Source organism: Plectropomus leopardus, chromosome 9 (genome assembly GCF_026936395.1).
Source record: "Plectropomus leopardus strain MGB_pleo_1.0 chromosome 9, ASM2693639v1, whole genome shotgun sequence".
Classification (NCBI taxonomy): Eukaryota; Metazoa; Chordata; class Actinopteri; order Perciformes; family Serranidae; genus Plectropomus; species Plectropomus leopardus.
The window spans coordinates 29,783,712-29,927,890 of NC_142184.1; the positions used below are offsets into that span (position 1 = coordinate 29,783,712).

Genomic DNA, 144,179 nt, shown 5'->3' on the forward strand with positions numbered 1-144,179 from the left:
TGTCGTTGGCCATAACTCAAGAAGGCATGTGCTTATTGTGACAAAATTTCACACAAATGTCTAATCGTATATAATTACTAAGTGCTGACATATCAAAAGGTCAAAAGTCAACTTCACTCTGACACCGTATTCTTATGTGACAGCACTTTCTGGCCATTACTCAGCATCACGTCTCAAAAACAGAAAACGAGATGTTACTAAATGGATGGATACTAAATTGGTGACACCAATCCTGGGTGCCCACCTTCAAACTGTGCTGATTGTATAGATTTTCTGTGCTGCTGAGGGTTAGATATTATATCCATATATATAAATGTATATATTTTCACAGACATGGATGTAAATTGTAAGAGTGACTTGACTTGTGTGCAGAGGCATGCAACCACATCGGTAATTCTATTTTGGCTATAATTCAAGAATTTATAAACTAATTCTGGGAAAATTTCGCACAAATGTCTAAAAGGATATAAAATTATGAAATGATGAATATAATAATAATTTCTGATTATATCCAAAAGGGCAAAGATTGTATACAGTAAATCTTCATTACATATGTTACATGAGTCTAAAGAGACATGGATGTAAGCTGCAACTTGACTGGCTGGCATGTAGTTTTTTTTAGACCATTTAGTGCTACAAAAATGTGTAAACTAATCAATCTACAGAGAATTAATCGGCAACTATAGATCATCTAAACATCATTTCAGTCATTTTTTAGGCGAAAAAGCCTCACTGTCCTTCTTCCAGCCTCTAATATAAGCATTTGCTGCTCTTCTCTGTGTATATAATTGTAAACTGAAGATCTTGTTGAGAGAATGATTAGCAAACTAGACGCTAATGAACAAAAATCTTTAGTTGCAGCCATGTGACCAAAACAACCCAAAACAACCACTGACTCAAAAGCACTTTGTGTACCACATCATTTCAGTTTAGTTCTATTCTTCATTTTTTACATACAAAATAGCATAATGTCCTTTTCAAACAAACTTTCCGTTTTTTTTATGTCTCATACACTGTCCTATAGCTGCATGTGAAAATATATTACTACATAATATAGAGATCAACAAGGAAAACAGACCATAATATATTATCGCTGTAATACAAGTAGTGTTTCTCTAGATTTTTACCAAAACACACTAAATAAATGCATAGTGAAAACACAAGAAGCAATAAGTACAAAAATATAGCTGGATAAAAAGCTTATTAATACAAGAGTGCTTCATCTTTGGTTAAGTACATCTGTCTTTAGGCCACTGCCTTGTGTGTGTGTGTGTGTGTGTGTGTGTGTGTGTGTGTGTGTGTGTGTGTTTATGTCTGTCTGCCAGTATCTGTTAATCTATGTGTGAATGTGCGTTTTATGATTTTTTTTCCCAAGATGTGAGGCAGTGAATGAACACCAAACATTTCACGGCAATGGTGTGGTTGAACACTGTACGTCCTTCCCCATCTAGCTTTTTCCCCATTTCACATACGTTTCTTTACAAACGGACGTCACCCAAATACCAACATATTTACCTTAATACCCTCAACACACACATGCACGCCACTCCCTCGCACACACAAACTCATTAAAAAGATAAAAACTTCACATTCATGTTTGCTTTCATCAGAGAGTTTCCGTCTCTCGCTCGCTCCGGTTATTAAGTGTAGGTAAGTGAAAAAAACATGATTGTCGATTATGATTAAACATGTTATAAAGTTGCTGTTGTGGGGTTGAAGGCAAGAGTGGCTGTAAATATGCTGTACATACATCTGAATACCTGAACATCCATCTCTAGATATAGGAACTAAATTACATCATCAGGGCTTTGGTCACTTTTTTTTTTTTTAAACAAAGATAATTCAGGAACTTTGTAACAACACAAAATATAAACACCTGCTGTTTTTCAAGGCAGTTATTACGTCGAAAATTTGAACATTGCAGGGCTTTGTGGCCCCAAAACAGTGCAAGGAAAGGTCCATTTCATAACCGCTCTACACAGTCTGCTTTGTGTGTCCTTAAAGCTGCTTTGAGCACTTCTATATAGGGCTGGACAATATATCGATTTTATATTGGTATCGTGATGTAAGACTTGATATTGTTCTAGATTTTGTGATATCAAAAGTGTTGACTTCTCCTTTTAAAGGCTGCATTACAGTGCAGAGATGTAACTTTCTGAACTTTTCTAGCTGATCTGTTGTTTGCCTTTACTCACTTTACATTACTGGTGATTATTTATTAAAACTTTTATTAAGAGAGTATTTGGTGAAAGCACCAACAGTCGGGTGTATTTCAGTCACAATCCAATACTTTATCGGTTCTTTGGACAACTTACAATATTTTGTATAAATGTTCAATTGTACATTTTCAATTTGATTCAATTAAGGAACCTGTGATTGATGTAAGACGATGTAAGTAATTATCCTCAGTTTGTTTTTCCTTTTTAGCTGTTAACCATTGTCTGCCTGGTGCTGGGCCACAGGCAGACAATTTAGTTTACGTGTTTAAAGATTTAGGAAATAATTGTGCTTTGGCAGTGATGAGGACATTGACTTGCTACGGGACTTAGAAAAAAAAAAAAAGGTCTATCTTAAAGTTGATTATATGTATCAAAGTTAATGTTGTTGCATCAATAATATTAAATTGTTGTTCAATTAATCAGCATATCAATACAGATTGCTGTATCCTTACACCTCTAACAGTCAACACCACAATATCATCACATTCTGAGAATAGCAAAGTATTTGGTCAAAAATACTGTGATATCTGATTTTCTTCATATTGCCCAGCCCTACTTTTATTACCGTTAAACTAAACACCAATCTGACGCAGAAAATAAAGGTTGCATTTATCCGACAGCTAACCAGGGGCCTGTGTCACAAAGTGAGTTCAGCTTAGTCTGGCACTCTGGATGATCAGTATCATGAAGCTGGAGCATAATCCGGACTTCTGGAGTTGAGTAGCCTGCACAATTAGTATGCATCAATATTTGTCGTTTATTGTTCTGTTAATGTAGTAAACTACTAAAAGTGCTATTTTAAATCAAGGGTGGACACAACGACTCTTCTATTTCTGACATAATGATCATGGTGGGCAAAATGACTGTTTAGAGCATTTTACACACATTTCATTGTTTGTTTGTTTTTTTTGGCATTATTGTGTATTTTTTGTTTAATCTTGGAATTTCCAGCTCAGCTCCATTGAAACCCATTCAAACTGCAAGTTTTGATCCCACAGCCATCAAACCATGAAAACATGCATTGTATTATTTCTGGGTGTCATCCTGGGCTTCTGCCTTGAAATTTGTAATGTTCACTATTTTCAACCTAATTTTGTCATTTTTTTTAAATCACATTTGGCATTTGGAGAAAATACATGCTATTTCCACTAGGTGCAGTGTCACAATCAATGTTGCTGCAAATCATTGACATATCCCAGGCTGTGACAAACAAAAACAAAAACAAAACAAAAAAATACTACTTAGCATGTGTTATATTGAAAATAAGCCTTTTTTCATCTAAAAACGTGGTGGCATCATGACAAAACCCTGGCATTTTAAGAGTTAAAATTCTGCAAATTAATGAATACTTGATATTTATTATTAGGACTGATAGTTAAAAAAATGAACTCAGTGAAGGTAGAAAATTATTTTAATGTATAATGAATTTAAAGCTTGACTTTGAAAAGCCTAGAGTGATACGAGTGTGTGTAATATTAAAGACCTTAAGGATTCATAAAAATAAGTCTACTGGTTGTTTATTACATGTCACTTTATTGTGAGCTCAGCGTTTTTTGTCCATGTCTGGATCACGTAAGAGTGACACCAAGCTGACAGGAAACCTTCCTGTTACCATGGCGATCTACCCTGGTTAAAAGTGAGCCAGCTTCATGACACCAGAAAACATGAGTTTTGCCAAAGATTACCCACTAATCTCTCTTTATGATTCAGGCCCCTGATAGATTTTGTTGTTCTTGGAGAGCCTCTTTGGATTTTGGAAGTTTTCTCTGAAGACTCCCTGTCCTCGGAGGAGTTGTAACACTATACATCATGGCTTTGTTTGAACACTGTTTCTTTTCGTCCAATAATACTTCTCTATATTAGAAAATTCAAAAATAATGATAATAAATTGCATTCTCAACCACATTGACTGTTCAGAGTGGAAAATGAGCAAATTAAAACCATCAGACTGGACTATGATATTCAGTTGCCTTTAAAATGTCTTTGGACCAACTGATGGACAAAGACAGCACTAAGTCAAGGCCAAAACTCAAGTACTGACACTTGGCCGTTACGTACGACGAAAGTGCTGCTCCTTTTTACTGTGTGCCGCTTTTGTCTGCTCTGAGTTCCGTTTGCTCTCTTTGTCTTTCTCTATCGGCGCTGTGACAACATGACCTTGTTGATAAAGTTGACGATGGCAGAGGCTGGTTGTTCGGGGTCCAACTCGGCAAACAGGTGGCAAACGTTCTCTGCCAAGCTGCCCGGCTTCCTGGCTACAAAACCAAACACCCTAAGAGGGTTGAGAAAGAGGATGTAAGAATACAAGTTTAGAGAGCATGAGAGGAAGCAGAAGGGAGGCGATTACGCAAATATTTTGAGTTTGTCTAGTGCGTCTCATTGTGACAGCTTATGGGGCACAATGAGAGTATTAGTGTTATGTAATATGGCGTCATGTGAGATTTGATTTTCGTTGTTAATCATGTTTGCTGGGATGATTTTTGCCAAGGCTCACACACAATCTGATGCCATGCAGAGGCTGCAACAGCTCTCAGCCACGAGCACATCTACACAACCTTCTGAAAGTACACACATGCAAACTTTCTCCCAGTCATCAAACACAAACAGAGCACTTACTTAACGGTGGTATTGTCTGAATTAGTCCACCTAAAGCCGAGAGAGAGAGAGAGAGAGAGAGAGAGAGAGAGAGAGAGAGAGAGAGAGAAACCAGACTTACACACACAGGCAGAGCTGCCAAACAAGCTACTGATGCAGCTGCAACCTCAGCCACAGTCAGCATGCTCACAAACATTTGCTCTCATGCACACTAACGAACACAATCACGAAACAGATCCATGCGAAGGCTCACAGCAACAAATGCAGTGAATGATCATGAGTGATCACGGTGAAGTGTCTTTAACATAACTGCTGATTTTAGGTTAGTTATGGCTCAAACTACCGCTACAAGAATCCAAAGATCCTCATCGTCTTTTAGTTGCCTACCTCCTGTCCTTAGGGTCAATGCTGCTGAAGGTTACGCTGTTCACTGGGTAATGTCTTCTGAAGAAAAGCCTTGGAGAAGAAAGATACAGTTAGACAGGAGAGAAGAGAAAGACAGCGCATTAGGTTGCAGCCATAGACTGTATAAAATAATGGACGAAGTCACCGTAACGTCATTCATGGGTTTGGCATTTAGTCTGCGCCATCTTTTTTTCTTTTTTTGGAAGTAGTAACCATAAGAAGCAACCATATTTGGACAAGAAACCTTAATCCGAGCTGCTAGCTTTGTTAGCATGACCCATCTACAGCTATGGTTACCTACGATAATGCTAATTCTTGCTAGCGTAAAACAAGTACTTGGCTCCTTAGGGGGTCTTTCAGAATGACAAAACTCTTACCAAGACTTTTATGGGCGACCAAAATGTACTACACCTATCCTCTGTGAATCTAGGGGTAAGCCATGTTACGTTACCCAACCAAAGCTGTCACAACGTGTCAAAGGATGGCACCAACCTGTCATCCAAAGTCTTAATAACATTAAATAGGGCGAGATATAGAGATGTACAATTTTACTCTTGCACAGTCGTAATGGATGGAGAATTTATTATAGGGCCAAAAACATTTTGTTCGTACTAGGCTGTGAACATGCTTAATCCTGCTGTAAAGTCGGACATTTTAACTTGGGCTCTATGTGGATTGACTCATTCTTGGAGCCTGCCTCAAGTGACCACTCATGGAACTGCAGTTTTTGCATTAACTTTTCAGCCCAGAGGTTGCCGCTTCAGATGTATATTTGTCCATCATTGTTTATTCGATAATAATGGCTAGTGTGTGTTAAAGGCAGCCTAACTGTGTCTTTACACTAAAGAATAAGGTCATGGTAGGAGCAAACAATGTGTGATTACAACAAAATAATTATGTTCCTTTATTTATTAATAATTTAATAAGTACTAATCCATGGGGAATCTCTTACCTGCGCTGGCTGTCAGTCAGCGTGATGCCCTGTGATGTCACCTTGAACTGGACCACAGTGGCATTGGGGCGGGGGTTACGACCCAAGGAAGCATCTGTTGCCTTGGCAATGGCCTGGGGGCCGGTGAGAGACTCTGTTTCCACGGAGTTCAGGTAGAGGACGTTACAGGCTGAGGGGACAGCAACAGACAGAAATTGACAGGCTTAATGAGCACACCTCACAGGTTTCTCTGTGTTTAGGGAAGAGAGGGCAGAATGGAGAGGTTACCTGCTCCTTGTTTCAGCAGGTCAGCCGCCGTGCTGATGTTATTCACCGGCTGAACCTCCGGCACCTCTCCGATCAGATCTGACAACATGCAAATAAATAAAATCACAATCAATTTCACCAAATAAAAGTGCATTTTCTGTACAGTAATTCATGGTTTATCTCCTAATATGCACGGCTTCTCACTGTGCGGCTTAAAGGAGTATACCCTGCCTTGTTCAATCATTTCAATTTTGATTCATTTCATACAATTAGTAGATCAACAGAAAAATAATCAATCAGTTAGTTGTTTATTAAGTAAAAATGTATAAAATTATAGAAAAAATAAAATAAATCCAGAATATAATCAAGGTATTATTTAAAAATAAAAATATGCAGCCCTTATAAAGAAAAGTTTCCTGAAAAGACACTGAGTCAAGAAAATAAAAAAATAAAATAAAAAAGTCAAAATAATTAATTCATTAACATAATACCAGCAACGTTACACCTCTTATGACAGTTTTAATGTCTTTATCTGCACAACATCTCACAGACAATAAACAAATTAAAATTTAACACCATAATAATAAATACTTAAAAAGATATTTTTAACTCAACACTTCTGGTTTTGGTTTCAAAATAAAAGCCCTCTAGCATTTCTGTGGACAGAATCTTTTAATTTGTTAATGCAAGGATTTTACTGTAAAATACTGAAGGCCACAATCAAAAGCAAACTTAACGTATAAAGATACGACTGGCAGGCAGCAGCTCTATCTGAGTGAACACCACGCGTGTGAGCAACAACAGTTCAGTGAGGTTGCAATCACGCACAGGCAGAGGCGGGCTGTGTGGCCCGAGCGTACAGAGTACCAACCTTTTTCTGGGATCTTGAGAGAGCAGGGCAGAGAGATTGGTGTGATGGAGTGTTGGTAGACTAATGCAGACAGACTCCCTGTGGGTAACAGATTAAAGTAGAAATCTCTTACATTCTCCAATTATAGAAATCTCTCCTTTTAGTGCCTAATTTGTGATTAATTTTTTTTTTATATATTTGTAACACAGACGTGAAAAGAATTTTAAAGCTGGAGCAGCAAAACATACCAAAGCAGGGCTCATTCTGACACCCTTTAATCTTGACTCCTCGGGGGCCTGTTTCTATTAGGAAGTGTCTGACCAGCTGCTCAAGAGGGTCGCTCACTGTAACAGCAAATGTTTATGGTAAACAAGCTGTAGGTTTCACTACAAAGGACAAAAACAACTGCTGGATATGTAAAATGTCACACAAAAATGCATAAATGGCTTAATTGTGTTGAACAAAAATGTGAAAATGAGATCTTTAAATGTAAAATGTAAAATATCACTGTTACCCTTGCTGCTGTGGTTGTTGACATTGGGTGGAGGTGTAGCCACCTTCAGGGCCAGGCCATAGGCCCCCTGGAAAGAGTTACTGTCCCTGATCAGGAAGGTTCCCGGCTCCCTCTCTTTTAGAGCTGCGATTGCTGCACCCAAACAAAATGTTAGAAATGGTATATACTAACATATGTGATCATAGCATTTTTGTTAAAATTATGAAAAAGAGCATAAAAAGGAATTCAAGCGAATCTCTCTCCCAGGCCTACCTTGCTCTCTGGAGATGCCAGGCTTGTACCAGAACCTTGAACTGTCCTGGACAAACTTCACACTGACCCTGTTTTCACTCTCCACAGATGCCACGCCATCATTTTTGCCTGCAGGAGGTGCTATTTCCCCAACGGTGGGAGAGAATGTGACATGGAGCTGGGTGGTGCTGGCATTGGAGGGAGGCACTTGACCCACAGCTGGCCTCAGAGTTCCCATCCCCTCGCCAGGTGAACCTGACTGTCCCGGTGGGTGACGCTTCTCCGGCAAAGGTGGCTGTGGGTGAGGCAGGGGGATGGAGATAGTGGAGTAGTTGGAGTGAGAGGATGGATGGAGTTGAGGAGTGTGAGCGGAGTAGCAGGGCCTCTTGTTATAGTCCAGAGTGTGTACAGCAGCGCTGTGCTCCATGCCTGGGTACTGGTGTTGTGGCGGTCCGTGCTGCTGGATGTTGTTTGGGTGGTGGGAGTCTGGCCCACTCAACATCAACCTCCTACCCAAAGTGGCAAAGCCAGGGACCGGAGCATCGGAGACTGGAGAGCCCTCCATGCTATTGGAGGCTGGCTGGGGTGATACTGGTGAAGCTGCGGTAGGAGATGCAGGGGCCGATGTGGCATTGGGGGCAGTTGTAGGTTTTGCGATTTCTGTGTGAGGTTCTCTGGTTGCAGAATTTCCGATGACCTGTCCTGGAGATCCGGCGGCTTGGGTTTGGCTCTGGCTCTGAGGCTGGGGCACAACCTGTGCCACAGTGGAGGGCAGAGCAGCAGCCTCTGAAGGATGAGGGGTCTGGAGATGCAGAGGGCCAGGCTGAGTGTGTTTATCTGTTGCAGACAAAGCATGGGTTGGGGATGAGGGAGCCTGGCAGAGTCCCTGGTTTGATGGATTTGGTGTCGCAGAATCAAAAGAAGATGTGTTCTGCGTCGTCGAAGCTGACGGTGTATTTGGGCTACAGTGCTGCTGTTGGGAAGTAGTCGGGGACGGGTCTGTTGGTGCAGTGCAGTGAGTGTGTGTTTCTGTTTGTTTGGGCGTGGATGTGTGTGATTGTGTGTCTTTGGTCGCTTGAGGCGAGGATGACGGCTCTGTGCTGCTTCTTTGGCTTTCCAGGGATTCCTGGACGATATCATCAGCACGATAGTGTCTGTCCTGGGGCTGGGAAGGCTCGTAGTCACTGCTGAGGATGTCTGTGGTCCGGATCTCATACTCTCTACCTCCTGGACTGGGGCTTAAATGAACAGACATTAGAGGTACCGTCACAGACCTGCTTGTGATCTAGTGATCTGTTTCTAAACTGAATTTTTATGGTCATCAATCCCCTTTTTCACCTAGCTGCGACACGCATGCATCTGGATATGGACCACCTGATGATGCAAGGTGTAACTGCAGGATGCCACGTAATAAAAATGTAATGCAATCAGCCCAGTCATATTTGGCGATGGTTTGGCTCATATTGTGGTCAGATCTCTGCCAGGTTTAAATGCAGTGCGATCCCATTCTTAAGAAAACTGTCCAAACTTATATGTAGCCATGACAGTGGACAATCTTTTCTGCAAGGTAGATATGATTTTCCAAAACGTGGATGCTTCACGCACATCCTTACCCCAGCAGTATAAATCAACACATTCAGCACAGTTTCAAGGTGGGCACCCAAGATGAGCATCACTAATTTAATATCGGACTAAATGTCTCTTACTACCAAATTCCAATTCGTTCATCCTTAAGTTCTTGTGGATGCTTGTGCAAAATGTAATGAAATTCCCTCCAGGCTTTCTTGACATTGCGTTCACTAGAACAGGACGGACATAAGGTCACGGTAACCTTTGACCACAATGTCTGATCAGTTCATCATTTGAGTGCAAATGGACTTTTGTGCCCAATTTGAAAAAAAAAATTCTCTTTCGGTGTTCTTGAGATATCACGTTCATGAGTGAGCCAAACAAGCTCACAGTGGTCTTTACCTTTGATTACCAAAATCTAATCAGTCAATCCCTCAGTAAAGTGGACATTTGTGCCAAATGGGAAGAAATTTCTTCACATCGTTGCTAAAATATCACATTCACAAGAACAGGACAGACGAACAGACCACCTGAAAATATAATACCTCTGGCCACAGCTATTGCAGGTGTGGAGTTTAAAGGTGGCAGCCAAATCAAGATTATATGGTGGCTTATTTAATACCATGTTAAAATCGTGTGGATCAGATGCTATTACCCAGATAAAGATCACATGTTAACACAAGGTGTAAATTGGGCCCACCTCACCACAAAAGCCCTATTATTAATATTTCCCTCAGCTCAGATGTGGTTAGCATGAAACAGCCAACTTTAATAAATAACCAGAATTGATGTCAGCTTCAGCTGGAATGTTAAGAATCACTTTTTTAATGTTTTCTTTCCACCCTGGCACTGAGGAGCACTCCACCCGACACTACTGTCCCTCTTAGTTAAAAAGTATAAGCATGGAATACCTCTCCTGTGTGCGTAGAGGGCTGCTGGTGTGTACAGGAGTGGGCGGTCCAGACATGTCAGACGGCGTGGAGCATGCAGCATGTCCATCTCTGTGGACCCTCTTAAAGGAACCGTGGGTGATGTGATCCCTCCAGCCCACACTTTCACCAGAGCTCCGGAGGCCATCTGAAAATGACATGGACAAATGAACAAATTTACAAAAATGTTTAGCTTAGTTCTGAAATTATCAGATGGGGTCATAATATATCCTTTGCTGCCACTGTTCATTTTAATTCAGTGCTTTTTTTGGGTGTTAAGTGGTGTAAATGTCAAGAAAAGGTGGGAGCATTTGTGAGCAATGTGTAAGGCATGTTTCTAGTGAAGCGTTAATTAATGAGTGCATGCTGTTGCTGATTATGGATCATTTATTACAGCATGTTTAAGGGAAAACACATTTCTGAGAGTCTCTGTTTTATGGTGACTCACCAGTGTGTGAGTCAGAGCCATATGACTGCTGTGAGTCTGGGTGGTGATGGTGGTTGTGGTTATGCTCTGTTGGCCCGTTGCTATGGCTGCAAGGCCCCGTCATGGAGGAAGCTGGGGGCAGTGGGGACGTGGACTCAGACTGGTAGCCTGAGGCGTAGCCCCTGCTTTCAGAAGGCGACGGCTGGTATGGCGAGCAGGGGCACACCTGGCGGGGCGTTTGGTACCCGCTGCTGCTGCTGCTGTACTTCAGGTCCAGGTGGGAGTGAGCGTGGGACCTCGATGCCTCTGGATAAGCCGGATGACCTGATGGCAAGGGGTCAAATGTAAAGGCTGGAAGATCATGACCCTGTGGGCCGTAGGAGGCTACGGTGGCCCTCCTGTGCCAATATTCAGCCTCTCTGTCCCTCTCCCACTGCAGCTCAGCCTCCCTGTCTCTCTCCCAGTGGAGGGACAACTCCCTGCCTCGTCTCAGCCCGGGATCCCTCTCCCAGTGGAGCTCTGACCCTCTGGGTAACTCTGCCTCCCTGGCTCTCCTCAGCCCCACCTCCCTTTGCTGAAGCTCCGCCTCTCTGTCCCAGTGGAAGCCGTCACCTTGGTCCAACCTCAGGCTGTGATAGGCCGCCGAGTCTTCCCTCCTGATGCTGCAGTCTCTGCAGGGGCAGCCAGGAGGCGGCAGGCCGTCCATTAGCATTATGTCATGGTAGGTAGGGCTGGTGGAGGGTTTGGAGTGGTGTGGGTGAGGATGGTGGTGGCTGTGATGTGCAGGAGGATGGTGATAGGGGCCGTAGTCATCTTCTCGACAGCAGAGGCGACCTGGAGCAGACAGAGGGTGGTGATGTGGATGGTTGTGAGAGTGAGGGGCAAGGTCTGGCGATGGATACGGGCAGATATGTCGAGACGAGGACGCCTCAGAGCAGGAGCGGTGTAGGTAGTGCGGTGGGCCACTCTGGCGGTCCCACACTAGATCAGGAGGTGGCAGGGACTGGTGGGGATGGGGGCTGTAGTGCTGGCACAGATCCATGTGTGATGGAGGAGCAGCTGGGTTGGGGCTGGCAGAAGGGGTCGCCCCATGGTGCCCGTTGGTGCCAGGAGCGCGGTCGAGGCAGTAACCATTAGGCATGAGGAGGGTGCGGTCGCAGCCCGGCTCGGCGCAGCGCTGGGATCGGTAACCATCCCGGCAGGAACAGGACCGACTCAGCCTTAGAGTCCCAGTTCTCTCAGAGGGCAAAGAGTCTCCATCATCCAAGATGGCGGTCTCTCGCTCTCCATCCCGGTTTCCCTCGATGCCTCCGAGAAGACGTTCAAGCTCCTCTCTTTCCTGTCTGGTTGGGGGCAGCAGGCGAGCTGGCTCCTCCTGGAGATCAGGGTGGATGGACGATTGGTTCAAATGGACGGAATGGGCTGAGAGGGCGGAGTCAGAGCCTCGAGTGATGACGTGGTCTGGCCTGTCTTCTCCAAGGCCGGTTCCTGGGCTGCTGCCATTGGTTGAGGTGAGAGAACCAGAGCCGGGGCCTCTGCGCTTCTTTATCTGAGCATAGAGACTGCCATCAAGAGGACCTCTGGTGTGGGCGATATCTAACAGAAAAAGAGAGATCAGATGTGAAACTGACAGCACTCATTGACTCTGCGTACAAACAAAAGTGGTACTAAACAGTGCCCAAAAGTGGATCTTTGGTTTGTCATTCATGGGACGCTTGTTTTGATGGGTGATGGCATCTATCTTCTAAAGCTATGCAGCGCCTGTAAGTGCCGCTTCATCAAATACTTTATGAATCTATTATATAGTTTTTTAACTATTCAAGTTTTAACAACAGTTTCTGTATATTCTAATCAGTGTATAGTAGTGGACAATGCTATGGCTTATTTTTTACATGATTGATTATATACTGTATTTTTAAGTTATTTTCAACAGGTATGGTGCCATAAAGCAGTTTGGTGCGCATGACTAAAGAGATTGTGATGACGTTGTGCTAGAAGACGATGAATAGTCTAAGTAGGTGAGGATCAATTTAAGTTTTTGACTGTGTTGTAATCATGAGATTAGGTTTAGGACATCAAGTTGGCAGTGGACCAGGCACAATGTGATTTTGGAAGGACTCTTCCTGCTATGTTTTTTTTTTTTGTATTTTACAATAAATCTCCTTAAAAGTTTTTTCCCTGCATCACGTGAGTACTTGGATTTCACAAAATGGAGCTGGAACAAAGTGGCCCAGGAACTTTGGTCTGTTGAAAAAGCCACTATAGCACTGTTTTCAAATAGTGTTATACAGAACCATTGAATGTGCAATATAGCACTACATTGTTCTAAAAAAAATTCAACCCTGGGGGACCTTAAATCACTCCACATAATGCCATGGACCAAATCAATAACACTTACTGAAAATGAAAATGTTTGTTAATCATTTCTTACAGATGCTGGCTTAAGAGATCAAAAGTCCTGTGCTTAATGCTTTCTAGGAAATATAAGACATTACCTTTTCAAACCTGGAAGAAATACATTTTAATGTGTTATTTTCTGGAAATACATTATTTATAGGTTTTTTAATGGAGTGTTTTCTCACATACTAAACTAAACTATGCTAAAAAACCAGTGGAGAACCTCTAAACAAACATACAGTTGGCAAAAAAAGTCCTCTGTGTGGTTGTGGTGCTTTAAAGCACCTCAACCAACCCAAAAGAGCAGCTGAGGAACATTTTTCTCTGTATAGCATAATTGGATTGAGGGTCTTCTATTGGCAGAAATGGAAAATAATATATAATATTCATAAGTATGTTTTTATTAGTGTAGAATGACCTGAACCTAAGGATCGTCGTGTTTTCGTTATGTTTTGTTTTTGTGTTTCCATCATGTGTTTTCTATGGTGGTCCAGACAGAACAAATCATGGCTCTAGATGGAGCCATTCACAGCTACCATAGTTCTACCTACACTGCAAAGTTCTGTTTCAGTTCTGCAACCTCCTTACTAGGTGCCACTAAATCCTACACAGTAGACCTTTAAAAAGAAGCTGAGAATGAAAGTGATTGTGGTGGTGACAGACTGATAGTGAGCTACCTTCCAGGCTGTCCTGGTATCGCTGGTTAAAGTTCTCATAGGAATCCCAGCGAACCACTGGGTCAGCAGTGTTGTAGTCGACAGTGACAGCTGGGTCGTTCTTCTGGTACTCACGGCCTGAAGAAGGACACATCATTCATTAGCATTTCTTTCCTTCCTCCCGTAGTATTTTTTGAGTTTTAAACAAACTGTATAGTCCAGCTGATCACTTACATCAATTAGTCTTTTGCTTGTTTCACGACTATAACGTAAACTTTAATAGCAGAACAGACATTAGGTAGAATTTGAAGTGAACCAACCTTTGATTTTCTCAGGTCCAGAGGAGAAGACAAACTCAACTGTGGCATCAGATGGAAAACGCTCATCTGGGAAGAAGAAAAGGAAAAACAAAACATAGAGAAAAAAATGTTAATGATCTCAAAGATCATGGCAAATAGCTCTTCCTTAACATAAAATATACTTATTTTCAAAACATTAAAAAAAAAACAACTTAATTTTTCTACATAACAGTCTTCAAATGTAAATGTAATCTCCTTGTGAGACAGCGGTTTATGTAAGTATAACAGTTCTTCACTGATGTGTGGATCCCCCTGAAAGGAATCAAACATTTGTTCTGCTCCAATATATCAAATATACTAATACCTTCCACAGATGTCTTCTGAGATGACTGAACCCACAATGGTGTGTATATACATGCATAATGACTCATTTAGTGTAATGGACTGACGACCACATGCACAACAGACATGCTTCTCAGCTGCACATATTCTGTCATTTGAGAGAAAATGAAACCGAGGAGGAAATGAGGTAATGAGCATATTCATTATAGACTTAAGCAACAGACCAGAGCTCAGCAGGCCTCCTTTACGCTCTCTGAGGGATGATTAGAGGCATTCCCACATATAGTACAACCACTACATTCTCAATGTACTCACCTCCAGGGAGCTCTTATTATGTACAGGATGGGGATTAAGCTTCTACTATTAAGGGATTTATTCAACCACAGTCTTATGAGGCCAGTCTAGGTAGCCTGTCGCACCACTGTGAACACATTCCCACAATGGTAGTTTCCAAAGATAATGTCATTTAGTTGTAAAGTTTGTTATGATTATCCTACAACAAACAACAAATTGTGCCTAAATGATAATTTAAGAGAATTCAGGGAAGTAAATCAGGCTTTAGGGAGTAATATAATTTATTCTTAGACATTTAAAATGAGACTGCATAACTTTGGAGAGAATAAATGGCACAATCTTAATTTAATAAATCAAAAGTTGAACTGAAAAGCATTATTAAAACATACTTCATTTCAATACACTTTGGGGTCTTCAAAAAAGTCTTGCTTGGTTTGGTTTGGCCAGTTACCTTATTGTGGCTAATGTTAGCTGATGCTACATAAATCAGCATTTACACATCAAGCAGGGATTGAGCAACATTAGCAGTCATTTGTCTTGTTTGTTTCCACTAGTAAATCCAATATTCACTCTTCTTTTAGCTCACTGCTAGCTGTGTGTCTGCTGCTGGGAGCTGGACAGGTAGTGTACTGTGGGTTTTTAGAGCTTTTTCTCTGAGAACAGCTTCCTGCTGCGGCCAAAGAACAACCATGATGAGAGCGGTGGGAGTTTACTAAAGTTGTGGGCCAGAAAACCAAAACAATGAGCTGAAAGATGATATAAAATTAAGTAAATCTGAGGAGAGCTGTATTGTTGGATGGTAATTCTTAGTGGGTTCATCACTATGTGTGAACCCTTTTATGGAAAAGTAGTGATTCATTGTCAATATAAAAAATATTGATTATAAACACTTTAAGGTGATGCCGATAAAACTGTAACCATGGTCTACAGGTATCAGACACTTAAACTTAATGCTTTAAAGACCTTGTCAAGATCATATTTAACAAATTTAAAGACTGATTTTGTGACAAATAATCATTTTCTTCATCAAGCATTGCAGGTAGATATAAAGGTTAGCAACATATATAGAGAGTATATAGTATATATGTGTAGAGGTAGAGGTAGGTATTTTATGTAGGAAAATGGTGAGGAGTGAGTTAGGTTGATCTACATTTTGCTGAAAAGTAAGTTACAGTATAAAGTAAAATGACATTTTAGGTTCAGTGGTAAGTTTTACAGTTTGCATCATCCAAAATGTGGACTTTCATGCAGAGGAGCTTGACTTATTTTGACAAAATGTGATTTAAAAATGGATGAATAAAATTAGATGAAATGTTTGTGGCAACTATGACCTCACATATTCAAATTTAAGATTATTTGATGACTTTGAAATCCAAATTTTATACAATTGAATTCAAGACATTTTAGGATCTTTTAAAGACCTACAGACACGCACTATTGTACATATCCAACACAAGGTACCTGTACTACAGGAATTACCATAAGGGGAAAAGTTGTTGGAAGAATGTGGAATCAGTACTTTTTTTTTAAAAAAAGCTCTATGATACCCAAATAAACTCACCAGTACAAGCTTCATCCAGCTCCCCTTTGCCAAACCAAAGCTGGGATCCGTGGAAGGTGCAGGTGTGGAACTGCAGCCTGAACACAGTGTCTCTGTCGGCGCTCTGAGCTCGCCTGTGGTAGCATTTGACCTGCAGGGGGCGACAGAGAAAGAAGAAGAGCCGCAGCTCCAAATGCATGTGGGATAATGATGGGTTTGAGCAGAAAATTTAAGGCTTTGTGTTCAAAAATTGAGCGACACCTACACTTACAAAATAACTGACTGCACAAAATGGACAAATTGTGATTCCTTGTTAACAAAGTGACAAAACTTTTTTCAAACCAAGTTCTTATCTCAGAGATGAGCTATGGCAAAATTTTGTCAGTTTATGTACTATGTATTTTAAAGGTTTTTGGGTTTTTTTCTGTCTGTTGAAGGCAAAAGCTATTAAATCATGATTGCGACCACACCCACATCATGGGGCTTCTGATTGTCATTTCCAGCCCATGTGGACTCACCATGATGTCACCCTTTAGCAGCAGTGCTGGTTCAATGGTCACACATAGTCGTCTGCCTCCTGTGCCTTGAAGGTCACTGTAGACAACACGGTGTACACAAACAACCCTGTTAGATAACTAAAAGATACAAGCAATACAAGCAGATACAGAATGTAACCAAACATGGACAATCTGATACATTGTTTGAAACACGTCACAGAATCCTATTGAAACGATTGATTTAAGCACTGTTTTTATCATGTTTTCACTTGACAGTGGCTACATTGACATATAGTAACTTTAAAAAAGCCTTAAGGTAAACAACAAAGTTACAATATATGAGTTAAAAGCTGGACTGAAGAAGAAAGATGCTCTTTGTGTAATTGTCTTCACTCTTATCTCTTTAATAACTCTATGACAGTGTTGAAACCTCAGCTCATGAAAGACAAAAAAACACCCCAGAGCCACAAATCTCTGCTTATCTATTCCTGTCAGTTGGCCATATGACAGCAAGAGAGACTCACTATATGCCTGAAGTGTACACCAACTGCATGGACTGGTAGATCTTCAAGAAGGGGTAGTAACCTAGGACGGAGGAAGAGGAGGAGGAGAGAAATTCAGACACAGAGCGTATTATCAGCACCAAGATAGAGGAATGTGCCGTCTGCCACCCACTCCTTCTGGACTTGATCAACAGATTAAAGATAAACAGACTGAGTTTGTGTGGGCGGAGGGTGAATGTGGCCACTCATGAGAGCTGCAGTCAGCAGGGAAAGACTGTCAAAAGCACAATGCCAAGACAAGAATCACATCACATGTGTACTTTATTGGCAAAGTCTGATCAGACAGGAGAACAGAGAGTACATCTTAGTTCACTTAGTTGTGTCCACATTACCCTCTGTCATGTCTTGGTTTTTTCAAAGATGTGCAAGAGATATGTGGAAAAAGATGCAAAGAAAAAGGGAAAAAGGATAAATATTACCGTTTTTCAGAGCCTGTGGCCGGCTGGAGTTTTAAAATAAGTGAAGATACTGGTATTATACGAAAATAAAAGACCAAAGGAATCCATTTGTATCAACTGTGTTATGCTTGTTATCTTGTCAGTTATGGGCAATCCAATAATCCAAAGTCAGATATTATATAAATTTTGTCAAGGGAAAAACTGGACAGGGCCATTTTCACAGGGGTCCCTTGACATTTCACCAAAAGACATCTGAATGAAATGGATTCTGTGGTTACCCACAAGTATCCCCTCTACAGAAATGCCAACTTTATGCTAGCCCTATTCAGTTTAGGGCAAAAATCATGTTCTTCTTCTCACCTACTTATTTTCACCTATTCTATTTGTATATTTCTGCATACTAGAGTCCCTAAACAGTCTTTGAAATGCATAAATTGTTGCATTGTTCATGTGTGATGGTGTTAGTCCCAATAGTAGTCATTTAATAGGAGTGAGACAATTCGGTAACTTGGATAGGATAAACACAACCTTATGAAAATTTACATCCACAAACTAGAAAACGCTAGCATTCAGAGGATGAATGCCTTTAATAGGTTTATTGACAATAAGGGGGTTTGCCAGTTTTTAGAACACAATTGCTCACCATCAAATCACCAAAAAAAAAAATTCAATTCTCTCCATATGTTAGGAGTTTTTAATACCACATCACAGCATGGAATTTTCTACACTGTTCCACAAGATATTTGTGTCTTAATGTGATATTTTGAGGATTTTTTGTCATTTTTTATAATTTAGCAAGTGGTAAAGGTGCTCAAATTTAGCACCAAATCTGTGTAACAAATGTTACCAACCCGAAAATTGCTGTAACAACTAATTTTGAAAGTATGGGGATGGCCATCATATCCTCCCATCATTATATTCTGAACCCCTATACACTCAATCTTCAGGTTCCCAACTTTCAGTTTATGTATAATGGTAAACATTTAGTGTTTACCTGCTATTTCCCCCTTAAGGTACCCTGTCCCCCCTTAAAAAGACAAAAAATACTCTATGAAAGGGTTGAACAGGTTCATAATCTAGCTTGCGTTTAAAAGGTCCCATAATTCATAGAAATAACATAGTAGGCTAAATGGACATTATGTAACTATATCCCACATCAAAAGACAGAGGAGTTAGCAATCATCAAACAAGGGAATGGAGATGTAATCATTATGACATGCTTGGTGATTTAGCTAAAAAACACTAAACAAACGCACCTCCTTCACCCTGGAAGTTGGGGAGTGACGGGATGAGAACTTGGTGGAGGAAGAGAGGGCTGCTGTTCATCTTGATGGCCCCGGACAGGAGGCCCCCAAAGTAATAGATATACCTGAAAGAGACAGATTGTTGTCATATAATTTAAGTGAATAAAAAAGTGGGGAATGACAATAACAGATGGAGACTTGAGATCATGAACAAGTATCTATGAAAGAGAGTAGAAAAATGCAAACAGCTCCAGAGCAGACGATGCTGCTGTCAGATAGCCAGCCAACAGCGGTTTCTTCAAAGGAGACAGCAAAGCAGAAACAATCTACCTGTCAGTTGAAAGAATATGTCTTGTGGCTGTCACAGCTGAACTTGATTCAGTAACATTCTTATCTTTTCTGCCTTTAATATCAGTTTAAGATTTCTGTAAATGTAAATGTGTGTATTGTATTTTGATGTTGGAGGGAGCTGTCAAAGGAATCATTTACTGTTTTGGAAACTTTCTTAGTTGCCGAGTCAGATGAGGTAATGCACACTGTGGCGGTTAACCCCAAAAATGTGCTTTGGATTCCAACCCTCTTAGAGGAATAGTTACTGGCATAAACGCTTTGTTTCCCAAAGTTAGATGAGAAGATTGATACCATCCTTACACAGGAGAGTGGTGTTGATCTGATCATCTAACTCAAATTCAAGATTTTGCTGTCATGTGCATAAAATTAACAGAGAAGCAATTGTTAGCAATGAAAATCCAGGATCTCAGGCTCCTTTCATCAATGCTCATTGAAGCAACAGTTCACCCCGCAATCCAAAATACATGTTTTTCCTTGTATCTGTAGTGCTATTTATCAATCTAGATTGTTTTGGTGTAAGTTGCAAAGTGTTGCAGACACTGGGCGTAAAGATGTATGTCATCTCTTAAATATAATGGGACTACATGGCACTCCGCTTGTGATTAAAAGCACCAAAAATAACATCTGAAAACTCAACCTCAATATGTCTTTCAAGAAATCATGACCTGGTTACTCAAGATAATCCACAGACTTTGTTGTGATCATATGAGAACTATTTGTCTTTCTACTGTTTTACATCTGCCAACCAAATAACTACATAGAAGAAAGTGTGCATCTACTCATCGACTGGAGGCTTGTGCAGCATGAGACATAAACACTGATGGCCTCCACCTTAGCTGAGCTGTAATGTTAGCTAGCTCAGTGGTGCTAGGCGAGTCAGCAGTAGATGCACACTTCCTTCTTCCGATACCTCCAACACTCGGCTACTCACATCAAAAAAATTTAGAATGATAAATAGCACCAAGGTTAAGTGTAAAATATGTATTTTTGATTTTCAGGTGAACTGTCCCTTTAAATGTGTATAAAAATCAAAAAACAAAAAAAGTTAAACTATGAGAAAAAAAGAGAATCAAAGACATTGGGCTAGAAAGCATAAACATATTCCCAAAATATTCAAAAATACTTATCTTAAAGTTTCACTGTGTAAGATTTAAGGGAATTTGATGGCAGCTAGTTGTGAGGATTGCTCATTGCAACCAACTGAAACTTCTCCCGGTTAGAATTTCTTCAGTGTTTATTATTCAGGAGGTTTTGACCAGGAGCAGAATTATGTGCAGCGGTCTCTTCCTCTCCGAAACAAAGTTCACTTTACAAAAAAGTGTTTCTCCGATGCTGGTTTGCAAGTCGAAGACAAGCCGCTAGCCAAGCACCTGCTTATCTGTGCTCACCATTTTTCTCCGATAACTTAAGATCCAAACGTTTAGGAGGTTTTCACCAGGAGCTGAATTATCAACAAAGGTCTCTTCCTCTCTAAAACAAATGGACCCAGTGATTTAAACCAGTAAACACAGAATAAAGCAGTTTCACATTAAAAAATATGTTTTTCCAACACTTGTCACAGATGGGCTTCTGTCTATAGTGGCTGATGTCAAAATGCAAATGGCTTATGTAGATATAAATGGCTAATTCTTAGGTAAAAATGATTTTTATCTCATGGTGATTACACACTCAAGAAAACATATTTATATTATTCAATATCTGCCAATTTATCCAGCTAAATCCCACACACTGGACCTTGAACTATAAGAATGCAAATGTACTGTAGTGTAATATTCTCTCTCATCTACGTCAACTGGAATTTTTTTTGCAGTGAATGAAACAATGATGGGAAAGCAGACTATTCCACTTTGAACTTAATTTCATTTTATCATCATTACTTCATCAAACTTGAATGGTTCTCTTTGCACTCAATGAATTAGTTAAATAGCTTTACAATAATTTTGACAGTTTCATTGGAGAATATTCAACCAGTGTCTCAGTAAGCCGTGACAGTGAGCCAGCATGCACAACACCACGACCCAGAAACTGGAGAGCCTGAAGCTAAAAGCTGTTTCTCTCTCCCTTAAATAGGATCCATTTTATAAGCTCTGCTCTGATGTAGGATACCCTCAACCATGGCCCCCACCCTTCAATCCCTGGCCAATACCCCCCTCATTTCATCCCATGGCCTCTACCTGTTTTGGGACGGCTGGAGGGAAGAGGACACCTTATCTTCACAGAACTTCCTCATGGCGAGAGTACTGAGAGCCTGGTCCGCCCTGCACGCAAACACAGAGACACAGGCACACACACGTGCTGTAAGCCAACAATTTCCATCATGGGACTTGCACCAGACCCTCTAGATGCCAGAAAGTACATGGAGAGGATACAGCTGGCATTGGCCACAGGATGGACCAGTTTCCACTGTTCCTACGCAAAATCCCCTGAGCTTAATTTATCAAACGACTTATCAACAAAGTCTGAATGGAAATCATTGTGCTGCACTTGAATTAGAACACATCAGCCACTTTATATACAGATGCAGTAAATTTTAAACATAGTTGGCATGCACGTGTGAAAAGCTGAATTTAAATCCAATATGTTTTTGCACGTCAGTTGAATAATCTTTAATGAGTTCCATGTGTGTGTGAATATTCTGATGAAAAAGAAAATGTCAAAATGTGGCTTCGGATGCCTCCAACACACACACACACACACACACACACACACACACACACACACACACACACACACACACACACACACACACACACACACACACACACACACACACACACACTCACCCTGCAGAGATCTTGCTGTAGTGCATGTACGCTGCAATGATGACGCCTGTTTTACCTTTGTTGCCCTGTAGGAGAGAGAGAACATCAGGGGAAAAGTCACCATGTGCTGATTTCATCCTCAGGCGCTGTGGTTTGGACCAAGACAGCTGACTTTTTACAGCTATAAGATCTGACATTTTTACTGCATGGTCGATTTTTGGATAGAGAGAGACACAGTTAGACAGAGCGAAGAGATGCAGACAAGCCAAGGACATATAAAGATGTGGAGAAGCAGTTTGAGTTCAAATTAAAAAGCTCCCTGTGGTGTTTTTTTCACACCGGGTGCTCCGTCCTTCCTGACACATTCCAAAGACATTCCAGCCTCAAATTCCTAATGCGACCCCTCCAGATACCAATAAGAAGGCTGCACCTAAGCACAAATTAAAGCTTGTTTTGCTCTGTGCATCTCTCAATGGAAGATTCTTCATTGACAAAAACCTTGTGTATTCCCGTCGCTGGCGTGATCTGCAGCTGGGAGAGAATTGCCTGTAGCTGGAATGTTCTGGAGAAGTCAGCAGACCACAGAAGTAGTCTGGTTTTAGTATTTAAATTCTCCTGACCAAAAACCAATAAATAAAACATCTAGACAAGCCGTGGGAGCTCGGTCGCCCTCAGTGTAAGCTGGTCACTGCTTTGGTAGTGGTGGAAAAGTTCAAATCACCACCACTTTCCTGAAAGGATGACGAGAATGAATCACTAAATGAAGTGAAACAGCGGGTTGACAGAGTTTGATGTTGATTGTAGGGTTAATTTTCTGGCTTATTAAATTACATGTTGCACTCTGCAATTTTGGTTTTAGGCAAGTTATATTTGAGCTGCAATATCTAACTTAATTTATTGCACTTAACATCAGAAACAGAGAATGTAGAGATTAAGGCTCTTTAAACAAACAAGCAATTGAGGAAATCTGTAACTGACATACATGTTCTCATTTATCCATGATGGTATTTGCAGCATGTAATCATACATAAGCATTCCATTAGTTGAATGTTTATTTTTGTAACACTGCTCCTTACCTCTCTTTAGTATAATTTTGATGTACTTGTACTTGAGTGTTTCCATTTTATGCTACTTTATACTTGTACCCCACTATATTTCATTACCAATATTGTATTTTTACTACTATGAATAGTTATAGACCAAACTGCCCAACAAAACTAGCCCAATAATGCAAATATTTAAAATAATACATGATGCTGCAAAAATTAATTTGCATAGTGTTCTTACTTTGATAGTTTTGCTGATAACAGTTCTATAATATTTAAATGAAGGACCTTTTGACTTAGGCTTTTTTTTTTTTTTTTTTAAATTCTGATTTTCTACAGTTTTACTTAAATAAAGGATCTGGATATTTCTTCCACCACTGCCATCTAGATAGAAAACACTGAGTGGAGGCCATCAGGTTGTCATACATAGCCAGACCTTGATCTTGTGCTGTGCCAGCACTGGAGAAAGTTCCGGCTGAACTCACCAACTGAAAAAAAGCCACTCGTTTGTTTGTATTTCTTTAAACCAGTCCGAGGCAGCCCAAGAGGCAGCCAAGTAGCTCTTGCAAAATAATGTCTGGACGGCGAGAGCTGGTGTTAGAATGGCTAAATCCCAACAAAAGAAAATGCCACATAAAACATTAAAATATATTTTGAGTCTGCAGGTTGCTAGCTCAGAGGATGTTGTTGTTTCACACAATGTTAAAATAAAGTTTGGATATAGGTCTGGCTATGCAAGACTAGTTTCAAAAAGTGACAGGGATTTCGAAGACGTTAACGTCTAAGATTGGCAGCCAATGACAGGATTTATACCCCAAATCTACATCCTGTGAGCCAGATTAGTCAACGGGCAACATGGCTGATGGTAATGTTATTGAGGCTTGTTTACAGGAACACTTCATCCACAAAATGACCATTTGTTTATCAGATACTCACCACATGTCACTTTGAATATGTAAAGAAAAGTGTTCTTGTATGCCTCCATGGTAAGCTAGGAATCCAAAAAAAGCAAATGTTTTTTTGCAAACCGATATAAAAACATCTGTTTACAAACAATCACTGAACTTGTGTTTAGTATGATCCAAGTATAATTTATCCAGTCCTATGCTCAGTACTTCCAAATATATGCATTTTTCGCTAAAATATTAGAGTATAAAACACCTCTGCCTATGAGCAGCACACCCTAAGCATGCCTGGGCATACTGGGGGATTCTATTCAGCTGTGCATGAGTCTTTTTGGTTTTGACTTGTTTTAAATTGTAACATTTTAGCAAAAATGCATGTGTTTGGGAAGTACTGAGCATATGATTGGATAAATGACATTTGGATTATACTGCATCAGTTTGCTCCCTGTTTACTTACATTCATGAATAATGCTTCTATTTTTGGATTCTCTGTTCACTGTGGAGGAATGCAAGCAAAACTTTTTCTTAACAAATAACAGGCGGTGAGTAATTGTTATCCAAATGGTCATTTTGATGAAGTTTTCCTTTAAGATAACCTTTGTTTACAATTGAAGCACATTTTTAAAATTCTGAAAATATTCTGTCCATTGGCAACTCAGCTTTAATCCTTTTTTATGTTGTACTTCCATGAACCATAACACTAACAGTTTTTAACACCATTACTTTGAAATTATCACCAATATAAACTAGCAAACTAGCAATATTTACAATCTCTGTACATGTTGCTACAAGGCTTTACTCATTTCTACAATCGGACACGTCTGCCTGTTTCAGAGCCCAGGAAACAGCGGGACGTCCGCTTTGAAAAACCCTGGCGGCCCCCTGAACTCTGACCTTGCAGTGCAGGACCACCACGTGCTGGGGGTCAGAGGTCAGCCACGTCTCCATGGCCTTACATATGGCGCAGATCTTATCTAGCGGCGGGGCGTGGAGGTCGGGCCAGCCGAAGTCATGAACCTGGTGGTTGAGAGAATGATCATGTGGTTCAGGGAGATTAAACCAGAGGCTGTGAACTCAACTCTCAACACAAGAATGACAAGAAGAAAAATTCTACCTTTGTGTTTAGTCGGGCGATATCGTGGCGCCTCTCAGAGAGGTTCAGGAGCTGAAAATGAAAAGACATGCATCACTGTAGCCAGTTGTCATTTCAGTTCATGGGTATAACAGAAAGAAAGACATAGACTGCTTATTTGTGGATCGCCAAGTGTATTTTGCAGCTTCCTGTGGCTATGTGTCAAAATATATTGTATCTATTGTGCAACAAGCCTCCTCAGCTGTCAGGAGGTGAATACTCTGAGGAGGGAGGTGAAATCACAGCTGTAACGAATACCACAGACAAACTACGTGACATCTTGCGAAAGCTTCTGTAATTATTGCATTTCCGTTCCCTCACCAGAAATTTGTCCTGGTGTTTGGACTTGAGCATGGCGGCCACCTCCTTCAGGTTTATACGGTATCTCTGCTCTTCCAGCTTTGGGGGGAAGAAAACGGAGATGATCCTCTCGGTGATGTAGGTCAGGTCGAAGTCATAGTGGCGCTCCATGACTCTCTCCATCACGCGGTCCACGCTGAAGCTCCTGGAGGAACGGAGGGGGAAAAAGACAGAGGAGAAGGAGAAGAGAGAGCAGGGGTCAGATGGTCACACAGAGAGACAGAGAAAGGCGGACATGGGTCAAAACACACACACACACACACACACACACACACACACACACACACACACACACAAACACAAACACACACACACAAACACACACACAGAATGATGAAACTTTTGTCTGTCTGTCTGGATGGAGAGAAAGAGAAAAAAAGAGGATGTAGGAAAAGAGAGAAACTGGATATTGTTTGTCACATGTTAGGTCAATCAGAGGCTGACTTATTCCACCACATGATTGACACTAAATCTTCCGAAAAAGTGAAGGAGTTAGCCTTTAGTGTTAGGAGCGAGTGAAAGGCAGCAGACGGAACAGTGTCAATGTGGAAAGCCATGAATATTATTTGCATTGAATAACTTCTGTGGAGAATCCCTCTTTGGAACCAAGCAAAAGGCACTTCAGTAGCATTATATTATTAGAAATGAATGACATGACCTTTACCTTGGCAGGGTGTTTCTCTGTTTGGCATAGGTCAGAGACTTGGTGGACCCCTGTGGAAAAAAAATACAGCTGGTTAACAAGGGCATCCAACCATCCAAATACATGGTCCAGTCAAGCTCAGGGGCTCTCTTGCAATTTATTATTCATTTATTCAATAAGTACCAACCAAACCAACCAAAGTCAACCAAAGTATTTATTTACAATTACTTTCAGATAAAATAGGAAGGCAGGTGTGGAGTGGAGCAGCACAATTAACAAAGCGATGAAATGGAGACCATAATAGATATGTTATATTATTTGAAAGCTTTTTTGTCTGATACAATTGGTACAGAGGGGAAATAATTCTCAAAATCACTGATAGAATGAAACTATATTAAGTAAAAAAGAAATTACAGTGTTAAGATATGTGGTTTTATTCTTGTCAGACTTAGAAGAATTGATTAGAAAAATACACAGAGGCCCTCAATTTGGGTGCCATTGCACTTGAACAAGATATTTTTTCCATTCTATTTAAAGTTAGACTATGTTTACATGAACAAAATTACGGCTGACCCTTGAAAGTCAAACATCCGAATCATCAGTGGGTGACCCTCAGTCAACAGAGATTGCTTTAAGTCAGGCAGTCGTTTTTTTGTGTTGTGCAGTGTACTTCTGGGGACGGTTTGGTCCCCAGACTTTGCTGTGGAGTGAGTGCTCTTGACTTTAACTCTACTCTTTGGAACTGTGGACGTTGTGCAGGCAGCGGCACAGAAGAGAGTAGGGGGACCTTCTGCTTGAAAGTTGTGAAGTTGAAGCACTCAGCAACATAATATGATACAGTCACTGGCTTTTCTTTCTTATCTAGTGCCACCTCAAAATGTTTTTGCACATTTGCGACCTGTAGTCACAACCATTGGCTTGTTTACTATATTACACGAATGCCGCTGTAACACTGAACATCCTGCAGAAGATGTTTAATTTTATGGAGAACAATGCAAATCAAAACAAATGGGCGAATACTCATTGATCTGATTATAAATCCAATTTGACTGGCATAATTCTGAGTCAGAAACAGTCCTACACAAATTATTCCACATTTTGTCCTTATTGCAAAAAAGACTATAGTTCTGCTAAGCTGTTTACACAGATAATGGAAATGAATATTCCAGTAATATTCCAATGTATACGCACCTGTGCATAAACCAATTAATGTGTCCTAGGATGTGTTCATCACGTCAAAATATGGAAAAGTAGAATGGCCACAGCCACTTGTGCCATTGTGCTTCATTTGTGGATATTCCACGCATATGACACGCAGCAAAGGGCCGAGGCTGGAATCGAAACCGCGACCGGCTGCAGCCTCTAAACATGGGGCGCCCGCTCTATCCAATGGGGACACCAAGCACCCCCTGGATATTCTTTTCTATCAGTGGCACACTTGTTCGATCCAGACTTTCATAATGTTTAAAAGAATTGGGTTTCTCCTTCAGATCAGAAATGTGGGCTTTTCTTTTGGGCACGCATCTCTACACCAGCTTTGCAAACTGTTGCATATTATGAATGCGGTATATACATGTCCAAAGAATGCTCCTGAAACCTGACTAAAATCGGTATGTCCCACACGTCATAAACTGAAAATACTACATCTGGATTAAGGCCTAATTCAGAATATCAAAAAGGAATATGCTGTTTACATGACCCATATCAAATCCAGGATATTGTCTAAAAGTGGAATATTAGTGTGCATGTAAATGTAACTGTTGATATCCATATCCCCAGGGAACAAATTGGTATGTTTTTAATGACTCCTGACTTCCCCTCTAGCCCCACCACAAAGCCAGGTCTGCAACTTTGACATAAAATATCAGATCTGATGGGCTGACTGCATGAAATGTACTGAACACATGTATGATCTCCCAATGATGCAACCTTTCACTTTTGAGGACATGAATGACTCCGATCCTTGTCTGACTCTTTCGAATTATGGCGTGTAATGAACATTGCAGGGTCCACGAGTCATAAGCTTTAGTTTCTTATTTTCACAGACTTAGAGTATCTGGCATTGCTATCCCTTTGGTTTATTTAGCATGTGCTAAATCAAATTCAATGAAGCCACACATGGTTTTTCCCTGACAGGTTAGGAAATTTCCGAGATAGATAGCATGACACTGGAGACATGGGGGGGGGGGCAGGGAAAAGGGAAGATGCAGAAGAAAAAGTATGAGGGTGAGGAGAAAAAGGAGGAAAGGTGGGAGGTCAACGTGCTCACCATGTGCTGGATGTGTCGAGAAGGAGCGGTCCCTCTGCGCTGCTGGATGAGAGGAAGGAGTGGTGACAGCAGGAGAAGAGAGGAGAGAGGGGTGTGAAAGGAAGGATGGTAAAAGTGGAAGTGGGGCAAAGGGAGGATGTTGAAAGGAGGAGAGAAGAGGAGGGGGAGACAGAGGAAGGAAAGGAGAGTTAATTAAACAAACAGACTCTCTAATGTATAAACATTACTACTTCCTGAAGCAACATTAACTGTTTTTTGTTTTCTCTTCTAGACTGGAATCCCACAGTGCTCCAGGAATGAACCAAGCTCAAACTGGGTTGAGGGCTCGGCTTCCCAAAAGGAATTCAGCAGGAGGAAAACCATACGGTGGTTTTGGGAAGCCGTACCTTGTAACTAAACCCAGACAGAGAAGGGAAAACTGTTCTTGCAAACAGAATGCTGTTGATGAAACGAATTTGATGACTTACCAGATCATTGGAGGGAGCTGGGATGCATGCCGAGGTCACCTGGAACACACAAAGACCGCTACATGTGAATACAGGGTTCACACACGTGAAAAAACAAGCATTCTTGTAGCCCGAGGGTAGGAGTCACAGTTAGTAGATGATTAAGAGCAAATGCTTCGAAAAATCGAAAAAAGATCGAAAAATCCACAAATAAAACACCAAAATCTGAGAAACTGTTGAACAAAAAGCTCACATTAAATAAGTTGTTTGACATCGTTGGAAATAGTTGAGGCGGACAGGAAAATTGATACCACTCTTGTATCTTTCTGTAAGTATGATGCACTGAGCCTGGAAACAGGCTAAGCTATGCTGGGTTCTTTGCAAACGAAAAAGAAGATAAAGGAAACTAGCATGCCGTGCTGCGGCGAGTTATGACATTAAAATGTGTCAGAAGTAATATTGATTTTTGTTGACTTCAAAAAATGAAACTGAATTACAGTAATGTTGGCTAGTTAGTGGTAGCTTTGAAAGTTTGGCCAAGGAAAAGTTCTGGCAGCTAACTCCCTGCAAAACCCCAACTTGTCATTTTAACATTTTGTTTTTTGTAGTTAATCAAAAGAAACACAATGTGTTAAAAAAAGACAGGCAAGCTATTTCCCCCTTCCACACACGCTGAGCTAAGCTAACCGTCTCGTGGCTTCATATGTCGGCTAACCAACACACATGAGAGCGGCATCAAAGGTCTCATTTAATATTTGGCAAGACGGTAAATGGGGGTATTTCCCAAAATGTCAAACATATATATATATATATATATATATATATATATATATATATATATATATATATATATATATATATATATATATATATATATATATATATATATATTTAGAATTATAATTATTATTTATAGAAAATTAGCATTGAGATTCATATTTTCATTGCTGAGACTTGCTTGAACTAGCTTAGCTGCTTTCCCTCATATAAGGCTACATCACGGTCTGTTTATCTGTTTTTATTAGTTTTACTTTTATGTAGAAATGAAATTTTCCTTACAAAACAACTCCAGATTTCACAATAGCGTGTATCTTTAAAATGTATTTTATTTCATGTTGCCTTGAATGTATATGCTTTTATATATATATATATATATATATATATATATATATATATATATATATATATATATATATATATATATATATATATATATTTAGTGTTTTAGCATTTTTCTAATGTGGAGCCTCCCAGCTAAAATATTTGACATGATTGTGTTTGGAGAAACAACAAACATGTTTAAACTTGAAATGAGTCACTAATTAAGTAATGTGAATAACTGTTTTTCATTTTGGTGCATCAGACAATGCAGGGGACCAAAGTCTTTGCAGAAAGAAGCAATAATAACAATAACTGCCTCTGTATAGTTGCACAGGCATGTGTAATTGCCAAAAAAAAAAAAAAAAATCATGACCTTTTCACCTTGTAACTCAATTTGTCAACTACTGCTGGGAACACTGCCCATCTAAGATTAAGATAGTATTTCACCACTATCAGACAGCTCAGCAGTGTAACTTGTTGGGGCCAGACTTGGGGGAGGAATACACAGAGAGGGACACTTTTATGATGATGTATGGAGCAAAAACACTGTCTGCGAAACCACTTAGATGCGCCTAAGTGCCACGTAAATACAAGCACCACTGATGTTTGAGAGCACGTTTAGAAAATGCTAAGTATGTGCAAATGTGAAGCCAAACGCACAGCTACACAGCTGGAGCAGCACTGGGACAGAAAAACATACAGAGAGACACGTCCAACTCCCGTGTCTGTTATGGGACTACAGGTCAATGAACTGTGACCAAAGGAAGCTGAACAGCAGCCCTAATGAAGGGGGCCCGAGGGCCATGGTCATGCTTATGTAACACACACATGGACACACACACACGTGCGCACACACACACACATACACACAAAGCAGTGTTCTCGCTACATGGAGCTTTTTGGACTGTTTATTTGGATACAGGAAAAGGGCAAGGGCTTGTGTATATCTCATTGTGCAAAAAAGGGAAGTTGCGCAGGCACTGAACCTGTGGGTGTGTCACCACAGTGTGCGTGCTAACAGTTTGTGTTAATCTTTCTTTCTTCCCCTCTTCCTTAAGCACCAAGCGCCGTCTCTTACTGTTGCTTGTACGTAACTACAGACATCAACAGGAAGGCAGAGGAACAGATAATGGGCTAAATCGAGACTCGCCTGGTTTGACAGAAGTCACAGGAAACAGGTTCAGGTTCGCCTATCAAATGACTAACTGGACAATGTTCCTGTATGACTCACTGTGAGAATTAATAGTTTTTCTCCCCACCTCCGCTAGGAAATGAATCTCAAACTTATCCTGTGTTGTGGTTCTTTTTTAATCCCAGCCTGAACCCAATTCATGACCAGATATGTTTGAGATGGGTCCGGCTCTGATTTCTCTTAGCTCCCTCTGGCTGACACAGATCAATTTCGTTCTATTTTTCTGTTTTCTTTTTTTTCTGAATACGAGCATGTGAAACAATGCATTATCTAAAAGTCTCTGTTTAAAAAGACAGTGAGCTTAATAGTGCCGCAACACATGAAACTCACCTGCCATGATAAAAATGTGGCTTTCACAAAGGTCCATCTTGAAATATTGCAGGTCTGGGTATGATTTTTGGGATACTTTGCATGTTGTACCTCTCTTCTGTCATTCTGCTAAACTAAACTTCCAACTACAACCACAAGCAAGTAATTACCTTCTTCCTGTTCCAGTCAAAACTCCCTTCCCCTCTCTTTTTCTCTTCAATTGTCTGCTTTCTTCTGCCTTTCAAATGTTCTACTTTCATTTTACATATCAGGCAATGGCCAAAATGTTTGGGCACAGCAGCCTGCAATGGTGAGCAGATAGGTGTTTAGTGTCTTTTTGAACAACACTGTTATTTTTCCACATGTTGCACATCTACAGCTGGGTGTACAGGGATTTGAGACCTTGCATCTCCCAGGAACTCTAGCAAAATCTGGACCATTTCCCAGGATAAATAAACCTCGGATCCTGGGATTTTTACAATGTATGTGCTTATTTGTTTGTGTGCATTCACATACCGAAGACTATCATAGACTAAATAACGAACAACAGGAGACTCCTCCAAACCTCACTGATACTTTCATGCAACTTTGAGAGATAAAGTCTGACCTTGAAATGTAAATGTGTCAGTAATAAACTGGATTTACTTTTCAACTAGACAGCTGAGTGTTCAAGTATTTTCTAGTTGAAGTAAAGAAAGCTAAGGAGAGAATCAGGTGATGGTTCAACAAGCGGTTTTATCAAACACACACCTAAATCCTGTATCAAGTCAATGGTTGTTCTGCTGATAATTATTTAACATCACCTATAAAATATAAGAATAACATCGGTATACATGCTTGTTCACAGTCGGTCATACCAGCATATGTTTCAGGATATACTCCTTAAATGATGTCTGGAATCAAAATGTATGGCCTTCCTTTCTCTGTCCCTCAGAGCCTTTTTATACCTGGCATTAACCATCCACTGTATAAATAACGGACGTAGCAACCATGACAATCACCCACTGGTTTGTGGACTTCTGTTTTGAAGTCTAGAGTTCTGCATTTCCGTTGTCATCAGCCTGTTTTTTTGGAGCTAGAAGTAACCATATTTGGGCGAGACGGGGATACCACGGAGGAGTGAGGGGTCGATCTGACCAACAGACTGTAGTGGCGCCTCACAGACAGCCTGTCACTCAAGCGACCCCGCCCTTAGATATGTGCAATTTTGGACTTTAATAAAATGTAAACAGGAGACTTGTGAAAAAAAGTCACACTCTGTACAGCTGTCATGAATGCTGAAATTAGCGACAGACACCAAAACTACTTCCTCTACCAGGCTATAAACATGTTTATTTTTGCTGCCAAGTTGGGCATTTTAACAATGGGGGTCTATTTTTTTGTTTATTTGGATCCCCATTAGCTACCACATCAGCAGCAGCTGCTCTTCCTGGGGTCCACACAAGAAAATTACATTGCATAGCATTAAAAGTACATTACATGACAGTACTGTACATAAGACAGTTAACAAAAAAATAAATAAATTCTATGGTTTGGTAACTCATAAAATATAAAATTCTTCCTGATACTTTAGGCAACAACATAGCTACTGTACAATTTCAGTTTTGCAGCACAACACACACTACTCAGTCTTATTCACCCAAGAAACATTGAACAATGTATGTGTCAGATGTAATCAAAAGACAATTCTGATTTCATGAGATGTTGGTAATTTCTTCTTAAAATCTGATTTACTTTTTGACTGTGAATTTTGATGGAAGACTATTCAGCTCTTTCATGGCCCTGTACATTACTGTGTGTTGCATTGAATTGGTATTTGAGAAGGGAAGCATAAAGAGGCCTTGTAATGCATGCCTGGTGTCGTAGGAGTGTTTGTCAAAGCTAAAATTGAGCTGGTTGTACAAGATACTTGGGACCGTAGTGGATGAAATGTTTCTAACAAAAGAAAGCAGAGGGATAAGAAGTCTGTCTTTTACCAATGGCCATCGTAAAGTGGCACGCATTTTGTTGATGTTCGTTCTTTTTGTACAGCACAGAGCTACACGTGCAATTCTATTTTGGACCAGTTGTAATTTTACCAAGTCCTTTTTGGCAGCACTAGACCAAACCATTGGACCAAGTGAGTGAGGACCAGTGTTTGAAGTGATTGACTCTGTTTTGGAGCCAGCCTCAAGTCAGTAAATTTGAGTTTTTGTAAAACTTCACTTGCTTCATTTTTCAGAGGTTCCTGCTTGGTAGTAACATGCATCTTAGGTAATCCGATCACAAGTGGACAGCGCTAAATCCAAGCGTGAAAGACCAAAATTGGTAATGTGGCTAGGGAGTATTCAAGCTAGCACCTTTCAAGTGTGCGGCATAATAACTGTGCAAGGGCCCTTTGACTTTCTAGCATAAGTGACATAGGCAGTGATGAGATCTGAACATCAGTGGTCAGCTGAAGACACATAATAGACAAATTTACGTGTCTCAGCTGTCCCATTGTGTTCAGGTAACCAAAACGCACGTTAGTACCAGGTTTAACCAGGCTCTCAGAACATCTTTTTATTTGCTTAACAGTTGCTTACCTTACCCATTCTGCTTGAATGGGTAAAACTGCATGTATACTTTGTAGTCTCAAAAAGCTGTGGTGATAGAAAAATATATTTTGAGAGTTTCTGCTATCCCAGGAGGATACAGCAGACAATGCAAACTGGTTAAGTCCTTGGAAAACTGAGAGGTTTGGCAAGCACCGTATGCCACCGGGTTAGTGATCACCTCATTCTTGCTTTGTGGATTTTGATGTGCTGAACATTCGATGAAATCCATGCCACAAAACTTATAATGAAATTTGGTGGTATTGCTGGAAAATTCAAGCAATTCAGCAACTAGCTTCTAACAAGACAGATGAAAACCTTCTGGAATCATCTAATGGTTCCAGTTTCTTCTCACAGGGCCAACCCTGGAAGTAGTCCACATTGTTTCAAATTTCCAGTTGTTATGACTACACTTACCCAATTTTGACCATGTACCCTTAACTGCTGTTATTTCTGAGCATGAATCAGGCTTTAAGGGGGCTGACATTTTTGCGCTGTTCATTGACCCGTTTCTTCTTCTTTCTAATCTTTCCCTCCTCTCTTCAATGTATGCCTCTCGTGGTACCCAGTGAAGGGGCCTGCAGAGGGCAGCCGCTAAGCCAGAACAAACACGACACACCAGATTCCATCTCCCCAGGCCAACACTTACGCACAAACTTCCTGCTAATAGACCTCCACCCACCTCTTCTTGCTCCCTCCATTTTTTGGTCCCTGCTCATGGCCCTCGTTACTTGTGCTTTTGCTATTTTTTGTTTCTGCTACTCTTCAGCTATCATGTTTCTCTTAAATTGTGTTCTTTTCTATTGCCTTGTTTTTCATCCCTTCCTCTGTACTTTTTCTGCCTTTTTTACCTCTTTCCTTTTCTTTTCATCTTTTTTCTTGTTCCAGTCTCTCACTTCCATTTCACCCAACCACCCTCTCTTCGTTTGTTTACCCCCCTTCTTCTCTCCATCTCAATATTTCCTTCCCCTTTCTTCAACCCCCTTTTCTTTTCTAATCGCTTTCTAACAAACACCTTCCTGTTTGTCTTCCTCTCACCTTTCCGCCTTCCAACCTAGCTTTCTCAAAATCTTTTCATTCACTGCACCTTCCTTTTAACCCCCCACTGTTGTTCTTACGTCTCCTTAAGTGTTGTAAAACCGAGAGGTCACAGGTTTGATCCCCAGTAACCAAATATCCTTGAAAAAGACAGGCTCACAACAAGCTTGTTCTAACTTGCTCTGTATTCAAGTGCTTGTACATGCCTAAAATGGTCTTAAAAAATAACAAGGTTAAAAAAAAGCACCTAAAGAAGCATGACTTCAGAATGACCAATGTGGCCAAAACAATGATAGTGCTTACTTATTAACTATTATGGTGTGATCATTTTACTCTGTACATACTATTCTTTTCCTGCAGCTCCTCAATCTAAAATGTTGCCCTCAGCTGCCTCCTCTCAGGTGGGTCCAGCTGGCGCACTCAGAGAGCCCTGACCTCCATAACCCTCTCCACCATATCGCCACCCCCTCCCTTCCTCCATCTCTTCCCCTGCCCTCTTCCCTCCATCTCCATCTGCCAGCCCTCTGTCCTCCTCCTCTCTGTCCGTTTTGTTTTGCTGCAGTGGCCCTGGCTCCTCCAGCTCTTTACATGCTCTTTGATCCATCAAAGCCAGTAGAAGCATAGCTAATGGATAATGCACAGCTCTCTCCTCTCAACGCATGGCTTAAGAGCTGTGGGCTTCGAGAGGGGTGAGGTAGCAGCCTTGGTATGTTATTATTAGTGTGAGAAATAGCTGTGTGAGGGCAATGTTTGGGAGAGCCTGTGACAGTATATATGAGAGGGATTTGGTGTATTTGTATGATACTGTATATGATTAAAGAAAAAAAAGTTATTCATGGTAATATAAATTTATTGGGTCTGAACAATATAAAGATATTATATTCAGTCGAGATATGAGACTATTTATTGTCTTAGATATTGGATTTTCCTATATCTTGATATGAAATAAAGCTTTTTTTTTTTAAATGGAATAAAGATGATTTTAAAGGTTGCATTACAGTAAAGTGATGTACTTTTCATATCTTATCTGATAGTTCTTCCTGGTTTAATACTTGCCTTTACCTTTGTGTAAATATTATTTCAAAGTACCATTAGTCATTATGACAATATTGTCACATCAAAGAAGGAATTTGGTAAATATATATATATATATATATATATATATATATATATATATATATATATATATATATATATATATATATATATATATATATATTCTGTAAAACATAAAATTATATGTATTGCAATACAATTTTCAGCCCATATCAGCCAGCCCTAACATTCATTGTAGAAAATGTTTGAGTATATTCACTCCCCAGATCGGGACACCTCAGTTACCAGCAACTAGGGCTGTCACTGTGACTTCAGAGCTACAAACCTCCATGTGCTATGTAAAGATGCATTGGGGTAATGGCACCCTGAGCAGAAAATAAAGTCATGCTCCCTCTGTGTGTGCATGCTGTACTCCCAGCTTCTCTGTTTTTTGTTGTTGCAAATAGTCCAGTCGTGCATATTAGTGCATGTGAGTCCCTGTGTGTGTATCCCACTGGCTAGCTTTTTGCTGTGTGCTCTGCAAAGTCATGTATAGAAGTTGAGCCCAGATTTGCCAAAACTTCCACAAGATTTAATGTTGGCGAGTTTCATACTCAGAAAACCAAGACTTTGTTTATTTAAAATCAGCGATGGGGCATCCGGTGGCTCACCTGAAAGACCAGATAACCCATGTATAAAGACTATGTCCTTGCCACAGCAGCTGAGGGTTTGATTCCAATTTTGGCCCTTTGCAGCATGTCATCCCCTCTCTCTTTCCCTTTCACACTATAAGCTGTCATATCAAACAAAGGCAAAGCCCAAAAAATAATCAAAAAAAAAAATCAGTGGTGTAAAAGTAATTGATCTACTAGTAGGTAGATGCATACGTTATCTAAAAGGCAGTGGGTACATTTCAAATATATTCCGGTGGCTTCTTTGGCTGGCTATTAAAGAAAAGGAGGTGGGCATATACTATATAGCTGCATATACACTCACCTACAGTAAAGTCAAACAAAAACCAGAGATGACCAAAAATCAAGGTGTTGACCTCAATCCACCTTTATCTAGAAATGTGTTGTTGCAACTTTGATAAAGCGTGCCAGTCATAATGCATGGCGGCCAGTGTGTCGCAGTATGTCTAAAACACACACAGTAGATTGCTTTTTGCTTTTTACCTATGTAACAAACCACCTTGTGCAATATGCAAGATGGAATAAAAAAAAACAACACAAATGGTTGCACAATGTAATAAAGCCCTGCATTCCTGCAGTAAGAATTTGTAATTCTCTAAGTACAGAGGTGTGATAGCCACCACATCTGTGAGAAAAGAAACTGTTGCAACTGGTCCAGTTCCTGATCAAACCATATCTGCTCCATGTACACAGCACTAATGCAGCATTTCTTTTGATAGTTAGCCTTAGGCTTAATAGTCTCCCCATTTCTTAAACTCCCTTGGGAGAGCCAATCAGAGAACACTGATGAAAGCTGCAACAAATCAGCGGTAAAAGCCGATGCTGGCTGCAACCTTGAGTGCTTTCATCATCACCATCATCAGTAAGCTAAAGAAGAATACAGGGAGCCTTGAAGTGAAGAGAGAACAGTGATATCTTACAGCAATAAGACCCCAGAGGGCAATTTCTTCTCTGAACAATGTTGGTGCCCCAAGTATGTCAGCATCAATAAAGCACCTTCACACAACTGACTCAACAAAGTAGTACAGACATAGAAGATCACAAAAAACTGCCATACTAATTTGACCAGTCAGATATTTTGTATTAACAATTACTTCAACCCCGCCAAGCAGACATTCTGGTTAATACACCAAAAAAGCTAACTACATGGTCCAAATACCAGAACAGAGTCCTGTGCTGCTTTCAAGGCAATATTGTTCAAGCTTGTCTTGAGTTTGAGCAGTATGGTATATATTTAAGTCTTACAGCTGTTTTTTGTCATAGTTCAAATTCCAAACAGAAAAAGTGAAGGCATGTTGGTTAGAAACTGTCTGAGCCAATTACATTTTTTTAAAAAGGAAGGAAAAAAAGGACGAGGATGTGATGTCCAACAAGTCCTCTCTCCTAACTCGTCAAATACTGCAGCTTGTCAGTGGCCCAGCCTTCATACTATGATGCTCTTGGTACTCCACTGGTTGCAGTTTTGGATGTGATAGTTTATGTCAATTTGTGCTTGAAACATGCTACAGTGTCTTTCAAAACAAACTTCTGTCTGTCATAGGAAATGCAGATTTCGCCACTAAAACTACTTTAGGTTTCAGCAACAAACCTACTTGGTTAATTATACAAAAACTGTCAGGGTTAGACAAACAAAACAACAACTATGTTTGTTACAGTAACTCAACGAGTATGTCATTCAACAAGTGTGTTTTACCCACCTACCACCTCTACTTGGACTTCTTTGCTCTTTCTACTTTGTTATTGCCATGAACGATATTAAATTGGAGTTAAACTAAAAGCCCAGGATGCCTTATACATATGCTGTAGGGTCCCTTGTGCATGGCCTGGGGCCACTGGTGTGGTGGTAGTTTATGAGGTGGGTGTACTACAAGGTAGATGGGCCAGTTACCTAGGAGCAAGTGGGTATACTCCTATATATTCCAATGACTTCTGGTTGATAGGTGGATATACCCTAAGCAGCTAAAAAAGAAGAGGATATATACATCCTACACCCCGGTATACCCTTCATTACACCACTGACCAGGCGGCCATATTTGACGCTCTGGAAATGAGAACGCGCTGGGTTTTTTTAAAAGTAATTTCAACTGGACTGAAGTTTTGCAATCACAGGCTCTATTTTTGGACACTTTCACATGGGTCCACCTGTTCACTAAAGCCCTTATGGTTAACATGGGTGGGAAATACTACCTTTGCTCCACTCTGCATAACAGCCTGTGTTGCAGAGCTTAGAGTGGCTCGGGGAGCAATTTGGTTCTCACAAATTGATAGAAATCCCACTGCAGTTTCACTGGAATGTCGCCCAAGAAGAATCTTTTGGAAAGCTGTTTGTCATGTGGGGTTATACACAGACTTGGGAAAGACTTCTGTAATAGTCACCACTGTATAGTTTGTCACATTCTTGCAATTGAGCATCTCTGTTTTAAGTCCTGGCTTCAGAAGCCTAAAGGCATCTGACGTTTCAACAATTTGCCATCTTCTGTAAACTCCATGCACCCATGGAAATAAAAACTCTGAAGGAAACTTATTTTTATGTCTTACATTTTTCATGTATGTCTGGCAGGCAAAACATGCAGATGCTCTCTACTGCACAACCTGCAGGACTCATTTTATGGCAGTTTTGAGAGTTACCTGGCTTAGCTTCATGACTATCCTTCAAATGCACCCCACATGTCTAATACCTCTTAATCATGACAAGGTGGACTTCATGAGAAAACCAGAAAGCACCCAGCCTAACATGAGGGGACTTCAAGGCCACGGCTTAGCAAAAATAGCAACCATAGGTGAAACACTTCTATCCTCTGGACTCAGGATTCCCATATCACACTTTTCTGCATGTGGGGCCGGCTAACAAAGCGTTCATCTGTGTTTTCTTTCTTTTTCTCCCTTTTTCAACATGTTTCCCCCTCTCACTCTTTGTTTCTTGTTCCCACACTTTCTTTTGACCCCAAAAGGAAAGAAAGCAGTCTCTGTCTCGAGCTGTTTCGTTTTCACTCCAAGCAGCTGAGAGGGAGGCCGAAGATATCACAGGTCACATGGGTCCCTGCAGCGGAGCTTTAATGACCGAGAGGGATGCAATTCCCTGTTATGGAGCTGGGGATCAACACTTTTGACTACACGGACTGCACACACATGCACTCATAAAGCTATGCAGATGGAAAGTCCAAACTGGAATGCACACATGTTTCTTGTACGGAGGTTTTCTAGGCACATATAGAAGGCTGAAGCGAATACACACCCATCTTCCCTGCCTTCCCAGCCAAACACGGGCTGAAAGCTTAAGCTGGACAAAAATAAATGTGGGTAAATAAACAAAGCAGGGCATGACATGGGCTGGAAGAGATTGGGACATCAGCAATGGAAAAAAATCCTCTGTGAACCAACAATCCACCCAACACAGGGCATCATTAAAAGTCTTCAGTCTTTCCCTCCCTCTGTGTCTCTGTTATTCATCCTGTTGATAAGTAGGCAAGGATTTCCAAAAGCATAATGTCCCTCCTCCTCTGCTTTAACAGTGTTTACCATATGCACAAAAATGCCTTCATTCAGACAGACTATCAACAGTTGCTATAGGGCCCATCTCCCTCTGCAGAGTATTCCTGATTTTTTTTTTGTTCGTCATCTGAGGAGATGAATGTAAACTGACAGGACACCAGACGAGAAGACACGAGGACAGGAATTAAAAGCCAGAACAAATCTTTACAGTGAATATCACTAAAATCTGTGAGTCATGTTCTGCACCAGTGTCAGTGTCAATATTTAAATCCTTGGTAACGGAGATATCCAAATGAGCTCTTCCTGTTAGACTCAAGAAAGGTCAAAACCACCGGCCAATTAGTGCGGCTTACGCCCCTGCTGATACACACATACACACACACAAACGCACACACGCACACACACACCGCAGCATGCTGGTGAACTCCCAATTTGGCTAACTTAGCTGTCATGCTTATGGTTTTAAGTCTCATCAACAACGCTCACTCACTTGTTCATTCCCTTGCTCAACCCGCAGTCGCTGATTGCTGCACACACGCGCGCACGCGCATGCGCATACACACACACACACACACACAGCTTTAACTCAAAACATGCCAGCCTATCTCAGCAATTACCAGAGCTGTCTGTGATAAAGTGGTGACTCCTTTAGTCAGGAGAGACAGTCACAGTCTCTGTAATGTTTAAAGGATGCAGTTGGATCCTGTTATCCTGAATGACTCACACAGACTACATGAGTATTTGGTGAAGTGCAGAGGCTGCAGGAGGGAAACCAGAGGTCTGGGCTCAAGGCCACAAAACTCTAACAAGAGATTACTCACTTACAAACTACTTAACTTTTTGTTTTTTGGCTTGTCGCAAGGGAATGTATTTAAGTTCCCAAGGTCCTATGTTCCCCAGTCCAGTATTCTGTTGAGACATAATACCTGTCTATTGTGTTCATGCTACTCTCCTGTCACTCTCTGTCCCTTAAATGGCTGTGGTTTTCCATGCATGTGAATAATACATAAGACATCAGACAAAGAGCCAAAAATAGATTCAACTCTATGATTAAAATTGACAAGTAAGAATGTGTGTAAAGGGTTTGGACCCCATTTCCAGGTCTATTTTCCTAACCCTCACCTGTTTTGCAATGGGAATAGTAGATTTTTATGGATATTTTACCATTCCCTAACCTTTGGCCTCTTACCCAACCTTAAGCTGTTGAAAAAACAGAATTATGCCCAGCCGTAGACTTGTTTTAACCCTCAGTTAATCCCTTTTTTAATTCTTAAAGTTGCTTGTTATTTTTTCAAGTAACAGTTCTTTAATTTTTGGGGGCTGTAATTAATTAGGGAACTGCTGTCCTGACAGAGAGAGCAACAAAATTTAGACAAAGACGTGTCAGTACAATTTCATCACGGTCAGGGTAATACAATTTCTGGTTCCCTATCTAACCAAGGTCATATTAAGCAAATATAGAACTAGGGAACAAGGAACCATGGGAACAAAGAGCCTGAGAATATAGAGTCCTTCGAGAGCTCATATGTAGACTGGTTAACCTAGAACCCTGGAAGCATAGGACTCTGGGAACACAGGACCCTAAGAGAGCATACAGAACTGGGAACCATCAGACCCTGGGAACACAGAATGACCCCAATGTGATTTCTAATGCCTTGGCACTGAAATGCAAAAAAAAAACTAAGCTGTGGCTAACATGTTTGAACCGCAATGAGTGACATATTCCTTTACATCACTGCAACAATCAGCAAGAAATTTAACCAAGTGGTTTCCATTTGACAGGAAGTCTGTAGAGTGAGGGGAATGTTGGGTCAGCTGTGATGTTGAGCTGCGTGTTGAGAAAACACGGACATATGGTGCACTTTTTTTCTGCCATTACTCCATCATTCCATCTCCTCATCACTTCCTTTGTTCTGTTTCTGTTACAAAAATATAAGTACCATGGCCTTCGGGGAAAATGGCTCCAACAAGGGAAGAACACAGCTTAAATAGCATCAGAGAAAGAAAAAGCAGACTGTTTCTTCACTGTCACTCTTTCATCCAGAATGCATTCTCTGTCCTAAAAATAAAGAGGGGTTGGGGAGCCGGACTGTAACCGCAACTGTCCTGATGAAAGGCTTTTATGTTGGAGAAACATCAGGAGGGGTTTGTTGCTCTTCCTCTAGTCCCAGCATCCTTCCCCACTTCCCCTCTATCTATCTGTACTTGATTGTACATCCTCTTCTTGTAAAGAGGAGCAGGCAGTGCAAACAGTTCACAGCTTAGTACTATGTAAAATGTACTCTGACATGTTCAGTGGATAAGGACGAGAGACACAGGGGAATCCTGATACACGGAGGGGAAGCAGGGATTGTCATTACTGTGATACAAAGATCTGCTCTGCCAACATACAACATCTGTAGGATGGCTTATCAGCCAACCATTTTTCCAGTCGGTACTATTAGAGTTTAAGTCTATTGGTCTACTCATCAGTCACTATAGTGAGGAGTCACATCTGTCTATCTGAATAACAAGTAACAATTCTGTTAGGGTCAAAATCTGGAATAACATTTTCCAGCTTGTTAACCTTGAAATCCTGCCACATCTAAATATTTAGACTATTTATGGATTACTCAATAAAACTAATGAGTTTAAGTTATCTAAAATTAAGAAAATAAGTAGCTATTTTGTACAGTGACAATAATACAGTAAAAAGTCTGAATGATTTATTGTTTTTATATAAAAATCCCAATTTCCAATCTGGAGAACCACAATTTAACATTTACACAAGCAATACACAAGCAAACCAACCAAAAACATAATTTCCTTTGCATGAGTAGCTACTGGTTACTGTGTGGTTAATATACAGTGTTGGTACATTTGGCCACAAACGGTTTTGTGAAAGATAAATCACCATTGTGTACCATCAGAACAGCAGTGTTTGTATCCATGTGAAACCAAGTCATCTTCAAGAGATTTTTGTTACTATCTTTCTTTTCCAAAATCTAACATCCATAACTACACTTGCCTTAATCTAACCAATGTAACTTTATGTTAACTTTACATTTAGTAACAACATCCTTTGTGTTTAGAACTATCTTGTAGGTTTGTACAAAATAAGCACACTTTATAATGCTTATGAGCTCATTCATTGGTAAACTGATTTATTCTAATCTCATTAAGAAACCTTTCAGTAAATTGGTCACACTTGGTCTTCTTTTGGGATAACTGTTAGCCATTCAACTGTGTCCAGTCCAAGCCTATCACTCAGTCAGTCTACTTGTCAACACGCAAATAAGAGTCCAAGAGTTTCGTCCATGCAGTCATCGAAAGAAGCAGCCTGTGAGTCTGTGAGCTAAGATTTTCAGTGAAACGGTCAGGCATGCAGATTTTTTTTCCCCAACTAGCGGAAATGCCTCTTCTTGCCTAATTAGACAGACAGGCCAGTCACCTCGTCACAGGCTGTATTTCACTAATTTTAATCCTTCCTCCTCCTCCCACTGTTCCCCAACCTTCCCTCCATCTCTTTAGCCCCCCCTTAGGTCCCCATGGACCAAATTTTCCACTTGGGTTCAAAGATAAGGAAGAACTGTTCTCTGAGAGAAGAACATGCTGAAATAAAACTATTTATGTCCTTCAGTTCTTCTGTGTGTGTGTGTGTGTGTGTGTGTGTGTGTGTGTGTGTGTGTGTGTGTATGTTTTTAATCGAATAGAGATAGGTCAGCTGGAGGCTGTGGGCAAAGAGAGGGAACACAGTGACAGATGGGACCAAGAAAACAACAAGAAAACATGAACTGTAAATAGACTACCTATAATCCCCAATCATTCTCGTGAGAGTCTGAGAATTAAATGAGGGTTTTTCCAGAGAACAAAAGCAGACCCACTGACGGGATACTAGACAGTGTTGTAATGAGATGATTTGTCACCGAGCTTACGGCAATGCCAGCAGGGTGGAGATGTAAACAGAAACCTGTGGGAGAACAGGATGGCTTACAGATGACGGAGGGCAGATCTCCAGATGTGCGAGTGCATGTAAACACACACAATCATGGTAAATATGCACATGGAGGAGGGTAGAGGTGTTTGATTTATACACAAGGTTATAGGTAATAACTGCCAAATGTGAATGAGGTGCAAGTGAGGCAACACCTTGAATTAGTGAGACTTGTAACACAGGTAATAACAGCTGTTTAGCACAAAACAAGTCACTCGCTGTAGAAGAAAGGTGAAAGCTAACCAGCCAGGCAGCTGGGATCTGTTATTCAGATCTCTTTCTTGCCAAAAAAAGCATGCGTGTTAAAGTTCACAGTATTACAGATTAATGCCATCCTGCCTAAGTTTTACCCCTGCAGCACATACAGGTTAGATAACAGCTGCGATGGACGCCCCCTTCCCCTCTCTGCCCTGCCTTATCCGACCTCTCCCTTCCTGGGCAGCAGAGATGGATATCGCTGTTTAACAATGACTCAACAACCAAACATCAGACAGTTACTGTAAGGCTGATAAACAACATCCTGCTCCTTTCAGTAATCAATCTTGATAATGAAAGTTTATCTAGAATTTCTAGAGAACAGCCATAAATCTTTTTTTTTATTAATTAAATATTCCACAAGCTGCTTGCTTGCAACATTTATAGGGTTTCTTTAGATAAAAATTTAAAATTGATGTTCTGATAATACCTGTAGCCTTTCAGTGACTCATTTTTCTTTGTGCCAATTAAAACACTTTGGGGGAAAAGATAGCTGCTCAGTCCAAAGATAACAAACTACACCTATGAGCATCTCTGGTACTTAGTATCTGTAACTTCATAGCTCACCCTTATAAAATATTTAAGGGTATTATAAAATAAAAATGTTTCCTCTTGTAGTGCCATTCATATTCTAGATTGCTTTGGTGCGAGTTGCTGAGTGTTTGGAGATATCAGCTGTAGAGTTTTCTGCCTTTTCTCAAACATAATGGAACTAATTGGCACTCGGCTTGTAGTGCTCAAAGCACCAAAAAAAAATACAATTGAAAAACTCAACAGCAATGTCTCTTTCCAGAAATCATGACCAGGTTACTCAAGATAATCCACAGACCTTGTTGTAAGCAGTTTTACGTAGGAACTATTTTCTTTCTATGTATCTACATCCGCCAACCATATCACCGTGCAGAAGATAGTATGTATCATGGAAGAGAAGCCCAAAATGACAGCACAAGATGTAAACATTAATTAATTAATTAATTAATTCATTCATTCATTAAGAAAACAGTTCCTATGAAGCTGCTCACAACAAAGTGGATTATTATTATGTGGATTATCTTGAGTACCGGGTCATGATTTTTGGAGAGAGTAGGGTTCCCCCACACATTCATTTATTTGTGGCTGCCCACTACAATTAAAACATTTGCAGCCATTTATTGAGGTTACATTTTGTAGCTTTATGCTTTCATTGGGAGCGTTATTGGAATACATATGCCATTCCGTGAATAATTTCACCACTCTCTCAAAGTGCAGAACGTACTCTGGGCAAAGACGGAGCAGCAGAGCACAGGTGAAGTTAACAGGAAACATAATCCCTCATTGTGCTGGGTCTAAAGGTTTGCTTTCACTTGCGCCATGCATCAATCTGATCAGATCTGCTCTGATTGGATCAACAGATCAATTATCCACCATGACTCAATCTGCTGCTGAGGAAAAAAAAAATCATGACTATTTCGGCATTTACTACAAACACAGACCCCCCAAAAATGTCTTAATTTAGAGAGGGGACACAAAATGTTAATAAAGAGAGAAACTCACGCCAAAACACCAAAACAATCTAGACTGATACATAGCACTACAGGTAGTTTTGATTTTGAGTCGAATTGTCCCTTTAACTATGTTTCACAAAAAAGTACTCCAACACAGTGGAACATATTCCTTTATATCAAATCTATTGTATAAAGATAAACACGCCCTGAAGCAAACCAACGTGAAAACTCCAAGCAAGGATAAAAGCCTACATCACAAGTTGCAGTGTCACTTTTTATTGCGTATGCTGGTTCAAAGCCATCCCTTCATCTCTGGACTTATCCTCGGGGCTCTCCTCTGCTTAGATAAAAGAGAAGAGGATGGAGCGATGAGGCTTGTCTTTGCCACATGCCTACGCCCTTGGCTTTCTCTCCTTCGCCTGCTGCCTGCCAAGGCTCCCTGCCTTAGCCTCTACCACCTCTTCATCACTTCAGCCATGGCTGGCATTCTCCCCCTCTGCATCCCTCTGTCTATTCATTATACCATCCCTCCATCAATGATCCTTTCACAGGGGCAGCAGTGTGGGGTTTGAGCAAGGCTCGCAGCTCTTTCTGAGGAATGTAGCTGAGTAGCCTTCATATTAACAGAGATCTCGAGACTCTCCGCTCATAGAGCCACTGTCATGTGTCTTTTCACACCTCACTGGCATAACAATCCACCAAACAGCTCCGATAAGCATTTTACATGTTTTTCCCAGAGTCCAATGCGATCACATGAATGTATGGACAAGGATGGCTATCTCCCAGGGGCTTGTTAAGATTAGTAGGTCAAGCCTCTGGGCTTAACCTTGAATTAGTCAGGTCATGGTGATGGCTGGCAATGACTGGGCATTTAACCTGCTATAGAGCAGTTTGTGTTCACACAGTAAACTCCAAGCAATGTATATTACCATAGTGATCCATACTACTGATTTACTTATGACTGACATGTATTAATTGTATGAATGGTATAATATCTTATATATTGTGCCAAGATTTACTGTAATGTGAGACTACTGAAACAACAAGATAAAATTGTTTTAAAAACAATTATCTATTTTTTGCTTACTTTTATTAAATATATATTATATACAGAATGACAATACAATCCTTTTATGTCTTACAAGTAGCAATTTTCTTTTAACAGTTATGTTTTATTTTTATAATATTTATCTGAAGAAAATAAATGTCTTCTGTTTTGTATATTTGGCAGCATTATGCTTACACAACTCCTAGATGTGTACAGTTTCATTTATCCCATTTAGTCTTTTAGTGTTTTGACCTTGTTTCATAAGACATCCCTTGGGTCACTGACTCAATTAGTCCATGTGATTGCATTTTATTTGGTGGGTCATGACAGTAGTCAGGTTTCCATCCATATGTTGCACAGATTTTAACCAGATTTACAGATAAAAGGCACAAGAAAATGCAAATGTTTCCAATGCACTTGTCATATTTTGTTTATATTTGTTTTATACAACTTTAATAATGCAGCTAGGAGTAAAACTTTTCTGCAATATTTCTGGTGTTTTTTTATGTGCAAATTGAAATTGCACATAAACATAAAATACACTCTTGTAGTGGATGGAAATGCACAAATTAATCAGCTGCACAGTTGGTAATAATAATAGTGTGTTCTAGAGCTGACAAAAAGAAACTCTCACTACAGTCCATGAATGTATCCCAACTGATTCTTCTTTTTAAATTGAAGCCATACTCAGACGGGGTGTGTGTGAGATGGATCCTTACCTTGGCCTCACACTTCCTGTGGGTGGCTGTCTTGCATACTAACAGAGTAAGGAAGGAGGGAGGAAAGAAAAAAATAAGACAATATGAGTTTTGTAGACGTATAAAGAAATGAGTTTGGTCTTCTTTCTGTTTGTCTACATACATAACTACAATCTCCATTTGAGTTAACTGAATGTGGTAAAAACACAATGCGTTTCAATTGAGTGATGAATCGACTTCTCTTGCGATGTTATTCAACTTCTCCTCTCGCATAACATCCCAAAAAGCATGGCGATGGATGTTTAAAACAATAGCAGGTTTATTTCTATTGCAGCCAGCACACCAATTGTCATTTTTTATAATCGAAGGCAACCCAGACAGGTTACGAGCGACGATGGAAAGGCAAAAAAAAAAATGTTTTCATTGCAGTTTTGCAAAACACGGCTTTTTCGAATCACCTGAAATACTACCTCATGCAAGCATATAAACTTTTTTTGCATTAAACGTTTTTCCATTAGGCATATTTTCTATTGACAATTTCCATTTGCACAGTGTGAGGGTTAATGGAAGCCCACCTAGTAACACCAGTAACAACACATGCTTGTGACATTTACCTCTGCAGAAGGAGCCTACGTTGTCGATGTTCTGACGGCACACACTGCACTGGCGCTTCTTCTTAAAGGTCTTTTCCTTGAAGACATGGGGCTCTCCCTTCCCCCCCTGCACACAAACACAAGGGAAAACCAGATTCACACTCAGAAAGAAACCTGATACACAACCAGACATGGCAACACAGTCTGTAGAGCTGCTCAGGAACAATGCAAGGATCCCAGTTTGACTTCCATCCAGGAATTTGATTTGGTTAACCCTCTACACACATCTGACAGGATGAAAACAAGATGCACAAAGAAATTGGACTTCCCCAACTCTATTCACCAAAAGAAGGAAAACAAAGTATGTGGACTGTAATAATGACAGGCGCTTAGAACTGTCAGCTTTGTATGACAGGCCAGGCCGAGGGCACAGTATGTTTTTGTGGATACATCCATTCTCTACTCTCTTTGCCTCTTGAACTTCTGTTCTGGTTGTGTAACTGTCTTCCAGTAATAATCCTTGTGGTTCCCGCCCATACCACACTGTAATCCTTAGTGTGTGTGTGTGTAAAGTCTTGGGAAAGAGAAAAAGAGCAACTGTGTTGGTCTATTTCTTAAAAAAAAAGAGTGATGAAAAGCGAAAGTACAAGAAACGTACAGCTTTTCTTTGTGTCCAAATTTGTCACAATGTGTGGTAGCGTGTGTTTTAGTTTGTACATCAGAAGTGTGTGTGTGTGTGTGTGTGTGTGTGTGTGTGTGTGTGCGTGCGTGTGCGTGCGCGTGTGCGTGGTAGCCAATCCCGCCCAGTGCCTCTTTGTTTCCCAACATGGGATCACGTCCACAGATGACTGGGCCTGACTTGACTCTGTGGAGACTTTGAACATGAGAACACTAACAACCCAGGGCCAAGTATGGGGATTGCTTGGCATGTTTTCTTGCACGTATGGAAGGAGGAAATAAATGTGTGTGTGTGTGTGTGTGTGTGTGTGTGTGTGTGTGTGTGTGTGTGTGTGGGAGTGGGGACACACAATCAACATCATCATCACCATGACAATAAAGCTATGTAAGAAAGTGATCATGCTGCAAAGGCTACTCAGTGTCCACTTTTCCATAGCTTTGGATAATTAACCTGATGCATTCACATAAAGGGTTTTTTGTTTCCTCTGTGTGTGCTTTTCCTCCTTGGTAACAAAGAAAGGGTGCTGTTTACACACTTTTTCCATTATCCCGCTGCTCTGATTCTGTTCTACAGACTGGACAGTGTTTGGACAGCTGCCTGCCTGGCATCACCCTCTGCCAGCCGTGTGAAGCGGCTGCTGGCCTTCTCCTGTACAAGTGCACAATAACCACAGCACCCTGGATGGTGGAGGTGGACTGGGTGGGTGGCTCAGAGGGGCTGGTGGTGGGCTGTTATGTAATATGTTGTGGTGAGGGAGATTGATGTCCCTCTCTTAAAGTGTGCAGTCATTACTTTTGGAAGCTGTAGATTTCTTATGTTTTCATTTATTTCTGTTTGACTCAGAATGATTTGGCCTTTTCTGGTTTATACTTTTTTTGCAGTTATAAACCAAAATCTACACAGATTTCATTAATGTTTTGTGTTTTCTTTTCTTATCTTGATCGATGATTTTGATGAGTCCTTGATTTGGCTCTCCTTTCCACATTTTCCTGAACCCTTAACATTCATTTTGCTTCTCATGACCAGTTTAACAACTTCACGTTGCTCATTAGCTCTGTCTTGACATTCATGCATGCTGCCCACTCATGTTACAGTGTTTCCCACAGAATGAGACTGTATGTAAGGCAGTAGCTGATGACAAGTTCTTTAAAATGCGTGTGTCCCCTTGTGCAATTCTGTGTCTCCTCCCTAAATGTGCATGTCCCTGAATGCAGCACAGGCAGAGCTCTCAATTATTATTATTTTTTTAAACAGCAGCAGTTTGCAACTCATAGGGTAGGCAATTAATCTGTCAATCAATTCAGAGATAATCAGATTAGATCAGATTGATGGATGAGAGAAGCAGCTGCTGCGGGTGACTGCAAAATTTGAGTGATTTAAGTTCAATTGTAATGCGTCTGACGTTTTGCTGCTGTGTCTGTGCCAAGCACGTTCCATACTGTGAGACTGTCATGCAATCACAACCAAACTATATAATCTTTTGTTTTGTTTTCCTTTAATTGCATGCGTGTCCCTTTGTAATAATCTGTGCCCCCTCTTTAAATTCTGAGGTTTCTGCAGGTCTGTGAATGCAGCACAAGCAGAGCTCTCAATAAGCTCTTTTTTTTTCTGAGCAGCTGTTTGTGAATCATGGGGTGGACAATTGATCTGTTGATCCGTTCACAGCTGATCAGATCAGATTGATTAATCAGAGGAGCAGCTACTGTGAGTGAACGCAAACTTGCAGAATGAACAATTAATTTTTACTTTCAATGCGCTCGGTGTTCTGCTGCTCTGTCTCTGCCCAGAATATGCTTTGTGCTAAAGTATATATATATTTCAACAGCGTGACAAGTTATGCAGAAGATTTAATCAAACGATTGTGTGGGAAATCATTTGCTAGATATAATCTTTGACACACATAGTCACAAAAGGACACCAGCCTTCTATGTCCTTATCCTCATCTGTGAATTCGTGCAATAATGTTGTGAAGTATGTGTGTATAGGCATGCATGAGCATACACAGGGGCCCACGGTGAGTTTAAAAAAGCAACCAGTTACTGTCAGCTATACTGTGGTGGCGATGTGGGCTGAGAGATAAACACATAGATGAGAGGTTGGCAGCATTCTTCCTGTTTCAGACACGATCAAGACCACTATATAGTCCAACCACAGGCAATCATGGTCAGACAGTGATACAGTGCTACTGGATGCTGTGTAAGGTCCCATATGGATTGACACCAATAAAAGCTGCTGTACTCTGGGTCCTGGGAGGAGGACTGGATTGGAAGTTTCACTGATGAAACCACTTCATATTTCATTCCACTGACAGTTGGTGTGCTGCGGTGCCCTGGTGGCCTGGGTGTTAAGACGCTGATCAAAAACCAGAACATCCACAGGTTGTGTCCAGCCAGGGACACCACCTCTCTACTTGGCCAACCAATTAAGACATGATATGCTTCTGGCCCCTTCTCTTCTTCCTACCCCAACTTCCAGCACCCTGGCTAAGATCACACCTCTCTTACAACTTAACCTTCATTGTGATCTCAACTACACTCCTGTAAAGTTTCGTGAAAGTATCTTGCACGGTTTTGATGATATGATGTTGACAAAATCAGTCCACTGACGGACAGACATATAAACAGCTAGCAAAATACTAAAAATTGCTTCTGTGTTCATTCTTGTTGCAATAGGTGTCTCCAGAACCACATTTTGCCATGACACACACACACACAGGCTCACATAGTGACAACAATACCAACCCCACTGTCGCGGTTGGTAAAAATAACAATAGGAAGGCAGCTTTTCTGTGTCAAAGGCATTGTGAAGTGGTAGCCAAGTGGTTGGTGTGACCACTTATTTTTTGTGAAAAGCTGCAGGTTTGATCTCTGCAAAAACCATATCCAGAGAAAGTATGCAGCTGTATAAATGAAAACAGGATCCAAAAAAAAGTTACTACACGTAAACTTAAAAATATTCACTTTTGAGGCAGAAACTTATTCTAGTTTTGAAAACAGTAATTATCTCATTGAGGTTCAAATCTCATTCTTTACGTTGGAAACTGTAGACCATTTTGTACGACAAACTTTTCAAGCCAACATGAATGAGTAGCCCTTAAAGTGCTCAGAAAAGTGGATGTTTGAACATAATTCTATGACAACCGACCAAGATTATGATTGGCCAAAGCTCCAGAACAGCTACCAAATGGACTTCGGAATAAGAGTCGACTACATTTATTTAACTGCGTGTTAAGAGTAGTAGTTATAACCTACTAATATTGCTCTGGGTTGCAACTTTCTGGCTCACAACATTTTGTCAAAACCAGAGCTGTCCTGTTTGTTTGTTTGATTTTTGGTGCCATTTTTGTCATTTTAAGCACTACGGTCCAAAAATGGGTTGTGGGTTCATTCTGAATGGACCGCCAGTGACTCGTAAACGTGTCAAATTGTAGAAAATACGCCTTATTCTTAAGTGCAGTGAAATTCCATCACAGAGCTTTTATTTTTAAGTGCCGTTTCAGTTTATTCTTGCAATATGTTTAATTTACGTGTACTCTAAGCCAACATGTTGTTTAAATTTCCTGAAATAAAATTGAATATGTGGTAATTTATCTAATGTGTGGACCCTGAACTAATGACTAAGCAGGAATCTGGACCTGTAGCTGGAGCAGTTGGGAACCACTGCCATAGATTGTGTATAAGGGTAGACAGCATGTCTCCACTTACTCCCATTCTACAAAAAATGAAGCCAAAATGCCCCTGATACAGCCACTACGGTCTTGCACATCATTAAGAGCCTGAGTCTGCACAGTATCTTCGTCGGGTAGTGTCCCCACCAATACACCCATCCGACCAATCACGGGCAGCATCATTGATCGCGAGTACACACACATCTGTCTATCATGTCATCAAATCTCCTTTTTATAGCATCATATAACTACTTAAACCCAAACCAATCAGACAAAAAACATTTGAACAAACATCAGGGGGATGAGAACTACCTTAAATGACAGAAACCATCTTTGGGAAATTTTATTTGATGTGTATTTTAACTTTTTCGGTTCAGCCCAACTCCCATTGGCTAACAGGGAGGGGGCGGGGTTTATGACCTATACTACAGCCAGACACCAGGGAGTGATTGATACCTTCAACAAGTAGTCTACAAGTTAGTTTGTTCAGAAATATTGCACAATGACAAAAAGAAAAACATAAATAAATAAATAAGGAGGACAAAGTATTCAAAGACAACGCCTCTTCCTTTGATAAGTAAAATAGCATTCAACAATATTCACATTTAATGTGCTGGCCATGATAACTAAACAGAAGTATTTTACTACCCAACTATATCACATCGTCACATTGTGCGGAAGTTGGGTTAGCTATGTGGCTTATTCAAATGACAGCACAAATATTAAGTTCAGAAAGTCATTTCAACTAGCTAGTGCCACAATAAATAGAAACATGCAAATTTCAGCTTTACCATTGGATGAGACTGTTTTGTAATTCATTGTCAGAAAACAGGTGGCCAACATTCATATTAGCTACAGCACAGTTAGGTAGGTTATTTAACATTTAACAGTGTGAGTGGTTTGAAGTCAGAAAGAAAAAAAAACAGCCCATTGCAGAACCATTAAAGAATTACAGAAAGAAGAAAGAAAGATTACAGAGGGCATTGGTCCTGTATCATGGGGAAACATCCAAGTACTAATATGCATGATGACCTTAATTATGAAAAACTAATTGGGTTAACTACCGAATCCATCGAAACACTCCACTCTTCTCCACTTGGGAGTCCAACAAAGAAAACCTCTATGAAGCAGCTTTATAACATCGAGGAAGATTACAACACAGGAAGTAGAAAACAGCTGGTAGACCCTGAGTGTATGAGCACTGAAAACAACCTGTGATGCTGAGCGCTGTCCCCAGGATAGTAATTACTGTCACCACTGTCATTGATCAAAAACATCCTCCCCTAGTAAAGCACGTGTTATTTTGTACTGAGGGATCCAATAAAGATAGTGGTCAGATCTTTTCTGCTGCCTGAGAGAAAATGAAGTGAAAAACAGAATTAAATGCTCAAAATAAGAAAACAAGAAACTAAAATGGCAAGAAATTAACAAGTCAGTTTTTTCACTCATACTGTAAAAGCGCAGACCGGATCCATCCATCATCAATGAGTAATGGTGATGGAAAAAACCCTCACAAGCATACAGTACATGTGACCATTTGAGGTACAAAGCCTCCACCAGCTGGGGCCTGTCTACATTTCCACAGAAGTGACACAAGTTGTAAACAGCTACCTGAGACCTGGAGGGAAGAAAACCTCTTCACACACAAACACTCACTCACGTGCAGACGTGTATCCCTGCAGACAGCCAGTGGAAACAGACAGCTTTCCTCTTCCCTCTTCCCGTCACTGTGACCCCCCCCACTCATGCCAGGACAGACCCTACCTCAGCTACAACATCTGCTACGCACAAGAAGCTCCTTTTTCTAATATTTTTAGCTTTCTGGCAGAAAAAGGAACCAGAGGTCTCTGCAGTCAAAGAAATGCTTTCTAACCAGAACTCCCTCCCCTTCCTCACTGCACGTCTGCCAGCCGTCACAGAACAGTAGCAGGATTGAACGAGGGAGGGGCTGGACACTTATACAAGAGATGCACACACAGGCAGAGATTTATGCATACAAACGTAAAAACAAATACACAGAGACAGAGAGCCATTCGTGCACCCCTGGAAACTCTCTCGCTCCATCGCTCTTCTTTCTCTCTAAAAATAGTCTTGATATTTAGACAATGATGGGCATTGTGTGGGAGTGGTCCATTACTGACTACAAAAGTGGACACTGTGACCTCAGCTTCAGCTGCAGATGGTCAGTGAGGGCACACACTGGAAGAAGCCTTGAGGGGAAACTCTTCAGAATGATTTTGCCATTAGCAGAACTCAGTGATTGTCATTCATAATGGACGTTTGTTTTCAGATCTTTAGATCATTATTTTCAGGCCAAGCACTCACTATGCAAGTGACTGGTAGTTCTGCACAACCGAATGTCTGATATGGATCATGCGGACTAACTGTAATTCATCTTCTATTGCTTGACTTTGACTGATTCTGGCACCAAAATCACCAAAATGCATGAAAACTATTTTCTTTCTTTTTTTTCAAATTTTTTCACTGACATGGCTCACCCTATCACTGATTAGTTAAGACTGCAGCAAATAATTGATTTCTTAATCAATTACCGATAGTAATGATGATGATGATTACCCTGCTAATAAAATTCTTGATTAAAGAGCACTCCAGTGATTTTGAACTGCACACTTTGTTGGATGTACAATGGAGCAGGTATCTTTTTTGCCCCCCAAGAAACCTGATGCCTACCTTACCCACAATGCAACTTGACTTGATTCACTTCACTGTACAGATTTGGGTGTCTTATGGTAGTAGTGGCTGACATAGCCTTGAGCATCAAGCCCTGAGCAGAGATAAGGAGAGGGTCACAGAGGTCTGGTACACTTTCGTCTGTCTAACTGCACATCCCAAGATTTTCAAACCTCTTGAGCACCAACGTACAGTGACTTAAATGACATCACTTGAGGTGGTTTATCAGACTTTGCATGAAGGCTTTAAACAATTTTTTTTTTGACATATGCAGGATTACTCAGCAACACCTGTAAAAGGATGCTGATGTGTAAAATAAGTGGGGTTTCCCTTTAATCATGTGGTCTAAAACTGCAGAAAATAGTGAAAAACTAATTTACATTTCAAGCTGTATGTTCAGATTTCTTGTTTTTTTTTCTGACTAAAGACTGGGACAAATCATTGAGTGGCAAAGCAAGTTTTTGGGCACATCTTTAATGAATATGTTATTCTCAATTTACAGTCTGATCAAAAAAGTTACTGATTAATTTCTTGTCAGCAGAGTAATCAATGAATTGTTTTGGCTCTTTAATGAAGAGGAAGTAAATCATTCATAGTGTGCAAATGCTGAGAGTGCAGAGCAGGTTTTACCATTGACAATCACATACTTAGTCTACCTCAGTAAGTTAGAAAATTCTGAAGTCCTTAAAAGTATTTACAGACTTGACCCTCAGTGGAAATACAGAGTCTCCTTTTTTGTGACAGGAGCATTTACGTAATGTCTTATTACAGTATGTTTTATGCACTACAACACACACAGTCATTCAGTGGTGTGTGTTAGACTTCTTGTGCACTTAAGTCCCACCCTCCATTGAAAGTGTCTCACATGGGTCTGGGTATCCGAGTTCCTGCATCATTTGTTGGCATCAAGGCCAGCATGTGTGTTGATATATTTGTGTCAATTCATTTGTATGTGAGTGTGCACGTGTGTGTCCAAAGGGTGGGACAGGCAGCAGAGGGAACAGAGACTGCCTGTTCCCGAGGTGAGGTCAGCACTGCCGCCATGATACACTTCCGTTCACTGGGACTCCTGCTGCTCTCACACACGCAAACACACCCACACACACACACACACACACACACTGAATGGTCTTATTGCTCAAGCCCAGCATCACCTCCAACACCCCTTTGCAACAGTTGTTGATATTTACTGACAAACTGCACCATCTGTTTTCCCTTAAAAATGTTATCAAGGCGCTGTGAGGCGGCTTCAGTCAGTGATGATATCATCCAGTGATGGTTAACCCTTCAAAACTGGAGCAACATCATTTTTCTTGTTGTGATTTCAGATCCATGTTACAAGTGTTACAACCTTTTTGAACCCTGAGTTAATTGATGTGGTTTCTTTCAAAAACATGGGGAAAGAAAGGTAATGAGCAACTTGGTAATACTATATTACTTAATGGCGAGTTTAATTTTAAAATGTTATATCATTTCGTAATTAATTTCACCCTTAATATCTTATCTCTTTACTCTTCTTTTTTCAAATCTGTATCCTTCTTTTCGTTTTTTAATTTTTTGCTCTGTAAAGCAATTGCCCTGTTGTATGAAATGTGCTATAAAATTAAAGCTGCCTTGCCTTGGCTTTGTTTTGTAAAATAATATTCAGGTAATTCTCTCGTACTTCTTACTAATTTCTTGCTTCTTTTTAGATAATTTGGTCTTTTGTTGCTCCCTGCCTTTTTTCCCTTGTTTCTGACAGAAATCAAGCCTATTTGCTCAGGTTTCAAAGGGTTAAACATGTAAGTTAGGACCAGATCTGATCCGACTGCAGACTCAGACACACGACTTGCAGAAGGTGTATTTAAAGGAAACCTGTTGCTGTTCCTAGATGCCAATCATTTACATCCATCCTGCATTTATTCCTGCAGGGTTTTCCCGATGAGAGTGAATGGCCGCTACTGTAGATCTGAACTCAGTGTAACTGCATCTGGCACAAGGGAATGTGAACCAGGCTCTGTTTCAGCCTCTAGGCCTGGCAGTTTGCAGGGGGCGTCCCGAGTAAACACAGCCCTCATGGACCATTTCTGCACCATCAAACTTCTCAGTTAACACCCAATAGTTAAAAATATAGAATACCTACTGTACACCAAGTACAACAACATTATTGTGCTGCTGGTTATTGCCTTGCTCAAAGGCAGCACTATTTGATATTTCCCAAGTTTTTTTAGAAAATGTGATTTTTAAAATAACAAGCTCCCTTTCCAATCTGCCGGCCTGTCTACATTACATATGGTTCGCATAAGAGAAAAATTGCTAATGAGCACTTTATCAGTAAAGGAAAGGTAGGAGAAGTTGGACAATGTTATCTTGTTGTCAATGCGTAGCTGTTTTTCCTCATGTCGCAAAGCAGGATAGGAGCTCTGACGACGGATCATGATATGGAGCTAACACTAATTGTCGGATGTAAGAACGCAGCAGCAGTCATTAATCAGTGTAGGCATGCATATATACACACACACCTACAGTGCACCGAGTGTGATCATGCACTCGACAGATTTGTGTTCACAGTATCCTTTTAGTCAACTTGTGCTCTTGATGTTTGGCCTTTGGAAAACTGTACTTAACATGCACACACACACAACCACAGCTTGTCATCACAATCTATCGAGACTGAAAGGAACAAATTGCTTCTGTAACTCAAGCCTACTTTTCTTTAACAAGGCAATAGTTTTCGACCAAGGCAACTAACTCAACTATTTGGGCACATTTTATATTACATAAGTAATGAATGAAATGTTTTCAACAAGGTAAATGAGAGTCAGTAATGAGAGTCAGTGGCAGTGAATCCAAAACACTTCTTCAGCTCCTGTCTTTGGCTTAAGCTTTAGCTTTTTACAGCTAAGAATGCACTGAGATTGTTACTGGGGAAATAAAGAGACCATCCCCAACTCATCTGCACATTAATGATTCATACTTAAAATGATTCCAGATAATGTCATATTAAGTGATTTTAACTTATACATACATTTTCCACCTGCAATTATACATGCACTTTCAGTTGAAAACAAGTTGTTTGTGCATTCATTCTTTTTTTCTACTAGTGAAAGAAAACCTCCCAAATACACATTTAGGTGTTAAGTTTTGTTCCGATTTTTGTTCAGGAAATGTATGAAATTTTGCATATTGAATAATATAATGCATAATTTACATTTCAATTACCATTTCAGAAACTTGTAATACAAAAATTATTTGGAAGTGACTGGCTGGGAAGGTTTCACTGTGATATCTGTTATTTAAAATGTTTACTAGATCACCCTGAGTGTCTTATTTTTGATCTAAAAATGTATGGAACTTTACAACACAAGATCACTTTCTCAAAATTAGTTTTATCTGTGTCTGAGACAGAAATCTCCACTTTAGTAACATATGCATACACCAAACTTTCCACTTTCCTTCTTATCTATATTCTTAAGGTTTACACAGAGGGGCTTGTTCAAACATAATTAACAGCCTGATTTATATATCTATTTTTTTTCATAGATGTGGTGTTTTTCCATGCCGGTTGACAACATTTTTTGATAAATGGAGGTATAAAATATCCAAAATTTCCTCTACAAACACCGACTCTGATTTTGAAACAAGATTTCTGTACCTGGCTTTATTTAGTGTTCAGATTTCTGTCCTTGAAATGCATGCAAATTAGTACATATTTAATGCATAATTTGAATATTTTAATATAACATTTTAGAAAACTTGTAATACAAAAACTTTTTAATTGTCTTAAAGGCAAACACTACCTAAATTTAGAATGTTGTTTCCATGGCCTAGGAAAGTTTGATCAATGAACATGAGTTGCTCTCTCTCAGAGCCACAAACCAGAGAGGAAAGTCTTAAACTTGTGATGTCATACTATATACAGTCTGGAGCTGTTCCACAATGACTAAGCTGATTTTGTGGATCCACAGAATGGTTGTTCTCCTTTCTTACCTATTGTGTTCCTATTTCTGAAAGACAAAATGTACCCATGTACTCTGAACATTTGCCTAGGTGCTTTGATATTCATCTGTCATCTTTCCCACTTATTTTCTTGATGGAGTAGCTCCAGACTTTATACCCTATGACATCACAAATTTGACTTTAAGTACTTAGTTTTTTGATTTGGGAAAGAGTTATATATATTTCTGATTCTGATTCTGATATATATATATATATATATAGTTAAACCCTACTCACCTGTAGTGGCACCTTTTATTGTGAAAAAACAACCTGACACCTGGTGGTCTTCCGCCAAACCTTGCACGCGCACATGCGCTCGTGAGAAACATGCTTTTTTCTCCCTCTCTGACATGACTTTGCGACATTAACAATACCTGACTGTAACAGTGGGGATGGTGGGGGGGCGCTTAATGCATCATATGACCCTATTCAGAACACTTTGTCACTTTAATTAAGTGCGACACTTCGAGAAACTTCTCACAGAACAAAGTCTCCATGTTTCTCATGGGCTACAAAACATTAAGTATGTGGGCTAACTGTGGAGTTAGCAAAGAGCATACAGTGTAACTCAACATATGTCAGGTACGTTTAGGTAACATATAACCTACTTAAGGCATACAGTAGTCTATTTTCTCTTGAAGAAGCCGCCTTCAACAAGTCTGCATAACTTAAAAAAATAAATAAATTAGCAAACCGCTCATGCAGGCAAAACTTGAGCATGAATTTAAAGTTATGGCGTCACAACAGAAGACAGCCAACTTCATACAAAGTGCGCCACTGCAAAACCCACATGAAAACTCAGCATCATACATTCATCCAAAAAAATCCTCCACACTGCAAATACTGACTAACCGGACCACCGAACACTGTATCCAACACAAACACAACCACTCAGTAACTTTCTCTCCAAACAAATGAGACTTTGTCATCTTACCTTGTTCATTTTCCCGCTTAACATATTCCCTGGTTTAAAAGCTGCCCCTCATTCTCAGGAAGACCATCAACAACATGGCCTGCTACTGAGATAACTTGTTTTCTTTACTCTCCGGTCCACCCCTCAGTACAAGGGCTGGGGGCGGGGCTACACTCAGTTGAAAGCGTGTGTGGAGTACTATTACTGGGATATAGCCCCCTGATTGGTCAGTTTCTGGAGGGTGCGTAAGGATACTCGAGTTTGATTGGCTAAATTAATCACTGTAATATTCCTAGAAAAAAACTTCTAGTGTGTGGCGATGAACCAAGAATGTGCTTTACCTGATAATCTCACAGTATTATTTTATCACATATATTTACAGACAGCAGTTTTAAATACATTTATGATGTGGCTATTTAATATTATAGTCACTTCAGTAGTTTATAATTAAAAAATATCTAAATAACTGTAATTAAATAACCCCAGAATCAACACTATCCTTTACAGCAAGGTCAGAATTATGTTATGGTAGGTGGATCTGGGTGTGACTTTGTCCAAAATAAGTCTGAAAGGCATTTGAAATCTTAACATGTAAACAAACATGAAGCTATGTAGCTCACACACACATACTGGGGCGTTTTAATTATGGGCCCCGTGTGCACGAGGTGGCTCTGGGCCTCCTCCTCCCACACCACAATTTTTGCATGTGAAGCAGACATGTTTATGTCAACACATGAACTTACTGTAGTCTGACAAAAGATGATTTTAGTCAAGACACTCTGGCTTATTGGTTCTCAACCCTTTTTCATCTGACATCCACACTTCAAGTTCTAAATTTGTTTTAATTTGTTTAATAGATTTTAAAAGAATATTTCACCTGCAAAATGACCATTTTTTTATATATATATCTATTAGTCATGTGGAGTTGTTTTCCTAAGGAAACCTTTTTTTTTTTGGGTGACATGTTTCAATGGAAAATGACAACCATTATTTATTTATTTTTTGATTGGGGGTTTCCTTTAACAACAGTTAAACAATATGAAAATATTCTTTTATAAACTTACCCTTCTCATGTTGCATAATCCAAGTCTGATTTATTCTGTTTTATACACAGTACCTCCCAAATACATGCATATTCACTAAAACCTTACGATTTAAATCTGAACTGAAAGTAAAACTTATCAGACTTTAATGCTAGGTTTTTTTCAGCAAAAACATGTGTTCTGGATGTACTGAGTATACAGTTGGATGAATCAACTTGGATTACTGCACAAGCTGTGTGAGAGTTTGTAAAGGGATGTCATAATATACTTTTGCTAATGCTGAATGGGACCCCTAATCTATCAATAAATCAATCAATTGGCCAGTTTCCATACAGAGACACAAAGTTTTCTTTACAAATTAAAGGCAACACAGCATAACTTATTGATTCACAAATGGTCATTTTGTGGGTGAAGTACTCCTTTAAACTGGCTGTTATGTTACATCATTAAATATATAAAGGTGGAAATTCTTGCTATTCATATTTTTCCAAGGCTTGTTCTCTTTTGTGAGAGGGTTCAAATAGGTTTTGCATATGCACTACTACAACTTGTAGTGGCAGAAGCTGGATGTTCCAAACATTCGTGAGGAAGGAAACACTCTTTCACAAAGATAAGTTGATTAAAAAGGGAAAATGTGTTTGAGTCATGTTAATATGTACAGGAAAAAAAGAAACAATACTTTGACGGCCCAAACAATACTTTGACGGCAACTCTTACAGACCTCCCCCACAGAAGCTTAGAAGGTAACAGGATCAGAAAAATGGTATTCATACTTATTTTACATCTCTATATATTTCCATGAAATTATCTTTAAAAAAAAAAAAATCTGATCTGACCTACTCTGCTCTGCACGTACGCCATTAACTGAAGGAGTATCTGCTCAGCAACAAGTATCTTAGTCGGGAATCACTGTTTTAAGCCTCTACCTCATTTTGAGCACTGTGAGGTAAGCACGCCTATTCTTTCACAGTATACCCCCAGCACACACACAAACACACACACACACACACACACACACACACACACACACACACACACACACACACACACTCAGAGCTATGCCTTAATAAACATCTGCAGGACACTGCTGCAGAGTAGTGACCAGTGTGTTGGTAGCAGCACCTAGTGGTGAACTAAGAGAACACGCACCAGGTGAGGCAGAGTTTGGATAAATAAACACATATCTTGATATGAATCCCTTTTTATGTGCATATGGGCACAACTTCTCTGCAGCTAATGAGGAAAATATTCATATCCTTCCTCAGCTACATACACTCATAGATACAAAGAGTGTCCAACTTTTTGATGCTGTGAATGTCAGCTTTTAAAATTAGACTGTAAACAGGTATAACTGCATTTTTGCATTAAGATGTAAAAACTAGCCTGAGCTGATTCGCTATAATCAGTTCAAAACATGAACAAATGTTGTACCTCATACATGACCATATACATGTTTGATACCTTGCCAAACTAACTAAACCATAATATTCCCCAGCCTCAGACTCCAAATGCACATAGAGTATTATTTCTGTCTGCTGCCTCAATCTCTTCCATATGTGTCAGATTGACGTGCAGGTATGAAGGCTGCACAGTATATCCCCACCAATCACTGCGAAACGTGACTGTGAGTCACGACGTTTGCAGTAATCAGCCGCCCAAACAACACGTGCCGTAATGCACTCCATTCCCTTCGCTCATAACCCAAGAATTTCCGGCTTATGACAGAAAAATGGGAGGACTGATAGATTTGTGGGGGTCTAGTTGTTTGCGGAATTCTCTGCTTCCTTTCTTGTGGATGGCGAGGAGGCATAAAGGTGGATGTTGAAAGGGGGGGTAAAACGCAGAGAACAAAGTTGTTAGGTGAAAAAGGTAGTGGGAGGGGGGCACATGTGAAAGTAAAAAAAATACTGAGGGACCATGAGAGACAGGAAGTCGGTGCTTGGGATTGGAATGAGGGGGTGAGTTGGTGAGTAAAGTGGGGGGAGGGTCATGCTGGAGGAAAGATGGAGATGAGGAAAGAAGGGGACGCTTTTGCAAACATATGGAATGAATCCTGAATGAAGTGTTCTCTCTGCACCAGTGGTTCCTAACTGGTCCAGCCACTGGGTCCAAATTTCACCTTAATCACTAGTTCAAGGTCTACACATAGGATAAATAATCACATATTCAATTGTATTTCACAAAATGTAAACAACACTTGGGCTTAAAACACAATGAAATAAAATGCATTGCAAGAATAAAGTACAATTGCTTAAAACTTAGTAAATAAAAAGCACTCAAAAAATGTGCATATTATTGCTTCAAGAAAAATGCTGTAAATGCACAGCATGTAAATAGGCCAAATAATACCAAGAAAAGGGCATTAAAATAGCTGCTGCACTAAAAAACCTTTCTTAATCTACAGCAGGAAACGGCACTTCAAAATACAAGCACTGTTCCAGAAATTTACTGTACTTCAAATTAAGTGTGTTTTTTTTTACAGTCGGGTGTATTGGCAGGAACTTGACACCGCAGAGATACTGAACAGATATGACTCCAAATTAAATCACTAGCATAATATGGTAGCGGCCACATCAGAGACATTTTGTCTTCATTTTTGTAGAATAAGAGTAAGTTGAGATATGCCCTCCATCCAGTCTATGGCAGTGGTTCCCAAGTGGTCCAGCCACAGGTCCAGATTTAGTTATTAGTTCAAGGTCCAGACATTAGATAAATTACCACATATTCAATTTATTTCACGAAATGTCAACATGTTGGCTTAGAACACAAAGCAATACAACATATCGCAAGAATAAACAGAAGTGGCACTTCAAAAATAAAAGCTGTGTGCTGGAAATTCTCTGCACTTATAAGTAAGGTGCATTTTTTTTTACAAATTTGACATGTTCTTAAGTCACTTGCAGTCCATTTAGAATGGACCCATTTCCCGCTTTTGGACCTTGATCCATCAGTTAGGAAGCACTGGTCTGGACGCAGTGGACACAATAATGCAAAATGATTGATTTGGGTTTATGAAATACTGCACGATGCACGACTGTACGATGCCAGGTGTGTTTTTCTTTCTAGTCTGACTAGAATAGAGAATTTAGAGTCCTGAGAACTTAGAGCAAGCTTGGAGGTAAATGAGAAAGAGGGGGACGGAGTGGGAACCTGGGCCAAGAGGAAATGAGGGGAGGAGGAGACTTGAAAAGGGGGTTGTGTTGCTTGACGAAGGATTGTGTAAGACAGCACTACGCCAAAGACTGATAAGGTGCAGCTGTTGAAGGACCAAAAGAGCTAAAAAAACGGTGGGTGAGACGTAGAGATACTAATGACACAGTTAAACACATGTTCACATTTATTGTGCCGATGAGCTCAATAAAATCCTCTCAGTCAGCCATCCCTGCTCACTCTCAAAATGGGCAAAGCTGGACATTTTGGAGTGTAAAAAACAAAAATATTCTGTGCATAGTTCGCTGCGAGGTGTTTCTTTTAAGGGTGGTGCTGGGATTTTTTTTTTGGGGGGGGGTCTTGCGGACATACCAAGGGAGGAAGTGGTTTATGTCTTTCCCTTTTCCCTCGATCACCTTTCATGTGCCCGCAACACACAACAACAAGCATTCCTAAAATCCTGCTCAGAGTTTGGGACAGATCATTGTTTTCAAGCCGCAGGAATCTAGTCAGCCACCCTCTGAGCTTTTTTCATAGGAATTCATCTTTTTTTTCTGACGTGCAGGAGTGTGAGAATCCACTCTGTTTTATTCTGGATGTTGAGGGGGTGGTCTATATTTAACCCTAACCGGTCAGTGTTCCTTCCTGTGTTGGGTGTGTGTTTGTAGTGAATGCCTGCGGCTGAAGGCTTCAGTATTGGTCATGACCAATCTAAACTTTGTTGCTCATGAGAAATTACAGGGAAGCAAGACAAATACATATAAAACCACTGTCACAACGCCAGTTTTCTATGTATTTCTAGAGTCAACAACACACACAAAAAAGGAGCAGAACTTGTTTGATTACAGATTTAAACTTTTATCCTCAGTGGTGACAAACAGCAAGTTGAAAGAGTATTATATATACAACTCTCAGTAAGTTTAGCAATCTCAAGGCCCAGACTGATCAAACAGACATCAAAGAACTATTGGTGACAGAAGCCAACTGTTGCGTTGCCTCACGTCGCCTGTGCCTCAGCCAAAAATTTGCACATGAACACACAGCAAAGACTTCAGCCAACCACCAACTAGTTAATATGTTCTGCACCTGTGTGAGAGGAAATAACTCTCCATACCAGCAGGTGGAGGTACTCTGTATTCATCATTCAAAAAGGGAAACCAGATTACCGACAGGACTGATTCAAGGGGCTAGTAAGCCAGTTGGCACATAACAACACCAACTGATGTAAAAAGAATGAATGATATTTACCATGCGCTCATGAACAATTAAAAAAAAGTCACAAACTGTTTCTGCTTAAGAGCTCAATGGCTAAAAAAATAAATCTTACCACAAATAACAAGTTTGTTGCGTTTTTGACTCAAGTCATTTGTTTGCTTTCCTTACTTCCATTTCTCTTCTTGTGCACAGAGCTGAACTGCCGACCAGTGTATTTTCACTGACGAGCTCCACCACTAATTCAACATGCTGAATTGGCCAAAAAAAGCAGACAGGGGTTGACAAGGGTCAACAAGAGCCAAACAGAGCCAATGGTGCAGGACACACTGCAAAAGCTAAGTAGACAGATGCTCACTGATGGCCCGGCACTGACGAACAGCCAACCTTTAGCTTGGTGTATCTGGGCCCTAAGAAGCTGTAACACATCTTGTAAAGCTAGAAGCAAAGCAGTATTATATTACAAAAAATGGTCAATGTCCCTAGAGCCATGCTAATGGAACAGGTTACATTCAGGTTTGTTCACCTAATTTTGAACTGTTCTGACCATTTTGACCAAAAATGAATATGATCGGAACCAAACTGGAACTAAAAAATGATAGATTTTCCATTAAGTTTTCCAAAGGGCAAACCGTGATGATTTCAGTGGGCGTCTCATACTCTACAAGTTAGAAAGGGAGGATGGAGAGGGCAACAATGAAGAAGATAAGTAAGAAATTGTCTTATTATCATTCATGGTTGGTCCATGCTTGTTTTTGGGGATAGGCTTTTACATAATATGCCTCCATTACCTATTAATACAGACTTAACTGCACTGTTGACTGAGGCTACTGTACAAGATGCTTTCTGCTAGTTTGTTATTCACATGCACTCACTGGCCCAGCCACTGGAAGCATTAAGGTTCAGTATCTTGCCCAAGGACACTTCAATTGAACTACTAATCCTCTGATTTGTAGACAACTCTACCTCCTGAGCCACAAAGTGTTTGCAAGGTAACATTTGCTAGTTAGTAATAAACACAAAGAATAGCTGAGGCTAATGGAAAATGCCAATACCTTTGCAGGTATTTGATCATAATACCAAATTCTTGGACAAATTAAAATTCACCATAGTTTGTACAATTCGACCTGAGGGGGACATGAATGGTTGTAACAAATTTCATTACAATCCATCCAATAGTATTTGAGAAATTTCAGTCAAAATTCATCAACATTTCAGTTTGGACCAGAGTGGTAGACCAGATGACATTACTGTTTCTAGAGCCATGCTGCTAGCGTGGCTAATAAGATCCCGCCATTCCAGCGGATGCTGTGTGAAAATATGTTTCGTATTAAAACTCAACTGCCAAGTGACTCCAGTAATGACTCTCAGACTTAAACCTTTGGCTGAGAGTGTTCATTACATTAACCGCCAAGGCATTAGGATATTTAGCTTTCAATGCCAATATTTTATGTTTGTGATCATAACACACAACAAGACAGATCCCAAAAGATCATTTTATGACAAGGATATAACCTCGAGGTGGCAGTTTCATTACTTCTGTCCGAGGCTCGCCTACTTTGATTTGTCCCACATGAATTCTGCGTCATTTCCCAGGGCTCAGAGATTTATTTTTTAAGGAGAACCATATGAACTATTGTTTCTCTCTACCAGAAACTGTTTATTCCAGGAACCCATTTTTAGAGGGTTGTTTATTGATGCTCAGCTACTCTTTATCAACAACTACCCACGAATCACTGGAGTGTGAGGGAGTAAGGCATATTTTAACTGCACAGAATGAGAATAAGAAGTCATAGCAGGCTACGGGAAATCAAATAATTTGCAAACAATTCACAAAAAATCATTAATGAATCTGAGGGATTTTGTTTTGACCCCACCCTGCACATTGCAAATGTGTGAATGTCTTCAGTGAACTAGGTGAAGAAACAGTTAATATAATACATGATATTATTTGAAAAAATGTCTCAATATGATATTTTCAAAAAAGTCAATGAAAAAAAGTCAAATGAAAAAAGTTAAAACAATCCCTTTTCCATGTTCCTGACATAACATCAGAACTATGTATCATCAGAATTATGAATCAAATTATGTAATCACACTGAAAACAGCATGTGGAACATAATTTTCTGTTGCCAAATATTTCCACTAAGTACTTGCCATGAGTCTTACGGGGTATGTTTGTGTACAGTGTGTTCCAGGATATAAAAAAAAAATCTGGACTTTTACAGTTGTCACTAAAAGTTGCATCTTCTCACACCTACAATTGTCTGCAAATCCACTGAAAACAACCATGAAATCTTTTTTCTTTTTTAAAAAAGAAATAGAAAAACAACAATTAGAAAATGACCATAAAAAGATAAGACAACATCTCCTCCCCAAGGATAATCAGTGGGATTTAACTGGTTCCCACAGCCTTATATTGGGGTCGGTCACTGCTGGATGACGTCGTCCAGAGGGCTCCACATTCCCACGCTGCTCAGCATGTGATACGAAGCCACAGGGACTGTGGTGCAACCAACCATGCACACACACACAGAAAAAAAACAAGCCAGATGGAAGATGGGAGGCAAAATGCACACAAACACACTCAGATAATTCACACATCTGGATGTAAAAGCCGCAGAGACTCAAATCTAAATGTAATCCACTGTGATGTAAACTGGTGGAGAGAGGTCAAGGTTCTTAATGTTCTCTCGCTTACAGCAATCTAAGTCAGCCTGCAAGCTGTCCTCTGTTAACATGATGGTAATTTCCATCAGCAGTGCTGACACCGTCACAACAGCACCATTGTGTCTGCACAGATGTGACCTCAGCTTGGAGATGCCATCGTCATGCGCATCATCTTTTAAATCAAGGCTAAACAAAAACACACACACACTCACACAAACTCACACACACACACTCACACTCCTTTTACAAATACAAACAATCACTCTTTCAAACTTGAGCTGATGCTGACCTTTGACCTGAGGGTGGCAGGGAAAAGAATTTCCCACAAGGTAATTAAAAGTATACCACGAGCACTGACGTCATTGCTAATTCCTAATTGTCTCATAAAAATGGAATGCATCCTTTAGTTTTAACCATAAATAAACTGACAATTCCAAATACTCAGCCATATAATATCCCTACTCATCTATTTAAAATTGGTATGTGTAAAAACAGTGTTGGTCCAATGTGTTGCTGCTGAGGCATAATTACTACATCCTTGTCGGAATGGTAACAAAGTAAAGCTATACCACGCAGGATTGACGGTTACAGCTTGTAAACACATTTGCCAGAGAAAGTGAAAGTAAAAGCCAACCCCAGTCTTGCTATATTTGCGTTTTTCAACGCTGTGTCTCTTGGATGCTTGCTGCCTCAGGTCTGGCACTAGGTTGCCTCCTCTTTATAAAGCCCAGACCTCATCTGCACAATGTGAAGGCACACGCCCATAAACATCCAGAGCACAGAAAATAAGAAGTAAATAAGAAAATTCAGGCAGAGGGCAGAGTCTCTGCAGAAAAATATGCAGCCACACACTTGTTGTGTCATAAGTAATGACTGAAAGAGATTATTGATTTGTTTTGGGAAAATTCTCCATAGAAAGAAATAAAACATATTTTACTAAATAAAACCAAAATGGATTAATGGGACTGACTCCAATAAACCTACTTGCAAAATTGGATTAAGGGAGGACCTACTGATTTAGCACTTCTATATTATTGGTGGACTCACAAGGGACAGTTTTTTTATTTTTCATCCATTGTCAAAACCTGGCGCCTACATATCCCACAATTCAACTCGTCTGTGTATAGTTCGGTCACAGATTCAGGTGTGTTACGCTAATAGCGGCTAATGTAGCTTTGAGTTCAGTAGCTTCAGGGTTAATGCGGTGCATTTGCACTAGGAAGTTGGAATTTCTGAGTTTCCGGGAACTCCAAACTGGAACGCCCTCTGAAGACAGATTTCCGACCATGAAACTAAAAAGAAGGAAATGTCATGAGTCAGAGGCAGCGTTCCAGAGGCCAGACTTTGGTGTCAGGTCTATTGGAGTATGGGCACGGCCAATATCACGATAACCCATCATATCGTTGTTGTTTCAACTTTGATAAAAATTCTTCCATTAGATATAAACAATGAACCATCAGTGATGCTTACTGATGCTTTATGGCTAAATATGTGCATTTGTTTTCCTGCCTTGTTATTTTATATATCATGATGTAACGCTATCTTGGACCAAACAAGGTATAAAGATGCAGCTGCTGGCCTATATTAAAGATTTTAGAGATATTTATTTGCACAAAACAAAACAAGAGAAATACAACAACCAAGGAAGACAAGGTTGTGCAGGTAAGATTAAGAAACCTCACCTCAATAAGGATGGTAATCAAATATGAAAGTCATGTAATAAAACAGATCATGGACAGAGCCATGGTCTGTTTGGAGACCAAAAACAAGGAAAAAGAATGTGCATATCTAGATTTAAAAAAATGTCAGTAACAACATGTAATGTATGTTTTCAATTAATGTTAGAGGGATTTTTCATCAAAAGTTGGAACAACAAAGACATGATACTGTAAATTGTCATGCTCGCCTCATTGACTCCAATAGAGCTGATTTCAAAGTCTGGCTCCTGGAACGCTTATGTGCAAAATAATATGTTGTTATGAACTGGTATTTCTAACAAACTTTCTAACTTGGCTCAAACGGGTTTAAAAAGTAAAAAAAAGTCTTAGATTTTCAACTTGTACTTGAACACAGTCAACGAGGGTGTGATGTGATTCCCTGATCCAACCTCCAACTTCCGAGGTAAGTGAATGCAGTGTAACTCCACAACACCACTTTATTTTCACTTTAAAACTTGTCAGTCCCATCTAACACTTTGACAGGTGTCAGCACTGAATGGTTTTATTTAGATCTCAAGCAGCTCCCTCTGGTACAACAAAGGGCTTTATACTATTTTTTTAGTAATATACAGTAGTACTCAACAACTGTAAACAGACTTTGATGTGAGTGGAGTTTCCCTTAAATAAAGCTATTATTATTTGATTATTAATGTTGAAGATTTCAGAGAAACGTGGGGCTGATTTAACCCTTTAACATCTGGATCAGCATCAGTTTTCTTGTGCTGCATTCAGACACCTTTTTACAAGCATTAAAACCTCTGAAACGCAAGAAACATTGATTGATTTCTTTCAAAAACAAAGGAAAACAACATAATGAGCAACTTGGCAAGAAATGTCTCCAAACTGCAAAAAATAATGAACTGACTGAATTATCTGAATATTAACTTTAAGAAATTATTAGATATTATCAAAAAATTAGGGAGAAATACCTGGGAAACTATATTTTTTAAAATTCTTTTAATTATATATTTAAAATATGTTTCAGAAAAAAAAGTATTTTTCAACACTTGTTGGTTGTTTTCTTGATTGTCTTTCGGGTATTTTTCTTCTTTTTTTTTTTAAATTAATTTCTTGTTTTTTTGGGCCATTTCTTGTCAAATTGCTCATTGCCCTCATCCCATGTTTTTGAAAGAGATTTTTCAAATTTGCTCAGGTTTCAAAAGGTTAGAGAGAACATCATGCCTATGATATAATCCAAATGTTGGTTTTAGTCTGATATCATACGCATTGTACATACAGTTAAATAGATGATAAGCAAAATAATCCTAAATATATTTTTCCTATAATGTACCTTTAATTTTTAAATAACTCACCTAGCCACAAAGTTGCATCCTGTGCAAAATGTGACATCTAATATCCAGAATACAAACAAAGACACCACTCATGGATGTCCACTAGATCTGCATACCAACATATGCATGCCCAACTCTGGTCACCACGTTTATCTGCAATTTCATCACACACTCACGTGAACACATGCATGCACACTGACCTTTGTCAACCTCATCCTGCCGCTCTCACTCCTCTCCAGGCTCCTTCTCTTCAGAGACGGGTTTCTGACCACCGGCACCGGTTGCACCTCTTCCTCCCCACACCAGTCCGAACTCAGGACGCAACCCATTGATGGGTGGACGGGTCCTGGCCTGTGGACTTTTCTTCCTCCTCCTCTTCTCTCCCTCTGGCCTCCGCACTCCCTCTCTGTCCTCTAAACAGACTCCAGGGCAGCTGTTTTTGTCAGCTGGAGAAGAGGACAGGGAGGCCCTTCCCCTTTTCCTGGCTGTGGTTCAGCCCTGCTACAGGGACAGAGGGAAGGATACACTCTTCATGCTCACTCTGCCCACCCCCCCTCTTCCTATACACACTTTCAAAACACCTCTCGCTCGAAGTCAGTCACATGCGGACTCCCCATTTTTCTGCCTCCACCCCCTCTCTCTGCCCTTCTTTGTTTCAAACACCCAAACTTTCTCAGGCTCACTTCCCTACTTTTGCTTTTCTCTACATTTTTTTTTCTTATTGTCAGTCAATCCTACTCACATCCCAGTGTCCTCACGCTTTTGATGCTCGTCGCTCAAAGATCCAGGTGATGCTCTCCTTTAACCCTCTTGTTGCTTCTCTTCCACTTTCCCAGCTCTCCCATCCCAAGAGCACTCTCACAACTCTCCCTTCCTCCTCTCTCTGTTCCCTCCTGTTTCTACCTCTCTGCAAGGGTTGCCTCACTCTTACATATACAATTACCTCTCTGTTCTCACCCCCACCCATCTCTCCTCCTCGGCGGTTTCCTGCTCCCAGATACAGGCAGTCTCTCCTTAGCTCGGGCCGACACATTGTTGGTATTGTCTAGAAAACAACCAAGAAAACCAAACAGTGAGGGCAGCTGTTAGGATGCTGGGCTGATTCAGACTGAGCCTTCCCTTGTTTACAATGCAAAAGCCTGTTTGTTGAAATCGTGGAACAAGGTCTCTTTCACCACTACCTAACATATGACAAAGGATGTGAAAAGTTGTATGAAGGATTGCCAGATGCATCCTTGTCATTGTTTTTGATGAATTCTGCCTGGTTAAAGAAAGCTCAGAGGTCATTTTCAATATTGCTTATGTGTGAAAGACTTTTTTTCCCCTCATGTCCTCTTTACTCTTGTTTATTTCTTCTCCCTGGAGTGTTTTGGCCTCTACGCAAGAGCTCACAAAGCTTGGAGGAGCGAGACAGTACCCCTTAAAAGGCAAATTCTTGATGCGCCTCCAAAAGCACCCCCTCCCTTCTTTGTATTTACTCTCTACATTCCCTCTTTCTTCTCATTTGTTCTCATCTTCCTTCTCTCCAGGACTCTCCTCTTCTTTCTTTTCTTTACTGCAGACAGACATCAGTGGTGAAGCACTCGTGTTGTTGCAGGCATTTTGCCCCAGACAAGCCTTCCAGGTGTCCTTCCTTTCCTCCCTTCCTATAGCTTACCCCAGGGATACTCAACTTGCTTTGCTTGGGGGCCACTTTTGTAAAATGGCAGCAGGCCAGGGAACAGCATACATGTTGCTGGGATTTTTGAAAATTTCTAGAATGTCTGTAGGGATTTAAGACATTTCTAGGGTTTTGGGACATTTCTCGGATGAGGGGATGTTTCTGGTATTTTAGGATGTTTCTAGGATTCTGGGATGTTTCTAGGATTTTAGGACATTTCTGGGATTTTAAGACATTGCCTATATTTTAGTAAATTTTTTTTAGATTTAAGATGACATTACATTACATTTTTTTTTTTAGATTTTTGGAGTTTGCTAGGATTTGGGACATTTCCTATATTTTAGAAGATTTCTCAGATTTTAGGACATTTGTAGGATTTTAACACTTTTCTAGGATTTTAAGACATTTCTGGGATTTTAGGATATTACTGGGATTTTAGGATGTTTCTAGGTTTTTCGGACATTTCTAGGATTTTAGGGCATTTCTCTGATTTTAGGATGTTTCTGGGATTTTAGAATATTTTGAAGATTTTAGGACGTTTCTAGAATTTTAGGGCATTTCTCTGATTTTAGGATGTTTCTGGGATTTTAGCATGTCTCTGGAACATTTCTAGGATTTTAGGACATAAGGGGCTTAAGCAAGGACCTCTGTCTGGGGATGCGAGGATGCTCCACTGACTTTTCTGATAAACAAGCTCTATTTTGATGCTGTTTTATGCACTCTGGCACTTTATGTATACTAAATGTACAAAAACAATTCCCAGTGTGAATCACTTTATTTTTATTATGAATTAGAAAATGGTTGGGGGACCATCTGGCACCCTATCTGTGGCCAGATTTGGCCCGTGGGCCTTAAGTTGAGTATCATTGCTCCACCCCAACGATCCATCCATCCCTCCTCCCTCTCCCCCCCAAGTCCTGTTTCTCTTAAGCTCCCCTTCCAGTCGACCCCAGCCCCTCCTTTTGCTTTGCCTCTCTCCTCTATGTATGTCTTTCAGGCATGGTCTCAGACATGAGCTCAGGCTGCAGACAGTGTTTACAAAAAAAACCCCCTCCCCTGGTTTTACATGCCATGAAATTAACTGCTTCTAATCAACTCAGGTCCTGCCAAAATCCTGCTTTTGTGTCTGGAAAATATGAAGAAAGACAGGAGGTAGCATGCAGACTGTGCCTGTGTTTACAGCTTATTTCAATGCCAAAAGTAAGATCCGAAAGCACAACTACCATCTCTAATGTCTTTCTCTGCAAAGATTTGGCCACCGTCCCTTGCAGCATACTTGGCACTTGTTAGCCTTGGCAGAAGTCAGTTTCAGTCTGGATCAGTGAGGATTAATTGCAGATTTCTCTGAGTTTTTGATGAAGGGGATAGGAGGGAGAGCAATGATAACATCTTAGAGAAGACTTTTAAAAGACAAGATAAACCAAGTCCAAATATGGAGATGCACGGAGAAAGAGAAGGGATTGTAATCTAAAGAAACAAAAGGAGTACAGAAATAGACGCAGTTGTGATGATGTCAGAGATGACACCATCTAAGCCTTCTTCCATATCAGAGCATCTTTGACTGAAGGTTTATTTTCACGTGTCAAGTTGAAGACTTCTGTTATCTTCAATGGTACTTCCCTGAAGTCATAAACTACACATGTGCACACATTAACATCCCTTTATGCTTTAACAACCCTGACTCCCCCTCTATTTGGCCTCTTTGCTGTGTCCAAGCATCTGCTTTTGTGGGTCAGTCTTGAGCTACCACAACTTCAGGGTTTGTGTTCAATTTGTGCAGCAGTAACATAGAATTTAGGCCGCAGACTGAGGACATCCATGCCAAGGGTGTGTGCACTGGTTAAGCTCACGTGTCATCAAGCATGAAAGCCACAGGTTCGAAAGGACAGGATGATTACTGTAATGTTATACACAGACACCTTCTACACTGACAATACATGAGAGCTGTGTTTATCTAAGTTTGTTTTGTCTGCCCCCTAGTGGGCAAAAATAACTTTAAAGCAGATTTTCTAAGTAAAGGATAAGGGTGGTGGCATTTTCCTTATTTTAAACAAATTCCACAAAAAGGCCAAAACCAGCAATGAACTCAGCATCACTTGTGCCACTGTTGTGCCGTAAACAAGGAGAATAGTACGAGAGATGGATAAAGAAATCAACATACTGCTCTCTTATTTACTAAACTGTATTTATGTGAAGGTATGTCACGCTGTGAGGGACGGACAGGGGCGCCATCTGCTATGTGCTCTTTTATGTCTATTACCAAAGTGAATACACTCACTCCAAAATTGAGATAGTTTACGATGTCCGAGCATGTGATAGAGGTGGTAAATTGCTTTGTCAAAATTCACCTTTTGTGTGTGACATTCAGTGCAAGGGCACCTATAGGGTGGGCAGTTAGTGAGGTGGATGGGTTGAACAAATTCAATTTCAGGGTCCAGTTTTACATAAGTTATGTGTTACAAATTGTGTTTTGTCGATAGTAATCCCCCTAGGAAGTGCACCAGGCTTTGAAGCCAGTATTTGTAGTGGACAAACAGTCGAATTACAACTTCAGAGTCCCTCACTTGATGCAGTTGGGCCCAAAATACTTTTTCCCATTGACTCTGTAATGTAAATAAGCTCAGGATAATGACCTAAACGTAGATCTCAAGCAGTCAGGTGGTCTATGTAGCTGTAGAAATCTCCAAAACAAGTGAGTAACAAAACACAAGTACAAAATAAATATGAATCAAACTAACCTGAAACCAACCAGGAAGACAGGAGAAACTCGGGGAAGAACTCAGGGTAGTCATGAACATGAAACAGTGTGGAACGCAGGCGAACTGACCAGGAACAAAGGGAAACACACAGAGAACTTATCACAAGAACAAGACACAGCTGGGGTAGGTGGACATGGATGAAACGAGGGACACACAGGGATTGGCTAAAATCAAGGGTGTGGAAGGGAACACATGGGTGGAGCAAACAAGACTAAAACTGAACAGGTGTGCAGGAAAGACCCTGAGATCAGGGAAGGACTAATGAGGCTGATAAAAGACAGGTGTGACAGAAAACAGGCGGGAAACAGACAAAGGCAGGAAGTAGCACTAGAAATGACACATGAGGAGCTTGACTTTCAAAGGAGAACAGGATATATACTAAACTGATGAATACATAAAACAAGGAAAACACAAAACCCCAAACAAAGTCCACAGTATTACAGAATTTAAACAAAAACAACAAACCCACAACCATGACCGATTCATATTGGGTGAGAGCTATTGGTAAGAGGCATCAGTAAATCAGTGGATACTTTATTTTTTTTAGTATCACAACCCCTGAGATTTAACTCCTTTCACTCCTTTCTTTGTATTTTTTCACATTCAATCAGGTAACACATAAGCTCTTATGATTTGAGCTGATTCAGTCATTTTATCCCCATTTCAATGAGCGAAGCGCATAACCGAAAGTAGCTGGCTCGGCTCGCTTGAGTCTCTAGTGTGCTTGTTCTATGGGGCCAATGATGCAGAGGGAGCACAGATCATCTGGTTAACCCTTTGAAACCTGGATCAACATCAGTTTTTCGCAAGCATTTAAGCCCCTGAACCCTGAGCACATTAGTTTGATTTCGTTCAAAAAGTTGTCATGAAATCCCACAAATTGCTAAAAAAAGATTAAAAACAAAGAAATGTGTTAGAAATCAAGCTGATCTTGTCAGGTTTCAAAGAATTAAGTACCACAAAAATATGTGAAACCTTAAAATGCTGATAGTAAAATGAATCATTGCATGGGTGTTGTGACGCAGAAAAAAATGCATCCACGGATTTAAAGATGTCACTTTCAAGATGTAAGTCTATGGGAACATGTGTTTTTGTGTCTCATGGCAACACATGACAGACCCTTAAGTTGCAATTCCACGGTTTGGCAACTATGTCAAATTGGCTTCAAAGCCCAGCACTTTTTCCTGAAGGCATGACAAAGACAAAGATGACTAATACTAATGAGTACACATCAACCACCAAAAAGGAAATCAATGTCCTGAAAATGCTGTTAAAACTGAGACAAGACAGAAATCAACCATTCTCCAAATCAAACCTTTTTGCCTGAAAGAGATTCTTGTCTGTCACACTGAAAAGCCCCATTGTTGTCCAAAAAACACATCAGTGAGCCACAGTATTACCTGTAGCTTCTTTGCCATGAACACACACTGTGGTTTATTTTTAATCCTAAGAAAAATTCACCATTTCCTCCCGTTTGAGTAATGTGAGGAATGTGTAAGTGGTAGCAGTTTTTAAACATTTCCATATTCAGAGGGAACCATGTGGCCAAAGTAACACAGGCTGTGGCTGTCAGAAAGTATTGAGATGACTACTAGCACATTGTTAGTTTCAGTCTTATAATGGGACGAATAAGAAAACTTTTGCATAGAACCTAAATCCTTATTAATTGGGATTTTTGGGACAAAACATAAAAGAATCAGCACAAGACATATCTGCATGAAAATATCACAACCGTGCCGCCTTCTAAGGGACTACAGACTTATGAACAGGTAAGAACAGGGTCCCTAATAATTGTTGAAAAAAAAACTGTACTAGATGTGAAATGAAAAAAAGTGATGCAAATTAGTGACTCAGAAACATTGGCTTACAAAGACCTTTGCATTTCATATATCAGGACCTTTTTCTTCTCATATGCTGCAGGGTCAGGAATATTTATCTTTATTTTTCAGATTGACGTCAGATTTGACACAGAGCACACAGTGAAAACAAAAGCCGGAAACAGAGTGTCAAAGTCTGAAAGGTTTCTGGCTTAGTCATCATGGAAAATACGGGAGGAAACCGAAATAAAAGTTAAGCTTGGCTGAAAATGTGTCATAAATCATTTGGATGATCCGACAGATAGAAAATAGTGCCCAGTACTGCATTCGTTGTTTCAGAGAATATTAGAAGCCAAATAGAGACTGTCGTACAGTAAATGATAAATGTACACTGTAACTCTACAGCAGGTTATAGTGCTGTGATTGCATTCTGCTTGGTGGACTCCTGTAGCTCTGAGGAGATCTTTTATTGTTAATTTTCTTTTAGTTAAAGTTAAAAAGCTTTAATCGATGAAACCCAGTGTTTCATAATTTTCATAATCTGAACAGAAATAAGTCGTCTGACCGATACAAGAAGAGGTTGAAGGAAGGGTCAAACAAACACAGGACTTTTACCCAAAAGACTGGTGTTTGTGCCCCATAATCGGTGTTGACCTGTATGTACCTGTACCTGGTATGTGTAGCATTCAACATGAGTGATGTATGTGATGTACATATGTCACATGTATTATTAATAGAATTTATATAATTCCAAACAAAGATTTTTTTCTAGAACCTAACCACCTGCTATTGCCTAAACTTAACCACAGAGTTTTATAGCATAACAGTTATCTTTTTATAACATTAAGGATGTGTTTAAAACTGTGTCCGTTAGAATCATAACATATGTAATTTTGGGATATATATGTTGCTGTGGAAGTCAACTGAAATCAATATATTCTGTCGTTCAGGTATGAGAGAGCGTTACAAGGATGATAACAGGGCTTTTGTATGATTCTGCACATTAGGCTACAAGCGTTGCATGCATGTCCTTAATTCAAACCATCCTCCAATACATGTGGCCTTTCAGATTTTTTTTTTGCATGTGTTTTTAATTTCTGTATGGTTTAAGAATCAACTTGTAAAGCCTTGAAGAATGGGAGGTAAAGACAATCCATCACAGCAAACGTCGTCTTTCTGTCATGAAGTATTCAAAGTTGCAGAACAATCCCCACAACCCCAAGATGTGGCCGAGAAGGTGTATATGTGACCTATGATGCACTGATACAGTTTGTGAGTAACAAATCATGATTGATTGGATTTGACAGTTCTTTCATGCGGCATCCTGATATGAATCAGGCAGGAACCTGCTGACGCTGAGGGGTTGGCCACAACATGGGAGACAGAGACGGGAGGCTGGGAAAATGTGTACAGTGCGTGCCTTTACTGTACAGACAGTTGGTCTGTGACAGAAAAAGAGCTTTCTCCCAACCCTCTGTCAATTACAAAGATTTGATGCTCTGCTGTCACACTGCCTGAGGTGGTTCATATAGTGTGAATAACCAGATATGAGTTAAAAAGGCCATTGACTGAAATATGTGGTAGACCCTTTCCTTTAGCTTTCTCAGCAGATGAGCACAGTAAAGAAATCCTCACATCCATATTAATTAATCCGAGCCACTGGAAAACAGCATCAGGAGTTGATCATCAGGATTTGGTTCTTGAAATTTCCATACCTGTCCAGCAGTATTAGAAAATTGTTCTTATAAGCATTATGGACAACTAGGGAATGTTGGCAGGTATGTTGTTGGGTAAAAATAACGTTTAAATGCACTGTTGCCAAATTGCCTTCAAAAAAGCTCATGGAAAGCAGCTGTGTGATGGTCTCTGTTTAACTAACCAACGAGTTAGTCCTTGAATTCTTTTCTCTTGTAAAACCAAAACAATACTTTAGATAAAGCATCAATCTCTTCTATAGTTTTATGCCATTCTGCTCTAAACTCATTCAATAAAGACTGTATTTTTGGGACACTCATACCTGCTATAGTCATTTTCAAAGACAGGGTATTTTAAATTTAAGCCTCATATTTTTATTTTCATTATGAAGTTTCCTGTTTGTGTTACTGTCCCTCCACTACAGCTCAGCAAGGAAACACAGTCCAAGAGGGCAACGAGCAACTTATTAAGAAATAGCCCAAAAATTAACAAGTAAAGAATAGTTACAATAAAATTACCTGAAAACAAGAATAACAAGAAATTAAAAAAACAACCAACAAATAAACAAACAAAAAATGAATTAATGATAGCTTAAGAAACCCCCACATTTTTTTCTGTCATTTGGAACATCATTTTGAATATATAAGGAAACCAAGACAATTTTCTCTATTTTTTGAGTTTTAAAAGCTAGTAAAAATGTGTCTGAATACAGCACAAGAAAACTGATGTCAGTTCGGGTGTTACAGGGTTAACTGAGACAGCTAAAGCCTCATATTAGCTTCTGAATAATTTTGGAATATATTTTTGCACGGAGAGAGGTTTGTTGATTTTTTGTCTCTCATTACTTGGAAGCACGCTAGGAAAAAATATCTTAAAGGTTAGTATAAACAGGAGGAATAATAACAGTAACAACTGTTTCAGTATAAGCATGCCAATACTGAATCAAGACGTTTTTAAAAAAAGAATATATATATATATATATATATATATATATATATATATATATATATATATATATATATATAAGCCTGTCACTCAATATAATAACTTTAATGCTGTTTTCACCTCATGCTAACTGCATATCAGATGCAATAAGAAGGCAAATTTTCACCTTAATTTTTTTTGGGAGGAAATGAGAAACTGATTGCAGACAGTGAGTGATGCACTGTGTTCAACAGATAATAAGTCACATTTATTTATGTCCTGTTTAGCATTGTGATGATGCTGCATAGTACATAAGACTCCTACATATAAGACCAAGTGAGCCAGAAACCAGTAAACAGACTACAGGACTATTCTGTATGGAAGGAGAACCACCATGTGGTAGAAAGTGTTCTCTACACAGCTCACACTGCAGCACTGCACTCAAGTCCCTATAATCCCAGACAGCTCCTACATAGGAGAAACAGCAGGCCTTATGACAGAGTTTGGTTGCAGTACTAAATGTAATTTTTAAACTACCCCGCTTCTACTGTGAAATGCATCTTGGAGTTATGCAAACATGATGATGACCATTTAATCCCCATGATTTTCCAGACAGTTTTTTGTAATCTATTCCACTTAAACCTTATTTTAATGTAATATCTGAAAAGTCATCAATGTACAATTTCTTTTAAAGCAAAAACTCTTGATATTCTTTTATTCCAGGTTCACAAATGTGAGGAGATGCTTCTTTTCGCTGTTTTATATCACGTTCTGTTGAGGTCAAGATATGTAAACAAAATATGAAACATTTCCCAAGAGACTGGAGCATCAGAGCCAATCAGATTCTGGAACACATTCCAGGACACCATCTTTGACGTCACCCATGAATTCACTGAGTCTGTGGTGGATTTAATCTGTAAAACAACCGAAGCAACTGTACCCCAAACTACTGTTAAATCATTCCACAACCAGGAACCATGGATTACCTGAACCATCTGGGTTGCCAAAAACACACACACTGCAGCCAGTCTGGAAACATGGGCAATTAAAAAGCAGCAGCTGCAGCCTATGAATGCCAGGAGAGGCAAGAAAAGACTAAATTCCAATGCACAAGTTGAAAGAGTTGACAAATGAGTAATTGACTAAACGATGGTTGTAAACTGTTTATCTCTGGGTTTTGTACTGACGGTCGAACCAAATAACATCTGTTGACATTGTGTTATGGGAAATTGTGATGGCTATTTTCACTGTTTTCTGGTATTTTACAGACCCAATGATTAATTAATAAAATAAAATCAACAGATTAATTGATAATAAAAGTGAAATGTTAGTTACAGCTCTGGGAAATCTGCTAAAACGGATATACAATTCGAAGCTCCCATGCAGAGAGGACCATAGAAAGTGTGTAACAGTGGCATCTTGTGGTAGAAATGTACACAATATCCCTCCACATCCTGCGATGTAGAACATTTTTACTCAAACATCACTAGGGAGCAGCAAAGGCAAATAAATCAGAAGAGGTACTTTTCTCTTGTTTCATATTTAGTAAGTCATTACAAAATGAAAATAACCGTTATTGAAATATTTTTGAGTCTATAAAATGTGTATATGCATCTTCACTTCGAGTGTTTGTCCTCCCCATCACCTTCTTTTAGTTACTTTGACCTACCGCATTAATGATCATTCACCACACATATATTCTATCATAATGAATCAGCATCTATTGTATCATGCTTTGATTATTATTTCTATTGTTAGAGGAAATGAAATGAAATGCTGACGTTTTGTGGTTTCAATATACCCTGTGACTGGGGTGATACTGGCCTGGACTGGTGATACTGGGGTGATATCAGCAGCTGAGTCAGTGTTTCACAGGGTTGTCAGGTTTATGTCACTTACTCCCACATGATGGTTGTGTTTCTGTCTGCGTGCATGTCACACCACTTTTTCATGTGCCAGTGTCACACATTTGTTGCCCCATCTAGCTCTGTTTTGCCCATAACCTAACCAATATCACTATGGCAACAGCTTTTGCAATCCTTTCCAAAAAGGCAAGGTGAGTTCACGCAAACGTCTGTCTGGATGGGAAAGTCCACAAAAGTGTTTATAGGGGCCAGAATCTGTGTGAACATGAGGGTAATCCTGAAATAGGGAGAAGAAAAGAACACCAGCTCAGGATGGTTTTTCTGTCTTCTCACAGATTTTCCCTGCTGGTCATCAAAACTGAAGCCTGAAAGTCTTAGTAACTCCCAAACAGTTCAATCATTGTTTTGACAACAGTGGCTCCCCCACACATTCCTGCAGTAGCTGCTTGGACCTGAAGTACTCTGGACAGTTTGATATTGCTTTCATAGTGTACCACCAAGGAAACATGAGCCGTGCTTACTGCCGGGCATTACAGTTTCTGTCTGGCTAATCATACACTGGGCACATCACCAGCTGTCAAAAAAAGAGAAAAGAAAAGGGAACTTACATTTTTTAAAAAAGTTACTGTACTAAGAAAGAAACCCATTATCAGCCAGTCCACCATGTGCTTGTGAAACTGTAGTCAGGACAGTCACATGTACAGTACTTCCCATTCATTTTTCATTGTCATGACAACGCTTGAAAGCACAAATACACGTAAGATTTACTCTTCAGCACCAGACAGGAAATAAGCTCTTATTATTTGTATGAATGAAACACACAGGGAGAGAGAGTGGGAGAGAGACCGCTTTGACGCTAATACAGAATAAAGGGTGTTTTCACAGATCTAGACAAACTCATTAATTAGCCTGCCATTGCTGTGATTTGCACTGCACAGAAGGCCACTCCGTCAAGCCTGATTGCTCTTTAAACACTGGACTTTGGTTGGGTTTCTATGACCATGCTTTGGGTCACTGTGTGTGAACCTTTTGTTTGCGTTTCTGGTATTAAAAGACACTTTCTCTAATGCTGCGATGACTCAGAAGACATTTAGACATTGACATTTAACTCTCTGTACATTGTGCTGTTTGTAAAAGCGAACCTTGCAAACAGAACTGTGTGTGTGGCATCGTTTTCTAATTTGATGATCTTAAATTTGTAATTAATCACAGGGATGGTCCTTTTTGTGTCATTACTTTTCATCTGCCAGTAAGAAAAAAAAACAAAAAAAAAAACACATGGAGCTTGGAAAGACATAAATGATTGTGCTATGAATAGACCGTGTGTGTGGAGGCGATGTGTCTACTTTTTTGTGGAAATTTTCCCAGAGTGGTTTTGACTCTCTCATTTTTTCCCCTGTGCTTTTTTTTTCCACAAAAATTGAACGTTAGCAGAGGCCTGTCATGTAGTAATACATGTCCAGAAACATTATTTAGATGAACCCAGACTACGCTAAATACTAAAGGCTTCTTTAAGGGAGTGATTTAGAAATTCATGCTGAGTTGGTGGCAAAGCTTCAGTCATCGCTTCCTAATTGAATTTTGGTGAGACACTTTCAACAACAGCTCATAATCAGGCTCACATCAGACCTATTAAGTTTACATCAGCTCGTCTGTATTTATAACCCCACATAAAAGGCTACGTGACAGTGTATTGATGGTGGAAATAAAAAATAATGATGTGCTGAGGTGTGTTAGAGGTCAGTGACAATGTCAGTTTTGGTCTGTATACTCTTAGTAAACAGTCCTTTCATTTTTTTAAAGCTGCACATCTATCATTTTTTATTGGATGATATTATTACATGAAATGTGTGGGGGTTCATGCCTCCTGCATCACATAACTCCTAAAAAGTTAAATGGATCATTCAGAAGAATTGAACCCATAATTCCTCTACGAAATCATAGATCGCTCACATTACACACTTAGGTTGCCTTCAATTGGATATATAATATCGGCTAGTGTGGTGGCTGCAATAGATATATAAGCACACCTGTAAGTGCACTTTTGCACCTTATATGGATGTGCCTGGTCTGCCATACATATAATAACAATGCCACTAGTTCCCTCCAAGCACGTTCTCACCTAAAGCCGCCCAGGCACATTCCAGTTGGATGCAGAAGGTGGCTTTTGGCATAAGGCTTGGCGTCAGAAAAGCACTGTAAGAGCAGATGTATTTTAGTTCAGAGTGAGGGCAGGCTGCATTGACACCAGAGTATGTACATTGTTCTTTTAGGTCCAAATGCCAACCTGTTTATTGCTCATTTCATGTGGGAACTATTTTTTTTCTACTTAACTACACTCACTAATTTAGCAGTGTGGTAGTTAGTTTAGCAGGCTGGCGCTAGTAATAACATGACATGTAAACATCAATGGTTTTCTTCTTGACTGAACTGTACAGTTAACTTGCTTGGTGATGCTAAGTGAGCTAACAGTAGATGCATGCTCCCTTTCCCGCAGAAAGTCAATCCAATCGGGGAGTCAAGGCAGTCTGGGGTCGGACCCCTAGCTGGGGTTTATGCTGGATGAGTTTGAGTTGTCAGAGCCACTTCTGGCTCTCAGAACTGAATGCAGATGCCAGTGTGATTATCCCTCTGGAGCGAAACATGACTTGATTTGTGTAAGATCTCTGTGTGGTTCCTGGCAGAATCATCTTTTAGATTCCTCAGCATAAAGTGGCTCAGAAAGACTCTTTGGTGAACTTGAACTTAAGGGCTTTCAGAAATTCAGATTCACCCAACCATATAAGCCCTTTCGGGCAAGCCAGGCTGCACTCTGGTCAAGCAGTGAAAGGACCATATTGTCTGCAGCCTTTTACAGCATGTCCAGAACAAATGAATCAACTAAATTGTTCTAAAGATTTTATTGAATATCTTGCTATTAGAGTTTGTTGGAAGAATACAGTATGGTCTTTGTATCATTTGATTTGTAGAGTCAAAGACTATTAATTGCTCCCGGAAGGCTCTTAATGCCATGCTTGCAATCAAGCTTCCTGTGTGAATGTGGGACTTCTTGTGTGTGTGTGTGTGTGTGTGTGTCTGTGTCTGTGTGTGTGTGTGTGTGTGTGTGTGTGTGTGTGTGTGGTGCATGTAAGACTTTTAAACCGGCAGGTGTCCTTCATTCCTTACAGATGGAGTTATTTGCTGTACCATGATTGGATTAAACCCCACAGAATGCTTCATTACATAAGGTGAGCTGCTACGAAGCATGTCTGAGAAAAAAATGCGTCCTCTCGCTAAGAACAGACAAACAAACCCATTTGATTTATTACCACATAAAAATGACTAAAAGAGGCGCTCAGTAGTTTAGCAGTCATAAAACAGTTAGGCTGTAAGTGCCCGAATATGAGATACTGAGACCTCTGACCAATCACAAACAAAATGATTAAGGTAATGACATGGCTACTGCACAATGGGAGGAGATGACCTCTCATATGACCTCTAACACATTCGCTAATATTGGGTTAAATGAGGACACAGTTCCATGACAGATGCTTGAAACAAATGTTATTTTCTTGTTAAACTAAATAGTTTGACTTGTGCTTCATTGTTTACTTGCTGAGAGTTAGAGGAGATCAATAGTGCTCTCTTTTCTGTTGTGTAACTATGAAGTTAGAGCCAACAGGGCCCCTACAATGACATAGAGCGTTAATTTGTGATCATCATTGTTTATAAACCCTGGAGTGAGTCAGACTTGCTGTTCCCCTTGATTCCTGTTTCTGTGCTTCGATATGCTAAATGACACCTACCTCTAGTTCAATACCAAACAGATGGTATCAACCTTGTTGTCTAACACTCAGCAAAAAAAGCAAAGAATATTTTCGAAAATCTCAATCCACCTCCTAATCTATACATCTGCATGGTCATACTCGTAGCCTATATTGATAGGCTGGGATCAAAACAAAATCTGCAGGCTTCATTTCCACCCGACCATTATCTACTATGGGGCATGGTTGATTTGATGACCGACACTTACGGAGCCTTTGTGCTAAACATAAAATATGTGATGATGAGATTTTTGGCTTGCGCATCCCCACGTCATGGATATGCAGTGAGCATAAACCCAGCTTAGTAACAAGGAGCGCTGTTGAACCATTTTCGAGAACAACCAAGATAGCTGCAGTTGATGCTGAACTTTCTGTTAAAAGACTTTTCTCATATTTTGATGGCAAAAACGACAACATTCATCAGGCTGTTCTCATGCACTCTTTGTATTGTACATTCCCCTGTGATTCCTACATAACCCACATAATTATGAGCCAGTAATTGTGTATAACAAACAAAACTGGGATGGCTTCAATGAGATAATTAATGCACTGACATGACTGAATAAGGATGTAGTCAGTGTAAGGAGGCAGGTTAAGGTGGTGGATGGGTCAAACAAACACAGGACTTTCCGTAAGGAGACCGATTCAGAACTGTCAGAAACCAAGTAAACTCAGTTAAGTGTGTCGTCACCATGTTTCTTTTCCTAAACCTAACCTACGTAACTTTACTTGCCAACACTTAACCTATGTAACTATATTTAATATATAACTTTACATGTAACATCATTCATGGGGTGCTAATAATTCAAAATCACATGAGATTTTGTAGGAACTGTAAGATATAATTCGAACCATTTTTTGAGGATATGTTGCAACCATTCACACATTGATGCTACTCCATTACAGCTCATCACTGCATGCTGTAGTCTGTTAACAGCACTCAGCACTACCTCCCATTAATCATTTTTGTGACTGGTTGTAAGTCTATCTAAAGCCGTTAATAACACGGCTTGAAAATGAAAAATGGACTTAGAGCTTCTGAACTGTTTGGCATTTGCGTATTGGTCTGGTGATGCCAGGCTAAGCATGTGAACTTCCACATGACAAAATTCCCGTTTTGCTGATTGGCCTTACAGTGATTCCCTGCTGAGATACAACTTGTTTGCCTGTTCATTATGCGTTATCTGAAGCGATTCAAGTGAAAGGCTTACCACGGCACTAAGGCATTTTAATTAGCAGCTACCATAATCATCCCTTTTCTTATCTCAATACTTTCTCAAACTCTTTCCCCTCTGTCCTACTCGCCTCTGTTACCTCTGTCTTTTACTCCCAACCTCTTCGGCTGTTTTTTTTTTTTTCCATAAACTTGGCAACCAAACTGGTCTCATGAGGTTTTCCAGAGGTCTGGCTCACGGAAATGTCAGTTTTGTTCATATTCTGCGTCAAGTGAGAAAAGACATGAATCAAAGAAAGGAGGAATTTGATGTCCCATTTATATCCTTGCAGTTATTTATCCCTGATTTGAGTCAAATACCAACTGTTCCTGACTATGCTCTAAAAAAAAATCTGTCTGTAGAAAATTACAAATTCCTAAACTAGGCAAAACAATCCATTATACCGGACAAGTTCAAGTTAAAAGTGGAAAGTTTAAATGTTTTTACAGCTGATGAAACCATTGCCATGTTTGTGGGTTACATCACCTGTGCACACATACCATGTGAACCCCTCCACTCAAAGAAAGCCTGTGGGATTATAGTATCATGCAGTGATGTCATTGGGAGGAAGGTGCTGGGTTATACAAACTGACATCAATCTTTTGGAAAGATTTCCAAAACGTTGTTGGTCTTTCATTAATAGTGACAACTAATACTCTCTTTGATTGGTCAATGCTATGCAATACAATTTTATCAAGTTTGGCTACATACAAAACTTTGCAGGAATTTTGGATGGGAAACTAAGTGTTTTCTTATCTAAATCCTTGAGTTCTTGCCGTGAGACACAGTAGCTGATTTTGTTTGGTTTCCTTCATTTATTTGACATGTCAGTTTGTTGTTGTCTGACATGCTTAGGCTTTCGACAAGGGCCTCTTTGAGACAGCAGACAGTGATCTCATCTTAAAGTTTGTTCAGCATTATCCAGCTCCTAGTCTCCTGATTATCCTTACATTGGGTGAGGTTCCATAAAAAATACCCATGTTAGTTTTGGACAACAGTCTTTTGTCTCCACAATTTATGGGAGAAAGGAAAGCAAAGCTCCAATTTGGGGATTTAAAGGATTTCTATCTAGGAGTGACTGGTTTAAAAGAAATGTTTACAGGATAATCCTGTCCTGTGATGAAAATGAATGACTTAAAGCTTGACATGGTGATAATGTCAAAATGCATGCAGAGGCAAGCGGCCAGAAAGAGTTCAAGCTAACCCAATAAAGACATAAAACAGAGAAAAAGATGTAGTGATGCAAGTGACACATTATGAATGAGGCTGCAGTAAAATCAAACATTTATCAAATGACATTTGATAAAGAAGTTGTTCAAGTACATCTCTATTAGCGACTAGCTGGTGAACATAGTGGAACATTAGTTACTAAGAAGTGAGATATCTACCTCAGAAGGAAATGGCAGATGCTAGAATCTAGCACAAAAAAATAATGTTTTGCCTAGGCCTTGCTACTACTGTACAGCGACTATATGCAGTCAATGCTGCATCATTGTCAGGGTTAGCGTTAGGTGGAGTTGAGGTTAGGGCAAAGATGTCTGGGTAAGGGTTACTGCTAGCTAAATATAGCACAGCAAGGTGGGATTAGGCATGAAACACTAAAGAATAATTTTTGTATTGTGGCCAATTCTAGCATTTATCGGAGTTGCTAAAGACCAAAAACTAAAAGAGAGTAAACATTAGACACATTCATCAGATGAACACAAACGCTCTAATGAAAATTATTGTTGCTCGTTATCTGCCGGATGTGTAAACAGGCAAGTGCTTGCTAACCTGTTTGTTGTATCAAAAAACTACCAAAGAAGGCTACAGGTTTAAGATGTTCACTCCCATGAAAGTTGCTTTGTGGTGCATGAAGCCTAAAAAGCTTGATTTTCATAATTTGCAATTACCCATATCTTCCACATTGTGGGGCAAGTACACGAGAGACTTATAGTTGCCAAGTGGCTAACTTCCAGTTTAGCTCTCTAACTTGAATTTAATCATGTTTCTCGTGTAGACTTTCAAAATGTTATCAGACCCAATGGAACAAATTCTGACAGTAAAACAAGTTATTTAGCACTAAAAAAAATAAAATAAAAAAACAATCAATGTATCCACTGATTTGTAGACGTCTCTTTCACAATGTAAGTGTATAGGAAAAAGTATTATTTGGGCTACATGACATCAAGTGACAGATCCCGAAGTTGTAATTTCATGTTTGGCAACTATTTCAATTTGGCTTTGCTAATTAACACTAAACATTTTTTATGTCAAAGCTGTTGAGGTACTGTATTTCACTTAAAGCTAAAAATGTCAGCCTCATGGCTGTGCTTCATAAAATATCAAAGGTTGCAGAAATTAAAATAGGACAATCAGGATTCATCCTCTGGGGACCATGGTTGTCCCCATATTTCAGGTCAATCAACCAGAGAAATTTTAATCCGGACCATTAGTATGTTGCAGGGTTAGCATTTTTGTACTTTCAGTTCCCTGGTCCTAAAGACAGTATGTTTTTGGTTAGATGCCTGAAACATGGTCTGTATTTAACACAAGATTAAGGAATTTTCACATTTTGTCCTACAACATAAAATATGACTGTAAATAACCCCCCTTGTGAGTTTTTGTAGAGGGGAACAAGGGTGACGCTAACTTGCGGGCTGGCCTCCAAAGATGTTACCCCTGCACTACTCTATTGTGGTAGACCAACAAAGGCTGCAAAACTATAATATGTGGATAAGTGTTCTTTTCTTCTGTTTGTCTGTTTTTGCATCACACATCTGGTTCTGGTTTTTGAGTTTTGGTGGTTTGAAATGGGTGAGAGCGTCTGTCGCTGTGCATCGAACCAGAAAGTTGAAATGTCGGTGCCGTCATATGTGTTTCACAGATGGAGTCACATGTTTGCGTCAGTGGCAAGCTAAATACGAGGTTACTCCTTTAAGGCTCTCCCAGCGGCAAGCACCAGGACTCTCCTCTCTGCTCTTATAAGGAAGACCTGTAGTTAACCATCCTAAATTGAGCACAAAGGAGGATGTGATGATCTGTGAACAGAGCCAACCTTTCAGAGGTTCACCAGATTAGGTGAAGTCAGAACAAAACATTAAAGGAGCAACTTAGTGAGCTCAGTAAACATACTTGTCAAATGAGATCACTGCAGGATTCCCCCTCACACAGCCTCAGTGCTTTATATCTCCAGAGGCACAAACTTGGCCCCGAAGACCACAGGAAGACCAGAGCGCTATTTAGCCTGCTGACGTAACAATGCAGCTTTTGGGCCAAGACGAAAAGTTTAATGCTCTTTAAGAGGCTGTGATCATGCCGTCTAATGTAATCTGAATCTATTCCCTTTCACTCTGTCTCAGTTTCTCACACTCTTTTGAAGTTGTTCCTTTTTATTTTAAGGACTTGTTTGCACAATGTGATTAGAGAAGGCATTGACCAGAGGAACAGATCAGTGCCTGGTTTTGGCGTCACTTCGGTTAAGCCCTAAATGATGTTATAGGTTTCTCTTCTGTCGCTGTCATGCCAAGGTAATCTCCAGGGTTGTAAATGTTTTCCAGGATAGATAAAATAACAGTTTTACTGTGTTTTTTTGTTCCCACATACCTTCACTGTATCAGTAGAATTAGTTAAATATTATCTGACCTGTGTTTAAAGACCTAAAGGTCTCATCATATGTACCTGCTTTCAAAGGTCACATGCTCAGTTGTACGTGCACTTAAATTCAACCACTGTTACCTTCTGACCCATCCCTTCTCCCTCAAGATCTCTAGTATTGACCTTCAGCAGCATTTTGCAACAACTCCATGTGGGTGAGAGATAAAGGCTGGATACCCAGTAGCAGCAGCGAGCAGTGAAAAGCCTTTTTTGGTCATATCACAGTAATCGGAGGCCAAATAAGCCAGCTGCTGGGAAGAACTCAGCTGTAGACTCAGCACTGAGCTGCATTATTACTGCTTGACCTACTGCTGGCAAAATTCATCGGCATGCACTGGCTGTCTGAGAGGGGCTTTTTTTGGAGATTTGGATCAAGGAAATAGTTTAGATCCTGATGATTAATTTAGGATTTATAAAACAGTGGATTTTCACCCCCAGGACATGACTTCTCAAGAATTTTATTTGCTTACTTGTGTCTTGTGTAATGATCTTTGGCAAATACTGTTGAACAGACATGACCAGACTTTTCACAGACACAAGGGGGGAGTGAAGTGCTGGGTTTTTCAAATGTTAGATAACTTTGAGTAAGTTTACATGATGTTAGAAAAAGTTAAATTATTGTGTTAGTCTGACTTAAACTAGGCTTTTAAAATACACATAAAAATGATGTCTGACTATAATTGAACTGGGTCAAATTTCAAGGTCAGACTAAAATACTTTAATAATGCAGTTGGGGATTGATGTACTGTTTCATGTATACGCCTCAACCGGACTTGAGCTGGCCTAGGCATTCTGTGCACGCTCCTTAGTCCCCATGCTGGGTTTTGTCCTGCTAGTAGAACAGCATAAATTTATAGAAGAAGGCCAGGAAAAACAAAAGAGGAGGAAGATAGGAAAGCAAAACAAGACAAAGGCATCAAGTAAACCACAGAGTATTCACAAAATGTGCAGTGCCAAAAAGTTATCCATGTTTTCACCGTTCAACATGCAATCTGTTTGCCAATTGTGAACATGTTTATAGGTCAACCAGAAGAGGGTCCAATAACAATTAGCTGACTGGGGGAATATTGCCACATATCAGGGCAGAGTCGGCCATACCTCCATCAATAAATTGATTCTCCCCTGGTGCATTCATACTGGGGGAAGGACCCAATTAAATGGTCTCATCAAGCTATAACTGTAGCTTGACTTAACTGTTCTTGTTAACATACTGTCTGTAAGCTGGTGTCTGACTATGGATGGCCTATTATTCACATAAACTGTCCATCATCTGTCTTCAGGTAATGCCAGAACAGAATAGCACTTGAAATCCAGCAGCACATCCTGCATAGCACTAACAGAAGAAAGGAGCAGACTTTGGCACTTCCTGTCTGTTAGTCATTGCTAAAAGTGGCTCCCTTGGGGACAACATTTCCACTGGAGAGGATGTGCTAAAGAATAGGGGAAAGGGTGGACATTTACCACAAGATTTTGATTTTGTAGATATTACTATTTAACCCAATTGTCCCACGCAAATCACACAAAACTTAAGTGCAAGACTGCGTCATGCTTTCACGGACATCCTAGAATATTGGATACACTGGGACCCAATAACAGGAGTCCAGAGGTCTGTTGGCGTTATAAAGCTCTTCTGCATGACTGGTCTGCAGAGGAGTGTGGTGGGTTTGTAATGCCCACACATTTAGTGAGGTTACAGAAAGGTGTCACTGTGATGACAGACACTGGCTGGCCTCTGTTAACGCTCTAGACAGATCGTCATGCACTATTGAGTACAAATGCAGCGACAAAAAGATAACAGATGACACACATGTCCTTGAAAAGACTCAGGTACAAGTGCAAAAAATAAGGATGAACTTTTAGGAGAGATATGACAGAAAAAATACCAATATTGCACCATCCTGAAATCATCATTATCCACCATTTATTTTTCCACATTCTATGCACCTGTTAGGCACATGATTTTTCTCTCTGCAAATACTACGCAATCCCCAAAGGTCATTGTTTGCTGCAGCATACAATCTCACACTGTCCTCTTGTCACTGCGTTACCATGGCAACCGAGTAAACACAGAGCAACAGGATCCCTGAATGAACCTAACCTTTGACTCGCAACTGTACAACCAGCAGCGAGTAGATTAATTGCTGCTCGTTTTTGAGCTTGTTCCCACTCAATCGACACCAGACCCCCCAAAACATCCTGGGTAAACATGACGTCAGGTGAGGGCCTTTTCTTTTCTGAGAATTTATGAGGACGGAAATGGTTTGAAAGAAATACCTCTTAATGAGAGGAATGCTGAGCTTTTTAAGGCCAAGGACACTTCCAAAGAACAACAAACAATGAGCTGTACGGAGTGTTTTAATGCTGGAGGATGAGAGGCCAAACCTACTCTCTAATCTGTCGACCACCAACGACAGCAACGCCTCGTATTGTTGCTCAGGCCTGCTCTGTGCTTTATCATACTGACATGGGAACTGACTTATTTTTCTGTTTGGTGGCTGTGCGCATATTCTCATGGCCACCTTGCAGGCTGTTATCATGCACTGACTGAATTAAAATCAGAAATACTTTATTGATCCCCGAGGGGAAATTGCCTTTAGTTACAGATGCTCCCATTCTAAAGTCTTAAAAGAAGTAGGAAAGTGTGGAATATATTAGTAAAATTTAAACACAAGTACTAATATAAAATAAATATATCTAAGCACTAAAGTATAAATAGAAATGTACACTTGTTCATATTACTACCATGTGATAAATAAAACAACAGATTAACAACATTTGAATATGGAGTATTACACATGGATGTACTTATTGCACTAGATTATTGCACATCAAAGTAGTTACTGCACATTATAGAGTCCAGAATAGACTAATTGACTCAGAGTGTCTGACATTCAGAGTGAGGAGTTGTACAGTCTGACAGGAATGATTTTCTGTGGCGCTCTGTGGTGCATTTTGGTGTTATCAGCCGTGTGCTGAATGTACTCCTGTAGCTGACCAGCCCATCGTGGAGTGGGTGGGACACATTGTCCAAGATGACACGTAGCTTGGACAGCATCCTCCTCTCAGACACCTCCGTCAAATAGTCCAGCTTCACTCCCACATTGGCTTTACAGATCAGTCTGTTCAGTCTGTTGGTGTCTGCTACCCTCAGCCTGCTGAAGGTATTTCTACGAAAAGTTATGCACCACAATTTGAATATTACGCACATAATCATGAGCCACTAAATTGTATATAACCCAATGTCCAGGTAAGGAGGTTGGGGTGGTGGTTGGGTCAAACAGACACAGGACTTTGCATACGGAACTCTAAGTGAGCAAGATCAAGTCATTAAGTAAACTTTAAGTTACTCTAAGGTACCTTGTTACCCCGCCCATTCTCATTCCAATCTCATAAAATACCAACGCTAGTGCTTTTGCCCTAAGTGCGGGATGAAAAAAACAACTTTCATGTCCACATGTAACATTGCTGAATAGCATCAAGTGAAAATGCAGCCGGTAATAATGTAACATAAGTAGCACAAGGGCGCCTATAGTGAGGGCTGGCTGGGGAGGCAGTGGTTGGGTAAAAAACCTTGGACTTTCATATGGGAGTCTGATCTTCACTTCCTGTCTGAATGTAATGTTTTTTTTTCTACACCTTAACATGTGACTCCTTCCCCTAATCTTAACCATCCCTGACTTTGTCACCGAATCCTACCCATTCGTGCCAGTTTGTGCGTTTGTTGATGTCCTTGCAGTGGTTGCCATGTGCTGTTGTTGCCTAAACCACGTGCGTGCAGTGTAACCCCATCATGGGCTTGTTTTTCGACATCACGGTAGCAGCATCCCAGAACATAAAGAACAGACACAGAAGGATACCTAGAGTTTATTATGTAGATGTGGAAGTCCATTGCAAAGCGGCATTGTGATGACTTGGGATGAGAATGTGTTGAGTCACGACATTTCTCTTTCGAAACCTAACCTATGTAACGTCACTTGCTTAAACCTAACCCATGCAGCTTTATTTTAAGTCCATAACATGACAACATTGTTCGTAGGTCACTAATTCGTAAGATTACTATCGAACAGTTGTATTAGGACACATTGCACTTATATACAATTTACATATTTGGAGGCAAACATTATAGCCTTTAAGAGGCTATGGCGTGATCATTTTTATATCGTGAAGATAGTGGTATCTTGTGAAACTAGACAACCTAAAGCATTCTTTGATACCCACCAGCTTGGCATTAGTGAGGGAGCAAATGGCATGGCCATTTTCAATGGGTCCCTGGAACTCTCACCTCAAGACATGTGAATGAAAATGGGTTCGACTAGTACCCATGAGTCTGTCATAAACTTGAGCAGACTGTATATTTGTGTTTTTTAGAAAAAGGACAACAGCATATGAGGAACAATTAAACAGTGTAATTGACTTCATTTATGGCTTTTGATTTTATCTGGCCCCAAGGAACTTGCTTGAAACTGTTGACTATGAGCAGGCTGGAGAACCAAAACAATGAGACAAAAGAGCCTAGAAAATGTTTGGAGTTATAAGGAATTTCACACTTGAGAATATTTATCTTTAGGATCGAATCCAACCTTTTGGGGGTAACAAACTAATAGAAAAAAAACAAAAAGAAAACCAAACAACTTTTCAGTTTTATCTGAGAAATCATGTGGTATTAATTTATGATTCACTCTGGGTGTTCCTGGAGACTGCACTCCCCTCTTAAATCTTCCTGGTTTTTACTACTAACCATTACAGAGAAGCCTCAGTTGTCCAGAATCCAAAGTCACACCCCCTGTGTTCCTCATTCTGCCTCATTTTCTTAGCTTTAGCTCTTACAAGCCAATGCTTTGTCAAGATTATGTTACATAGGCCTTTTGTATCCGAGCGAAGTGCAGGAAAACGGAGCACGCAGGTGTGCCTGTGTGTCTTTGAACTGTGTGTGTGCGTCTGTGTTTGTATCACCCCTCATGGGCATGCTGGTATGACAAAGGGTCATTCCAACCTTCGTAGCTCTTTAAACGTGGACTCTCCCTTCCTGTGGTGGAATTCCTCCTGTCAAAGAAATTCTCCCAAACAATCTCTATAATTAGAGCTCCCTCTCAAACAGCATCCTGCAGTAAGTGGATTATCCGAGGTTAGATAAAGAGAATTAATAAGGAAACAAAGAGATCTCTGTACAAAGTGTAATGACTGTAGTGAAAAAAAACATCAAATGTAACAGTGGTTTTCATTTTATCTCTTCAACCAAGCTTTTATTATCCTTAGTTGGCGTTGAGAAGATATTAAAATCATTAAAAACCACAGTACGACTTCCTATCACATAAAAAAAAAATATTTTAGAGACAATAATAAGACAGTATGTATGAGTAAAGGGGCCTTGCCAGATTCACACTCATATTTTGTGCCCAATGAGGTGCACTCCAAGAATGTCCCTAAATGACCCTGATTTTATTTGCTCCATCAATATTCTTAGTCTCCCATGCAAAGCAGGGACAGAGAACATCAAAAACACAAACAGCAATGACAATTTGATCTGAGTGAACAAGAAAACCATTTCCATATTTTTCTATCACTCCTACTGGGGCAGCTCTAGTTCAGTCTGTAGGAACTTGGCATGTAAGCTGGAGTATGGACAGGGAGCTGGATACTGCCAAAGTGTCCTTGAATGAGAAACTGTACCCCTAACTGCTCTTCCCTAACTGTGCTGTACAGCATCCTCATCACTCTGACATTTCCCCACAAATTCATGTCTACTGTCACAGTCTGTCTCTGTCCCCGCTCTCCAGACACAGTGCCTTTTCTCCAGGCCTTTCCATCGCCATTTCTCATCCATCCATCGGGTTCACTCAGACTTTCCCTCCTCTCTCCATCACTGAGTTCCCCACCAATCAAACCTGTTCTCATGCCTGCCCTCATCTGACCTTTTGCATCCACCTGCTCACCCGCTTGTCATTTCCTCGCCATACACTGGCCTAGTTCCAATCATTCCCTGCCAGACAATGAAAGTTGCAAAAAAATTTTAAAAAAAACAAAACAAAAAAAAAACAAAACTTTTTTTTTAACATTTTATACAACAAGAAAACCAGCAGCTTCCATGAAAGTGCTGCTATATATGTCATTGTAACATGGTTCCATCTATATCCTTAAAAGTCACCAGTGCTCTTTTTTAAAATTCATTTCTGTAATATCTGTGTTTTGTCCTCTCTGTACTGCTGTATCAAAGACATTTCAGTCAGGATCACTGTAGTCCAAGAAAAGTATATTTGTATTTGCAGTATGATATTTGGGTGTGTGACTTTGTTCTGGGACCCCTCTGCCCTTCCACGTGCCTGGGCTAGAAAGCCTAATGCAGAGAGAGCACAGCTCTCTGAGCAGCAAAGACCCCCCAGGTGCAGAGGAGAGATAACATCGATGACAAACAGAAATGACACTGATAAATCAGATGCAGCATGGAAAGGAGTGGCTGGGGTAGAGGCGGTGTACAAAGTTGCGTACAGTAGGAAAGTTAAAGCACATTTAACAGAGCACACTGAATTAGATCAGGAATCATGTGACCCATCAGCTGACTTCCTTCCATCAATCAGCTGATCTATCAGCTGAACTGCTTGATATCAGCTGATGTAGCTGAGATGTCAGCGGAGGTTGACACCCTGACCTGCCTAAATTAATGCTATGCTCAATGTTTGAACTAGTCGCAGCCTCTCACATCACCAGTGGACTTGCCTCTTTGTCGAGCCTGACCTTCAATAGGGTTATTGCCTGAGGTGTTAAAGGCAGGTAAAAATATAGTATTATAGTATTACTATAATAGTATTATAGTAATATAATACTATAAGTATTACATAAGCAATTACATTTGATTGTTTAAAAAAAATAATCCTTATCTAAACATAGACAGTGAACAGCACTGCATATTGTTGAATAAGGGTGGAGTTTTAGTTATTATTATTATAAGCTGTGGACTTTGACTCCCTATACTAAGAGTATCTGCTGTCTTGATTTGCATCTTTCTCTTTGATATGTCTTTTTTTGAGTCTCTTAACTTAATGGAACGCAATGCTAAAAAAATATCATCGCTGTAAAACCAATAATGTTAAATCAAGGACATTCATTGCTCGTGCACTTATGGGTAAATTTTGTCATTAAATCTTACACTAATGAATAAAACCTCTGTAGTCAGCATTTTACACAGTGTTAAAATATTCTGGGCTGCAGTTTGTGGTTAAAGAGCTGAGCTTACCCAGATATAAAGCCAATTACTTTACTGTACAACTGCTAGTAAACAGCTAAAGTATTTTAACTGGGTAAAGTTAGTGAATGATGGCAGTTTGACAAACCAGATCTCTCAGTTAGATGATAACTCAGCTTTAAGCCTATTACTCTAAGATGTTATTATCATGTATACAGTTACAGTGTGTAATGAGTGCAAGTGGATGGCATGTTCTGTCACTCATACTCCACAAAACTACAGGCCACCCTCGTCTTGTGCATGGGAGGGTGTGTGAGCGAGGCTGCAGAGAAAAGTTAGGGTGGAGCTGGGTCTGTGGTCAAAGTTTATATAGTCCCTTTTGGCCACTGTGTGCTGCTAAAAACTCCAAATGCCTACATTTTACACCCCACAGTGTTACATTTGCTTATTTTTCATTCTTGCTGAAAGAAAAGTGCTTTGCAAATCTTGCATTAGCTGTTCAGCATTGATCTTTTTAAAAAACAAAATGTATAAGCATGCAGTCACTGAAGTATATAAACGCAATGTAGCGTACCCTTCTGTATATATTAGTGGTATAAACCCATATGAACTGTGCCCTGGTCTGCACGACAGGTAAAAAAAAAGGAACCTTTAATTACACTATATCCTCTAAACAGTCCTAACATATATCTCAGGACAGAGCAGCACAGTCCCAGTAGCAGTTTTAATCATTTACCCTCTGCTCTGGAATGTGAGCTAGTTACTCATTGAAAAAATTTCAAGGTAAATGAAGCTTCTTCGGATAACGTGAATCAAAGAAAGGTTTGAAAGGGAGTAAAGGATCTACTTTTCTTTGATGAAAATTAAATATTTGCTTCATCACGGGCAGATCACTCCTTGAACTCAGCTTTGGAAAAAGAAAAATCTGCAAGAGTTGTTCCAATGCACCGAAGAGCTGCACCGCTGTATTTTTAGCCGAGCATAGGCCTTAATCATCTTACTCCTTTGGGTGTAGTGCTCGCGACTTTCTGGTCACCAAGTTCTTTTGGTCCATGGAAACCAGACGAATGAGTCATTCAACAAGTTCAGCCAATTCACTTCTTAAGTTTGGATTTCCATCTCTCTCTCCCCACGCAACTGGACTGGAAAATGAAAATGGGGGAGAGAAAACGGTGGCTGGATGGTGGCACAATGCCCAGTTTTGTTCTTACTTAATCTGCCCTCTGCTCCTCCTTCTCTGCCTCCTCCACATTTCAGCTCTCCCACACACTCATTTTCCCCTCTTTTCACCAATCACTCTCTTTCAATTTCATCCTTTCACATTTTTTTTCCCACCACCTCTTGCACCTCAACCTCCGCAATTTTAACTGGCAGCTCAAAATAATGACGAGACTTCCAGTAACTGTTTGTTCCCAAAAAGTCATTTAAGGTGACATTAGTTTGTTTACCAATCTGTCTGGGATTTTGAGAGAGGCCAAAGATCTCACTTTGGTGAGACAAGATGTCAGCGAGCAGAGCATTTACCCGCCACTGTTTGGAGTTAGATTGCAGCTTTTAAATACAAACACTTCCTGTGGGCACTCTGTCATGTGCATCCAGCATTGCATGTTTATACTGCCAAATATAGCGAATCTACTGCAGCTTTAATCAATTATTTGTTTTTCCACAAGTGTACTTCCTTTGTCCTGTCACTGCTCTGCTGGTTACATGTACCGCCTCTCAGTCTCGCTGTCCTCATGTCTTCCCAAATTTGACGCAAACAGACACGCCACACCCTTCTCCTTCCACCACCAGTCCCTCACTTTTCCCCCTCTTTTGCTCCCACTGGGAGGAGGCCCAGAGCGCACTGGGAGCGCTGGATGACTGACTGACTCACACACACCCTGACACACCCAGCAGATGTGTGGGATTGGGGGAAACATCAAGAATGTGTGTATACGGGCGACAGAGAGTGTGAGAGATGATTCATGGTTTATCTATGTTAACTGTTTTACAAGGGAAAGGGGAGAAAGAAATGAAACAGTGGCCTCTGACTCATGCACGGCTTGGAGAAGGTTCTGCAAAGTTCCAGTTAAAAGTGTTTATCTTCACTGATCACAGCTGCTGATAACCCTTTACATGCCTTCTCTTGTTAATTTTTTAGAAAAAGATCAATCTTTCTGTCAAGTGAAAAAGGAGGCCGTTCATGAATTTCTACACTCTGATGCAATGTGCTTGCAACACTCGGTAGTTCATCTTTAACATGCCAAATGTATTCACATTTTTGGCTGATTGCGACATTTATCCGAGACTTGGCTGCAGACACTCAGGGACAAACACATTAAGAGTCACATGCCACCACCCTTACAGATTAAAAGATTACTGTCCTTATTAATGGGAGAATTGGGATCAGTTTGATATTTTTTTGGCTTTTGGTGAGAGCTTTAAATGATAAAATTAATTTTCAGACAAAATAAGGTCTGTGTATTTTTTCCTTGATCTTTTACAGTGTAGTCCTCTTAGAAAGGGGTCACTCCAGGGCAAGTATGGAGAGAAGGGACAATCACAGCAATGGAGAACATTTTAACATTTGGTAAGTATTGGTGTTGCATTGCATTTGGTGAGCAATCACCATTGTAGTAAGTGCAACAAGATCACCATAAATTTTACCATTTAGTATCACACATACAGTCTTTGTATTGTAGGGACTTTTTGGGCAAGTTTTCACTGTTGCATCTTCCACATAGTTGAAGTGCATTTAGTGGAAACAGTTCACCCAAAGCGTTTTATCATTTGGTATTTTTGGACCAAACAGTTCTGCGGATTCCCTGAGACAACTGTCGACTAGGGAGCTTCTCCACAAACTAGGGCTTTCAGCATAATCTCTTCAGCCATGGCTGTCTCCGGTGCAGAGGCATTATGTTGTCACATTCACATTCTCGTGAATGTGATATCTCAAAAATGCCTCGAGGGAATTCCTTTAAATTGACACAAATTTCCACTTGGAGTCAAAAAAGAACTATTTAGAATTTGGTGGTCAAAGGTCAAGGTCATTGTGACATTGCGTCCATTTTATTCATGTGAACACAATATCTCAACATCTTGAGAGAATTTCTTCAAATTTGACTCACATCCACTTACATTGTATGAGAAATTGATCAGATTTGGGTGGTCAAAGGTCTAGGTGACTGGGACCTTGTGTCCATCTCAATCTTGTGAAAGTGATATTTCAAGAAGGCCTTGAAATATTTTTATCTTGAAGCAATTTTCTCAAATTTGGGGCAAATGTCCACTAGGACTCAAGAATGAACTGATTAGAATTTGGTGATCAAAGGTCACTGTGACCTCACTAAACATGTTTTTGGCCATGACTCAATAATTCATACCCCAGTTATGACAAAATATAGCATAAATGTTGAATATGAAAATAAAACAAAGTGATAATTTTATGCATCAAAATGACCAAAGATCAAAGCCACTGTCACATAGTAATGTTCTGAAAAAAATATTTTCTGGCCATTTTGCAACATCATAACTTAGGAACAGAAGGGGAGAGATTTGATCAGGTACTGAATTGGTGACAATAATCATGAAACTGTGTGTCAGGATTGGGTGAGGTTGAAGGCAGGATGAGGACCCAAAATGCAGAGCACAAAACAGGCAGACAGGTGTGCAAACAAAAAGCGTGTGTTTAATGCTGATAATCAAGTCCACAAAAACAAACAGGTGACCAAAACCATGAAGTACCAAAATAAGCAAGAATCGAAAAATAAACTAGCGGGAAACAAAGCAGGAAGAACTCAGGTGACACCACTGTGAAAAATCACAGCAGGAGAACAGTAAGGCTAGCGGCAGGGTAAACAGGGCAGGAACACGGCAGGACACAGCAAGGAACAACAGCAGCAGGGAAAACAGACAAACTGACAAAGAAGAAAGGGGAACACACAAGTATATGTAAACAGAGGGAACTAATCAAGACAACGACACACAGCTGTGGTAGGTGGACACAGGGAACGGGAGGGAAACAGGGATTGGCCAAGTAATGAAGGTGAGGTAGGGAACACTGGGGTGGAGCTAATGGGACTAAAAAATAACAGGTGTGCAGGGGAGACTGACAAGGAAGGACAAACAAGACTGATATAAGAAAGCTGAACCAAACACAGATACAGGAAGAAAAAACACAGATGAGATAATACAAAATAAAACAGGAAACAGAACATAAGATAGAAGGAAAACAAGAAAACAGAAAACTCCAAAACAAGGTCCACGGTATAACAAAAACCTACACCATGACACTGTGGTGATTGAATAGATCTTCTGTGCTCTTGGTGGGGGGGTGTGAAGCATCCATGTGATGATGATTGTAATACAATCGCAAGGCGATAATTGTAGCATCTGTTTGCATTTGCATTTGCACCACCAATAGGAACGCTGAAGTGTTGTCCTAAGCATATTTTGCTTTGACAAATCAATACTAATCAGTAAAGCCTGGACTTCACTGTCAATGGTTCCGCTTGCTCTGAAAAAGTACCTTCTCTTTAGGGGCTAAATACTCTCAAAACTGTCAATACTAAGAGCATTCGTAGAGGTTCTTAGAGCTTTGTTTTCAGAACAATGAAAACGTTCCTGCGGTCCAGGCTTTCTCTTATCTACACTGTAATTTAATATTCAGTCCAGGTCTGCATTTAAAATGAAAAAAAAAAAATGAGGCAAAATCCCAGCTCCACCCTCGCCTGTAGGGACAAAGTAAATCTGCAAATTGTTTACGTTTAATGATGAGCTGTAGGGTCCAAAATGGAGGGCCCCTTTACTTGGGTTACTTAGAATACTTGGTGATAAATAACTATGTAAATCCTCAACCGCCCTCCTCTCTCCATGCAAAGAGAAAGAAATTGTTCATCATTTTTCTGTGGGGCCTGAGGAATTACAGGCATGCAGCAGAGACATGCACTTGTGTCCATTCCCTATATCTACCCCCCATCTTTCCCTTATATCTTGTCAGTCCCACCATCCCTTCATTTCAGCTCGGTCTATGGCATTCCCTGTCCCACTAGTCTGTGTGCCCATACGTCTATCAGCAAGGCCGGGATGGTAAATGTCTGACTGCAGGGGATGGCAGATCCAGCTGCAACAAAGACTCTGTGTGTTAGGGACGACAGCTTTACAACTTCGCCCACGACAACAGATAGCGAGAGTGGCACGACAGCAGACACACTGTCACACACACTTTACACAATAACAGCTGTAGGGCATATATTACAGTGGAAACTGGCACAAATTAGGACATTGTTATCAGATGGAGTTAAGTAACCAGTCTTGTTTGAGCGGAATGATTAATAGTGCTGTCTGTGGAATGTTGCAATTGAATATTTCTGAAAAAACATGACATTGTGATAATGAATGGTGGATTGTTTGGTAAAAGTTCACACTGTACCATCATCTCTGACTGACCAAAAATTTCCCAGCAAATTACCATAATCTGCTGCTCCCCACATCTCAATTAGTAACATATGAATGGCCTATTAACATAAAGTTATGCAGTGGTTCAACAGAAACCATAAGAGGTCACTCTGTATCAACCAGCACACAGGAATTACACCGACCAATGTGCAAATAAACAGAAACAGAGAAACAGGACTGCATGGGAATTTGGGGCCTTTTGCCTATTATGGGACACAGCTAAAGAACTGCAGGTCAGGATGTGAATTTCTCAGAAGCTGGAAGAATTTCCTGCACACACAGCAGACTTGAGTATTGGAGGGGTGGGGGTGGCAGGAGGCCAGACGACCATCAGCGTCGTAATTTACTGTTAGCACAACAGTTGAATTACATAAGTGTGTAAGTTTAAGTTGTAGAATATCATATGCTTTACAGATTTATTATTTATGTGTTTAGCTAGATCTTATCCGACTTAAAAGAGTGTTAATATTTAGAAATAATTAACCAACATTTTTGAAAAAGCAATGTGAAAACTCTAATGGACTTCTCTAGACCCAGTGTTTGATTTGTCCATTCTGGGCTACTGTAGAAACAACATGGCAGACTCCGTGTAAGAGAGGGCCAGCTCTATGTAGATATATGCAGCTCACTCTAAGGTAACAAAAACACAACCATGCTGTTCAAAAACACATTTAAGTATGTATCATTCGTGCTGGCAGATATCCCTTATTCTTATTCACTGGACTTTAATACAATTTTTTTGTCTGATAATCATCAGACAGGCCATGAATGCTTAACTGTAATTGTAATGATTGTTTTGCTCCTTAACACAAAGCTAAGAAACAGTCACAGGCAGGAGGATACACTTTTTGTTTTATTTTTGTCACAACAGGTTTTTGGGTTTTTCTTTGCCCCGGGTTTTAATTGGCAGCAAGCTTTTCACTGGATTTGACATCCTTACTCTCTGACACCACTTTGCCATCCACAAGAGTCTGAGTGACTGTCACCACTTTGGTCTGGACCAGCTTCGAATCAACTGCATCCTCCAGTCTGGAAATGAACAAAAGAGTCAGTGTAGGGAGTAAAACTAATCTTAGTCCTAGTTTACACTGGAATTTGCATCACTTCTTTAGCATCAAATACTGTATTGTGTCTTACAGAAATGTGATGGCCACATGCTGAAATTCAGCAGTTGAAATGAAAATGATAGGAAGAGCAGACACAGACAAACTGCTCTTTACTTTCCATGTCAAAGTCACGTCATGTTTGCATGAAGCCAATTTGAATCAAATTTGTTTAAGTCTGAGATGAACAAAGCTGTAATACTGGTCAGCTCACAATGCAGAGCACTGAATGTTTAGCATGCTGCATTTTTACAAGTAGTTTTTATCGTTTGACTCAATCGTTTGTCATACTCACTTAAAATCTCCCTGTCCGTCCAGCAGCCTCCTGTACTCGGCGATCTCGGCCTCCAGTTTCACCTTGATGTTGAGCAGGTGTTCGTACTCTCTTGTGTTGTGCTGGATGTCATTGCGGATCTGAGTGAGCTCCTCCTGCAGCCTCAGAATGACTGCGTTGTACTTCTCTATCTCCATGTTGTAACGCATCTCGATGTCACGCAGGGTGGCCTCCAGGGACGCTTTCTGTCAAGAGGCGAACAAAGAGTTTTATTCACCATGTGATTAATGCATTGACATGGAAAGATTTTTTAGGGGGCTTTCTTGTTGAGAAGTTGTTGATGTTGTCATATCTGTAAATTTGAAGCTATAGCTAGCTGCTAATATTTTAGGGGATACACTGATAAAGGCCTAAATCTGAAACCATAACTGCTGATGACATCATGGGAGTTACAGCTGGAGTGCTGCACAACACAAATGTTCTTACCAGGCTTAACGCAGACTGCAGTTCAATGTCTAGTTGCTGATACCTCCTCCTAGTATCAGACATCACAGTTGTGGCTTCCTTCAGAGCGGTTGTGCTCTCAGTTACTTGGACCTGCACCTCAGTGATCTGGATACAAGATAAAATACACATAGTACATAGACAAGGTACTTAACAAACACAGCTAGTCAACCCAAAATGCTGTTGAAGAATCGACGAATTACCTGAGATTCATGCCATGCTTTGAGCTCCTCCTGGTTCTTTAGCGCAATCTTCTCATACTTGGCCCTCATCTCCTCCATGATCCTGGCCAGGTCCTGTCCTTTTGGAGCATCAACATCCACATGGACACCAAACTGGCTGATCTGGGCACGCAATTCAGCAACATCCTGTTGGGGGGGAAACAGTCAGGGAGAGATTTCCTGAGCAGGGTTAGTGGGGTTATCCTGTTTAAAGAGGTTATGGGTAAATTGATTGCCATGATGGAGGGTATTTACAGTCCTATTTACAGTAACACTGAGGGTGTTAAATAGGATTTTCTCTTTGAACGATTATTCCACTATTAGCTGTGTTATTGGCTACACTATATGCATGGGTGTAATCTTCTAGAGAGGAGAAATAGAGGTTGCAAAGTGGAGACGAAACAAGTTGCCTTGGTCATCTAACCCATTTACAATAGAAAGACAAAGGGGTATCTTCAAGAATTTAATTCAATTGTTTGTTTCAATTTTTCTTACTTTTCAGCCAGTATATGTCATTTTTATGCTGGTTGGAGATGAAGAAAAATTAATGCAATGATTCTAATGCACAGGAAGAGGCAGACAGTAGAAACAGTTGATCAGTCATGTGAGTTGAATGTTTGCTATGCCGGAACTTATTCGGCAACCCATCTTATTCCACTTAAAACATCAACTCTTATTCAACAAAAGCAAGAACCACCTTCAGAGAGTGTAAAAACTTCTTTGGGCATCTGCGGAAGTATTTCTTTTCTAATGTAATACTTCAAATTACACATAAAAATAAGTTTATGGAAATTTGACTATTACGAGGAACTGGGCAAAATTCAGTTTTCATTATACAAATCATTTCTGACCAGTGTCCCTCACCGTCTCATGGTTCTTCTTCAGGTTGATCAACTCTTCCTTCAGAGACTCGATGTCACTCTCCAGATGCATGCGGATAACGTTAGTGTCATCCAGAAGCTTCCTCAGTCTGGCCACATCAGCCTCCACTGTTTGACGCATGGACATCTCATACTCCATCCTAATGAAATATTCTGTATATTAGATATGTTCAAGGTAAACTGACCATTGACCAAACCATTCTCATTTTGTACACAAAGCTGAACACTCTCACTTGACTCTGAAGTCCTCTGAAGCCAGGGTTGCATTGTCAAGGTTGATGGCAAGGTGTGCGTTGCCCTTCACCATGTCGAATATCTGAAAGAAATTGAAATATTTTTGTCATTGTCACTGTGTGAAATGCAAGTTTGTATCTACTCAGTGACACTTAGTGTTTTCTGTTCTCCCACAGTCAATTTTATTGACTACAGGCCAGAATTTTCACTTTGATATATTGTACAGATAAAAGAACTGCTTTTGATAAGTTGTGGGTCATAAAGAAACAAAGCAGGCTATATCTTATAGCTTGACATGGAGGCAAAGATAAGAGTTGGACTATAGGTGAGAGAGATACATTAACACTTTGGAGAGCAGATGGTGTGGTGATAAAATAGTGCCTCAGTCTGGAATGACTTTTGCCCCAACATTGTGTGACATTTATGAGGGAGGGAAAGTGTATTGAGATCAATAAAAAGGTCTGCATGAAGACTTCTTTAGAAAACTAAAATTTAACAAGTGTTATTGAACACAAGCTAACCACCTATGTAGGTCTATATTAGAAAAATATTATGTGCACCAGTATGAAACCCTGCATCCATGCTATGCGAAAACTCCTTTACTCAGACACTCCAAAGTCTACAAAACCAGAACGCCGAAGGCAGATTTCTCTCTCTCTCAATCATTTTTATGCACTTTAACATATTATAAAGTACAATAAAGATGTCATCTTGCTGTCTTTTTGTTTGTTTTCCATTATTTTCTGCTAGACTATTCAAGATATATCAAGTATCCTTAAGACTGACTCAGTGATTGATTAACTCACCTTGGCCCTTAGCTCCGTGATGATGGCATTGAACTTGCTGTAGTCCCTTCCCTCCAAGGGGCCTTTCTTTTCAATGGCCTCTCTGATCTTGATCTCAAGATGGCTGTTGGCCTTCTCCAGATTCCTCACCGTCTCCAGGTAGCTAGCTAGGCGGTCATTCAAGTGCTGCATGGTTGTTTTCTCGTTGGTGATGGCAAGGGATCCAGAAGTGGACCCAGAGGACAAGGATTGGTAGTCATACCCTCCTCCAAAGTTGCTGCCAAGCTGCATGCCATAGGCCGTGGAGATCCTGGTCCCATGGCCCCCTGCTCCTCCGCTGACACTGTGGGCATAGGCCCTATCCATCTGTAGAGGTCTGTGAATGGGTGTCGAATGGACACCAAGAATCTGAGAAGTTTGGCGTCGAATCAGGGGCTCCATCACTTAAAGAAGTGTGCTGATCAATCAGAAGGAGAAGAGATGCGTCCTGGCTCAGAGGGCTTCGGCAGCTGAGAGTGGAGGACAGAGGAGAGTTCTTGGGTCTTATATATAACTCTGAAAGGCAATCCTTCCTGCCACTCCTCTCATATCTATATTACATTTTTACCTTTAGCAGCCTCGGTTAGACTTTGTCCCCAAAAGACCCATTGTGAACAAATCCATCAGGGGCAAAAGGTATGCTGACATTTTCATAGTGATGGTGTATAATAAATGAGCTGTATCTATGGTAACCATGATCAGAACAGAAGCTTAAAGGATAAAGACAGTTATGCTCAATATTTCTCTTACAGTCAACAAATCCCACGTAAAGAAGAAACCACCAAAGAAATGAGCCTCTATTGCCTATTGTCTTCTTCCTCCACCATAGACCTCCATTGTTGTCCAAACACTATAAGAAACACATAGTGAGCCAAAGTCCTTCATTATACTGAACATGTTTGGGACTGTATGCTTTATTTGTTTGTTTGTTTGTTTTAGAAATTTTGAGTCAATACATAATTTGCGCAGATGCCATCAGTACTCAACAGAGCACTAAAATGTGAATTAATCTGAGGTATTTACTCAGGTTATGTTAGGTTTACTAAAAATTACAATGTCTGGTTACTATTTAGCCTGTTTTTCATAAAAGTGCAGAAGTGACCCATATTTAGGATCTAATGAGCTGAGAGCCACAGGCATTTTAGGCGAAGTCAGAAGTATTGAGTGGGGGACTGGTTTTGTTGTTTTCATGGAATTTGTTGACAGTAAGAGAAATTTAGAACTACACCTGCTTTATTCTTTAACTGGTGATTAGGCCAAAAATGCAAAATGCTGTGGTAGTGGCATGTTGCTTGAGGCACCCATGAGACAATGGACCATGACCCAGGAAGACAAACAGTTTTAATAAGTAGAGCCTATCAGATGCTAAAATATTTTGCTGCGGTTTAGAGTATGAGGAAGTACAGCATCCTTCACCTCCTCGAGCCCACAGTAAACAGAACAATTGCCCCATTCAGGTTACAAAATAATTCACCAAGAATGTGCACTTGCAATGGTTGGTCTACACAGTAATCTGGCATTGGCACAAAGTGGCAACATCCAGGGCTGAAAATGAAGCCAATGTGCAAGTGCCAAAAAAGGCAGTTCCTTTAATGGCCACTTGAGGTAAAGAGTCAATCCCCATAGACCCCAATGTAATGCCCAACTTTAGAGCAGAAAAAAAACATGTTTACAGCCTGGTCCAAAACTTAGTTTTGTTCTACTAATTTGCTCCTTCATGACAACTGTACAGCAGATTCATTTTTTATGAAACTTACCTATTTATGTCATTAAGGCTTAAGTGTATGCATAATTAAAGGCACGGTTGTTTTGAGTGACAAGTGGCTATTCTCAATTGACAAGAGGCTACCATGATGATACAACTTTGGTTAGGTAACTATGGTGTGGCCCCAGATTTACAGAGACGTAGTTTAGCTGTAGCTGTCACTATTTCAGTGTGTTTTCGGTTCATTTAAGTTAATTGCAACATTTTGATCACCCAGAATAGACCTGTTCTGTGTTTGGTTGTACTTAAATACCCTTTAAGTATATGTGTATTAAATTTTTCCAGAACATAACATTTTGTTATATTTCTTTCAAGCCTGTATTTTGCTTAAAAAAATTCGTGTTAGCAGTAGCATAATCACAGTTAACCACAGCTCTAAATGCACAGTGCTAACTTGCAGCTAGCATAGGGTTATCTTAACCCTCTCGAACATGTATGATGACTTCTGGCTCCAAAAAACAGGATGGTGATGGCCAAAATACCAAACTGTACAAACCAATGGGTGACACCACGGTGGCTATGCCCAATGTAATACAGTCTAGGCTCAGCACACTCACCCTGCAAAAGCATTTGCCATTGAAATGAATTTAGACACAGGGTTAAGTGTTCCTGTTTATTTAAAGTTAAAGTGTGTCATTATTACTCTCAAGAGTTATATTGCTACTGGGAGTGAAAGCTGTAATTATTCACAATCTGCTGACATGATAAGCTTTATTTATTTGTCTATTTCCTCCTCTGCCATGTTATGAGAACTTAACCCTTTGAAACCTGCAGCAACATTCCTTGCTGCTTTCAGAAGTATTTTAAACTTTGAACCCTGAGCAAATTGGTGCGATTTCTTTAAGAAACATGGGGGAAAAGGCAATGATAAATTTGGCAAGAAATGTTACACAAATTACAGGAAATTTGTCAAATTAGAATATTTTATTTAAAGAGCTAGGGGAAAATGTCTAGGGGAAAAAGAAAAAAGCTAGGGAAAAAATATTTGTAATTATCAGAATTGCAAACTTAAAATTATGTGACAGATGTATTATTATTATTATTATTATTAGTAGTAGTAGTAGTAGTATTATCAAGTATTTATTGATAATAATAATAATAATAATAAAAATATTCATTATTTTCAACCAATATTCAGGTCATTTTCTTGTTTTTACAAATATATCACTAAATTTTAAAGAAGACAAGCAAATTCACTCAGGTTTTAACAGGGTAGGTTATCATATTAGACAGAAAAAGGTTGTAGTTTCAAACAAAAAAAACATGTTAACACCATGATGAATTTCTGGAGTGGACTTTATTGAAATTTCTGAACATCACAGCGCAACAGGCAGGCTAAACTGGACAGAAAGAAAAACCAAAGATGATGAAATCAATTTTTTTTAAAAAATATTTGGACTCTTAACACTTTGAAACATTCAGTGTCTTCAATTAGTTTTACCTCTGAAATAAAAAAGCTCACAGTTACCCAATTCTGAACTTTTGTAAACATCTGCAGGTCAACATACAAACACATAAATAATTCATGATGAAATAAATAAAAGATGACTTAGTTTTTCACTGATCCAGTTTATTTTTCATCAGCCTGTGAACCAGCTGTATACCCAGGAAGTCAAACTACTTGCAGTATAAGCTGAGACTCTGATGGTTAGTGCTGTGTGACTAAGAATGAAAGAAGAACCCACTAGAGGTGGAAGAATATAAGTTTTGGCCAATCAAATGTTAGTTTTATGATGCACAGTGACAGTGATTGTTGGGAATGTCAGATAGTTGCTTCTAGTATTCAAAGGTTCTTGGTTTCTGTGTTGGAGGAAACCACCTTGCCGTCCACCAGTGTCTGTGTGACGGTCATCACTTTGGTCTTCACTGTTTTCTTGTCATCAAGAGCATGCTGGAGCCTGAATGAAAATATAAAGAACAGATTAATCATCATGTAGTTTCTATTGACAGATTTAATGGCAAACTTTGTGTCTGCATGTTTGTCAATAAAGATCGTGAATCTACGCACTGGAAATCTTCTCCGTCCAGCAGGCGTCTGTATGTGGCGATCTCGGCCTCCAGCTTCATCTTCATGTTGAGCAGGGACTCGTAATCCTGTGTCTGCTGCTGGATGTTGTTACGCAGCTGCGTGAGCTCAGCCTCCAGACCCAGGATGATGGAGTTGAGAGACTCGATCTCCATGTTGTAGCGCATTTCTGTGTCCCTCAGTGTGCCCTCCAGAGAGGCTTTCTGCAAGGGGAGAGTAAAGAACGGGTTAAAATTTGACACTGGACCCAGCTCGCTGATGACAGCTCCATAGTGAGGGTTCACCGGAGTGTAAAGCTTGTGTCAACAAAGTACATGCGAGAGACTTGAAGTGAGAGTGCTGAGTTAGGCAGTGCAGCTTGTGTTGGGGTAAATGAAGTGTGTGCTGACTGAGTGCTTCTCACCAGGCTCCTCTGTGACTCCAACTCGATCTCCAGGGTCTGTAACTGTCTGCGCAGTTCGTTCATCTCTGTCTGTGCACCCTTCAGGCCCTCTTGGCTCTGGGTGACCTGGGTCTGTACTTCCGTTATCTGAAATAAGGATTGAGAATACAACATAAGTAAAAACAAGACTTCAACAAATTTGTTTTTTAACAAGACTTTGCAGATGATACTGTAGTTTCTTTTACCTGTGTTTCGTGCCATGCTTTGAGTTCTTCCTGGTTCTTCTGTGCCATCTTCTCGTACTTAGCCCTTATTTCTGCCATGATCTGAGCCAGGTCCTGTCCTTTAGGAGCGTCTACATCCACGTGGACTCCTGACTGGGCAATCTGGTTCCGCAGCTCCATGACTTCCTAAAAAAATAACAATAAATAAAGGAGTTAATAGACGTAATCACAGATCTTGGGAACTGATAGGAAAAGGAGCTGCTTTGCAGATTCTAGTGCACTTCAGTCTCTTCAAGTGGATCCAGAAAAACCCACACCTTATGGATTCTACCCTAAGACTGTTTTTACTGAGCTGTGACTGAGCTCTGACTCCTACCCTCTTCCAACCATAACAGCGTTATGGTCAGCTAAATATACATGAGGTGCATCTTAACCTGCAACTCCTGAACACTTAATTCCTACTGTAAACAAATGGTTTTGCTTTGGCTTATGCATTCAAATGACAGTCATTTGAATTCTTTAGTGTTGCCAAATATGGATGGGAACCATTTTTAACGATGAGGCTTCCCACAAAATTCACAAGCAGATATTTCAGATTTCCTAACAAACCTCCATCTACCCACTAAAGTTTTCTTAGGCTTGTTTTCAAAACGCCCTACAGCCTGTCAGGATTTGTTGGCTGCAGTCGTGGTGTAGTATCTATCATACAAATGTTGGTCATGATGTTTAAGGGGATTGTGGAAAGAAAAGTAAATGTTTATTCAGGCTTTTTAAAGGTGTGGCTGTTCAAATGATGTCTGGAGGTCTTAAAAAAGCAGCTTTTGTTTGGATTCATTAGAGTTTGTTGAAAGGATGCAACCTTTGAGTGATCTTTCACTGTCACTGAAAACATTTGCTTCCAGAGCTTAAGCTTATGTTAAAGGGCCCTGAAAACCTATTTTCTAAATCAGGTTGCTAATGTTAGAAGAGTTTTTGTTATTTAAAATAAGACATTTCTGCATTTCCTTACTTTTTTTCACAGTTTTAAGGTAGACATTTGAAAAAAATTACATGTTGATTCAAATTTGGCAACATCTGAATCAACGTGTGACAGCAGGGATGTTTGCTAATGTCTCCAGCACTATCAGTCAAATGTGCTTGAACTGCATGGTCCTGACAGGGCAGATTAGCTGCATTTTACTGTTAAAAATCTCCATAAATAATATTTTAACATACTTTTTTCCCCTGAACTTTAACAAGGGTAAATATTGTGCAGACACAATTAAGATTTCAAACTCAGGGGCTTAAAATTGAGGCTTGGCCCCCTCATACATTTCCATGAGACAACTCACATTTTCGTGGTTCTTCTTGAGGTGGATGAGCTCCTCCTTCAAGGCTTCAATCTCACTTTCCAGGTTCATGCGGCTCATGTTGGTGTCATCAATGAGTTTCCTCAGACCGACGATGTCTGCCTCCACAGACTGGCGGATGGCCAGCTCAGACTCGTATCTACACACACACGCACAGGGCGAGGGGATAAGGATAACAAAGATTTGTACAGCTGCTAACATTCACTCTGTAAATCTACTCATCAGGACCTCTCATAAGCGAATAAATCAACAGAATGGACTAACAATCTTTTTTTTATGTCTCTTTCCTTTAAGTTTAAACATACATTGTCAGTATTTGGTCAGCATACAATATTCTGCTCTCTACTTGCCAGCTGTGTTTGCTTTGACATTTACTTTATGGCTCGACTGAAACGTCTTCACCGACTATGATGCAAAGGTGGTGATTTATGACTGTTAAACAGATTATGACACTATGTGTTCATCCCATAGCCCATTCATCAGTAAAACAGGGTGTGCCCACAGCTGCCCGGCTTAGTGTTTTACAGTCTCAGCGGGACAGAGGGTGGGACTTACTTCACTCTGAAGTCATCGGCCGCGAGGCGAGCGTTGTCGATGTTGAGAACCAGCCGGGCATTGTCAGTGGTGGCATCAAACACCTGGAACAGGTCGACAAAAGAAACAGGTGATTTAGATTGCAAACTAAGGATGAGCAATCAACATTCACACTGAAGTGATGAAAAAATGTTGAACTATTCCTTTAACGAAAGTCCACTAGCTGCTCTAAAATTCTGGCAAAACAAATAATATTTAAATACAGTGTGAAACTATTTTATAAATACACCCACAAGGAACAGACAAACCTGCATAAAATGGGTGTTTTTTCCATTGAGATAAGTATTAATGGATTTATTGGTGGAGAAAGTGTCATTGTCAATGTGTGTAAATTAGGACAGTGCCAGCGGGCTGCTTCAAAAAAACAGATGGCTGCAGTTTTTGCTTTTGCAGTCACGGTAGAGTTGATAAGAGCAGGGATGGGTGGCAGGGGAGGCATCCAGGTGGTAAGTCCAAGAGCCAATCAGTGGCTGCCAGGCAGCAACTGTCCTGTCGCTGCTAAGGAACAGGAACTATTCTGTCAGCAGGACAGAGGCAGGTCATTTGCATAAGGATGGTGGTTGTGGTGACGGTTGTGTGTGTGCGTGGTCATGTGAATCTGCGTGCATGTGTGTGTTTGCATGGGTAGTTGACTGTGCGGGCATTACAGGATCGGGCTGTTTAACATTCGCGTGAGAGTCTGTGTTTTCTCAGATGGGGGTTTTGGGCAAACGGCACTATTTGAAGGATTTTTGCGTCACGCCAAAAGAAAAATGAGTCTACTTGACCCTGGGCTGTTTGGATAAACTGAGGCCCTTGGCTGTAAGAAGAATAAACAAAACCTCATTTCTCAGAATTTTCATTCTTATATAATGTTTTGAGTACGATAAGATTTTAGGAAATAGATGTAAACTCCCTCTTCCTCTTTCTTTGCCTCCCAGTTTGCCCATTTGTGTTATCATTTCAAAGGAGGGTTAGCCAACACTGATGCTACTATCTGTGCAGCCCCCACAAGGAAAATGTTTTAAAAAAGGCCCCTTCTCACAGTGAGAACATGCAAAAATAATAGTTTCCAAATGCTGAACTGCTGCAGTAGACACGCAGTATTTAGGTGTTCATCCAGTTGCTCCACTGGGCCCAACTGGAATGTTCCATTTGGAAACTGCCCTTGACTTAATTTTCTGAAAAAAATGTTTTTGCCTTGAATGAAGACTGGCAGCAGGGTGAGGGTTACACAGTCCACTTCTCTTGCAGTCAATCCTGTTTTTCGTCTTTATTTGCCAACCAGTGCGGCAAAACCAGGAATTAATGATTTACAAAAATCTTCCTGGTTGTGTAATGTCTTTATTTACTTTCAGTTTTTAAGGTCTTTGTGCACTAGTTCACTGTGTTGGATGTATTTGAATGAGGTGTATCAGGTAAAATTGTGTTGTTAGATTAATTAGTTAAAAAATGCAGAACATATAAGCTCCACCTTAAGAGATCCTGTTCACTCCTCTTTTTCCTTGTTCCCTTCCTTATCAGCTTCTGTTTTATGTATACACAGTAATAATGACTGTACTGTTCAGTCCCATTGTCCAACTAACAACACCCTGTTTGTGTTACACTAAACAAAGAGGAAAAAGGCAATTAAAGTTATGATGTGTGGGCCTGTAAGTTGACCCTTTACAGCTTGAAAAGTCCCTGGACTATTGTTTTGCATGTTTTTTTCTGCTTTCCTGTCTCTCTGACCCATGATGCTCCAACATTCCTCCTCCATACTGTTTCCGGTCCAGCCCAGGGCCCCCGGAGTGGCAGTCAGCACTGCCACGCAAGAACTCTAAGTACTGATGGGAATTCCTTTAGGTCAGAGGGTACAGAGTGTATTGCTTTGCACACAGTGTTCAGGATATATTGTGTCTGTTTTACACATTTCTTGCTTACTCACACTTACATCATATCTTCTTAAAACATTTACCATCACATAACTCACCCTGGGTTTCATCTTTCATCCAACTCCCTCCCTTCTTTTAACATGTGCGTTTGTTCAACATTTAGTAAGTCAACACATGCACATTTCACCATCTGCTCTCACTATTCTTTCACCCGCCCCCCCCTCCTCACCTTCCTCCTCAGGTCGTCCAGGATGGCCTGGTACTTGCTGTAGTCTCTGAAGTCAGGTCCACTCTTCTCCAGGGCCTCCTTGATCTTAATCTCCAGCTTGTGGTTGGCCTGCTCCAGGTTCCTCACTGTCTCCAGGTAGTTGGCCAGGCGGTCGTTCAGGTTCTGCATGGCGAACTTCTCATTACCCATGATGTCAGCGCTGTTTCCGCTTACCTGGACACTGCTGGAGAAGCCTCCTATTCCAGACCCCATTCCCATACCGGCTCCCATACTGGTGCGCTGGCTGGAGGACATGCTGATTCTGGATCCACCGGCCCCACCGTGGATAGTGGGGGCCTTGTAGACTTGACCCGAGGAACGGGAGATTGATACAACAGGAACCCTGCTGCTAGTGGAGGAGCGCATAGAGTATGTTTGCATCTTGGCTGACATTGTAGCTGGAGAGTGAGACTCAATGAGCGAGACTGTGAGTAACAGAGAGCAGCACAGGCTGGGTAGGCAAATGTGGGAGCTCACAGACACAAGGCACAATGAGAGGGGAAGCTGTTAAACTATATAAACCTTGTGGGCCCTCAGGTCCGCCCCTCAAACCACTCCTCCTCAGACTGAGTCACCTCCCTCTTTTCCACAGGCCGAAACCACAGGACTGCTCATAGCATGCCTTTGTCCTTCACAGCCTTCCTAAGTTGGTAAATTCTGAGGGCTTGGTGGAATTCAATAACTTGGAGATTTACAGAATTTGGAAAATAAAAGCAGACATTTTTTTTATTAGACTTGAATAAAACTAAGTAGTATTGGGGTTTACTGATAGGACAGTAAAGTCTGAGAACATCATTTTATCTTTTTATTCCCTGGAAATGTTAAAAACAATAAAACATTTATTCTCCTATGTGTTTTCAGGAGTTTTTAGACAACAATTGAGCTTTATAGCGCTAAAGTGTTACATATATCAGCTACACAGGCATTAATGGTTAGTAGGATGAATTCATTGTCAGTCTTTTCAGGTTAATAATAATAATAATGATAACAATGACAATAACAGCAATAATAATAATAATAATAATAATAATAATAATAATAAATATATAAATATATATCAGTCATAGTCCTTAAAGATTTGTATGTGGGTATGCAGTTTTATTGTGGAAATTGATTTCTGGTTACAGATGGGTGAGGTATGCAACAATTCCAATTAATGACCAACAAAAGTTGCATAAAGAAATACTTATCATTTTGTCACATCACACATAAGACTCATCATAACATGGTGTTGGTTGAGTCACAACCCCCCCCACCCCTCGCTAAAAAAACTGCGACATTTCAGCAAGGTGTCATCTCATTACCAGAATGTGTAGGGATCAGTTCACTTTACTGAAATAATTTCGTCATTGTCTTAAGTCAGTGTGGGTGGCTGATATCAGGCCATGAAACACCCAAGGACGCAAGACGTCATTCGCCGGCAGTCAGTTGACAAAAGAGTCAATTGCATCATCAGCACACTGTATGACTTTATTTATTTATAATTTGTATCTGCGCTGTCAGATGTATTATGGAGGAAACACTTTATAGATACTCATCTATGAAAAAGAAACATCTGCACTCACAGATGATGGTTTTAATAGGCCATACAGGGGGGTTAACATATTTTAGCCCAAGCATCCATTGGTTTCCACTCATTGTACAACATGAAAACCTTCACAGAGATGAATGGATACTAATGGCTTCCTGTAATTGTAGGAAAGTACATCTAAAGATCTTAAGCATGTACACTGGAAAACTTATAAAGTGATCACAGCAGGGATGCCCTGTAGCTAACCAGATAGAGTGGGTGCACCCTGTACCAAGGCTGTGTTTTTGCTGCCGCGGCTGTAGATTTGACTCCAATTTGCAGCTTTTTGCTGCATGTCATTCCCCTCTTTCTACCCTTTTCACACCTGTCTGTCTAATAAAGGCAAAAGCCAAAAACATCTGTCATGTCAAACAAATCCAATTGATGTTTGTATACCATAAAGTATTAAAATGGATAGCTTTGTGACTGACTGAATTCTATTAACTGTTTTAAAATACAGTACAAATATTTTCATAGTACACTACTGAAATTATTGTCCTGTGTACACTTCAACTACATTACAAAACAGTACAGTATATTAAATATACATTTACTATTTTTAAAATATCCCATCCCCATTTTTCATCATGGTTTCAGTGTGCATGCAGCATGGATGTGTAAAGAGAACTGGATACCATGATGGAGGCAAGGTCCCGTTCATTCCTTTGAAAGTTGCTTGGAGGCGCATGAAGCCAGAAAAAAATGATTTCCCAGATATAGAATTACCATGATATTCCACAACATTTGGTCCAAAGAGTAAGCACACTACAGACCGAATAGGTGGCTCACTTTAATTTTAGCCCTCTGCTAACTTGAATGGGTATAAAATGATTTAACCATGCAGCTCTTCTAGACTTTCAAATGTAATTAAACTGAATGAATCCAATCCCAATAGTGAAAATGAGTCATTTTGTGGGGTTGTGACGCTAAAAAAAATGGATCCACTGAATAAAAGACATCTCTTTTTCCATATGGGAAAAAGTTCTTTTGGTCCAGTGCTGTCATGTAACTGACCTGCAAGTTGTAGTTACACTGTGCCACACAGCACTGACCTCAGGTCCCAAGCCAGAAGCAGACTTGTTTCCGTGAGGCAAAGGATTATGGGCGTAAAGTAAAAACAATGTCGATTTTTTTGTAGATTTAACTGTTTTTCCATATGTAGTCATGTATGAAAAGAACAACAATGAACACTGTGAGCAGATTACTTGATTACTCTAAATAATATAAGCATTTGTATAGGATAGGATAGGATTCTGTTCCAAGCTGTTTGACCCATGTGATCACTATAAGCAAATATCCCAATTTAAACATGATCTGCAAACATGTAAAGTGCATGATTTGTTGTTAAGGAGACAAACCCAGACAGAGCATTGAGTTCAATCAGATAAAGGTTTTTAAGGTGTTATGTAGCTCCAGATGTCACGTACAGAACAGTATGTTATCCATCCTACGTAGCCGGATGTGTGTCTGATTGTCCCCCTCCCATAAAGGATATGGTCAAACAAAAGAACTATTCCACGGTGTCCTTAGTAGATTCGTAGGAGCAATAAACCATCTCAAACAGTAAACATATTCCAGAAGCCCCCCTGCAGGCTTTTTTTACACAAGCACATTCCACAAATGGTAGCTCTTAACTTTAAAGGAGAGGTAGTGTTTGTCGAATGAGCCAATGACAAGTAGCTTTAGCATCTAATCTTGTGTTTGGCTTATTACAAGGACAGAAATTCAACTTTTCTATTGGTTTCTTTGCAATGTCATCAACGCTTAAAGTTATGGTGTTTTTTGGAATTAACCGATTAAGCAACAACAATTTAGTTTCGATTGCAAAGCTTATTTTGTCTTCCCACCGACAGTTGTCTGTACCAGCATTGACTTGTTCTCAGATGGAATTCTTGCTTAACAGTTTTCTGTTTGTCTGCAGTCATGTTCAATATCATCCTCGCTCCAAGTTCTTTGTTTGTTTTTCAGGAAGGAACATGTAACAGGATATTAAAGTATAAAGAGCTTCTGATGAAAAACAACTCGTGTAATGTCACTGAGCTGGCAAACAAAAGGGATTCCTGCTAGTAATAATGTGGCCTCATATGAGGTTGCCTCAAAACATGTATTTATGTATGTATTGGCTTGCATTACAATTATTAAATCAAAACCAATTTGCAAGGTCTCGTTTGACATCCATGAGGCAGCTATTTTATCTGTTTATCTAGACAGAGACAAAACAAAAAGGAAAGGTGGAGACATGAACTAAGAAAAACTGAGATAAAAATCAAGAATGAGTGACAGATATTACACAAAAAGTGTTCTGAATTTATTTTAAAAGTAGGTCTTTGTTAAAGAGATAAACATCAGACATGCTGAGTCTTTTTCCAAGTATTTCCAAATACAGACAAAAACCAGCACAGCGCAACAGGCCTTTTTATGGTTGGCCAGTTTTAGGGCTTTGGTTTGTCTAGTGGCTGAGCCATGACTGTAGTGTTTTGTCTGGTCCTGATGGCTGCCACACCTGGCAAAGAAGACAAGGATTAAGATGCAGAGATGATAGCCATACAGATAGAGGTATAGAGTTTCAACATTGCTTTAACATAAATGATGGAGATTACTGCAGGCTTTACTCTATGTGCTTTCCCATACTATTCCAACAACAAGGACTTTGGGCTCTAATTAAACGATCTATAGCGTATGATTTTAAGTGTATGGTGCAAGTACATTCAGGGTGTGTTGGAGTTAAATGGCATATAATGTGAGCAAAAAATAAGGCACAAGTGGCAAAGGGGTTGTAGTTAATCCCTAAGTGTTAATCATAAGTGTGTTTTTGGCATGATATGCATTAAACTAATCAGTGTTACTCCCATTCCCATTTACAGACCCATGTGCACCTGGAACACTGCTATTTACATGGTGGATATGGCAAGTAAGACAAGCGAGCCATTTTCTGCTGAGATTAATTCAGTAAGGGCAAGGTTGCTGCAGCAAATGTGGACATTAATGCAGCTAAACTAAAAACTGTAAACCTGACAAAGGAAACAGAACTACACTTTTGGCTTCAGAAAGAATCAATAAAGTTATGCTGCAGACAGCAGCTCTGCTCTGCTCTCTGCTATGTTCAACTTTTAGAGAATTTATATCTTACTTGTTGATGATTCATCATTCCACGCATACACAACCCATGAGTGCATCCTCAAATATTTACAAGCAGAGTTTACGCGTGTTGGTATCATGCCTCTGTAGGTGCATATTACTATGTGAATAATGCACCCTATAAACAGTTTAAAAAAAGAAAAAACTCTACCATTCTGACATTAATCCAGTTTTTTTGTTGGTTGGATGTAGTCACACTAGCTTCCCCTGTTTCCAGTCATTTAATTCTTTTTTCTCACAAAATTGGACTGCGTTTATACAGAAAGACACCAATACTTTTGAAATTGGTGCTATACAAACAGTGAAAACAGAAGAAAAGGACTGTGGCATTCATTTGTTCAAGAGGTAGAAAACTACCGAAATGCACTGTACTGCACAGGACCTGGTGGGTAAAGTAATATGAGTTCGAAAACAAAATGGTGGCTGGTTCTTAACAAACGATCTTGTATTACAGTTAACAGTATGTTAAGATATGTTTCTCAAGACATTAAAGGAGAGAAATAGGGAACACAATGACAGAAACTTTGTGCCTAGTTGTTCTGTTTCGTCTGGTTTTGAGAGAGAGGGAAAGGGGTCTCTCTCTCTCTCTCTCTCTTGATCCGCTTCTATACTCCATGGTGGCAGCAGACATGTAAAAAAATGAAGTATAATCTGTAGTTCAAGCAACAGCCCCTAGAGCCAACAAACAAGCAGGGGGATGTAGGCACTGGTAAGATGTAGGGAGGTTTATCACAGTACATTTACACAAACTGCCCACATTTGTATGATACAAAGCTAGTTAAAAGTCGGCAAAATATCCTTTTAGCACACAGATATGAGACTGGGATCTATCTTCATATCTTGCTTTCTGAAAAATAGAGAAAAAGACTATTTTCCAAAATGATTTTGTTTGAGGACCAGTCCTTTGTTCCGCCAGGTGGAATAACATACAGAACACCTTTCATTCAGTTGTGTGAAATACAAGTAATGGCTTTGCTCTTTGTTCATGCTTCATCTTGGTGTGCATCAGATGTCAGTGAAGCATTGATTCCTCCAAAAAACAACATGGTCACAGTGTTTGGAAAACCACCCATGTTATGACAAGAAGGATGTAAGATGAACGGTCTAGTTTTATCACCCTTTTGACTTGAACATAAATTGCACAGTAGTACGAACTGGTACCATTAGATACAAACGGTTACAAGTAACTACATTCACATCCCAAGTGAAAGAAATCTTTTCATTTCTTTAACTGAGTTTTGATGGGCTTCAACTTGAGCTTAAACTTCATATTTTGGTAATGATTTTAAAGTATGGTAGGGAGAAATAGCTGTTTTTGCAGACATCCTACTGAACTGTTTGATGTGAAACTGTCCTTTGTCACAAGTTTTGGCAGGCAGCAACGCCACCTAGGACTTACCTCAAAGGTTTTGGCCCCAAATCAAGAATTTTTGTCTGTCATTACCGTGATAGTCATCATCCACTATGAAGGCTCCCCCTCCCATCTACAGTCTAATCTCTGTTCCTTCAAGAGGAAAAACACAGCTTGTTCCCGTAAATTTAATTATACTAGCTTTGAATGCAAAAACTTGATTATGAACACACTATGTGCTACCCATTCATTGACCTTTTTTAAACTTTCTTTCAGGGACTTTTTGAAAATAATCAGCAGTTTTTATTCTCTCTTTTGTTTACTGCAAACATTTTGTCAGCTGTCTTCACTTCATTTTCTGTAAATGCGATAAACAACAGGAAATAAAACTTACAGCAAAAAAAAAAGTTTGCAAAAACAGATGAAAACAACCTTTAATTTAGAGCAAGGGAGGAAAAAATGCAAAATTAAAGAATAATTAATATAATGCATTTAAAACTACTATGTTCTGCACAATATATAACATATTATGATTGTGTGTGTGTGTGTGTCTGTGTGTGTGTGTGTGTGTGCTGGGCATGGGAGGGGCAGTGCTAAGCCTCTGTTTACTCATGTAATAATGTCATTGACCGGGATGCACACTGAGTCTGGGAAGTCACATGACAGTCACACCTTCAGTATGACAGATGTCCTGCCAGGCCGTACTCTCACTATTGCAAGATATGTGGGCTGGAAGGTAAAATCCGTACGTCTATATATGGAATTTATGCTGTCAGTGTGAAAGCGAGCCAAAAAAAACGTATCTTTCTGTTTGGACAGTGCTCTGTTTGGTTCAGAGGGTTGTGTTTGTGGTTGATTGAATTAAAACGCTCATGAGTTGGACTCGTGGTCATCTGATGACATGTTGAAACTCTTCTTTAACTGGGATAGAAAACTTAGCTTCAGCTGGCTGTTTGTTGAGACTGTGGAGTTCTTGTTCAGCTGGACCATCCTTGCTCAGTTCTGACCTCGGGGGTCAGAACACCCACAGAAAGTGCTAAATCAGAGCCACCCTGACAGAAGCAGAGGACGACCACTGAGAAGTCTCATTTACAGGCCCGACCATGGGATCATCCAGTATCTGACCTCAGGTCAGATATTGGCCAACCCCTTGGCAATTAATCACTCATTCAGTAGGCGGACAAACCACCACAGACGATTTCAGTGGAACTCGCGTTAACACTTACACAAGGGCCTCCAGTCACAACTTACTCACACTCTCACTCACCCACTTTCAGCGTAAAGATATCATCTGACAGCATTGTGTCTATGTGACAGCTCTGACTGAATGTGAGAAAATGCAGCACTGTCCGTAAAGCTCACAATGCCATTGTGAGATTGTAACATCAGAAAGAAGCTCACAATGACTCACTGGGGTCACACAGATGGAAAACACTAGCGTGCAGACAATTTACAGGTGTGTGGAACATTCCTGCCAGGTGCAGTGGCCCATTGCAGACACTGCTGAATCACTGCACTGATATCTGTTATCGAGAAATGTCAGGGTTCCGGGGTGCGTGTGAGAAAATGACAAAAGCAGACATAATGTCAGAGGGTGTTTGTCTTATGTTCCTGTAAAAGCAAAACAACGTGCCATGAGTGTGCTCATGATTAAAGGAATTACTGCCGGTGATTCCAGAAAGCCAGACATGTAATTGTTCAGGTCTGCAGGGGGGGGCGGCAGCAGGAGGTCAGGAGGACTTTTAGAACTTGTGTGTGAAGGGGCTGAAATTGAAAGAGGCAGAGGTATGTTTTTTGTGAAGTGAAATGCAAGTAAAGTATGACAATAAACCCAAATAAGCAGATTGGTGCCACAGATAGGGGTAAGGCCAGAGGGGTAGACAGGAATGACACCAGTCAGAAGGTGGTAGTTGGCTTGTTTCAATCTCTTTAACAGGCCTACTGGGTGCAGGCCTCAGGCCCTGGACCAGATTTTTGTATGAAGTGACTGATCAAATGACCACATACAAAAAATGCAAAACAACATCAAGCAGATCCAAAGAGCTAGAAAACAACTACAAATAGATATGAAGAGAGACCATAAAGAAATGCAAAACTACTACAAAGTAAAACAACCACATAAAAATGTAAAGCAAATACAAAGACAAGTAAAGAATCTTTAAAAAGATACAAAACAAGCACAAAAAGGCACAAAGCAACTACTAATAAATAGAAAACAACTACAAAGAGAAGCAAAACAACCATAAAGTAATACAAAATAAATACAAAAAGTCACAAAACAACACAAAACACAAGACATGCAAAGCAATCACAAAGAGACGCAAACCTTGATAAAGAGATGCCAAGCAACTACAAAGTACGACAAAAGAACTACAACGAGTGTAAAAATGACAGCATAGTCACAAAACAAGTACAGAGATGCGAAACAACTACAAAGAGACCCAAACCATCTACAAAGTGACCCCTTTCCTACTTTTGGCACCCTAGCTCTGACCACACCAAACTCAACCTTGATTGTGAAAACAACTACATCTTTAAAGTTTTGTGACTGTATCTTGCACAGTTGCAATGGCATAATACTCAAAACCACCTCTGTGGTTGTTCCAACTACAATCGGTGTCTCCAGGACCACAATGTGCCATGTTGAAACACACACACACACACACACACACACAGACTTACAAGATGATAACACTAGCAGCTGTTGTGATGTTATTGCGGCTTTTAAAAAAAACCCAAAACAATAACTGCGGTAGTGGTAATTCTGGGTGTCAAAATTGTTATGCTAAACAATAACTTACAGCTGTTTGTTGCAGAGATGCAGGGCTTTAAATTTGACACCTAACACATTTTCGCTTGTTTTACACATGTGGCATTCTTATTTACAACTGTTCCCCTATCTTACTCCCACACTGAGATGTTTATAAATCTGACCATAGCCACAGTTTACACCAGGCTGTCCTGTTTGCTGAAAGGCTCTGGGTTAACTGGACAGGAGGAGTGGACAGATGCAAACAGATGGAAGGTGAGGCCAGAGGTCAATGGCCTGGGTGGGGTCAGACTAGAAATTGGGTATGTGGTCTTCAGGGTGGAGCAGTGGAAAAAATCACTAATGAAAAGTACAAATAGTTTGTCATATGTTGTGCGTGATACACAACAATTAAAACCCTCTAAAGACTGAAAAAGTGAACAATTGAGGCTAAATTAAAGGTTTTGTCTAAAGACTTGGCATAAGAGAGGGGTACTTTATCAGGAAGTAGTGTTATAAAAATGTCCATCCGACTGAAGAGGAAATATGACTCGTCCAACAAAAGCGTGTTTTGTTTTCTGCAGCTGAGATCCTGTCACAACACCACCCTGTGACCTGACTTTACCTGTGCTCACTGACATGAAGAGGAGAGGGAAGTATTACATGTAGATACATTTCAAAAATGTACTTTTAGGTGATCGAAGGCAAACAAAAGCCAGACATGTATAATATAAGATGAGGTTACAGTCATATATCGATGTCAGTTTGTCAACTAAACCTGAACTACCAGACATATTCTAGATGTGGTACAGACTTTAAAAATTCTCCGAAAAAATTAAAGTGACCAACAAATAGGTCTCGGAAAGCAAAAGGTACTGCACATGATTTAAGGTTGGGTAGGGGGTGTCAGGATAGATGGTGGGTGTCCAAAGCACATGATTTGTCACTTGAGAAATGAGCTCTTAGTACCACAGGTTTAGGCAACAAACGCATTTAGGCTACAGATAGGAATTCAGACGATGCAGTTTAGTTAATTTGAAAGAGTAAACACTTCCTGTCAGAGCGTTGATTCCTTAAATATTTAACTTTTCTTTACCTCCAGCAAGTGCTTTTAGTTGCCTAACATAACGATAAAAATGTGATTGTGCTTTAGTCGCCGCAAGCAGTTTTTGGAAAAGGAAAAATATGTCGTCAATGAACGTCTTGCAATGTCTTCATGCTGAACGCCTTCAGCATGAAGACTTTGCGACTTTGCAGATACATTTATTAAAACTCTGTCATTGTTATGTTGATAAAAACTGAGAGGCATTATATTTCTTGCAAATATGAAGTAAACATTTTGTTCAGGGAAAAGTAGTCACAAAAGTGACCCTTTGTCTTTCAGGAAATTCCTCATCTGTGTGTGCATATTTGTGTGTGTGTGTGTGTGCCTTCTGTTAAATTAGAAATTTTCAAAATAAAATATTTCACAAGGACGAGAAATTATTGTAAGTTTAAGTCTGAAGGGCGGATGTACAGTTATGATATAATTATATTACTAATGAAGTAAAGTCAGGGTTGCATGTGTATTTGAAGGTGAGGTAAGTTCAGAGGAGACACCGGGTGGAGTGGCGTAATCAGGAGGTCAAGGATGGGAGTGTGTTGAGCAGCTGGAAGGATAGAGGAAGACTGATTCATGTGGAGGATACTGGGTGGAGAGGGGAAAGGCTAATTTATGTAACTGTAAGGAGGAAAGAGTTCTGAATAAGAACTTTGTTTTCCCTTGGGCGGACAAATCTTTCAACAGTGTCTGTCCCTGTGAGCTGATGCACGGAAATGTTTTGAACCTTTCAAGTTTTGACACCTTTTGCAAAATATGGTTGATTTTATCTTTAGTGCATGCATGTTTAACAGCTATTGCAGTCTGTCCCACGAGCTTCACTTTAATGCATTGATACAGTATGCCACTTGTGCCTAGGTAGGCTATGTAGGCTCATATCACGATGTTACAGAGTTTACACTCATAAATATCTGTCGTTCTTAGAGAGGCAAGTAGCAGACGTTTCAGGTACCTCAGCAGCCTTGTGCTGCATTCATGTGATGTCAGAATAATCTGAAAAACTGGTTCCTTGTCTGATTTCATGGCTCACCTGATCTGTTTTCCTTGCTCTTTGTTGTCAACATGTTGTCTAGAAAAACAACTTAATTACACTGAAGTTGGACGAACGATCACTGGATAAACATGTAAATGCATCATTGAGAGAGTGGGTTGGAAAAGAGCCGTTTAAAAAGATTTATTTATTCACGTTTTCCATCACTTTTTCCTTGGAGTGTCCGGACCCTGAGGTAAAAGGACTTGCAAGAATGCTGCAAGAAAGACTCCAGATGGCTATAAGCATTGGTGAATTATGTGACAGTGGGCCCCTGTGCACAAATACACAAAAGGGCCCCACCACTTTGCGTACACAGACTTAAGACACACAGACTTTGTGGTGGCCATGTGATTTTGTGTCTCTTTGTGGTTGTTATGCATCTTTGGAGTTGTGTGCTCTTTGTGGTTGCTGTGTATCTCTAGTAATAGTAGTCTTTTGGGGTCATTTTGTAGTTGTTTTATGTCTCTGTTGTTGATTTGTGTCTCTTTGGGGTAAGATTTTGTGTTTTTGTAGGTGTGTGTCTCTTTCCAGTTGTCTTGTGTCTCTTTGAGACACTCTCAATGTTATGTCTTTTGGTCATTTTGTGTCTCCTTGTAATTGTTTTACCTATTTTTTTTTCATTCCTTTGCTTCTCTTTACAGTTCCATTGAAACTCTGTGGTAATTTTGTGTATTTTCCTGGTTGGCATATGTTCATTTGAGTTTCATACCAAGACAGAGCCACAATTTCATTTTAATTTTCTGAAATAAAACTCAAAAGGCTCAAAGAGTTTGACACTAACCTTAAAAATGTCATTCTTTCTTACATGCACACACACACACACACACACACACACACACACACAGTAGTGAGTACACACACTGAATCACTTTCTTTTTCACTCCCTCCATTTCTTTCTTTCACACACTCAGACATTCTTAGCCACTGTCTCCTCCTCTTCCCCATCGCAACCCACCCTCTTGCTCAGTAATTGCTCCCAGAATCCCTCCCTCTGACGCAGAGCACCGCGAGGGGAAGAAAGTTCCAAACCGGGTTCTTACCATATTACCATGGCGACGGAAAACAAATTTGCAGAGCTCATTTTGGGAAACTGCTACGCTCAGGCCGTTATTTTACAGCCCCGCTGGGCATGCATGGTGGGCCTGAATAGATGCTTCTTGGCAAACCCCCGGTGGAGCAGACACACCACATTTCACAAGCGTGTGCTAGAACACAGCGCAGTAACCAGGGTCCAGGTTTTCAGAGCTGTTCCCTGCTCCCCTCTGTGTCTGAGCTGCTGTGCTGGATGTTTTCAGACACAATGGGCTCATTTGAGTGGACAGGCACAGTGTGAAAAAAGTTCTGCAAAGCGGTCTCAGTCCCAGTCAAGGATAAAAAGAATGAGAAGAAGGGGGAGTGAAAGAATGACTACTGTCTGGTCTCAAAGAATGTGAAAACAGGCCAAGTTTGACTCTTAGAAGAATCAGCCATTGATTGAGATGTGTGTGTGAGAAACAAATGCTCCTGTTCACAGCACAGGCTTTAATGTGAAGCCAGTTACATGCCGTAATCCATGCTGGGCAACTGGGGGTTATCCTACACGTGTGAATGATAGTGTAAAGTGAGACTATATAATTTCTGTAACAAGAAATAACAACTTTTTTCCTCTTACAAATTAAAAGGTTACACTTATATGCAATGAAACGCACCTGAGTCAGACCTAATCACCCTGTCCAAATTAATTAAACCAAATTAAGAGTATTGAACATCTGGGATGTCCACTTGTGTGCATAAAGGCTACTTTCAGCAAAAGTTACACAGGCTTTTTCCAAAGTGACCACAGGGAGCAATATGTGAGACAACGGTGGACACTAATATGAAGGTTATCAGGGGCTGAAGTTTAGGAGAGTCATAAAACCAGCAGATTCAATTGGTAATATTGTTTACACAGCAATATCTGTCTGAAATGTATTGGCCACCAAAACCCACTGGTCATACCAAACCAAGAAAGATGTATAAGCAAAGAGCACTATGTTTCCTTGCTTTTGAATTTAACTTTTTATTTGGGAGAAGCAGCATTGTTTTGGAAATCATAAGTTAGTCTCACATCTCTGCATTCTAAGCTGGGTCATAAGTCAAAACTGGCAAGTCTTTAGTCAAATCCTAGGTCCTACATTTTGAATGTTGAGTCCTAAACAAGCAGCAAGCTCCAAGACTGAAAAATAAAGCAAATGCTAGAGTGCCACAACTGCAGTTCCTATACCCTATATAGACCCTATATATACCATTAATGGCACTTTGGATCAGAAAATAAAGGGAAATGAATTGATTTGTGGGTAATACTTTTTAAATAATGCACTTTTTAATATTTACGCTTGGGAAAGATACCAAGGATTTTACAGTCAAAAGACCCAAGTCCAATTAAAGTCATGAGTCACAGGAACCCAGGAAGATAAACATATTTACCCTTATTTTCCCCTTGTTTTCATTGGTTCTCAAAGCTTTATATCTGTCCCATCTGATAACATCTTTTTGCAAGCTGTGTCTATTTCAGGTACAGGAGCTGACTCATTCCTCCCATGTAATTACCTCCTGGCTGACCAGATGCCGCCTTGTTGATTGTACAGTAAATGGAACTTGCAGAGAGGGAGGCGACTTCAGGGAAATCCGTCTTAAATAGGGGGTATCCCCAAACTGAGGAAACCCTCTACATCCCCTCCTCCTTCTCCTCCTCAGACATGCAACGACCATATGGAGCCATACCATTTTCCTACAGCTCTCCACTCTCTTTCCGTCAGTCTTTCCACCCTTTTTTTCCATGCCACGCCACTGTGGCCACGTATGGTTTTAATTCATTCCAAATGGCGGGAAAAGTATCACTCCCTCCTCCCTCACTATCCGTCTTGCTGTGGCCTTTGTCACCTCTATAATTTTGCAAGCAAACACATTCAAGTGCACGTACGCATGCTTACTCACACTCACACTTAGACACACACATAGATAGACAATGAGAAAAAAGAGGCACCAGCAGCAGCAGCAGCAAAAAGAAACAAAGACAGGAAGAGCCCTTTGGGGAGTTGATAAATACTACATATGTTCACTAGCTGCAGCATCTGAGTATGAAAATGCAAGATGACAATCTGCAGCCACCTCAGTGCCCCTCGGGTGGTGCTAGTGTTCGGTCTTGGAAGAATTTGTCTGTCTGGCAACCATATGTTGGCATGTTGGGAAGTCAGCCAGTGGGCCATTCATTGACCTTTTGAGGCGCCCCTCCCTGCTCGCACAAGAGTTATGGAAATGCTTTCTGACGCAATAAAATGGGATTGAATCAGTGGATGCTGAATATTTAATGTGAAGGTGATGCTTTGGTCCCAGTATTCCAAAGTTGGACTCAACAATTTTTATCTCCTTGACTTTTTGTGTAAAGAAATATGACATAATATAGCAGCGCTTGGCCTTTTTTCATATTTTGACTTGTCAAAAGTCAAACTTGTTAAAAGCACAATTGCTCCATTCTATTTGGGTGTGCCAATGAGAGTGACAGTAAACCAGCATGTGTGATACCAGGATTCTGAAATCAAAGCTGCTTAATGAAATGCATCTGTGTTGTTCCTACCGTGACAAGTCAGAATGAAAATTAATATGGGAGACTTGGGACTTGTGCACATTTTTACATTTTTTTAAGAGGATGAAACCATTTCATGATTTGGTGGAAATAGCATCTAAGCTTCAAGCATGTGGGTGGGTGTTTCCCATGGTAGTGGTTTTGTCTAAAGAACATCATAACCCTGTGGCCAAATGTTCACACAGATAATATTTCCCACCGTGTTGTATATGTGCCCTACTGTAACCTTAAAGGTCCAGCATGTAGAGGGCATCTATTAGTAGTTATAGTATACAAAAAACATGTTTCATTTCATTACTTTATAAACGACCAAAATTAAAAATCGAATTTTTGTTAAATGAAAAGGAGCCATTTATATCTGCACAAAGAGCGGGTCCTCTTCCCCGAACTCCGCCATGCTGTTTCTGTAGAAGGCTAGAACAGACAAAATGACAAACACTGGCTCAACATAGGGCCATATGCATTTTCACCTCAGCTACCATAACTCCTACACACAGTTTGCAACCTTACCCCTGGATGGCACTAAATCTTACATACTGGACCTTTAAGACACATGTCCTTTTATAACATTTAACATTTAACAGACTCATAGTGCTGTTAAATCTGAGTTTCTCTGGAGAGTAGGAAATAATTAGCTTATCTTGCAAACTCTTGCACCAATTTCTGGCAACATAGAACTAAAACATGCAATACAGTAAATTAATTACAAATGAAATCAGTAACTATAGTACTATTAGTAATCCAAGTAACAGTTACTAAAAGTTACTTGGACTGGCTCATTTATCTCCACCAAAAGAAAACAAATGTCAAATGTCTTTTCATTACCAGCCACGACAAAGTTGCTACAGCTGGTATTGTTTTCAACCCGTGAGTCTGTGTGACACAACCGTTCAAGATGCAGTAGTAAAACTTTTACAGGTGTGTAGTTGAGCTCAAAATGAAGCCTGAGTTTAAAGATGGATGTGATCTGTGCAAGGAGCTGAAAGTTTTGGGAAACAAAGTAGGAACATGGAGATGGAGATTTAACAAATACTATAGGTGAAATCACGGATAGAGCCAAGCAGCAGCTAATGATATAGGTCCCTGGCTTGGAATTATTGTGATTTGCAGCCATACACCTATACATGTTTCTAGGATTTTAGGACATTTCCAGGATTTTAGGAAGTTTCTATGGTTTCAGGATAATACTAGGCTTTTAGGACATTTCAAAGATTTTGAGCATTTCTTGAATTTTAGGACATTTATTTAAAGAATTTTCTCAGATTTCAGGACATTTCTTGGATTTTAGGACATGTATTGGACTCTAGGATGTTTCTTAGATCTTAGGACATTTCTAAGATTTCAGGACATTGCTAGGAATTTAGAGACATTGGGGGCTTAGCTAGGACCTCTGTCAGGGGGTGCGGGGAATCCTCCACTGGCATTTTTTTCGATTAACAAGCATAATTTTGATGCTGCTTTATGCACTGTGGCACCTTAAATATACTAAAAGTACAAAATCAAGTCCCAGTATGTCTAAATGTATTTTTATTGTGAATGAGACAATGGTTGAGGGGCCACCCGCCACCCTATCGAGGGCAAGATTTGGCCTGCAGGCCATAATTTGAGTATCACTGGCATACAGCATGCAGTGTACATATTTGGCTGTCTGCTTGTGAGGGACCTACTGTGTGCTCACATGTGAATGGCTGTCAGCATGCATATGCAAATGTCCCTGAGTTCATGTTTGCATGTGTGCACCATTTGTGTTATGCACTCTTCTTACTGTCTTGATGTATAACTTCTGGGTGTGGACTTGATGTCAATTTATCTTTTCTCTTGACCTTTGACCTGGGAGTGGCAGATGACGACCAGGGATGATGTAGAAGAATGCAGAAGTCACTAGGCTTGGGCCTCCCTCCTCCCTTTCCCCCCTGAAACTGTCTCACTTCCCCCATGATTGCAGCTCTCTTTTTTATTTTTTATTACAATCGCTTTTTTAAGTTGTACAGTCCTCTTTCTCTTGCTTGCTGTAATTCTGGTTTCTTATCTGTCCTTGACCTCATTTGCCCTACAATCTCCTGCCAGCAAAGTTTTTCTCCCTCTCTCCCTTCAAGCTATAACTACAGAGTACATTTTGCTGTTACATTCTGTGTCTTATTTTTTTTCTTTCCAAGGCCATCCATCTCTTAACCAGCCTGTCTGTTACTCCCACACTTCCTCCCCCTTCATCCGCACCAGATCTTGTGTGCAATGTTATGAGTCCTCTAATCATTTTCAGGCTTTTAATGTTTTCTTTTTCTCTCTCCTTCCATCTCCTCCTGACCTGCCAGCTGCAGAGCTATGCTCAGATCCTGCTCTGCACACCCGTCTCCCCCACAGGAATGCGCTGTTTGTACATAAACAATGACAAGAGGACTGATAAGAACGTGTCTGTGCAAGGACAGCTTTCTGACCAGTAACACAATCCTTTCAGGGGAACTGTGGAGGAAGGAAGACAAGATTAGTCATGAAATTCTAGGTTTGAGTTCAGTAGGGGGGAATTCCTGCTTGTTGAATGATGCCCACACTGTGCAGGCCTCAAATTTATGGGTATAAAATGATCTTCATGTGGGTACTATTTCTGGAAGAACTCATTAATGAAACTTAATGAAGTATCTATCTGATGTTAGTTCAAGGCTCTTTCTGCGTCTCAATTTGGCATACGATATTTAAATAGTGTTTGAAGTATTTCACAGGACCAAAATAAAACGGCACAACATTGGATTAACATAACCACATATTTATTTTTATCTTAAAGGTGCTGTATACAACATGTAGAGCATGTCTTTAATTCAGAGTCTGGGCAAGGATTCACAAACATGGACTCACGTGCACTAACATGCCTCCCATAACAAAAAACAGAGAAGCTCAGATTATGACATACACAGAGTTAACATGACTCCAATATCTGATCAGGACACCATTACTTCACTATATTTTTACATAAGAAATAGTTGTTTTCTGCTATAGTAATACTTTCTGCTACAGTTGAAAGACTGAACTTTGTTTATGAATAAATAAATTGTGGAAGCTCTCTAACCCTTAGAAGCGCAAAATAGTGAGAGAATCGAGAGTCTACCTGCAATAAATGCAGCTAGAACTACTAACTGCTGATGCTGCTGGAGCACCACTGTACACATTTTTCCCTATGAAAAGGAAAAGCAGGCTTCCAAAAATTAAAATAAAGAAAGTAAAAATAAAAAGGCAAACTGAATTTTTAGAAGAAAAGGAAAAAAAAAAAATTAAAAAGGTGCGTGGATCAAGAGAGGAAGGGTGGGGGGCCCACAGAGACTGTTCATGCATACGGCCAGGAATTTTTTGCTACACCCCAGTTTCCATCCAACTGTTTTTATGTGCTTTTGTCAATTTGTACAGAAACAAACTTGAGCAGAAACGCAGATAGTTCCGAAAGAAAAAAAAATTAAAAAGTACACACCTTCTGACTGCTCAATTACACTATGTCTTAACACCCCTGTTGCCATCTACTAACTTCATAAAATAATGGTGGATGAAAAGTGATAGATGCAACAGTGGCTTGTTATTACCTATTATTACAACCAATCACTCCTCTGATGATCGATAAGGTTGTACTTGACTTATTTTCTCCAAATTCTGTTACTATTTGTGTCACATTTGGATAGAAACCTGTCTACTCTCAGATACTGTATGTGTTGTTAGTAGTGCAAAATCTTGCACGACATTTGAACAGCAGTGGATACATTTATGATTAACAATCACTAACAGATACTGACTAAAAATGTAAAAAGAACTTAAGTATATTATAACAATTCACAATCATACCAAATTTTTTGTTTTGGTAAATCTCTGAGACATGATTAACACTGGGTCAAAACAAGTCATTGTCATGTGTTCAACCCATTGGTTCTGGGTAAACTTAACCCCGTATTGCACTGATGACAAACTGACCCAAAGCGGGTCAAAATAGCAAATTGGCTCAATGCTGACCCAGTGATTTTTGGAATGTAGCTGTTTAGTTTGTGAAGAATCATTGCAAGAATGCTATAGAAACCACAAGCAGGTTTCCCTAAACTGACGTCAGTCATATGACAGACATTTGTTTGCTTTGCCGGCACTCTACAGAGACAACGAACAACCTTTACTCCTCAATTATTGACCAACGGTTTACTCAGTAGCGAACAGAGAGACTTTGAGTCAGAGTGAGCAGCAGCTTGAATGTAACCACTTAGTCATGGATGCCTGCGCCAATCTTCCATGAAACAACAGGTGGGGACGCACCCGTCTCCATGGAAACAGGCCGTAGCAGCTGACTCACTGACCAAAAATGGGTAATCCTTCAACTTCCCTTCAAAATAGGAAACTAATTACTGTAAACATCCAGCCTATTCTCTTGTTGATAGACTTAACATCCCCAGGATCTCATCCCCCCACCAATGACCAATGCACAAATCTCCCAAGCAAGGCATTACATAACGGTGTCGGGTTACAGGCAAACACATGCAGCCTGGCCACACAATGGCTGCATTTTCTGTTGCTACTGGGCTGAGCAGACAGCTGGTCATTGCTTAAATTTAATAATAGAGGAACAGCAATTATTACTGAAATACGCAGCATTTGATTGAAATCATTCCTGTATTTTTTTTTGCTAAGAATGCCAAAATGTTTTCCCACTTTTCAATAAGTCCAAATTTTATCGACTGCAGCAGAAGAGGGCAGTATAGTGCAGGTGTTTGGTGCACAGGTAGAGGCGGCAGGTAAAGTGCCAGGTGAGAGACATGATAATCCACCCCCACTTTAATCTTTCCAGACCTTTGCACTCGTCTCCTCAGTGTAGGATTGACCAGTTGCTGTCTTTATTGTGTAATTTTCCACTCCACTCTTAGTGTCGATGTGGGCTTATCTTATGTGGGTTAGTTTTGGATGGTGGAATCTGTGTGTGTGCGTGTGTGTGTGTGTGTGTGTGTGTGTGTGGTTGGTGGGGGGGGCATCCACTGGAGGTTGGAAAGTACGTCTGTGGGAATTCGTGGGCGTGGGTCTATGTGTGTGTGTGTTCTATGTGTGTGTGTGAGTTCTCGGAATCGTTCTTATCAGCGGCAGGGGAGCCAGCAACATTAAAGGTGTTATGACTGGTTTCCAAAACAATGCCTTACAGAAAAAATAAACCCTGCAAAAGAAAAAAAAGTGTCCAACTGTTATCTCAACACAGCACACAGACCGGGTAGGAAATAACAGGTCTGCACGCTGCGCCCCTCCCTGCTCCGCTGCAACAGACTGTCCCCTGACCCCACCTTGAGCTGTTTTCTTTTTTTTTTTTAACACCTTTACATCTCATTTTTTCTCCCTTTGGCTTGACTTTTATTGTTTTGTCTTTTCCTTGTCTAGAGGAAGTAACCGTTTCTGTGTGTGTCACTATCAGTTGTAGCCTGCCCCCCTCTCTGATCTCCAGGTTTTCTCCCTGAAGACACAACCCCTGTTGTCAAACCTGTCTGCCTGCTTTACATATCTTCTGTAATGCATATGCAGTGAATTGACTGCTCTTGTCTGCTGTTGCATGCTTGTATTTGCATTTTGTTGACAAGAGGCCCAGCTCTGGAGCAGCTGAGTCCAATGTCGAAAAGAGGCCAAAGCAGGATAAATATACAGTTATACAGAGAGCATAAAAGTGGGTGGAGTCGGCGGAGGTGGAGTTAATATTGGCCAATCACACCATCGTCTGTAAAACCTGCCGAAAGTTTAATGGACCGTGAAGTGAGTGGAGGCAGTCCTCTCTGGGAAAACTGGAAGAGCAGACTTACATAACACAAACACACAGTATGGTAAATAATAAATTTGTAAGGACAAAACCATCCCTTTTTGAGTAAAAGTTACTTTATTTGCTTATTTTCGAGGACACTGATCTGCCCCTATTTAATCATTTACATTAAATGTTAACATAAATCATCCAAAAAGACAGCTTTTAGGACAGTCTTTGTATAATATTTCATCTTCTCCATATCTTTAACATCGACAGAAAGCATGAATTATTGCATTACTTGGCTTCATATTCCCAGTCTTCAGATACAGCTCTCCCGCACTATCTGAGGCAAACCTGCAAAGATAAAGCAAATAAAGAAACCCACAAATGTTAAGCAACACTATGGCCCTGCCTCAGTTTAGCAAACATCAGCATCATGTTGGAAGTGCTAACAAGGATTACTGTACTGTAGCCGGCTATCTGGACATGTAAACTATGTCTGCTTCACTGCAAAAGCAACTCAGCAAAAGAAAGAAAAAGTAAGTTTTAGCATGAAGTCCTACTGACATTAGCTAATATTGGCTGTGTATGAAATGACCCCCTTTCCACAACATGGTGCTGTGTTTACTGCCTGAATTGTGGGGATAAAATGTATTTATGGTGCCCTCAAACCAATGGAAAATTAGTGTTTATGGCCACTGGTGCGGCCAAGGAGGGGCAGGAGGGCCAGAGCCTCCCTTCCTTGGAAAAATAATCAAAACTAATTAGAGGCCTCTGTGTTGGTGTTTTTAAACTTGTGTAGGCTTGTTACCACTAAATGTTTTGTTTCTTAAAAATCAGTCCTTCAAGTTACAGTTTCATATTTGTCCTTTTTAGGCAAAAGACAACGACAGCCTCTGTGAGGCAATATGAGTGTATAAACACATAGACAACACATTAAAACAGAATTGTTGTGCAACTCAAAATGTTAACTGTTCTGGTATTGCAAGCAGATAATTGATCCTTCGCTAAGCCCCTTCAATGCAGACATGCCAATCATATTGTAGCACCTGTCAGCTCCTTTACCTACATGGCTGTGTTCCATAGACTCTCCTGCAATAGTTTGATATTTTCATAATTTTCAGGCTGGTTTTGTCTATTTGAGCTAAATGATGTACCTGGGGCATGTGTAATAATGTTACCCAGAACTGGTGGCAGCATTGAGGTAAGCTAAACTCTGTTTATCTAAACACGCTGCGATGACAAGTAGCTCCACAAAGCTGGTTATATTTCCCTTTATTTTAATTTTCCTCTGTCTTAATCACTAGGCAATGTGGTAGTTCACTTTTACACTGTAATCTGTACTTTGGGTTTAAGCTTCAATCTTTTCAACCTGCGCAGAGTCTGACATCCTGGATGTATCGTTCAAACACATTTGGAAACCCCTCTGTGTGCGTCTCACAAAAGGACGGGGCTTAGCAAAGGGTCAATTACAGTAGTATTATTACCTGGAGAAAAGAAAACATAAATATATCAGTGTGCAATTCTTTAACTCTCTGTATTGACATAGTTTTCAGATGTGAATGTTTAAGCCATAACAAACAATAAATATCAAATCAATATCATGCATTGGACACAAATCTTGAGGTTTTGAGTTGTCCACCATGGAAGGGATTTCTAGAATGCTGGGCTGTGAAAATTGCCCTTTGCACATTTATTTCAGATTAAAAACCTGGTGAAACTGTGAGGTCATATCAGGGCGAAATTTGTACAAAAATCGCACTGTAACAAATTATGTGCATAAGCACTGCTGCTGCTCCCCTTCTGAGCCACAAAATTAGAAAACTAGAGCAAACCCAAATTAAGTGTGTCCAGCTATTTCCCTGCAGTACAGGTGACACCAATAGTTTTGCACTGACACGGCAATATATATAATGAATATTTCCAAATAGTGCTACAGCAGCAGCATCTGCAGAACAGATGAATGAAAAATATGGGTCCAGTTTATCTAAACACTGTTGCACCACATATTTTTTTTTTTTTTTCCATAAATGTTTTATTATGTTTTTTTTCAAAGTGAAACAATTTTCAATTATACTCGTAATTACAAAGTAGTTCAGTATCACATGTTTTGTACAAAATATATAGACCAAATATAAAAAAAAAAAAAAAAAAACAATAACAGAAATAAAATAACCCGAAAATAAAACATAAAACAAAATAAAACAGGGCCTTTCACAAACATTACTTCTCTTTGGAGTTTAGGAGGTAATCATCACTAGATACAGTGCATGGCTGCAAGGGATTCAAAAATTGGTCAGGTCATCAGAAACATCCAAATCCTTAATAAAGTCAATAAAGGGCCTCCAAATCTTTTCAAATACATGTTGTTTTGATTTATGAATATACGTTATTCTTTCCAAAGGTAGGCTAGTTAACATCTGTTTTAACCATTGGGAAGTGCCAGGTCCATTCATATTTTTCCAATTTAAAGCAATACATCTTTTTGCTATCAATGAGCTGAAATCAATAAAGGTACTTTCTGCTTTACTAAAGTTATGTTTATCCGGATATATAGCCATTATAAATAATTTGGAATCCAGCGTGATCTGTTTTAAAATTATCTTTTCAATTACGTTTTTCACTTCTATCCAAAACGTTTTTATTTGGCCACATTCCCACATGCAGTGTATTAACGCACTTTTAAGCCACACTTTATACATATTTTTGGTATGTTCCTATTGTATTTATTTAGTTTCATAGGTGTTGTATATATATCGACATTAGCCATTTGAATTGTAATATCCTTAAGCTGACTATTAATTGACATTGTATGGACTACTGCATGTCCTTTCCCAATCCTGTTCATTGATATTGGCAGATAGGTCTTCGCCCAAGAAATTAATTTCTTTTGTCGAATTTTCTGATGTATTACATAACAACAAATTGTAAAAGTCTGAAATAATACCCTTCCTTAAAAGCATTCTTTATAAAACAATTTTTCCAGTTGTGTATGAGGAACCTTATTAAGACCACCTTGATTGGTATTGACAAAAACTTTAACTGTAAATATTTGAAGTAGTGTTTTCTGTCCAAATTAAACCTCGATTGTAGTTCCCCAAAGGACATAAAACATCTGACTGTGGAGGTGTAAAGGTTACAAATCGTTTTCAGTCCCCTTGATGCCCATATTTTAAATGTTACATCTGCCCTCCCAGGTATAAATGACTGATTACCCCAAACTGGGCTAAACTGTGACAAAAAGTTTGACTCATTCAGGTATTTTCTGACAACATTCCAGATTTTTACCATGTGTTTCAGAATCGATTTCTGATCTGTTTAAGCATTTTTTTTGCCGTGTCAGAATATAGAAATGATGGAGGAGGTAATTTTAAATTATGTGACTCCATCTCTACCCAGTGTGGATTAACTTTTTCTGAAAAATAGAATGTCAGAGAGTTGTGTAGCCCAGTACCACAAAAATTGGGGTATTTTAACTCCCCTGCATCAAATGGCAACAGAGGAGGGAGAGACGGAGTTTTGGTTTACCATTGTTCCAAATAAAACTGGTTACAACATGTTTTATCCATTTAAAGAAATCAGAAGGAGGAGGCAAAGTAATATTCTGGAATAGATACAACAACTTTGGTAGTATGGTCATTTTGAGAACATTAACTCTTCCCATCACCGATATAGGCAACTTCATCCACCTGTCAACTGGAATTAATTTCCTCTTCTTTATTTTTTCATAATTAATTTTAACAGTCTGCTCTATATCTGGCACCTATCTGTATCCCTAAATATTCAAATTGTTCTGTTATTTTAAAATTAAAATGTGTTATTTGTGAGCAGGATTTGCTCGTTCTGTTGTATTTAACAGTAAAATGGAGGATTTAGTATGGTTCACTTTTTATAGCCGAGATAATTCAAAACAACTGAATTACTTCCAACACTGCCGGGATTGAAGAGCTGAGCCTTGACAAAAACAAGATCACATCATCAGCAAACAAAGAAATCTTATGTTCGGTGGGGCCTATAGTAATTCCACAAATCGAGTGTGTACTAATAGCCAACGAAATGGCTCAACTTGCTAAAGAAAAGAGCAGGAGAGAGGGCATCCCTGTCGCATAACCTCTCTTGATTTCTATTATTTGGAAAAATTTTGTTTGTTAAAATTTCTGCTGTAGGCTTACTATAAAGTATCTTAACCCATTTTATGAAGTTGTTTCCTCATTCCAAATTTCTAGAACCTTAAAAAGATAGGGCCATTCAACCCTATCAAGGCCTTTTTTCAGCATCTAGTGACAGGAGAGCCGTATCTTTTCCTCTTTTTATAATAAAGGATATTTAATAATTGGCCTTACATTATGGAACCCTTGTCTCCCACTTACAAAGCCATTCTGATCTTTATTTATTATGTCAGGAAGTATTTTTTGAATCACTTTGCTAATAATTTCATAAACAATTTTAAGGTCAGAGTTGAGAAGACTGATAGGTCTCATATTCTCGCAGACTTGTTAGCAGGTTTACCCGGTTTGGAAGGAGAATGATTAATGCTTGATTTAAAGTATCAGGGAGTGCATCCTTTTCAAATGTTTCTTTAAACATGTCTAGAAGTGGTATTAATAATTTATCCTTAAATTTTTTGTAAATAACTGCAGGCATACCGTCTGGTCCTGCTTGATTACCTGATTTCATTCCATCAATGGCTTGTACTATTTCCTCTTTACTTATTTCAACTTCTAAGTATACTTTGGCATCGCCTAAAATGACTGGGATATTTAACCTGTTTAACGCAACATTAATGTCCTGTAAGCTACAGTTTTTTTTTGGCTTCATATAATTTCTGATAGTAATCCCTAAAGGCATCATTGATATCTTTTACTATTGTTTTGGCCTTTTGTCAACAATTGACGTTATTGATATTTTGGTTTCAACTGTTTAATTTGCCACGCCAATAGTTTTCCTGCTCTGTCCCTTGTTCATAAAATGTTTGTTTCAGCCTTAAAAGACTGGATGCTGCTTTGAAACTTGATTGCTTCTCATATTCCGCCCTTAAAAGCAATAATTCCTTTTCGGCTTCAGGATCACTTTTTTCAAAGACTTTCTTTTGGGTATATTTTATTTTGTTTTCCAAGTGTAGTTTATCCTGCTTTTGCTTTTTAGATTTATAGCCTATATAACTAATAATGTACCCTCTAAGAAATGCTTTAAAGGTATCCCACTTTGTACATGCTGATGTTTGGTTAGTATTTATTTGAAAAAACTCATCTATTTGCTTCCCTTATATAATTGACAAACTCCTCATCCTGCAAACCATTTATGCTGAAAACGCCATCTAGGTGGATCAGTACATATCGCTTTCATCCCTATAAACTAAGCGATCGGAGCATGATCTGAAATTACAATATTGTCGTGATAAACAATTTTTTACCTTAGATAATAAATCAGAAGAGATTAAAAATAATCAATCCGTGAGTATGTCTGATATGTTTTGAGTAACATGAGTAAACTTTGGTTTGTTGGTGTAATCTCTCCAAATGTCAAGCAATTATAAATCTTTCATGAATCTTTTATAGTTAATCTGTTGTTGTTATGAGACTGGTCTTTACCTGTAGACCTATCCTAACTCGAAGCAAGCGTACAGTTAAAGTCCCCAGCATTAGATATTTACCCGGCAGTGTTGCAAGAAAAGAAACAGGTCCTCATAGAACCCTGAGTCATCTGAGTTAGGGCATATTATTTACCAAATTTAAGTTTTCTAGCAACATGGATCCTTGAATGATCAAACATCTGCCCTCTTGTCTTTAATAACATTGTTGACACAGAATGGAACTGATTCATGTATTAGAGTCATCACTCCTCTTGACCGTGAAGAAAATGCTGCTGTATATACACCACCTGCCACCTTCTCTCCTAACCCTTTTTTTCATCCTCCTCCACTAAAATGTGTCTCTTGCAGAAGTATAATTTTAGAGTCCATGTCCTTAACTTCGCCATGACTTGCTTTACCTTTTAAAACTCTGAAGTCCCCTGCAGTTCCATGTAACAAAAATTAATATCTTTTCCATGTACCATTTTAACTGCTCAAAATTAAATTTTAATAAAAAGTTGAATGCTACCGCTCATCCAAGTAAATGACACATAAAATAGAACAACATTTTTCTAAGAAGCTTATAATGGCTCCAACACAAGAACACGTCCAACCGGAACAAACCCCCTCCCATTCCCCCACCTCTGCAGGTAACCCTCCCTCCTCTTTACACCTCCCGTTAGTGCGTGTGGCTGTTCCACACGTGAGGAGCAGTCTAACCACTCTACTCTAACCAAGACAAAACCAAACAACTCTCGCTGGCTTAACTGGAAGTAATTGTTTACTCTTTACCGCTCATCTATAGAGTAATTTGCATGAAAAATCAGTCTTCATTATATAAACGTCTTACATCCTAAAGATATACGCAATAATGCCCATAGGCACCAATACAATCTCTTTGGCTTTGTGCAGACATCAAACAGATAATAAACGAAAATATAGCTCGCTTATGAAAAACTAGTGTCCATTCTTCACTTTAACACAGTAATTTAGATTACTCACTGTTGATACAGAAGGTCATTTCCAGTCCATCATATTATTGTCTTCTCCTTCTTCTGAATCTTGTTTATCATCACACGCGTGCCTCATCCGGGACATAAAGGAATAAGTCTTCTCCTGGTATGTCACCAGTAGCTTCCCCTTGGTGAGTCACGCCTGTCTCAGTCCCAGTTTACGAGATCTTCCCAACAGAGTCAAACCGCTTCCGAGCTGCTGCACTCATGCAAGGTCCGGATAAAGCCGGATCCACTGTCCTTCGATTGAATGTCCCCTTTAGCCTTTGCTGCGCTTAATCTAGCCTCCCTATCCCTGGAGTTGAGGAATCTCATTATCAGTGTGCGGGTCGTCAGCTGTTCTCTCTCCGTATCCGATCTTTGCGCCCTTTCTATGAGCACCGGGTTCTGTAGAGTGATGCCCAGGACCTCCGGTAGCCACTTTTCCAAAAACTTACATGGGTCTCTTCCTCTGTAGATTCAGCTAAAATTACTGCTTCTAACATTATTCGTCTTGAACGGTCTCCAAGTCCATTACTTTGTCCTCCAAGGTTTCTGCTTCGACTCCAATGTGTCAACTTTAGCCCGCAGGGTTTCAATCTCATCTCGCTGCTAGAAATGCGATTTCAGCTTGTGTCACCCGCTTCAGCTCCTTTAATATCCTCCCGAATGTTGTCCAAATCACTTTTAATGGCAGTAACTATGGATAGTATTGCATCCACTTTGCTGCTCTGGGATCTATCCTCACCCATTTCCACCATCGTAGTTGCGGGAGGGGTGCTATTGCTAGCGTTAGCTTTCTGGGTCTCACTTCAAGGTCAGAGTCCGTCAGCTTTGGCTGTTTTACTTTCTCGCTGGTTTCTTGATTGACTTTAGCTACTTTAGGAGGCATTATTTCGTCCCCATAGACAATGCAAACTATAATATGCGGTATAGAGTATAAATTTTTGCAAGAATATAGCACGAACAGCGGAGCGGTCAAAAACACGTCTTGTTACATGGCCGCCTTAACCGGAAGTCTCGCACCACATATTTTTAACCAGAGAGTGTACTTTGTCCTAACAAACCCTTATACTTTTTAAGATAAGGTTGAAATGCAAAGCTGTGAAAGGCACTTTTATGTGTTCCTGACTGGGTGTGAGGGCGTGAACACAGCGACCAGGCGTAGACCCGTATCAATAATTGACACTGTCAGTAGAGGGACCACAAAAGGTGTTGAAGTATCAGCTGCAGCCATGCGATAGTTTACACAGTACACTCTCACGA

At 40.0% G+C, this 144,179-nt stretch overlaps 3 protein-coding genes across 7 annotated transcripts; all 3 read right to left on the minus strand.

Moving 5' to 3' along the window:
- Window positions 1–835: 835 nt before the first annotated feature.
- Window positions 836–72,475, minus strand: tns2a (tensin 2a). Of its 5 annotated transcripts, XM_088082477.1 has the most exons (29): window positions 72,320–72,455; window positions 71,778–72,075; window positions 48,586–48,691; window positions 47,993–48,030; window positions 29,103–29,141; window positions 28,636–28,677; window positions 26,388–26,437; window positions 25,685–25,868; window positions 25,346–25,396; window positions 25,126–25,248; window positions 22,302–22,366; window positions 21,693–21,776; window positions 19,180–19,292; window positions 17,487–17,547; window positions 16,984–17,059; window positions 16,487–16,616; window positions 14,311–14,376; window positions 14,012–14,128; window positions 10,959–12,533; window positions 10,493–10,658; window positions 8,034–9,250; window positions 7,782–7,913; window positions 7,516–7,611; window positions 7,289–7,366; window positions 6,439–6,516; window positions 6,172–6,340; window positions 5,202–5,270; window positions 4,836–4,865; window positions 836–4,491 (listed from the first exon to the last, which is right to left on the minus strand). In XM_088082477.1, exons 2-29 carry the CDS (start codon window positions 71,904–71,906, stop codon window positions 4,353–4,355), a joined length of 5,223 nt encoding a protein of 1,740 aa, XP_087938603.1. In that variant the 5' UTR covers window positions 71,907–72,075; window positions 72,320–72,455; the 3' UTR covers window positions 836–4,352. The 5 variants fall into 5 exon arrangements, with proteins under 5 accessions (XP_087938603.1, XP_042348398.2, XP_087938605.1 ...); XM_042492464.2 differs by having other exon boundaries at window positions 71,778–72,474; XM_088082479.1 differs by lacking the exons at window positions 71,778–72,075; window positions 72,320–72,455 and adding an exon at window positions 60,514–60,647.
- A 31,934-nt stretch (window positions 72,476–104,409) lies between these two features.
- LOC121947042 (keratin, type I cytoskeletal 18-like) lies at window positions 104,410–108,095 on the minus strand. The gene is made up of 7 exons (XM_042491918.2): window positions 107,593–108,095; window positions 106,786–106,868; window positions 106,536–106,692; window positions 105,654–105,818; window positions 105,433–105,558; window positions 104,968–105,191; window positions 104,410–104,598 (listed from the first exon to the last, which is right to left on the minus strand). Exons 1-7 carry the CDS (start codon window positions 108,010–108,012, stop codon window positions 104,469–104,471), a joined length of 1,305 nt encoding a protein of 434 aa, XP_042347852.2. The 5' UTR covers window positions 108,013–108,095; the 3' UTR covers window positions 104,410–104,468.
- Window positions 108,096–110,653: 2,558 nt separating this feature from the next.
- Window positions 110,654–116,563, minus strand: krt18a.1 (keratin 18a, tandem duplicate 1). The gene is made up of 7 exons (XM_042491254.2): window positions 116,033–116,563; window positions 113,912–113,994; window positions 113,339–113,495; window positions 112,029–112,193; window positions 111,805–111,930; window positions 111,384–111,604; window positions 110,654–111,273 (listed from the first exon to the last, which is right to left on the minus strand). The coding sequence occupies exons 1-7, from the start codon at window positions 116,462–116,464 to the stop codon at window positions 111,159–111,161; spliced, it is 1,299 nt and encodes a 432-aa protein (XP_042347188.2). The 5' UTR covers window positions 116,465–116,563; the 3' UTR covers window positions 110,654–111,158.
- Between the last annotated feature and the right edge of the window lie 27,616 nt (window positions 116,564–144,179).

What these genes read in the sequence shown, in the direction of transcription:
- LOC121947042 (XM_042491918.2), bottom strand. Translation starts at nt 108,012, where the DNA reads ATGGAGCCCCTGATTCGACGCCAAACTTCTCAGATTCTTGGTGTCCAT. An exon ending in TCACGGAGCTAAGGGCCAAG is followed by an intron (nt 106,869 to 107,592) that starts GTGAGTTAATCA and finishes AATTTCTTTCAG; the next exon opens with ATATTCGACATGGTGAAGGG. An exon ending in TGAAGAAGAACCATGAGACG is followed by an intron (nt 105,819 to 106,535) that starts GTGAGGGACACT and finishes CCCCCCCAACAG; the next exon opens with GATGTTGCTGAATTGCGTGC.
- krt18a.1 (XM_042491254.2), bottom strand. Translation starts at nt 116,464, where the DNA reads ATGTCAGCCAAGATGCAAACATACTCTATGCGCTCCTCCACTAGCAGC. An exon ending in TGGAGTCACAGAGGAGCCTG is followed by an intron (nt 111,605 to 111,804) that starts GTGAGAAGCACT and finishes CTCCCCTTGCAG; the next exon opens with AAAGCCTCTCTGGAGGGCAC. An exon ending in CTGGACGGAGAAGATTTCCA is followed by an intron (nt 111,274 to 111,383) that starts GTGCGTAGATTC and finishes ATTTTCATTCAG; the next exon opens with GCTCCAGCATGCTCTTGATG.
- tns2a (XM_042492464.2), bottom strand. Translation starts at nt 71,906, where the DNA reads ATGGGTTGCGTCCTGAGTTCGGACTGGTGTGGGGAGGAAGAGGTGCAA. An exon ending in TGGACCTGAGAAAATCAAAG is followed by an intron (nt 14,129 to 14,310) that starts GTTGGTTCACTT and finishes GTCCTTCTTCAG; the next exon opens with GCCGTGAGTACCAGAAGAAC. An exon ending in TGGCTCTGACTCACACACTG is followed by an intron (nt 10,659 to 10,958) that starts GTGAGTCACCAT and finishes TGTCATTTTCAG; the next exon opens with ATGGCCTCCGGAGCTCTGGT.